The sequence below is a fragment of the Phascolarctos cinereus genome, unplaced genomic scaffold (genome assembly GCF_003287225.1).
Source record: "Phascolarctos cinereus isolate Bilbo 61053 unplaced genomic scaffold, phaCin_HiC Scaffold_2;HRSCAF=192, whole genome shotgun sequence".
Classification (NCBI taxonomy): Eukaryota; Metazoa; Chordata; class Mammalia; order Diprotodontia; family Phascolarctidae; genus Phascolarctos; species Phascolarctos cinereus.
This window is the reverse complement of record NW_027555625.1, coordinates 268331226-268466618: the sequence shown is the minus strand read 5'-3', so window position 1 is coordinate 268466618 and position 135393 is coordinate 268331226. Positions and strand designations below refer to the sequence as shown.

Below are 135393 nucleotides of genomic sequence, written 5' to 3'. Positions count from 1 at the left end.
AGAAAAGGCTGAGGCATCCCCACCCCAGGCCAGTTCTGTCCTCCAAAAAATTGCTTGAGGCAGAGACAAAGGCTGGTAAAAAGAGAATTTCCTCATGTTAGAGAAGGCTGAGACATCTTTGAGGTCCAGCTCCTGGAGAAGCTTTCATCAAAGGGGAAAGAGTCAGAAAGTGGGCAACGGGGGGAGTATAAGGAAAAAAGATTGAAATGACCAAAAATCTCAGGAAGAAGACAACCCAGTCAAAGACTTTGAGCATAAGCAGATAAAGCAACAGGGAAGATATTGATAACAGAAGGGAACATGGTCTCCAGATCTTCCAGATAAGTCCATACATCTCTGAATAAATATTTAAGACAATGGAAAATAAATCAATATCTAATGAGACAGAAGACTCTGTGCCCTAGAAATCATGGATTCACATCCAAATGTTCCCAAATGGCTCGAGAGAGAAACAAGAATTGTGAACGCAGAATGTATGACCTCTTGTTCAGAAGAATAGAAAAACAGACAAACAGAAAAACAACAACAACATGAATCCGTAGTGGTATATCTCATCAAAGAAACAAGAGATTAACTAATTGGGAAGGCAAATACAAAAGTAAGGAGTGATCTCAAAGAAGAAAAAGAAAAAAAAAACCAATAACATTGAAAGAAAATATGATCTCTATACAAGCAAAACATAATGATCTCAAAGACAGGCTGTGTAGAGGCAACTTAAGTATTCTAAGTCTCCCAGAAAAACATGACAAGTCAAAAAATCATGAATACCGTAATGTAAGATGTAATATAAGAAAACTGACCAGAACTTATGAACCCAGAAAACAAAATGCCAGGTGAAAAAATCCACAAATTGCCTCCAGAAACATACACACACACACACACACACACACACACACACACGCACATAAAACCTTATGTTAAATGGTGAGTAAATTTAACAATTCCTATGTCAAACAACTCATTCTGCAAGCAAACAGGAGGAAGAACTTAACACAACCCTAGAAATAACAGAATAACAGTATGGCATAACAGAAAGAGTCTGAGTCAGAAGCCCTAGGTTCAAATCCTACCTCTGATCCTCACTGCCTTTGTGGTTGATTGCAAGTCAATTAATTTTCCTGTGCCTCAGTTTCTTCATCTGTAAAATAAGGGAGCTGACCTTGATAGTTGCTTTCCAGCACTAAATTTATGAGTCTAAGATCCTAGGACAGGTTATTTAGAAAATTCCAGAGAACTCTCTAAAATCAAGAGGATTACTAGTTTCGGTAAAAGGACAAACCACAAAATAAATCCACAAAAACCATGAGCATTTCCATACACAACAAAAACTAGGAGGAAGTAGAAAGAGAAATAACTACAAAATGAATAAAATATCTGATATTTAATCTACCAAGATATACTCCAGTTATATACAGCTATGAACTACAACTATAAAACACCCTTACAGAAGTAAAAGAAGATTTAAATAATTGGAGAGATGTTCATTGTTCATGGTTGGGCTCCATCAATGTAATGAATATGGAGAAGTCAGAGAAATGTTAATAAATCTTTACTCTCTGTTGCAGGAAGTAGAGTCATGGGAACAATAAATATGCCTAGTAACAGCAATAACATAAATGAACACAACACTGACAGGCAACCAAACACAGGTTAATTGTAAAGCCTATGAGTTTATGCAGGGCAGATCCTTTTTTTCATATTCTTCTGTTTTACCTTTGCATCTAGCCTCTCCAGGGGATAGCCGGCTATTGAGAGGAAGTAGCCCAAATGCTAAACTAAAGTAATGGGTGTGTTGCTGAATGTCATGCAGAGTCAGGCTTTTAAAAAACACTAATTGGGGGCAGCTAGGTGGCACAGTGGATAGAGCACCGGCCCTGGATTCAGGAGGACCTGAGTTCAAATCTGGCCTCAGACACATAACACTTACTAGCTGTGTGACCCTGGGCAAGTCACTTAACCCCATTGCCTAGCAAAACAAACAAACAAAAAAACCCACTAATTGGACTGTTTGGTGGCATCCTCTCCAAGGTTCCCTCACTTTCTTTCTCTTGACATCAAAGGCTGTGACCTGTAGGACCCTAACCCAAGAGAAGGGAGAGACTGCATGTCAAGCTACTGAGTTGAAAGGAGAAGAGGAAAATATGGGGATTGGGGGGATGCATCGTATAAATGAGCATTTATATGATATGTGTTATCTGTCAAGCACAGTGCTAAGCACTTTACGAATATTATCTTGCTTCATCCATACTACAAGCCTTGTGAGGTAGCTGCTGTTTTTATCTCCATTTTATAGCTAGGGAAATTGAGGTGAGCAGAGGTTAAGTGATTTGCCTAGGGTCATACAACTAAGAAGTGTCTGAGCCTGGATCTGAATGCAGGACTTCCTAACTCCCAGCCCGGCACTCTATGCACAGTACATGCTAGCTGGAGAGAAGCAGGATCCTTGGGGAAAACTGCTTGCTGAGCTAATGGGGATATAGTAAGACTTCCCATTCCACCACTCCATAACTGCAATATTAGGGGAAATGAGCAATGGCTGTTCTCTGCCAAAAACTTCTGGGAACTTTTGTTCCCTTGGGTGTGAGCCCAGCTATAAAAGCTGGGGTGGCTGCGGCCTGCAATGGAGATGGCTGACCTGAGCAGCCCGCCAGAGCCGAGTCTTTTATTGCTCTGCCTTTCTGATTCTGATTTCTTGTATGATTTCCTGTACTCTAGACTGTAATGAAAGTATGTTTCCCTTGGGTCACATGAAATGGGAAAGCAGATAGGAATCTTAATGGGAAATAAGGCACAAGCCGAGAGGCCTAGATGGGAACAAAATAATGCCCCAAATTTGTGATAAGCTTGTGGAATGCTCAGTGAAAGTGAGATTTTACCTTTTAAACTCTAGACCCGGCCTAGAGGAGCCTAGGAGTTCCTAAGGGTCAAAGAGACAATGGGGAGATCCTTGCTTGCTGCTGGGATGACTTCCTAAGCTCTTTGCAACCACAGCATTATGGGGTCATAGATTTAGAGCTGGAAGAAACCTCAGAAGTAAGTTAGCTCAACCCCTTCCTTTTACAGAAAAGGAACTGAGCCTGCGGAGGCCAAGTAACTTGTCCAAGGCTCATCAGGCAGGAAGCTGCAGAAGAGGAGCGCAGCAGGAAGAACTCACGGTCTCAGACGAAGGAACAGCTCGTCTTTCCACTGCCCCCCAAGGCTTCACAACAATCCTTTACCTGTGACAGGTACCTAATCACTCCCCCTACCTTGTAAGTGTTGTATACTCTACCCCAGAGGCGTCAGACCCACACAGGAAATGAACCAGATTAAAATGCAGTTGGGAAATATTTAACAAAATAAATAAAAACTCAATAAAACATAGATAATGTCAATATGTGGTTTTTCTAAGTCAATAGGAGTCCTTATGTACAATTCAGTAGCCCTCTTTTCTGTTTGGGTTTGAGGCTACTGTTCTACCCTATCTTATACAAACCTCATTCGAATTGTAAGGATGAATCTCAGTCTCAGGGCATAGATGATGAAACATGTCCCTTGTCCACCTGAATTAATGCAAAGGCAGCTTTGTTATAAAGCACAGTTCAGTGGATATGGGGAGAGCATATCAGGAAATGAAAACAAAAGATATCAATAATTTTTTTTCCAATTAATATAGGGTAAGATGGCCCATTACCGTGATTATACCTATCATGGCTGATAACAGTCACTGTATTTAATTCTCATCTTTGTTCTTAGAATCTTTTGTTTTCCTTCAGGTTTCAGCTCAGTGACACTCCTCTACTCATTCCTTCCTAGTTATATTCTATTTCTTTCCATTTAACTCTTATTATACTTACTTGTCTAGATGACACTTGCCTTCCCCACCTTTCCCTCCCTGCCCCCAATCAAATATCAGCTCTTCAAGGGCAGGGACTTTTGTTTTTGTCTTGGTAGCCCAGGTGCCTAGCCTAAGGCTTGGCATGTAGTAGGTATTTCATAAATATGTATTGAGGGACAGTTAGGTGGCACAATGGATAGACCACTGGTTCTGGAGTCAGGAGGACCTGGCTTCAAATGCAACCTCTGACACTTACTAGCTATGTGACCCTGGACAAGTCACTTAACCCCATTGCCTAAAATAAATAAGAAATAGATGTGTGTTGAATACCCTCCCCTAGCCTGGAGATTTTCCCAGTATTGATGGTGGACATGTGGTCAGTGGCCTCTGAGGTATTCCCCTCTAGACACAAAGCAATCCCAATCTTATATGACCTATGGGGAGGATGGAAGAGGAGAAGACAGGAGAGGGATGGAGTAGCCTAACCTTGTCCTGAATCCCTCAACCCCTGGCTCTGGACTTCTATCTACAACAAGTGAACCACTTAAGTTGCTTTACAGTGGAGGACACCATGTTCCATTACAAAAAACTAGGAAATTAAAATCTGGATAGACCTTACCTCTTAGTAGATGACCTACTTTAATGAGAAAACTGTAGCTTCAGTAGGTAATGAAGCCTTGGTCCTTCTCCCCTCCAAAGCCACACTTTTAATCCCATGTCCTCCTTTCTCCTCCACGAATTTTTTCCATCATTCCCTCCCTTTTTCTAGTTGTCAATGATTGCCCAGGTCTCTCCATCCTTAAAAAACTTTCACTGGACCCTGCTACCTCCTCTAGCTATCATCCTTTATTTCTTCTGCCTTCTCCTAGAAAAGGCCAACAACTCTTGTTCCCATTTCTTGTCACCCACTCCCTCTCCAGCCACTTGTCATCTGGATCCCAAGCCTAGTACTTTACTGAAACTGTGCTCTCAGAGGTTACCAATGACTTCTTTACGGCTAGGTGCGCCTCCTTCCTTACCCTTTGGTGGTTTTTGATATCTTAGATCACCTACCTCTCCCAGACACTCTTTCCTCCCCTTGGCTTCCATACTACTGCTGTCTTTAGTTCTCCTTCAGCCCATCTGGAAGATCCTAATTAGGCTCCTTTCCAAGGTAATCATCCTTCTCTTTCCCACCAACTGGACGTCCTCCAAGGCTTTGTCCTAGGCCCTATTCTCCTTTGTTTCTACATTCTCTTCCCTAGTGAGCTCATCAGCTCCCATAGGCTCAATTGTCATCTCTACTTGGGTGATGCCCAGGTCTATCTACATCCAACTCTGTGAGCTCCGGTCCTACATCACCAACTTCCTATTGCAGGTACCATTGACATCTCAAACTCAGCTAGAGTCCAAAATAGAACTTATGTTTCTTCTCCCCCTCCCCATCCAGTCCAAATCCTTCCTTCACTGAGGGAAATGAGGGGATTAGGACAACAAGTGGTTAATTTTGGGAATTGAGTGAAAGACACTGCCTCCATCTTATGGCTCAGTTATGGAGCTAGCTCAGTCCCCTTCTATTCTATTATGGGTCTAGTCCACATTCTTTCTTGTGAGAAAACTTTATTCAGTTATGGGAATTGGGAGAAAACCTTATCCCACTGTTTGAAGCTACACCTGCATGGCTGGAATGCCGGACCACCTCTACCTGCTGTTTAGACACCTTTAACCAAGGACCTAGGTTATGCTGACCAGAAGCCCAATCAGATCCAAAGATCGGTGCAAAGAGTTTTCTCACAATCACAGCATCTCAAGCAACCCATATGTCTTATCTGAAAACTGTCCCCATATGATCGATCAGTTATTGTTTCTATGTTCCTTTGTTTACACAGATACTTTGGGGAGTGGGACACCTCCTTTTCTGATTTCAGGGAATTGCACCTGTTCTTTCTCTCCCTCTCATTTTGGCCTTTTAATTAATCGGCCTTATTTGATTCATTGTTTTTAATGTATAAAAGTCTGTCTCTCTTTGTATTTGGGGTCTGGGCCTAAGCTAAGGGGTCTGGTCCTGGTTTGTTGGGTAATTGCCAGGTATTGCTTAATATTAATAAATCGATATGCAGGGGAAGCTAGGTGGCAAAGTGGATAGAGCACTGGCCCTGGAGTCAGGAGGACCTGAGATCAAATCTGGCCTCTGACACTTACTAGCTGTGTGACCCCGGGCAAGTCACTTAACCCCAACTGCCTCCACCAGAAGAAAAAAAAATCAATACGTTCAGATGGAACCTTTGTTTCCTCAGTCATTTCATCTTTCACATGTCACATCACCCAAAATTCCCTGTTTCTGTCTTAAGACACACCACCATCCTTCCAGTTGCCTCAGGTTTGCAATCTTGGAATCACCTTTGTGTCTTCTCCTTCAATTCTTCCCCCCACACCCTATCAGTTACCAAATCTTGTCAGTTTGGTCTCCACAGCTCTCCCAGTCACCTATTTCTCTCTACAAAATAATAGTCCTTACTCTCAAAATGGCTACAGTTCAGGATGAAGTAAACTCTTGATTCTGGAAGACCAGACAGCGTGACCCACTTTCCTCTTCTCTGTAGATAAATTGTCAGGCAAGTCAACAAGGAAGAAACAGAACAAAATATGCTTCTGTCTGCACTCTCTGAGTCCATCAGCTCTCTATCCATAAGAGGATAATGTGCTTAATCATGCATGAGTCCTTTAGAACAGGTAGGCATTGTATTGATCAGAGTTATTCTGCCTTTCAAAGGAGACTATCCTGCTGTTATATTGCTGTGACCATATTGCTATTATTATATAAATTGTTCTCCTGGTTCTGCTCACTTTACTTTGTATCAGTACATACAAGTCTTCCTGGGCTTTTCCCTAAGAGAAAGTTTCAAGGGGAAAGGCTGTGGTGTAAAAAATAATAATAATGAATAATTTAAATTTAATTTAATTTTTTAAATTTTTAATTAAAAATTTAATTAAGGATCATCTCCAGAGCAACTCTTTTTCCCTGCCGCTGCAATTCCTGGTATGGGCATCTGGTGGGAGCAGTTCTGTGTCGGTGTGTGTGGCCATGCTCAGAATCTGTCCAGCTCAGGGAATACTGAGAGGCTTTTATCCCAGGGGGTACATTTTTGCCCCTCTCAGAATATGGCCACAGAGGGGCAGCCCCCAGTATGGCTGTCAAGCTGTGGTTAAACTCCAGAAGCAGAGTGGGTGTGATACGGAACTTAGCCCCTGGAGCAGCTCCAGACTCCTCCACAGGCTTCCTGCTGTGATAGCTGGAGCCTCCAGGACAAGATTAAGGAAGAGGGTGGGGAGTTGGGAAGTGGGGGGAGAGAGAGAGAGATGGAGACTGAGACTGTGAAACAGAGACCCACAGAGAGAAAGATAGAGACAGAAGGAGAGAGAGACAAAGAGATACACAGAGGCAGAAAAAGAGAGAGAGGACCTCATAGCTAATAACAGGCAGAATGGAAACTCTAGGTCTAAATTCCCAATCCAGGGCTCTTGCCATTTTCCCAGGATGCCCTCTGTGTCCAAGACTTATGATTACAAAATAAGTTACGTTCAGGTTTTATAGTGGTTTATGCCACTGGATAGGTGGTATCCCCTCCATGGGTGCAGATGACCACACGTCCGTGCCTGCTTGTCATGTTCTTCTAGACATCCCGCACAGATGATCTCCCAGACAAGGTACACAGTACAGGCCTTCCTCTGGGTCTTTTTCAATGGTGCGGCCATGAGTGGAGCACAGAACAGGGCGCTCTGGAGCCTGCTCCAACTGCACTAGGAGAGTCAGTTGTGAAATTTTTAGCATTCAGACCTCTGAAATGGGCAGTTCGAATCAGGACTTCATTTATTGTTTTGTTGCTCATCTAGACTTCAGCAAGCGTCAATAGTGCAGGTGACGCTTTAAAGAGCGGGCGTACATGTTTTTGTCTGAGAGGCTGGCGGTTAAACAGCAGTTAAGAGACTCAAGGAAAGAAGTCATCACCAGGATGACAAGTGTCACTTACAGAGGTTTTAAGGTTGCAAAGCGCTCTACATCCATTATCTGATTTGAGCCTCATAACACCCTTGAGCACACATCCGTCTTTCTGTCTCTCGCTCTTGCTAAGGGACCAATAATACACTGGTGGGATATTACTGGATGTAAGCCAAAGACTGTTTGTACCCATTCACTGGACCCTCCTTGATCTCTGGATTATGGATACCTTGAGTTCTTTGGACAGCCCTGGATTTGCAACCACATAGCGTCCCTGGGAAAAGATTTGTTTGAAGAGAAGGGGTTTTGTTCTGGCGAGTGGCCCCATCTTTAAAAGTTCTTTGTCATTTTCCACATTCATTCTAGCCCATTCTCTTCCTCCAGTTCAATTCTGGGCCCAGCTTCTCCAGGGTCTGTCCCAGGCTGCCTCAAGTCTCTCTCTGCTCCACTTCCATTCAGCTGCCAAACTAATTTTCCTTAAGGGTAGGTCTACCCATGTCACTGCTGTGCTCAATAAACTTTAGCGGTTCTCTGTAACCTCCAAGACCAAGTGTAAAGTCATCTGGTATTTAAAGTCCTTCACAGCCTGGCACCTTCCTACCTTTCCAGTCTTCTTACTCTTCCTTCCTCTCCTCTGCAAACGTCCTCCAATACAACACTCCATTCCCTGTCCCCACGGCCTTGCAACACTGGTTGTCTTGCACACATGGAATGACAGACTTCCTTACTGCCACTTTAGTTTCCCTGGCTTCCTTCAAGTCTCACCTTCAATTCTACCTTCTGCAAAAGGCCTCTTGGTAACCCTGTGCCATCTCTCACCCCCACACTGCTAGCGCCTTCTCTTCTGAGATTTCATTCCATACACTCTGTATATATTTACATGTTGTCTCCCCATTAGAATGGGATCTCCTTGAGGGGGAGAGCCTTCTTACCTTTCTTTGTCTCTCCAGTACTTAGAACAGTGTTTAATAAATGCTTTCTGATTAATTGATGTGCTAGCTCGATAGAGTGGCATGACATACACTAGACAACAGGCATTTTTCTTTCATCAAATTTATTTCTGTGTGGGTTGTGAGGCCTATCTCTTTTGAGGAGCCCTATGATGTCCTGAGCTTGCTGCATGTACAAGCTGGAGTGTGTAGAGGGGCCCACCCTGGAGAGGCACTCTCTTTTCCCTCCGGACTCCGCAAAGGGCATTCTCCACGACGGTGGTGAGCACCTTTGGTGAGCGCACATCTATCTCCCTACTTCATGCCTCCCTTGAAGAGGGTCATTTGTGGTTGTATCTGTGAAGGAAACTCAAGTGAGCTTAACATACCCAGGAGAGGCTCCTTGTGAGAGGAGGACTTTTAAGACTACATTTTCCTCTACAGAGTCAACAGCTTTGGAATCAATAAACAAACCATCTTGTATCCTCTATACCACTGGTTCTCAAAGCATAATCTAGGGAACCTTAGGGGTCTCCAAGACCCTTTCAGGGGATCTAAGAGATGAAAACTCTTTTCGTAATATTAAGATGCTTCAATTCCCAACATGATAAATATTGACAGGTATAATCCACGTAAACAAAAAGCTCTTTGGAGGGAGGGGTCCTCAGTAATTTTTAAGAGTATAAAGGGGTCCTAAGACCAACTGTTTGCAAAGGCTTTCCCTTGCCTTCTCATGGCTTCATTAAGGACTACCCTAGGTGGATGTATAGCTCATCCCCATGATTTTATAAAGTTGAGAAAGCAGGAATATGGGTAGTTCTCCTAATTTTCCCCGAGATTACTGAGGTTTTCAATATTGTGTCACCTCCAGAACAAATGTCCTTGTCACAACTTCAACATCTTAATGCCATTTCAAGTTACTTTGTGTAAGGGGTATGGCCGTGGTGATGATGGCTGAAGATCCCACCCTACACATAGTGACAAGGATGGACCCTCATGAGGAAGAATGTAATCCCATGGCCGAAGGCCGGCAGGGAGAGGAAGCAGTGTTTGCCTCCCTGGTAAGAGAGTCAGAAAGTGACACAACGGTAGTAAATGCCTGCTCCCCTTAACTTGGCCTATGTTCCTCGAAGCCAGAGGCTCTTAAAACTTTTTTTTTTAATAATTGTATTTCCATTTAAATGGTTTCTTCTGCAATACTATGCATTTATTTACGAATTTAAAAACATCACTTTGAGAACAGGTCCACAGGTTTCCCCAGCCTGTCAAAGGGGTCCACGACACACAGAGTTAACAACTCCTGCTCTAGGCTCAGCTTAGGATTTTAAAATGTAAGGGACTCATTTGCATGTTTTATTTCATAATTCCATCACAAATTTGGGTCACAGCCTCAGAACAGCAAACCATTTCTTTATTGCAGACATGACCCATAGCTGAGGGGGCCTTCCTCCAGGACCCTCTGAGTGACAGCAAGGAGACCTGGGCCATAAGAAACCACCTGGCCCCCCATCCAGGGACCTCGGAACTTTCCACAAAATGTCCTCAGAATTCTATAGCTCCTCCCTCAGGGCTCCAGGGCCCTCGCCTGCTCTTTCTCTCCCAGACACTCAAGAGTCCAGAGAAAGCAACCAGGGCAGGCTGGGAGAGAGGTCCCTGAAGTGCTCAAGGAAGACTAGAAATAAATAGTGAAAGTCCAGAAGCTCTGAGTAGGGATCTCAACTTCCCTGAGATCAGTGGCAACCCTAAAAAAGATCCTCTGCTCCTTCCCCAGCTCCCAGACCAGGGCTCTAATAGCCTACCCCGGCTCAGGGTTCGATCCCAGGGAGCTGGACAAGGGAGGGAGGCCTTCACACACCTCCCTGCTTGCTGGCACTCCCATGGCTCCAGAATCCACTTATACTCTGCCCCCAATGGGAGGGAAGCACCAGGGAGAGTCAGTAGTTTCCTTGGGCTTCAGCAATGGCTTTCTCCACCCGAAGGTACCAGGGCCCAATTCGGGTGTGGCACATCATGTCCTCAAAGGCCTCCAGGCCTTCCATCACACGCAGCACGCCGTACACTGCCTGGCAATGGGAGAGGAGGAGTTGTTACAGGGACCTTGAGTCCCACAAACAGCCCAGAGGGACACAGAGTTTTTAAAAATCCCAACCTTGGCGGGGGGGGGGCCCTCATCTTTTGGCCCTGACACTAGGCCTGGAAGGAAAGGGAAGCTGGCAGTGAGACGGGGCCTTGGGAAAAACAGGGTCACAACTCGGGATGTCTAGGTAGAAGTCCTCTAGAAGGCACTGGGACATAGCCCTGGAGGGTCTGACGAGCATGGCTTGGTAGCTGGGACTTTTTCTACCCCCTCCCAGGGGTTAGGAAATAACAATGCAGATTTTGCAAGTGCCTTTTTTTTTTTTTGGCTAGGCAATGGGGTTAGGTGAGTTGCCCAGGGTCACACAGCTAGTAAGTGTTAGTGTCTGAGGCTGGATTTGAACACATGTCCTCCTGACTCCTGGGCTGGTCAGTGCTTTATCCACTATGCCACCTAGCTGCCCCCTAGTGCTATCACTTTCCACAACAATCCCATGAACCAACTATCTCCATTTTACATATGAGGAAACTGAGGCTCCAGAAAATTGAATGACTTACCCCAGGTCATCCTACTATTTAATCAAAAGATCACAGACTTAGAGGCAGAAGAGACCTAACAGGTCAACACCCTTGTTTAGGAAACCGAGGCTGTAAGATATTACAAGACTTGTCCAAGGTTACCTATGTGACCTTGGACAGAAGTGGCCCGAGCCAAGATTTGAACCCTAGGTCCTCAGATTCCAAATCTAGCACTGCAAAAGACTGAGTCAGGGAATCCTCCCTACCCCTCCCTGGGACACTTCAAACTTCTCACCAAGTCAGCAAGGTTGGGCTCCTTTCCCCCCATGAAGGGCCTGTCTTTGCCAACTGCTGCCACCCACTTGTTCACTGCCTGGTACAGGTCCTCTCGGACATCGTCTTGGAGGTGGTGCCTGTGGGGGAGGAATGCCCTCTCCTTCAGCGGCCCCTCAGAGGCCAGGTCACACCACACCCTCCCAGCCCCATCCAGTTCTCTGATGAGAGGACAGCAGCCCTAAGCAGCTCATGATAACACACACAGCTGGGGGTGGATGTGTGTGATGGGGAAGAGCATTTCTCACAAATGCAACCACCTCCTGGCTCTCTGGGACTGTGAGTGGAATGAGGGGCACTGGGGACAGGCTCATGGGAAGGGTGCGAGATAATATCAGACCTGGAAGGGATCTGACACTGGCAAGTCCAACCTCCATAGTTTATAAAAGAAGAAACTGTCCCAGGCAGAAGTGAGCTGCCTCAGGTCACATGGTGAATTTGGAAAGAACCCAGGTGTCCTGACTTCCAGGCCATGGCTTATATTAGAGCAAAGCCAGAACAAGGGCAGGGCCAGCCAGAGTGGAGTAGGGAGGCCCACTTCTCCCTGCTATGGTCCTCTGCTCCAGTCCAGGATGAACAGGATGAACTGCTTTCCCCAGCACAGTCCCATGGCACCCCTCTCCTCAAACCACTCTCCCCCACCACTGTGACCCTCCAGCTCCTTTCAGGGAAATTACGGATTGGGCTGTGCTGTGAGGGCAGGGGTCGGACTCTTCGTGGGACAGGCTGCCTACTCTTCCAGTAAGAATTCCTAGTTACAGAAGGTTCCATGGCCACATGATGCCCTTGTTACTTTTTCAGGGCCACGTGAGAGGCCAAGGTAATGCTGGCTCTGAGGATCTGCCCATTCTGATCCTCAGAAGACCGAAGGGCACGTTTCCCTCAAAGATTGCCATCTGCCCTCCCGTCCAACCTGCTTAGGACCCAGGCAACACACACGACCTAAGCTGGCGACAAGTGGAGACCTGATGCTGACCCTCTGAGAGACCTCTGGTGCCCCTGCTCACCTGCTCTTGAGTCTCTTGCTGATGATGAACATGGCGGCTGCACCCACATACTTGGCCACTGCTCCTTCCACAACTCCAAACTTGCCTTCATGGACAATGTAATCAAAGGAAGCCAGGGCTTCGGCGGGAGTACGGTAGACGTTGGGTGAGATGAGGTGCACCAGCCAGTCATCTGCCCACTGTCGCCACTTCATTTCTTCCCTATGGGGAAATATGTATGTATGTATGTATGTATGTATGTATGTATGTATGTATGTATGTATGTACGTGTGTATGTATGTATATGTGCATGTTCGTGTGTGTGTGTGTGTGTAGCTATAGGCAGCTAAGTTGTATAATGGACAGAATGATGGATAGAATCAGAAAGACCCGAGTTCAAATCCAGCTTCAGATATCAACTGGCTGTGTGACCCTCTGTTTGCTTCAGTTTCAACTGTAAAATGAGGATAATAACAGCATCTACCTTGAAGGGCTGTTGTGAGGCTCCAATGAGGTAAGATTTGTAAAGTGCTCAGTGGGGTGCCGGCACATAGAAGGAAGGCACGCCATAAATGCTTATTCTCTTACCTTCTCCCTGTATGTTGGGGGAATGGTGATGACCGCTCAGCCCCTCCCTGGGCCCAGCTCAGCCCTGCTGCCCTTTGCCCTCCAAGGTTCTGTTACTGGCCACTCCATCTTTTTTGGGGGGGTAGGGGGAAGGGCAGGGATGGTAAACAAGAGGATTCTTAGTAAGACGGGACTTATTTTAAATAAGGGACAGGCTTCCTAGTAATGATAATAACAATAGCTACTATTTACACAGCACTTTAAAGTTTGCAAAATGTTTTATACATATTAACTCATTTGATCCTCCTGGGAGGTTAAGTGCTATTTTATAGATGAGGAAACTGAGGCAGACAGTGCTTAAATGACTTATCCAGGGTCACACCATTAATATCTGAGTCTAGATTTGAAATTCATTCTTCTTTTTTTTCCCCTTTTCTTTTTGGTCTAGTGTCTGAGGTCAGATTTGAATTCAGATCCTCCTGACTCCAAGGCCAGAGTTCTATCCACTGAGCCACCTAGCTGCCTCTGAAATTAATTCTTGACTCCAGGATTAGCATTCTATCCATTCTATCCACCTAGGTCTAGCTACCTGGCCTAGGTAGAGATATCACTTATCATAGAATTAGAGATGGAAGACCTCTTCCTCAGAGGTAATCTAGTCCAACCCCATCTTTTTATAATTGAGGAAGCTGAGGCCCATCAATGTGAGATGGCTTAGAAATTTTGTTGTTATTCAGTTGTTTTCAGTCATGTCTGACTCTTCCTGACCCCATTTGGGCAAAGATACTGGAGTGGTTTGCCATTTCCTTCTCCAGATCATTTTATAGATGAGGAACTGAGGCAGAGTTATGTGACTTGCCCAGGGTCACACAGCTAGTAAATGTCTGAGACCAGATTTGAATGGGAAGACCATCAGTCTTCCTGACGCCAGGTCCAGCACTTTATGCACTATGGCACCACCTAACTGCCTGGCTTAGAAACAGACCTGCTCTAAACTGGCAATTAGCTTAGATGAAAAAAATTAGAACTAGAAGGGATATTAAGGACTATTTAACTCAATCACCTCATTTTACAGAGGAGGAAACTGAGGTCCAAAGAGGGGACACGCCCTGAGGGGATCAATGAGTTAGTGGTGGATCCAGGTCCAGATTCCAGGTCTCCTGTTCTTTCTATATAATATCACACTGCCTCAGGGGCAGCTAGATGGCACTGTGGATAGAGTAGCCTGAGTTCAAATCCAGCCTCAGACACTTCACATTTACTAGCTGTGTGACCCTGGGCAAGTCCCTTAACACTGACTTCAAAGGAAGGAAGGAAGGAGGGAAAGAAGGAAGCAAAAAAGGAAGGAAGGAAGAAAGGAAAGGAAGAAAGGAAGGAAGGAAGGAAAGACCACGTCACACTGGCTCCTTGAAGTCTCTGGAGGCCCCTCCCACTAAATATCCTCTCATCTTAGAGGCCTCAATGTGTGGGGCCACAAAGTAAAAAGATGATCCTTCTTGTTCTCACTACCCCCCATCTCCTCCTAACTTACGTTCGAGCTTCCTTCCCATTGTAGAGACGCCGGCTCTCCTTCTCATTCAGCATGAGCCAATATTTATTGCCAAACTCAGTCACCTCCTTCCCCTGGTCATTCACTGTCTTTATTGGCGGGTAAAAGGAGACGATTTCCTCCAGGTTCTTCCTAGAGAATCAGCATCACAAATTCACCTGCCATCCTTCCCACATGAGCCCCTGGGAGGGTCCACCTCCACCGAGCTGTCTAAGTACCCCCCACCCCCACCCCATACCACAAGCCTGTTGTTCCATCAAATCCCTCTCTCTCTGGAAAACCATGAGTAACTGCAAGGTCACTGGGGGACATATGGGGTCAAGAGGTCAGGATTTATAGCAACTGGCTCAATTTTAAACCTATGAAGGACTTTTCCAGTAGACCTGTTCCCCATTTCTGCAGGTAAAATGAGATGAAATACATACAACAGGAGGGACCCAGTGTAGACACCCAGATGGACCTCCTAACTCAAAAGCCAGGGAACACTGGAATAGGTGCATGAAGAAAGTTGTCCCACCCAGTTCCCCTGGACAAACTTTCACCCCCATCCCACAACACAGGTCCAAGAGGGATAAGATGACCTCCGGAGGTCCCTTCTAGCCTGCAGACTCTATGGCTCTCCAAAGGCCCCTTACCCAGACATCAGGTACGTCTTGAGTGCGCTAATGATCACGGAAGAGTCGTTAAGTTGCTGCTAAAAAGAGAATTACCATCTAGTTCAGGGTAGAGTCAGGCTCTGCAAGATCTCAAAACATTTTAGTCACATAGTCTTGGCCAGACAGGCATGGATCCAGTGGGAAGGGAAGGGAGAATAAGAAGAGCATCAAGGGTCAGAATAAGGGTCAGAATCCTGGGAGGGGGTGGGTGGAGGTCCTAATACCTTCAGCCCTGAGCGATTAGGCCCCGTACCAGTTCTATGTTCCACAGGGATCTGGGGCCAAGAGCCCAATTTTGGCCCAAGGAAATGGGGATGGAATGGACGGGATCACTTACCAGTAATTCTCCTTCCTGGGCAAGCAGGATAGGCACCTTTCTGTAGGAGGAGAATTTGATCTCCTGCTTTCGGACAGGGTTTACCTCCACCACCTCATACGGCAAAGCATGGAAGTCCAAGAAGGCTCGGACCTTGCTGCAGAAGGGGCAAGTCTTGTACTGGTACAGGGTCAGTTGCAGACGGCCCTCAGCAAGCTGTAAAAAGGAGACAGTGGCCTGTTAGGAAGGGGATTCACTCCTAGTTCAGTCCTGGGAGGGCATGGTTTCCCAACAGCATTTCTTTACAGGAGAAATTGGGTTAAAAAGCACATCTAAGGCAGCTTCAATCATGATAACAGATATATGCAGTAAAGGAAACATCATGGTATACTAGAGATCAAGGCTTTTTTTTTAAGCAGTTTTAGTTTTAATTACAGCATAAACCTGTGGATATTCTATCACAAACGCAATGGTAAAAATCTACAATCTATTTTCGGGTGTTATTTCCCTACCTCCCACCTCCTTAAAAGCTGTACACAATTATAAAAAATTAGACCAAGGCTTCTTAACCTTGTTTGTATCATGGACTCCTTTGTCAGTCTGGTGAAACCTGTTGACCTCTTCTCAAAACAATGTTTTAAAATGAATAAGATCACAAGGGAAAGCAATTATACTGAATGTGTTTAAATGTGTAAAATAAAATATATAAAATTACAAAGGAAAGCAATCATACTGAAGTACAATCATCAAAATATTTTTAAAAATCAAAAAACAAGTTCACAGAATTCCTGATGGGCTCAAATGACAGCTATTACTTACAAGCAGTGTTACCCTGGATAAGTTACCTGACCTTTTGGGGTGTAGTTTCCTCTCTAAAATTAGTGGGTTGGCCTAGATGGCTTCTAAGGCCCTTCCCAGCTCTAAATTATAAGTTTTGCTTTCCCTCAACACCTTAACTGTTAGAATGGTTGAAGCAGCAGCCAAAGGGAGGTCAGAGGGAAGATAGAAAAGTGACTAAGGATGGGGAATTTTTGCTAAACAACCAAATTCTGGGGCCCCCCTCCCCCCTCCAATGTCTTCTCCACAGTACAAGAAACAGGATGAGGACTCCTTAGATTTTATCTAAATGAGCTTCATATGAGTGTTTTAGCAGTAGCTGACAGACACCCCTTCTTGCTTCTCCTTATTCACATGCTCCAGCCCTGGGTGCTGGGAAAATCCCATCACCTGTACACCTCACTCCCGAGTAACCAAAGGAAGGAAGGGGAAGGAGATAATAGGTTTTTGGCTGAGATCATCGTTCAGGTTGGCTCTTCCCTGAGGAGGTTCTGGGGGTCCCCTCCATCTCTGGGCATCTTAAGACCTGAAAGAACTGGAGATCATCAAGTCCAACCCCCTAGTTTTACCGATGGGAAACCTTCGTCAAGAGAGTGGATGTGACTCACCCAAGGTCACTCACACATCGAGGTGGTGACAGGACTCAGGTGTCCCGACCCCAGAGCTGGTGCCTCTGCAAAACACAGAGCGAACCTGGGGACACGGCTGGGGCTTTACCCTAGAAGAGCCTCCCCACCTACACCCGATGGTGCTCCCAAGGGGACAGGTGGAGGATGGAGAGAGGCTAGTGGCCAGCTCTGACCCCGAAGTGAGGTGCTCAGGGCTTCGCGCCGAGAATAGGGTACCCCACCTGCTGCCAGCTCACCTGGGGGCCCCGCCTCCCCCCGCTTGCTCTCTCACCTGGGGGCCCCGCCTCCTTTCCCCCGCTCGCTCTCTCACCTGGGGGCCCCGCCTCCTTTCCCCCGCCCCGCTCTCTCACCTCGGGGGGCGCCTGCTTGGCCAGCTGTTCCTGGGATTTCAGACGGCCCCGCACCGTGTGGCCGATCCCCAAGGCACCCCCGAGGGCCAGAGCCGCCACCCCCAGCAATCTCGGGGCCCCCTTGGGCGCCGCCCCAGGCCACCGCCCCGCTGCTCCGGAGAGCCCGGCCCGGCTCTGGCCCGGGCAGCAGCCCAGCTTCCAGCCCACCGGCCTCGCATAGCGCCAGCCCGCCCGGACGGCAGCCACGGCCACAGCCATCTTGACTGCGCATGGGCTGCAAGCTCTAGGCGGACGGGCCCGAGAACCCAAGGAAGCTTTGACCTTAAAGGGCCATCGTCTACAGTCAAGGATTCGGCCTCTGACACTGCAACGAAAACGCCCCGGAAGGAGGAGGGGCCCGCGGGGCTGGTAGGGGCTGAGCTTCCCAGGGTGGGATTTGGTTAAAAACCCCTTCCTGCCGCCCGTCCGTGTGGCCGCCGAGCACCATCTCTTTGCGGGCTTGGCACCGAAGTCCTCCCTGGTGGAAAACGAGCGGAGGATTGTGGGATCGCCAAGCCCTCCTAGCTCGGAGATCGACCACCCTTGGAATTGCGGATGTAGAGATGGGGCATGACCTGGGGGTTGTCTAGGCCACCCCCACCCCCCCTTTAAGCAGACCCAGAAACTCGTTCAGTGACTGGTCCCAGGTCACTCTAGTAGAAGAACTAGAACCCAGGACTTTCTTGACTTGGAGATCAGGGCACTTACTTATGAATGTAGCAAGTACTTAACCGTGGCAGAAACATTTGGCTTAAGGGTCACTGCCAGAGGTCATCCAGAATTTCTTGGGCTAAGATGACATCCAAATCATTACTGGCTGTACCTAGCACAAAACCCGTGTGCAAACCACATTCGCTACATGATTGAACTTGTCCGTGGTTCATTCTAGAAGAGAGCACTGGGTTTGGAGTTGGAGGACCTGAGTTTAAGTCCAGATTTTTGTCTTTGTGAGACATTAAGCACATCTCTTAACCTTTCTGAAATCAGCTTCAGGATCCAAAATGCAGTTAAGTTGGGGTGGAGGGAGGTCTGACTTCTTTCCACTTGTCATCCGAATAATAATAATAATAATAATAATAATAATAATAATAATAATAATAGCTAATACTTAAAGCACTTTACAAATACCACCTCACTTTATCTTCACAGCAATCCTGGGAGGTGGATGCATTTTACATATGGGAAAACTGAGGCAGACAGAGGTAAGTGACTTTCCCAGTGTCACACAGCTAGTATCTGAGGCTAGATTTGAACTCAGGTCTTCCTGACTGCAAGTTCAATGCTCTCTATCTGTTGTGCCACCTTATTGTTGTTAAGTGGTATCTGACTCTCAATGACCCATTCGGGATTTTCTTTTTCTTTTTTTCTTTTTTTATTTTTATGAGTTGATTGGGGTTAAGTGACTTGCCCACAGCCGCACAGCTAGGAAATATTATGAGTCTGAGGCTGGATTTGAACTCAGGTCTTCCTGATTCTAGGGCCAGTGCTTTATCCACTGCACCATTGAGATTTTCTTGGCAGAAATACATCAGTGGTTTGCCATTTCCTTCTCCAGCTCATTTTACAGATGAGGAACTGAGGCAAACAGGGTCAAATGACTTGCCCAGGGTCACACAGCTGGTAAGTCTGAGGCCAAATTTGAACTCAGGTCTTCCTGACTCCAGGCCCAGCACTCTATCCACTATAGTGCCACTTAGCTGCCTAACAGAGTGAGGATTATAATAGATAAGAAAGCTATTCCCACTGCCCTGATCTATTGACGTTCTGTGTCTGATGGGGAAGGATCTCACTTTCAGGGGCCCAGGCCTTAGCCCTGAGGCACCTGTCTAAAATGGAATATGGATACAGTTTTCCCACCCCCTAACTTGTGTCTTATAACCTCTTTAAGTCTGTTTCCTCACCTGTAAAATGTGGGTTGGACCAGACAATCTCTAACATACCTTCTTGCTCTAAATCTATGAAATTATGGATAATAAATGGGAAACTCCTACGCCTACATGACAGTGTTATTACCACCTGGTGCTTCCAACAAAACTGGTGCATGTGTTGTCTCCCCAGACTTCCTTTGACGCTGCAATATTGATCCTAGGGAAACTGATGCTGGTTGCAGTCAGGCTCCAACACCAACTGGAGGGCAATATTGAATCTACTTCCTCTGAGTCCTGGGCCCCAGCCCACTGAACCAGCTTCTGGGAGGGGCTTCAGAAAGGGGAGAATCTGAGCTCTAACGACAGATTTCCATCCTCTGAGATTTCTGGGCAGAGGGTGGGGCGAGAAGTGATGGTTAATATAGTGGTGCAAAATCGGTTTGAGGCTTATAAGGTCACAGAGTCAACAGGAAGGTTTAGGAAGTAGAGTTTGTCCTTCAAGATAATCTCCTGGCCCTGGGGAAAAAAGGCCAAATAAATGTCACACTGAGGCAGCTAGGTGCTCGAAGGATAGAGTGCCAGGCCTGGAGTCAGGAAGACTCCTCTCCCTGAGTTCAAATCTGGCCTCAGACACTTACTAGCTGTGTGACCCTGGGCAAGTCACTTCACCCTGTTTGCCTCAGTTTCCTCATATGTAAAATGAATTGGAGGAGGAAATGGCAAACCACTCCAGTATCTTTGCCAAGAAAACCCCAAATGGGGTCATGAAGGGTCAGACATAACTGAAACAACAACAATGACAACAACAAAGTGTCACACTAGTTAGAACATTCATTCACTTGTTCACTCACTCATTTATTCACAAACATATAAGCACTTACTGTTTGCCAGTGGAGATATAAAAAACAAACAAAAAATTATTTCCTGCCATCAAGAAGCTTCCATTCTCCTGGGTACACAGATAAATATAAATGCAAGCTATATGCATAATAAATATCATGCTGGAAGGGGGACACTAGCAGGTGGAGGATTAGGATAGGCCTCCTGTACAAAGCAGAACCTGACTTAAGTCTTGAGGGAGTCTACATTCTACAACTGGGGTGCAGATGGAGTGTATCCCAATGCAAGATCTCCCAGTCCCATTTTCAGCCCTGTCATTTATTTCCCCAGAAGTATCTAATCCTCTCTCTAAGCTTTAGTAGTTCCTCCCCCGCCATCTCCCGCCTCCCTCCCCAACAGCTCATACTATGCTGTAGCCCAGGTGAGACAGAAACCAGTATCATGATGGTGACTTGCCCTTGGTTTCCCAATCCCTTTGGGCAGGAACACAGCTTCTGTGGACAAATAGCTGACTTCAGGTCATTCCTCTCCCCAGAGATTCTCTTTGAGCTCTGTGCTATGGAGAAAGGTTGAAGAGAAGGAATAGGAAGCCCTCAGAAGCCACAATGCTGGTTTCCAAATTCGTAGCTTGGCAAATATTGAACATGTTCCCAGTTTCCATCATTTCTTCCCTCCCCCCCTTTTTTTGGGAGGGAGGCTATCAGAGTTAAATGACTTGCTCAGGGTCATATACCTGGTACCCGTCTGAATTTGAACTCAGGTCCTCCTGACTCCAGGTCCAGGTGCTCTCCATCATCTCTTTTATTGATTTTTGATCGGGGAAGGATAGGGGGCAAAATGGCAGAACTTTTGGTGGAGAGGAAGTTCTGGTCTACAGAAGGTTTCTGGGGGAATCACCAAAAAGCAGGAAGGATGTCCATGTATGCCTATATCAGAAGCCAACATCACCCATCTCCCAGCCCACAGTTACAGCAGGACTGGGCTATGCTGTCCAAAATAAGTCCTGACTTTTGAATATCGTTAGTGTTTTTTTCACCAGCACGGATACTCACAGTTTACAAAGTGACTTCCAATTAGATCCTTAAAACATCCCTGTGAGAGAGGAAGGGGAAAAGAAAACTGGGGCTTAGATAAGGGAAATCCCTACTTATCACACTGGTAGTGAGTGAATGCATGTGTGCTGGGGATCCGGACAGCAATTTAAGTCTCCCCTCCAAGTCCATTTACCATCAAATCTGTTTAGGAAAGAACATCACTCCATGAATGCCAGCCCTGCTGAGAGCTGGAATAGGGGGCCGCCCAGGCTCATGCCAGCCCTGCAGAGCTGGAGTAGGGGGCCACCCAGGCTCATGCCAGCCCTGCAGAGCTGGAGTAGGGGGCCACCCAGGCTGAAGCTAAGCCTGCCGAGAACTGGAGTAAGTGGCACTAGACTATAACACTAGCTGAAGTAAGTGGGAAAGGTTTAGGTTTCCTAGGCAACAAGTCTCTGACTAGCTGGGAAGGAGGTAGAGTGGGACTTCATTTTCAACCAAGTCAGTGGAGGCTCCCAAAGCCGCCAAACAGGGCCTTAAACTGACTTTGCCCTCTAAGGACTGGGAGTGCCTCCTTTCCCGCACAGAAGCAGGAAAAAGTCCACACACCGCCTAGCTCAAGGTAGGCAGAGGGCACCTGATTCCCCTGATTTCGCCCGCCCGCCGCTAGGTTTCTTCCTTTCTGCGACCAGAAACGAAAACTTTATTCCTTCGCCGGGCTGGGGACCTTTAGGAACCCAAGCAGTTTGGATGAAGCCCTCCTGGAGCACTAACCAGGGCTCGCTAGGCCCGTAGCTCTTTGGGGGCGTGCCCGAGAGTCTCCCGCCCGGATTACCCGGTCCAGAAGGCCTGAGGCCCAATTCCCTCCCTAGTGTGACGGGACCTCGGGTTTCTAAAGCTTCCCAGCGGACAGCCCGGAGGCAGGCCCCGCCCCTTGTCGGAGGGGGCGGGGCCCAGGGTTTGCGTCACGTTCCATTGGTAGCCCGCACGGTTCTACTGATTGTACGAGCTTTCCGGGCTCCACAATCAATCACAGCCGCGGACCTCAGGATGTCCGGCCCCAACGGGGACCTGCCCAGGCCAGTGGAGACCAGCGTCGAAGAGGACGACTGCTTTGGGGAAGCAGGTAACTAACTGGGTGAGGAAGATGAGCTCTACCTTGGTGGGGCGCGATTCTGCGGTCCTCCGTCGGAAGGATACTTAACTAGGAGAGGGAGTACGGCAATGCCCTTCTAAGCTCCTCCTTTCCTGTCCTGTCATCCCTCTTCCTCCACGGGGGATCAGGAACGTGGGCTCCTCTGCTCCCTCTGCCTGTTTAACAGTCCAGCCCACCTCCACTCTCAAGTGCCCGGGGTTCCCCGTCTAAGTAGGAGGTGCTGCTAACTCTGAGGTGGAAAGATTGGGGAATCCCGGAGTGGGGCTCTGACACTTCCCGTTTGATTGGTCCCCAGCCAGGGCATAAAGAATGGACATCAAGGGGTCTGAAGGGGACGAGGTGAGCTTGGATCTGCTGGGGGTTTGAGGAAGGCTGGGAGTTATTCTGCTGAGTCAGCTTTACCAGAAACCAAGGCTTGCAGACCTTCCACCGCCGCCTGGGTCCTGCGGTATTATGTGTGATTATCAGTCATAGACATTTAGTAATCGCTTAGCGTTCAGGTTCTGTAGTGGAGAAGGTTCTGAGTTTCTATTGGAGGGAGACAGCACACACGAAACAAAAAGTAGCCAAGATCTTAAGCGGCCACGGGATTGGAAAGGTTGGGATCAGCTTTTCTCATTTTTCTGGGGTTGGCCAGAAATGTTTCCTGGAAAAAGTCGGTGTTGCTTAGCCTCAGGGAAAGGGGAAAGGCCGCGATGCCCCTTCATTGTTCATATAAGGACAATTTTAGCTCCTACCACGTGCTAAGCACTGGAGATTTGAAGATAGTTATTACATAGACCCAGCCTTCAGGGAGACTTACCATCTAACTGGAATTGGGAGGATAAGATGTGTACACAAATAATTATGATTCAAAGGATAGATAACTGTTTTAAGGTATTTGAAGGAGGGAAGAGCAGGGAAGGACTTATTGAAGAGTAGGCACCTGAATTTCGACTTGAAGAAAGTGGGAGGAAGATTCTACAAATAGAGGCAGCCAGAGCTTTGACCTGGAGTCAAGAAGTCCTGTGCTTAGATTCAGCCTCAAATGTTAAACGAGCTGTTGTAATCCTGCTCATCACTTGACCGCTTTCTGCCTCAGTTTCCCCATCTGTGAAATGGAGATAACAATAGCATCTACTTCCCAGGGTTGCTATGGGGATAAAATGAGAGAATATTTGTAAAGGGCTTTGCAAACCTTATATCGCTGTATAAATGCTAGATCTATTATTTTGGGCGTAGGTGACAATGTGAGAGAGACAGACAGCTAGACAAAAACCAGGGCTGCATAGTAATAGTCTAGTCAGGCTGGAACATAAAATGGAAAGTCAGGCTGGAAGCCAGATTGTGGCAGGCTTTAAACACCAGGATCAGAAGTTAGATAATCTCTTATTTGATAGGCATCAGGGAGTTAATGAGTTTTGAGTAGAAAAGAATAACATGATCCTGGAGGTGCATTAGGAAATTTACTCTGGTAACAGAGTGGAAGATGGAGATTGAGAGGGACCATTAAAAAATAGGCCAGGTGTGAAGAGATCAGGGTCTGAAGTGGGCGGCTACAGTGGGAGACAAAAAGGGAAGACTTGTTTTGAAGGTAGGATTAATTAGATTTGACAGCTCTATTGAGGTGTGGAATGATTTAAAAGCAGTAGTGGGATGCCATCCCTTACTGTCTCCATTGGAGCAGAGAGTTGCTGCAAGATAGCAATATGTTTAAATGCCCAAACCCATGGAGAAAATCATAGCCTAAGCGACTCTTCTTTCCAAAAGTTTGTATTCTGATTTCAGAATTTCACCTAAGCTGCCAAGATCATCATAAACCAACACTTCCTTAGAGAATTAGAAGAGTAGGACAAGTCATTGAAAGACTGATGAACTCTGATCAATGCAATGACCAGCTGTGAGTTCAGAGGACTGATGCTGAAGTAAGCCTCCTGCCCCTCCATAGAGCTCTGAACTATAGCCGCAGAGTAAGGCATCTATTTTCCATCGTGGCTGCTGTGTTGATTGGACTGTACTTACCTGTTACAAAAAAAGGTTGGAGGGATGAGGAGTCATTGGGAAGTGAGTGATTTGGGGGGGGAAGGTGGGGGGGGAAGAGCATCAATAAAACACACAAAAAAGAATAGGGAGACCCACTGGTTGTCAGGAATAGTCTTGGCTGGAGCCAGGGAGAGGGCCTTATTTAAACAGCTCTAAGTGAGGGAAGTAGTAATGGTTGAGTTTTTCTTGACTCTCTGAGACCTGTAGGTTTGTATTTGTGGCTTTGGAGGGAGTACAAGTGATCTTTTCCAGTAGGGTGGAGCATCAAAGCTCATGAACTTGAGGTCATTGGTATCATTGTTTGACCATGGAATAGGCTCTCCTTCCCATGATGCTAGTGCTTCCTAAAAGGGGCAGGAGTTTAGATGCTAGTCCTTCACTCAGCAACTCTAAATGAAGCTGACTTTCTCCATAAAGAGGCAGTGTGGTGTCCTGCAAAGTCAGGTCTGTTAGGTCATAATTAGGTCAAAGTCCTAGCTCAGACTTGGGCAGTGTTACTTAATCTCCACTGGGCCTGTGTTCCTCATCTGTAAGCCCTCTCCCCCAGCTCTGAAATTCTTTGAGTTTATTCGTGGCAAAAATACTGTTGGAAGAGAAGTAAATCATTAGGACTTTTGTATTTTGAGATGGGATAGAAAGAACAGTATGAGGTTTTGGAGTCAGAAAACTGGCCAGTTACTGTTCACGTGAGCTAGTAGGTCTTGCCATGGGACCATGGAATTTGGAGCTGGAAGGGACCTTAGAAATGATCTGCTCCAACCCCCTTGTTTTACAGAGAAGGAAACTGAGGCAGGAAAGGGTTACCAAGGAGAATGACTTTCCAAAGGTCTAACTAGGTAAGTAGCAAAGCTAGGAGTCAAATGCAGTTCCTCTGACTCCAAATCCAGTCTTCTTTCCAGCTACAGCACATTGCCTTCAGTTCATCGCTTTGAGCCTACGTACTTTCATCTGTAAAATGGGGATAATTCCTTTTTTTAAATTTTATTTATTTTGATTTTTTGATTTATCAATAATCACTTTCATATGCTTTTGAGTTTAAAATTTTTCTCCCCCTTCCTCCCCACCACCCTCCCTAAGACGGAACACAATCTGATATAGTCTATACACTTATATTCCTATTAAACATATTTTCACATTAGTGGTGTTGTAAGTAAGAATTAAAACCAATAGAAGAAACCATCAGAAAGAGGAAACAAAACTCAACAGAAGAGAAAAAAAATAGCAATTCAACTTCCATAGTTCTTTTCTTTGGATGTGGATAGCGTTTTCCATCACTCGGCCTCTGGAGATGTCTTAGATCCTTGCATTGCTGGGAAGGGTTAAGTTTATCAATATTAGTCATCACACAATGTGGCTGTTATTATGTACAATGTTCTCTTGGTTCTGCTCACTTCACTCAGCATCAGACCATACAAGTCTTTCCAGGTTTTTCTGAAGTCAGCCTGTTCATCATTTCTTATAGCACAATAGTATTCCATTACATTCATATACCACAACTTGCTCAGCCATTCCCCAATTGATAGGCATCCTCTCAATTTCCAATTCTTTGCCACCACAAAAAGAGCTGTTATGAATATTTTTGTACATGTGGGTCCTTTTCCCATTTGTATGATCTCTAGAAGTGCTATTGCTGGGTCAAAGGGTATGCACATTTTTGTAGCCCTTTGGGCATAGTTCCAAGTTGTTCTCCAAAATGGTTGAATCATTTCACAACTCCACCAACAATGTATTAGTGTTCCAATTTTTCCACATCTTCTCCAACATTTATCATTTTCCTGTTTTGTCATGTTGGCTAATCTGATAGGTGTGATGTGGTACCTCAGAGTTGTTTTGATTTGCATAAAATGGGGATAATTCTACCACCTCACAGGGATGCTTGAGGTTCAAATGAGAAGATGCATGTGATAGTGCTTGGGTACTGGGGAAGTACTGTCCAGATTTTTTGTCATTTTTATTGACCTATTTTGTTGTTATTGCATTATCTTCATTTCCAAAAACATCCCTTCTCCCAATCTCCCCAGAGCCATCCTGTGTAACAAAGTATAAAAGAGGGGGGGAAAGTAGTTCAATAAAACTAACCAGCACATCAGCTGAATCTCATAGTATAAACAGTATTTCAGCTCCACAAAGGTGCATTTGCTTCCTTCTTCCTGTCCAGGCTTGATCAGCATAATTACATAGTATTCATTTTGTAAATTTGTAGCCATTGTGCTTTCCATTTACACTGTGTTAGTCATTTTGCATGTTGTTTTCCTGGTTCTGCTTCCTTCACTGTGCATCAGTCCCACGTCTTCTGGGCTTCCTCTGTACTCTCTACAGTCATTATTTCTTCCAGCACAGAAACACCATCACATCTTTATGCACAACTTGTTTGGCCCATTACCCAGTCAATAGGATAAGAGCAGACGTTGGCGCCTGAGCAGTGGGGACTTGTTTGAGAGACACTAAAGACCTGGGAGCCAGGTTGGGGCTGACTTAGAATTACAACCTTGTGTAAAGAAAAAGGTCTAGGTATAGGCTTGGGTGCCCAGATTTGGGAGGTGGTGGAGAGGGAGATACATGATAAAACAATAGAACTCAATCACTTGCTGGAAAGTCATCCAACAAGGAAAGCATCATGGGCTTTGGGGACAGTCCTGGGCCTTTAGGGAATAGCAGCTAGGTGGCACAGTGGGTAGAACACTGAGCCTGTAGTCTAGAAGACCTATGTTTAAATCTGACCTCAAACACCTAGTGCCGTGTGACCCTGGGCAAGTCACTTAACTTGTTTGCCCTACTTTCCTCATTTGTAAAATGGGGATAATAATAGCACCAACCAATAGACCAAATGAGATAATAATTGTAAAGTGCTTTAGCACAGTGCCTGGCATATACTAAGCACAATATAAATGTTAGCTATTTATTACTATATAGGAAGAAATGAGAGTACTATCAAAGCTAACAGTAGAATGCGCTTCCTCAGGAGACAGTGAGGTCTCTCCTAGTCATCACTGGGGTTCACAAGGATCATAGAGTTAGCACTACAAAGACTTGAGAAACAAGCTAATCCAGTGTCCTTATTTTAAAAGAGAAGAGGCACTGGCTGAGGTTCAATGATTTTTCCAAGGTCACATAGGTAGGATACAGTAGCAGAGGCAGGATTCAAACCCAGCTCCTTTGACTCCAATTCCATTGTTCTTTCTACTATACCACATTAATAGTGTTTTATATCTTTTCAAAGAATCATCATATTAATTTTATTTGATGTTCACCAGTAAATTAATATGTTTGAATTAATAATTCTTTAAAGCAGGGTGGATAGGCCTCATTTTTTTTTTATTTTAGAAGTGTTTATTAAGCCACTAGGCACTGGGTATTGGGGCTAAAGACAAATATCCCAATCTCTACGCTCAGAGTTTACAATCTAAGAGAAATAAAACCTATTCCAATAACAGTAGGTAAAATGGGCCAAGAATTTAAAGCTGGAAGAGGGCTTAGGGATTATCTAATGTAATCCCTAATTTTGACAGATGAGGAAACAATCCCAGAGGTTATATGACTGGCCTAAGGTGAGCTGTCACTTCAACCCAGTAAATACTATGTTCTCATCAAGGACAAAGGAGTGGTCAAGTGCTAAAAACTGTGAGGCAGGAACGGCCAACTTCAGCTGAGAGAAGGAAGTAGAGACCCCCATCCCAGCACCTTTTTCAGATGCGATTCTACCAAGTTGGACTAGTTTACTAAGCTGACCCAGCCACTCCAATCTGCAGAGATCTCCATTCCCTGACCCCTTAAGCACTTGTCTGCACCTTCCAGTGAGGCTGGGCATTCTTTACAGGACATCTTTGCTTTAGTTCAGGACCTTGGAATAGGGAGCCGTCTAAGTGGAACAGTTTGAGCGATGCTGAGAAGAGACCTCGTTTCTTAGATTCCCCCACAAGCACCAAGTACCTATTGCTCTGAAGTCAGCTATTCTCCATCTTCAACACTCTTAGTAGTGTCATACTTTGAACGACAAATTAACACAATGCAGCAGTAGGCCTCATTTTACAGAGAAGGAAACAGGCTTAGAGAAGGCAAGAGCCTTGCCCAGGGTCACAGAGCCATTAGTGGCATACCTAGCACTCAAACCCAAGTCTCCTGAGCACCTACACTGAAGATGGAGGGTCCCTGGTATTACAGGGCAGGCAAGGGATGATGGGAAACTAGGGGAAAGTCTTAGGTTAACTTCAGAGGATGTTTTAGGGCAGGGTGTTGGCAAGTGGACTGTAGTGTTTCCTCACCCTCTACCCACAGAAATGTTTGGTCCCTTCTCTTAGAATATGCAGCCATCAACTCTATGCTGGACCAGATCAATACTTGCTTGGATCACCTGGAGGAGAAGAATGACCATCTTCACGCCCGGCTCAAGGAGTTGCTGGAATCCAACCGGCAAACAAGAGTGGAGTTCCAGCAGCAGCAGCAGCTCAGTGAGGGTCCACCTGCAGCTAAGCCCCACCAGTAGGCCCTGGGGGAGGCTATCCCCTTATACTCCCCTTTCCACAGCAGCCTCAGAAGCTCCTGCCCTGGAGAAGGCGTTTGCTGGGTGAGTCAGTGGCTCTCAAGTCTCTTCATAAAGGGGCGAGGATGCTTCCCTAGCCCACAGACTGTGAACGCCATCAGGATAGGCAGAGACCCTTTTAAGCTGGGGTCCTCTGTCTCCCTCATTTGTATTTCCTGGTCCCCGGGGCCCAACTACTGCATTTAATCCCAGAGGACCACCTAAGACTGGAAGAGGGTAGGAGATTGGTTGATTGAATCTAGTTACTCTAACCCCATTAAAGTTAGGCTCTTCAGACCCAGGGTCAGAGTTTGGGAGAGGGACAGGGATGAGTTGTCATTAAAAAGATGTCTTTCACTGTGTCTCTTGTATACTTTGCCTGTTGTACCCCAGACCTTATAGCCATATTTATTCCTTAAAAGGCTCTAGTTCTGATTCTGACCCCTGGATCCCTGGGTCACATGAGGCCCTTTGAGCTGGAATTCACCTTAAAGATCATGATGTTCATCTCCATCATCTTATCTTATCTTTGTTTTGTTTTGTTTTTGTTTTTAGGTAATTGGGGTTAAGTGACTTGCCCAGGGTCACACAGCTAGTAAGTGTCAAGTGTTTGGTTTGAGGCCTGATTTGAACTCAGGTCCGGTGCTCTATCCACTGCGCCACCTAGCTGCCCCTGAATGCCATCATTTTACAGATGGGTAAACTGAGCTCCATATGACTTGGATCAGCTGAAAGAATTACTGTGGGATGTTTAGTTTGAGTAAGAGAAGACTTATGGGAATCACGAGGTCTGTCTTCAACCATTCAGATTTTAGAGAATTATATTTTCCTTAGCTCCCAGAGGTAAGAACCAGAAGTAACAGATAATTATGGAGGGGCAAATACTGACTCCATTGGAGAAAAGACTTCTTGAGGAGGAGAGCTATCCAAATGTGTAGTTATGCCCAATCCCCATTGTCAGTCACAGGCTAGATGGCCACTGGTCAGGGGGAGTGTTGGAGTAGGGATTCCTGCTCATGTCTGGCCGGCCTCTGTGGTTCCTTATAACTCAGATACTGTGATAGAAGTTAGTCCCTGGCTCCCCATCCAGTGAACTGTCCCCCCAGCTTATTAATACTACTGGGTACACTTCCTTCTGGGGGGTGGGCAAGTTTGGACAAGGAAATTGCCACTTAATCTTTGTCCTAAAGAACAATTCACACCACAGTGAAACACTAAACCACAATTCTTTATTGGTATCTGAATAAAAACAGCAGCAGCTTTTCTTCCACTGATCTAGTAAAATGCCCCCCCCAATTACCCGTCTGCTGCCCAGCTGGCTCCCCTAGGACCCTCCTATCTTGGCTTATGACGAGTAGAACGGCGGCAGGGCTCGGGGGCTGGCACTCTACCTTTGGCTGCGGTGACCACTTCTTCTCCCTCCTTCTGCTTCCCAGAGCCAGGCTTCTCCCCACCTCCGGCTTCAGTGGGGGTCTGGGCCCCGTCTGTGTTGTCAGCATCAGCGTGGGTGTCCGGGCCCCCTGACTTACACTCAGCTCCTGGGGGCTGGGCTGGCTCCTCTTGCTGCTCTGAACCTGAGGCTCCTGTCCCTTCCCCTGTCAGGGTGTCGAGGGGCTCATGTTTTAACTTGGACTCTGAGACTGGTCCAGGGTTCCTGGCTGCTCTGTATCTCTAGGAAGAGGGAAATGGGCATTATCACCAGCCTAAGACATTCTTTCCTTATGTGTGACATCTGGAAGCTTTGAGTTTCTACCTTTGGACCTCAGGGGCAGAGAGAAGGTAGAGACAGCAGTGGAAAGAGCTGGAAACCTGTCTTCTGGGCCTGACTTGACCTCAGACGTAGCATGTGACTTTGCTTACTCACTGAACCTCGGGGAGCCTCAGGTGTCCCATTCCTACCTCCTAGACATCCATAGGCTAAGTTCTTGGGGCACAGTAGTCTAGGGAACGAAAGGATCATAGGTTCATACATCTAGAGCTCAGAGTGTGGAGCTAGTGTTGGGCTTGGAAGTCAGAAAGATCTGAATGTGAATCCTGCCCCCAGCACTTAATGAGCTGTGTCACCCTGGGCAAGTCAGTTAACCTCTCTGAGCTTCGGTTTCCTTATCTGTAAAATGGCAACAGTGGCGCCTACCTCAAAGAGTTGTTGTGAGGATCAAATGAGATAACATGAAAGCACTTTGCAAACCTCACAGCACCATAGAAATACTAGCTATTTTCATCCGAAGCCTTCCCTCATCATCCCAATGAGGAAACAGAGGCACAGACAGTGTCAGGGAGACAAGAGCTGGGGTACCAAAGCTCCCTGTGGCCATATCTAGTTTTAGGCAGCTGCCACCCCGGCTTGGGACTGAAGCCCCTGCAGGTGGAAGCCTTCCCATATATAACAACAAAGACCAGGTGGATCAGAGAAAATGGGAGTAACCTGCTTGTCTGGAACACTCTTTTGCTGGGTCTGACAAGTGGAAAAAAAACTAGATCCAAACTGTCCCAAGGCCACGAAGCTGTTGGCTACAGGCCCTCGGCCCAACTTTCCACTGCCCACCCCTCCACCCCGACCTAGAGAATGAGGAACATTGGCAGCAAAGAAATTGGGACAGGAATCTCTCTCCTTCCAATGTCCCCAGAATCATAGGGTTCCAATCCCTCAGTTTTTTGCCCCCTTGTTCTTGCTTAAATTTAAAGGGGCTGGGCTTAGTCCCTGTCATATCCTCATTTCTTCATCTCTGATGCCTCTGAAGCCACAGCTGTGTAAGGCAGAAGCTTGATCAGCTCTAGGCATGGCCCATCCTTCAGCTCGCTACCCCAAGGCCAGGGGCAATGTCTAGCACTGTTGCTGAATTTGAGGGAATGAGGATAGAATGGGCACCAGGAGTTGATGAAAGGCACTGGCCTGGAATAAGATCCTTCTATGAGATCACATGAGGCCATCCCTAATCACTAGGCCTGATAGATGGGGGTGAGAAGAAAGGGAGAAGAAGAGATTCAAGCCCAGGGAGAGATGCAGGGTGAGGAGGGGGGATAAGGATAGGCTGGGCAGCTAGTAGAGGGTCTAACCTGAACGTTCTCAAAATGCATCAGGGACTTGCAGTGGGCAAGCCGGGCTCCTGAGCTGCTATGGTAGAATTTGTGGCACAGCCGGCAAAGATAGCCCACCACAGGTACCAGAAAATCCAGGCCTGCAAAAGAGGGGGAATGGGAAGCATCACTGACTCTACTCAACAAGATCAGTATTTCCTCCCCCTGCTCCTCCCCCTCCTCCAGAAAGGTCCAAGTCTCTGCCTCTGAGAATCCTGCCGCAGGTGGCAGGGTGGGGTCTCCTTGGGGCTGTATACAGTGTCTGACAGTTTACAGGGAAAGGATCAAAGAAAGCTAGGCATGGCACTGTCAGTCTTCCTGTAACAGAGCAGAGGAAACCTAGAGGATTTAGGGTTTCAGCCACCTGTGGGGAACGTGGAAAATCTTTGGATCTGGGTGAGAAGGGCCAGCATGTTGCTTGAAGGTCAATGCTTTCCCCACAGATCATATGATACACTCTTTACTTTCCAGAACAAAGCCCAGAGGGTAGGCCAGAGGTGTAGAAGTTCACTGCTATAATTGGGGAGAACGACTTACCATACGTCTTGTCAGGACAGTATTCTTCCAGGCCTTTCCAGTCATCTGCAGACACTTCCTTGGGCCCCACCTGGCAAGAACACTTGAGCTGTAAGGGGGATAGACCCTGCCTGGCTGGATCCCATTCACCAGTGCTCAAATTAGACCCCATTAGGCTCTAGGTTTTTCTTAATCAGCACTCCAGGCCTTCGACTGAATCAAGCTCAGCAGCCCTTCCTTTGTTCCCATGATCTGTGTGTGTTGTGGGGAGAGGAGGAGATGGAAAGGGAGAAAGATGAGTCAGTCTGGGTGACAGGACACGTGTCTTTCTTTGGGCTGTCTGTACACACAAGTTACAACGTATGCCTTGGAATTATGTGGGTAGGAGAAAGGTTCAGAGGGTTGCCCAGAGGAGAAAAGCCAACCTGCTCTTCTCCATCCCACTTGCTCCTTGAAACTGCACAGCAAGCCCCTTACTGGGTGCTTCCACTTCCTGCATCTGTCCCTTTTTCTTATACGCCCTCATCTCCCTGCCTTCAAATCACAGGACCCTAGATCTAGAACTGAGAAAGACACCAAGGTCATCTGGCTGAGGTCCACTATCCCTTTCTTCTCATCCCCCACCCCCATTTCACAGATAAGGAAAGGGAGGGCCAGGGCCTTTAAGTGACCTGCTTGCCCAAGATCACACAAGTAGTGCCCTTTGGGGGCACAATTTCTGTGGTACCTGCTTGGCCTCCTCGCCCTCTCCCACTGCCTCGCTGCCCTCATCCTCTTCTGCATCTTCCTCCTCATCCTCTTCGTCCTCATCCTCCTCAAAACAACCTACTGCATCCACTGTGATGAGTTCCTCCGCCTCTTCAGGGCTGCCTGGCTCCTTCTCCCCAAGCCGTGCCTGCCAGAAAGGACAGGAAACCTTTGAGCTCTTGAGGACCCAGCGCTGCTACTCCCAGCTCAGCAAAAGGACATCAGTGAGTGTCTTTTCCCAGGAAAGGGACCTCAATTAAATTCTCCTTGCCCCAGCATCTAGGAAGAAAAGAGGCTCTCTCTCCTTTTCTTACCTCCTTGGCTTTTTGCTTGTGTTCAGGGGATTTCATATGTTCCACAAACTTTCGCGGGGTCTTAAAATGGCGGCTGCAGGCAGTGCAAAAAGGACGGAGGGAGTGTTTGGCCAGCTAGGAGGAGAAAGGAGAGGCTTTTTATCATCTCAGGTTGTTGGAGGACTGATCCCTGGACCTAGTCCCTCAAATTCCACCAACACCAGTGCCCACAATCCTCTCACATTCACCTGTTTTCTCTTTCTTTCTTCCAAATATATGGTCCAAGGTGGACCGCCCAAACTTACTAGCAAAAACATTCACACATTGTGCACCAAACAATGCTTCTCACTCATTAGACATCAAAAACTGTGCTTTCCACCTAGGAGATACAGCCAATAAACACTGCTCAAATCTGGAATTGGATTTGGTCAGAAGGAGATCAGACAAGGCAAGAAAAATGAAGGGGAAAAATCCATGAAGACAGAATCAAGAGCTACAGAGAACAAGAGATACTGAGGTTAAAGGAAGAAAGCAACTTAAGGACTGTATAGGGCAAAACTAACACTACCAGCAGTGGCCCAGATCACAGTCATAGTTATCCCACAATGTCAGATGTTAAAATAGGCAAGCTAAAAAGATTAGATCATCTAATCTAACCCCGCTCTTTTTCTTTTTAAACAAATGAAGAAACTAACGTTCAGAGGAGTGATGTGGACACACAAGGGACCCTTGTGAACACCCCCCACACAGCGGCAGGCCACGTGCCTCTTCTGTGACAAATGGGAGGGTTCTCTCCCCTGCCACCTAGTGCCAAGGAAAAGACTGCTGAGGACAATAACAGCACAGTCTCTTTGGACTAGGCCTATGTCCTCTTGGCAGCAGCCCCTGGAGGCCTTCCAGCACACAGAAGCTCTGAGCCCTGTACCTTATGCTCCTGCGTCCTTCGATGCTTGATCAGATCCCCCAGGAAATGGGTCTGACAGGTATTGCACCACCGTTGGGACTGGGGTTCCCTGAAGAGGCAAAGGCAAGTTCAGGCCCAAGAGGGGACAGACCAGTGCACTCCCCCCTTCTTGGACTCCCCTGGCTACCTCAGGCTCATACCAGCTCTTTTCCCTCTCCCCTGGAAAGCAGCTCAACACCGTGCCTGCTCCGTGTGGAAATGTAAAGCTGAGAAGGGGTGACCATTGAGGTCTGTGAAGTCAAGAGTAGCACCAGCATGGGAGTGGTCAACAGATCCCCAAACAGATCTAGTTTCATTTGAAACTAGAGCAAGGTAAAGTTAGCTGCTCCTTGGAGTTTCAGTTTCCTCATCTGTGAAATGAGGGAGTTGGACCCAATGATCTCTAAGGATCCTTCCAGATCCCAAGAGTCTAACCCAAGGGAAAGACTCAAGGATCTAGGGTGGGGAGAGACCTTGGAGATTATCTAATCTAACCTCATTTTACAGATGAGGAAACTGAGGCCTCCAGAGGTGAAATGACCTGCCCAAGGTCAGACAGACTTGCTGATGGTGGAATTCCGTCCTGACATGATCCTTGAGGGCTGGCCCTACCTTTCTGCCTCACGTCCGATGCTTGGCCTCTGGCTGCCTGTGACCATACCCCATCTCTTTCAGGAGCCTACCAAAGCTGCCCTGCTCTTACCCATCTCTTTCCGCAAGGACACCCTGTTCCCGATTCGTGGGCAGCAAGGACAGGAGGCAGGCGTTACTCATGTGCTGAATCTCCCCAAGCCGCTGCTGATGCTGGAGCCCGGCCATATGGGCCTGGAAGTTCTGCCATGGGAGGGAATGCCAGCTGTGGAGTTAGGACCTGACTCTGGGCCTGAAGAGAAAGGGCAGCTGGGAGAGGGACAGGGCCTCAGGGACACTGGAGTCATGTATAGCTGTCAGCCTAGGCTGGGACAAAGTAGGGGTCCCCTAGAAGGCACTGGGATGGTTTACCTGGGAAGGCCTAATGAGCATGGCCTGGCAGCCAAGATTTTTTCTATCCTCTTCCAAGGGTCAGGAAATAAGGCACATTTTTCAAGTACTTTAAGATTTACAAAATCACTTTTTTAATTCTGTGCACAATCATCTCCATTTTACAGATGAAGAAACAGAGGCTCATGAAATTAAATGACTTGCTCCAGGTCATGCTACTAGTAAATGACAGATCATTAGATTCAGAGCAGGAAGGGATGGGACCTCAAAGGTTCTCTGGTCCAATCCCCTCATTTTACAGATGAGGAAATGGACCCAGGGAAGTTAAGTGACTTGCCCAGAGTCACACAAGCAATAAGTGACAGAGCCAAGATTTGAACCCAGGTCTACACAATGTTTAAAGGTCTGAGCTTCTGAAATCATCTAGGAACTTGGCGTCCTGGGACTCTTGTTCAGGCTACTTTGAGGGGGATGTTGGTCCAGAGAAACTTGATGGTGAGACTGCAGGACTTGGACACGGGTGGATGTATGAGGCCAATAGGTGACAAGGAGAAGAGGCAGGCCCTCAATGGAGGACCAGAGGACCTGGCTTTAAGACTCAATGGTAACTAGTCTCATGACCTTGGGCAAGTCATTTGGCCTCTGAACCTCAGTTTCCTCTTCTGTAAAACTAGGCTAATACCCTCTACCTCCCAGAGCCATCACAAGAAATACTAGGTATGAAATTCTGTTAACTGTAAAGTCCTGCTGCCCCTATGTAAGGAGCCATGGTTATTATCCTACCAGGCAGAGGCAGACCCCATAAGCCCCCTGCAGGACAGCCCCATGGGCACCCCCATGCCCATTTCTCTGGGTACTTCCTACTAGGAGGCTCTTACCTGCTGGTTGAAGCAGTTAATCTTGCAGATGTAACAGAAGAACTTTAGGCTAGGCTCTGGGCCAGAGATCGGAGTGCTGCCATCAGCCAGTCGGGGTCCAGGCTTTGGGGCAGTTGTGCTGATGGCTCGGCTTTCGCTGCTCTGCTGGATTGTCACCTTCAAGGAGCTCCCTGAGCTCACCATCTGGATATGAGAATCACCAAATGCAAAAACACAAGGGGAGACCTGAGTCCCAGAGACTACAGCTTGCCTGAGGTCACATACAGACTTACTGGCAAAGCCAGTACTTGAAACTCAGTTTGGGGAAACCGGAGAAATAGTAAGAGCAAGGGTACTCGGCTGGAGTAAAAAACAAATAGGGTCGCCCAAGTCTGATCTCCTGTGGCCCCCCAAATCTCAGGCTGTCACCCCCAGCATCATCGCCCTGGGCTCCGTTCCTATTCCTGTTCACACTTCAGCCACATCCCCTTCTCTCTGTTATCCCCTATCACTACACTCATTTGGACAGTAGTGGTAATAGTGAGAGATCCAGGCCGGGATCCAGGAAATCTGTGTACTAGTCTCGGATCTGCTAGGACCTCTGTGTGTCCTATTTTTAAAAACTTTTACTGATGTTCTTTTTTAAAACATTAGTTACTTCCCCCTGACTCCCCCACCTTCAATACAGGTCCCCTTTGCAACACCTAAGTATATACAAAACAAATCAACACAGTGGTCATGTCTGAAAATGTTTGTCTCCAGGCCAACAGCTCTCTCCTGAGTGACAGGAGACATGTTCCCCCTTCAGGCTTCTGAAGTCCTGACTGGCCTCTGGGGCCTATTTTGGTGAAGGGCAGGTGGCCCTCTCTTTCCTGCCAAACAGGTTCCCAATCTCAGAGTTATCCTTGACTCTTGCCTTTCCCTCACTGCTCACATCCAAGCAGTGGACCAGTCTTGTTCATTCTACCTTCACAAAACCTCTCACCCATTAGGAACCTCCTCATCTATCTCCCAGCTCCAATCCATTCTCCACACAGCTGCCAAAATAGGTCTGACAGACCCATAGGTGTGACCTCCTATGCTCAGGAACCTCCAGTTGCTCCCTAGAGCCTCTAGGATAAAGTATAACCACCTGGCCCCAGCCTGTCTTTCCAGGCTTACAGCACATTACTCTTTCACATACCCTGCTTTTCAAGCCAGACAGCCTAGTTGCTGACTGGCTGTTCCCCAAAACATAAAATTCCACTCCCAATCTAAGGACTTTATACAGGATTTATCCCCCCCAATTCCTTCCTCTGGGCCAGCTAGGTGGCACAGTGGATTAAGCTCTGGGCTTGGAGATAGAAGACCTGAGTTCAGTTCCAGAGCCTTGGATATTTAACTAGCTGTGTGACCCTAGGCAAGCCACTTAACCCCTGTCCCAGTTTCCTGAACTGTAAAATGGGGATAATAGCACCCACCTCTCAGGGTTGTTATGAGGATCAAATGAGATAAGATTTGTAAAGCTTTTAGCACAGTGACTGGCACATAACAGGCGCTTAATAAATGCATATTTCTTTCTTTCCTTCCCCTCATGTTGGAAATGTATTCCTATTCCCTCCTCATCTCTAGCAGGCAAAATATCTACTTTCCTTCAAAGCTCACTTTCCCTCCTCCCTTCCAGTTGCTAGAACGTCCCCTCCCCTTCATTGTTTGTTTCCTTCTTTAGCTGTGTTCAAACTGTGTTGTTTCTCCCCAGTAGAATGTAAACTTCTTGAGGGCAGGAACAGGCTTTTATTTTTGTCTTTGTAGCTACCCTAGCAGGTGCCTAACATTTACTGAATAAATCTTGAATGAACTCAGACAAGTCATTTCTCCATCTCCAGAACAGAGAGTATAACCTGCCCTGCTGACCTCCACCTCACAATTCTAATGTAAGATTCCAATAAGAAAATGAAAGGGCTCTGAATAGTTAAAAGCCCCATAGGGATGCTCAGGACTGTTTATTTTTAGACAGGAGAACAGCTGCAAGGGATTATCATCATAAAAGCATTTCTGGCTCTTCAGGGCAAAGGTATGGTAAAAATACCTACCTCCTCCGGCCCTCACATCTGCACAGCAGCACTTCCATTTGCATGATTTTATTTGAGCCTCACTAACACCTCACAAGGGAAGCAGGTCAGGATTTTTCCCATTTTATAGAAGAGGAAATGAAGGCTGAGCATCAGCACCAGTAGACTAAGACAGAGAATTGGCTCAGTTCGCCCCCACCCTGGCATTAGCATCCTTTCCCCCAGCCTCACCAGGGCCCTGGTGATACACCAGCCTGGAAAGCAACAGCTTGGCACCCACCCACCCTCACTTTTTCTCAGCCTGGTTCTACCCACTCACCACTTCCAGGCTTTTGGGCTCCTCAGGGACTTTCCAATCCTTGCTGGTATCTGGGGGGTCTATTTCTGCTGCTTCTGAGAAGTAGAACAGTCAGCATGGCAGGAAGACTGTCCCTCGCATGTGACCAGCATCCCCCCCCCCAGGGGCACTGTTTCCCAACTCTCCCCATCCCACACCCTGAGCAAGGTCTCCTGAGAGAATGCAGGCTGCAGAGAGAGGCAATGCAGCCCCCAAAGACTCTGGAATGAGGAGGGGAGGGTGTCCTTTCTGGCAGCCAACAACCTAGACGTAGGCAGAGCCTGCCACCCTTCACCAACAGCAAGACTGTCTGTACAAAACCAGGGAGTGTTAATAGAGTTGAGTTCAGCAGGAGGCGACAATGAGATGTGGCAGCCAAAAAAAGTTAACCTGATTTAAGGCTGTATCAAGAAAGGAATCCATGGTTCAGGCCTAGAGGTGTCCATCCTACTCAGACCGCCTCCAGAGACATGTGTTCAGTTTAGGGCACCAGATTTTAGAAAGAATAAGGTGGAGAGCATCCAGAGAAGGGTGACTAGAATGGTGAAGGGTCAATGAAGGGACCAAAATATTGATCAAGTGGAAGAAATGACTTGGAGAAGGCACAGTGGCTATCACGTGACAGGGGCCAGCTGGACCTGAGCTACTTGGCTTCTGGAGGCAGAAGCAGCACAGGGCAGGGGAGTTGCAATGAGGTAAATTTAGGCTTAAGGTCAGGAAAAAGCTCCTGATGATTCATGACCCCAAAATGGACCAGGTAGCCTCAGCAGGGAGCAGGAGGTGTGGTCTTCAGGCAAAGATAGGGTGACCACTAGTCAGGGGATTCTTGTGCAGGTCAGGGTTAGACTAGATGGATTCAGGTCATTTCCAATTCTGAGAGTCTGCCACCCAACAGCACTCACGCTCATCTTTTTCTGTGGTCAGGCCAGTCTCCTCCTTGGGGTCTGTGGTATCTTCCACACTGGGAGGAAAAAGAGGACAATGTTAGGACTACTAGAATAAGCACAGTCACAGCCTTGGTGGGGAGGGGATGACACTAGAGACCATGCCCAAGTCTTCCAGGGGCCTTGAGAGATTACCCAGTCAATTTCTTATCCTCTGTCAAAGACCAAACCAAAACTATACAGTAAGAGAATCAGTCTTTCAGAAAAGAAAAGTTTACACCTCCCTTTGGCCACCCACCTTGGAACTTAAACAATCTTGTCAAAAAGTCCTCCCTCATAGCCAATCTAAATCCTTCCACTGCTATTTAGAAACTGATTTTTTCAAAAATTCACTTTTATCTTAAGCCCACCACGGAATCCTAGCCTATGCCATTTCTGAGCTCAACCCCTTTTATTTATTCAATGTCAGAGGTTTGAGAAATAAAGGATCTGCTCAGTCCAGGGATGAAGGGTTCCTTCTCCTATAAATTCTGAACTTCCTTCGCTCCCACCGCCAGTCCTGAAGTCAGACCCTTTCTTCAATATTATAGCTGAGGAAGGGTGCACTGACTCCTCTTGGCCACTAGGTGAGAGTCAGACACCAGCTCAAGAAAGCCAAGGCCAAAGTGGGGCTGAAATCAGGTTGCCTGCTCCCTTGCTCTAGTCCAAAGAGGTGAGACCAGGCCTAATGCCCTTCCCTTACTATTCCAATCCCATCTGCCGTCAGGAGAAGACAGCAGTCAGTCTGGTGATCTCAGCACACGTTACCTCTTGAGTCTCTTGGCCAGAGGCTCTGAGCTACCATCATCACTGCAATCAGGGGGAGTCTGTGGATCTGTGGAAGAAAGGGCCAGAGCAATGGGGTGGGCTGGGGAGGCAGAACTCAACAAGGCGATCAAGTCTCTTCGTCAACAAATACTTCCTGAGCAAGTATCTACTATGCACTAGCCATCTGCTAGATCCTGTGAGGAATAGATAGGCATAAGGCAGTCTTTGCCCAAAAGAAAGGAGACAGTGTCAATGAAACATTTTTTAAAAATACACAGAAGAAAGCAGAAGGAAGTTCAGAAGGACACAGAGACAATCAGAGAAGTGCTGGTACTCCCATAATGAATTCAATATATACATTAAAAAATTTTCCTTTTTAAAAATATACATATTTTTAACAAAGAAACAACCCTTACATAATTAGGGTTATAGCATCATATGCAGCCCTCTCTGTTGTTCTTTGTATGTAGAAAGGTTTGTTTATAGAAATTTATCAAGTTACAGTTTTTTTTAAAGGAAAAAAGGGCAATCTTTGCTCTTAATGAGCTTACAAACACAAAGCTAAGCAACCATACATAATAGAGGTTTGTTAAATTATCTGTTGATTGGCAGACAACTGGTTTAGCAGCTGCTCCTGCCCTAGGATTCTGAATCTTGGGATCACAGATTTAGAACTGGAAAGGACCTAAGAGATATCTAGTCTAAATCTTTCATTTTGGGGGTGAGGAAATTGAAACTCAAAGACGTGAAGCAATTGGTCCCAGGACACAAGGGAAATTAGTGGCAAAGCTAGTGTTCTAATCTACATCTTCTATTTCCAAATCTACTGCATATAGTGCCTCCTCTCAAGCTCAGAGGTAGGGAGTGGCCTAGGTAATAAGCTCCTCAAAGGTAGAGGTGCTACCTTATTCATCATGGAGCTCCTGTACTCACCACAGTGCATTATATGCAGCAAGCACTTAATAAATGTTTGGAATCTACTTGTGTAGGAGGCTCCTCCTGCTAGAGAGGGAACCACCTCACTCCTTACCTTCTGGCAAGGTTGTCTGAGAGTCAGCCTCCTCCTGGGGGGACTCTGGAACATCTATCTTCTCATCCTCACTGGGTGTCTGTGATGAGGAGCCCAGCTCCACATCTTTCTTCTGGTCAGGACTCTTCAGGGATTCCTAGAAGCAATTACTCAGCCTTAAAACCAGCTGCTTGCCCAATACCAACAATATGACCTGGGCAAATGTAAGAAACAGCCTTGGGCACCTAATCCTTGGCAGCTAGGTAGCAAAGTGGACAGATTATTGGGCTTAGAGTTGGAAAACCTGAGTTCAAATCCAGCCTCAGATGCTAATTGGCTATGTGATCCTGGGCAAGACACTTAAACTCTCTTAACCTCAGACTCCTCATCTGTAAAACGGGCATAACAAATAGCATTCAGCTTACAGGGTTACTGTAAAGATCAAATGAAAAAATACATATAAAGTGTTACATAAATGCTAACTATTATTATTATATACTTATTATTATTAATCTTGCAGGACCCTGGCTTGCCTTGTCCTCAGAAGGTCCCAGGAAAGACTGACTCTTGCATTTCTAAAAGCTGGGCTGCCTATGACTTACGTGGAAATGTGTTTTGCACCACCATACATGTATAGCCTTTGTCAAATTGCTTGCCTTCTCAATGAGGGGGGAGAGAATTTGGAACTCAGAATTTGAAAAGGCAATGTTAAAATTGTTTTTACATGTAATTAGGGAAAAAAAAAATTAAATAAATAAATAAATGAGACCTGGGCTGCCCAAGATCCAGGCTGAGTGGAAAAGGCCTATCCCACATGAGGAGCTCCACAGCCTCCTGCTCCTCGTCTATCCAACTTTCCTCCTTCCTAACCACTCCTTTATCACCCCCTTCCAATAGCTCCTTTCTGATGTGGCAAAAACTGAAGGCTCTAGCCCTTCTCCAGCCATGTATCGGATCAGGGGTTTCCCTTTTAAGAGCCCTGATGTACAAGACAGCACCTTGTCCCTCCAGACTTGGCTAGCCTAAAGGTCAATCTCTAGGAGGAGGCTATTATAACCCTCCTCCATCACATATCTCTGGGCCCTAGGAGTCAGGGCTGGAAGGGACCTCTGGGACAACCTAGTCCAACCTTCTCATCTTACAGAGGTGAAAACTGAGGCCTAGAGAGAAGTGACTTAGTTACTAGCAGATCCAGGATGAAACCCAAGAGGCTTTACTCTCAGCCCAGTGTTCTCTTCCACTAGTAGGAGTATACACTTGTGCCCCCAGCCCTCCAAGGAAAGGACTGCCCATCACCATACCCCTGGCCTCTGCTTACCTTTCGATAGCCCCGGTTCTGCCTCTGGAAAGGGAGCCCTGGGAAGCCTAAGCGGGCGGGTTTGAGTGAGACACTGACGGGTGGAGGACCTAGGAGGGAGTGTCGAGTAGCCTGGGGGAAGAAATGCTGAAGGCCAGGAGCAGTCATGTTGAATCTGCCTGCTGACAGAAAGGAATCACAACCACAGTTTAGGGAGACCAGGGTCTAAGGGTCAGGCTCCCTGAAGGACAAAGATCCAGGATAGGCTTTTACTGGAGGCCAGGAATAAATCACTTCAGATTCAATTCCTGTCCCCAGCCTGTCCGTCCTTCCTGTGATCAGGGCAAAAAGGAACACTAGAGGCTACTTGAAGAGTAAAAATATGATGAAAGGGTCAGGAATAAGCTTGAGGAGGCACTCTAAGGGAGAAAGGGAAAGCCTGCTTGGCAGTGGGTGAGAGATTGGTGGACTGGCTCTACATGCCACTAGATCATGGCTAGGAGAGGAGCCACCTCTGTCTCTCCCACTCACCATCTGGTCACCTTTCTCCTAGCTACCCAAGGAGAGGAAAAAACTATCTCCCTAAAGCAATTACTAAGTGACTCACCCCCTGTGCCTAGCACAAAAAAAAATTACAAAAAATTCTTGCCCACTAGGAGCTTTTCATACTTAGTGATACTAAGAGGGAATTAGGAAACCCAACCCACCTGCTACAGAGCCTTGTACATAGCAGTCTCATAATAGAGACTTGCTGAATGAATACGACATTCTTGTCTCCTTCTCTACCACAAAAGCACTCTGTGACCTTGGGAAAGTCACTCCCCATCTTGGAACCCCAGTAACTACCTCTGTAAAATGAGGAGGCTGAGGCAGATGATTCCTTCCAGCTCTAACATTCTATGGTTGTTTCCATGAGTAAGTTAGAAATTCCAGTTGGTCAGGTATGGGCTTACCTTCCCCTCCCTTAGGTGACGGGTCATGGCTACACCCTGAATTTTTCATGCAGGTGTTGAAGTACACCAGGAACAGGTCACCCAGAGATCAGCTTCTCAGATGGCAAGCTTCCTCCTCCACTCTCATCCCACAGGCCAGAAGTGATGGATATTGAGAGGGAACCAAGTACAAGGTATGGGCTCAGCTAAGCTAGGCAGCTACAAGGTGCAGTGGATACAGTGCTAGGCGTGGAGTCAGGAAGACTGGAGTTCAAATTCAGCCTCAAATACTTAACTAGTTGTGTGACACTAGGCAAGTCATTTAACCTCTGTATGCCTCAGTTTCCTCAACTGTAAAATGTGGATCATAATAGCACCTTCCTCCCAGAGTTGATGTGAGGATCAAATGAGATAATAATTGTGAAAGCACTTAGCACAGTGCCTGACTTGTAGTAGGTACTTAATAGATGCTTATTCCCTTCCCACTCTCCTGACTCTAACATACATCCCCTTGCCTCCTCCAGTTTCTGGAAGGTGAGTATTAGGAGCTATCCTATCTCAGTGGCACTGTTAGGCTGGAAAAGACAGGGAGGGGAAGGTGGAAATCAGTTCTTCAGGTAGGATAACCAAGGCCCAGGACAAGGCAGTGGGAGAAACAACTAACCCAGAGTCTCATGGTTGAGTCTGGGCCAAAGGCACATTCAGGATCTCCAAGGTATTTTGCCCTGAACATGTTAATATGGTATTAGCGTCTCACATAATAATATAAAGAGCTTTGCAAACTTTAAAGCACCATGGAAATGTCAGTTATTATTGTTATGGTTATTTCAGTGACCAAATCAGGCCCCATGCTTCTTTGGGCTCCTCTAGGCCCCTCTCCCTCGACATGATACTGCTGATCCCCTCCCTCCCCTGCTTCCACTTCTGCTAGATACTCTTTCCTCTCTAGGTTTTTTTACCTCTGCATTCTAGATTTTTTTTCCCTACCTGTCTGGCCACTCTTCAAGTTGCTTTGTTGGACTGCCCTATCTCATTAAATCGCCACCCCTGTCCCCCAGCTTTGGGTCCCACCAAGGCTCTCCGTCTTCCTCTTTGCTTCTTTCTCTTGATCTCATCAACTCCCATGGGTTCAATGATCATCTCTATGCTGATGAATCCCAACCCTAGTCTCTATATGCAAGCCCTGATCTCTCTCCTGAGCTCTAGTCCCTAATTACAAATGTTTTAGGGTTGCAGTGTTTTAGAGCTAATGGAAGGAATCTTAGAGGTCATAGTTTTAGAGCTGTAGGAAAAAACCTTAGGAAGAAACCTTAGAGATCAATAAGCCTGACCCCAGATAAGAAAACAAGGCTAGAGAGGTTAAGTGACCTGTCTAGGGTCACACAGTAAGTGGCAGAGCCAGGATTTGAACCCAAATCCTCTTCCTCCAAATACAACGCTTTTCCCATGATACTATGCTGTTCTAACTGGATGTCTCATGTTCCTTAGGCATCTTAGACCTGACAGGTTTAAAATGGAACTCTTATGTTTTCACCCAAACCAACCCCTCTTCCTAACTTTCCTATTTCTGATGACAGCAATGCCAGTCCTTCCAGCCATCCAGGTTTACTCTGCAGTCATCTATGAGTCCTCCTCTCTCACTGTCTAGATATAATTAGTTGCCAAGTCTTATCTAGGATAACCTCCACAAATGTTTCCCATATGTTCCATCCCTCCACAAAAATACCACTTAGGGCAGGTGCTCTTAGCCTCTGCTCTATACTTCAGTAGCCTCAGATTGCTCTTTCTACATTGTCTGTATCCTTTTTCCTCCTCTCTCACTTTCCTCTCTCCATGCTTCACACAGCTACCAAATTTGTATTCCTAAAGCATAGGTCCAAACATATCACTCCCCCTGCTCAAAAAGGCCCAGTGGTGTCCTAGTGTATTTAGGTTAAAATTCAAATTCCTGTGTTTGGCACTTAATGCCCTTTACAATCTGGCTCCAGCCAACTTTTCCAGGCTTGCTGCATGTTCCTTCCTTTCATGCATTCTACATTTCAGCAAATCTCATTGCCCACTAAATTGGCATTCCATGTCCTCACTCCCTCCCTCTGCATGGCTGTCCCCCATGCAGAGACTGATGTCACTCCTCACTTGCTCCTTTTAGAATACTTTGCTTCCCTCAAGGCTCACATGTTTGTCCCCCCACCTCTTCCAGGAGCTCTTTCCTGACTGCCCTACTTCTTCCCATCCCCTTGAAATTCTTTTTATCAATTTTGTATTTACTTTTCAATAGCAACAGTTTCCTTTTTATTTTTGTATCCCCTGTGCTTAGCAAAGCAGCTGGCACACAGTAAACTCTCACTAAAAGCTTATTGGCAGGTAGGCAACAAACATTTATTAATAACTTCCAGCTCCAGGTCCTGTGCTAAGAATGAGGGACACAAATACTGGCAAAAAGAAAGACAGTCCCTGTCTTCAAGGAGCTTACATTCTAGTGGGGTAGACACTAAAGCTAGGGGATGTAGAGGGGTATATGGGGTACCTCCTCTATAGAAGAGGGTACAAAGCCCAGAGCCATGAGAGTCACAACCACACCTGAGAGGGCAACAAAGCATGGTCACTTCCCCGAAAGGAGCTCCCCAATAGCAGCATAGTAGGGGATACCACTTGCCAAAGGCCTTTTGATTATAAGTCCCTTGAAGGCAGGGGTTGTGCCTTCAGCAACTGAACAACACCTTATGAAGCACCTCTGCAATCCAGCCAAACTGATCTTGTTCTTTACACAAGACACTTCAATTTCCCACCTCCATGCCTTTTCCCTGCTCACCTCCCTTGCTGGAATGCATTATCTTCTCACCCCTGTCCCTTAGAATCTAGTTTCAAATTTCAAAACTCAGCTAAAGCAACCCCTGTTACATCCAGGGTGCTTCACTCGGGATCCCTGAATTTCTTTATTAAATATGTTGAGACATGTGCTTTCGATATAATTAGTTTCTTTTGTAATCTGATGCATTTTATTGTACGCATTTAAAAATACTTCTGAGAAGGGGACCACAGGTTTTATCAGACTGCCAAAGAGAATCCTTGACACACACACACACACAAAAAGATTAAAAACCCCTATTTTACATGAAAACTTCAATCCATCCTGGTAGCTACTGCCCTCCCCTAAACAAAATTACCTTACATTTATTTGTTTGTGTGTGTGTGTGTGTGTGTGTGTGTGTGTGTGTGTGTGTATGTATATGTATATATATGTATCCCCTTATAGAATGTAAGCTCCTTGGGGGCAGGGCTTATTTCTTTTTTGTCTTTTTATCCCCAATGCTTGGCACATAGTAGGCTCTTAGTGATGTTGATACAGAGCATTGTGCTAATGATGGGGGCATACAAAGTTTAGATAAGACAAAGGCTTACCTAGTAGGGAAATATGAGGCATACACAGATAAATAAAATATAAAATAATATATAATAAATACATTAGAGAAGTGCAAAGCTAAATGTTTTGTGAGATCCAAAGGGGAAAGGCCATTACTAATTCTAGAGGTGGGGAGAGCAATGCAGGAGAAGCTTTAAGGAGAAGATAGCATATGAGCTAAGAATTCAAAAAGCATAAGCCCAAAACATCTAGCACAAAGGAAGACACAGCAGATTTTCACTAAGAGCTTAGTAAGTGTCAAACCTACTGGTTTTGACAATAAAGGCGTAAGACAACAACTCTAAAAGTACAGTCTGTTTTTACTAGTCTCTAACTCATTAAATCCCTGAACTTTCACTTATCCCTCACAGCTGGAGACTTGATATGTAGGCTTATCAAAGCACCAGCCACCAACCACTAGGTTAGGGCCCCAAAGTTCACACTCGCAAAACATTACATCCCCTAAAAATCCTTCAGAGAATAACAACAATGCTAAGTAAATTGTGGTATATGAACAAAAGGAATATTTCTGTGCCTTAAGAAACAACAAATATGAAGAATATGGAGAAACATAGAAATACTTATATGAACTTATGCAAAAAAACTAAGCAGAACAAAAACAAAACAACAAAAAAAACCCCCACCAAAACAATATACGCAATGATTACAACAATGTAAATGGAAAGAACAAAAAAAGAAACCATGTAATTATAGTGATCAAAGTTGGCCTGAAAGAGATGGAAACATAAACCTTCCTCCTGTCATCAGAAAGGTGAGGAGCTATGGGTTCCCAGCACACATCCTATAAAACTCAGCTGATATGCTGGTAACTTTTGTGCAATTGCCTTGTTTTCTTTTATCAGCTTCCTTTTAATTCTTGGTTGCCAGGGATGGCTCTCTGGGGCAAGACAGAAGGAGGGATATATTTGGAAATGAAGGTCACATGAGAACAAAAGATAGCAATAAGAAAAATGTTAAGGATAAAGGATACTCAAATTTATACAGTACTTTAAGATTTGTAAAGAACTTTCCTTACAATAACCCTCTGAAGTAGGTATTATCTTCATTTTACAAATGAAGAAAACCATAGAAATAAATGGACCTTTCCTTAATATAGGAAGTAGTATTCTTTAAATCCAAGAGTAAACATAAACCTAATGGAAAAAGGTTAGAGGCTTTTCCAGTAAGAGCAGAGGTAAAGTAAGAATGCCCATTATCACTACTATTATTTAACATAATGCTAAAAATGCTGACTATAGCAATAAGACAAGTAAAGGAAGTTAAGGAAATAAGGCAATAAGGGAATAGGCAAAGAAAAAACAAAATTATCACTTTTGCAGTTGATATAATGGTGTATTTATAGAACACATAAGAACCAACTGAAAATTAAATTAATAACTTCAGCAAATTCATAGGATATAAGATTAATCCACATAAATCATAAGCATTGGTCTATATAACCAACAAAACCCAGTAGAAAGGAAAATTCCACTCAAAAAACCTACAAAAACTATAAAATATTTGGAAGTATATCTACCAAGATTCACTCAAGGTTTATATGACTCTATCCATAAAACAACCTTGCAGGAATACAGATGTAAAGAAACTAATTGCTTGGATAGGTTACACCAATATAATTAAAACAATTATAATAAATTTAGAATACTATACAAATTATTTATTCAATCCTATACTGAACTCCCAAAAGAATATTTTATAGAGCTAGGAAAAATAATAACGAATTCATATGGAGGAATAAAAGGTCAAGAATCTCAAGGGTAGTTTTAAAAAGTGGAAAGAAATAGGATCTAGAGGGCAGCTAGGTAACACAGTGGATAAAGCTCTGGCCTTGGAGTCAGGAGGACCTGAGTTCAAATGCAGCCTCAGACACTTGACACGTACTAGCTGTGTGACCCTGGGCAAGTCATTTAACCCAGATTGCTTCACTAAAAAGAAAAAAAAAGAAATGGAATATACCAGTACCAGATCTTAAACTAGACTACAAAGTAGCCATCATTAAAATGATTTGATAGAAGTTAAAAAAAAATGTTGATCAGCGGGTCAAATGAAGTACACAATATACAGAAGCAAAGGAACCCGGTAGCTTAGTGTTTGATAAAACTCAAAGATCCTAGCAAGTAGGACAAAGACTCACTATTTGTTAAAAGCTGTTGAGAAAACTGGACAGCAGTCAGGTAGAAATTAGGCTTAGATCAGCACTTCACACCATATACCAAGATAAGCTCCACATGGATACATAACCTAGATATAAAAGGTCACTTCATAAACAAATTAGAAGAACAAGGAAGAAATTACTTTTCAGATCTATGGATAGGGGAGGAGTTCGTGACCAAACAAGGGTAGAGAGGATTATAGAAGATAAAAATGAACAATTTTAATCACATAAAATTTAATTTTTTTTGCACAATCCAACATAGCCAAGATTAGAAGGAAAATCTTTACAAGTGTCTCTGTTAATGATTCTCTCATTCCCAAGTTACAGAAGGAACTCATTCAAATTTATAAGACTAAGAACCATTTCCCAGTGGATAAGTGCAAAAGATACAGACAAGCAGTTTTCAAAGAAAGAAATCCAAGCTATTGATAGCCATATGAAAAAATGCTCCACATTACTAATAATAAGAGTAAGGCAACTCTCAGGTTCCACCTTGCACCCATGAGACCAGCAGAGTCAAAAAGGATAATGGCAGATGCTGGAGGGAAAACAGGCACATCTATACACTGTTTCAGGAGCTAGGAATTGGTCCAGCCATTCTGGAAAGCAATTTGGAACTATTCCCCCCAAATTACTAAACTGTGCCCACCTTTTGACTTAGCAGTGCCACTACCAGGTCTATACCACAAAAAGATCAAAGAAGAGAACAGGGTCCTATGGGTACAAAATTATGTTAGCTCCTTTTGTGGTAGCCAGACACTGGAAACTAAGAGGATTTTCTTCTATTGGGGAACAGTTAAACAAATTATGGTATAAGAATGTAATGGCATATTATTGTGCTACAAGAAATGAAGAAATGGACAACTTCACAGGAAACCAGAAAGGCTTCCATGAACTGATGAAGTAAGCAGAACTAGAACAATCTATACAATGATAACAACATCATAAAGAAAAGTCTTTGAAAGACTTCAGAACTCTTAACACTATGATAAACCATGAGTACAAAAGAATAAAGATAAATCGTGACACTGACCTCCTAACAAAGATAGGAAGAAAGGAAACATTTATTAAACATCTACCATGTGTCCTAAGCACTTTAGGAATATTATCTCATCGATCCCCTCAACAACTTTGGGAGGTAGGTACTATTATTATTTGCATTTTACAGGTGAGGAAACTGAGACAGAGGTTAAGTGATTTGCCCAAGGTCACACAGCTAATAAGCATCTGAGGCCAGATTTGGAATTCAGGTCTTCCTGACTCCAGGTCCAGAGAGCTATCCACTATGCCACCTAGGTACCTCTAATCATACACATTCATGATAACCCCCTATCCCGGACTAGAATACTCTTTCCTCTTCTCTCCTGATCTCTTCCTGGCCTTTAAGACCAAGTTCAAGTTCCATTCCTTTCCTGAAGATTTTCCAGACAGACCCCTCTATCCCTACCCGCTTCCATTCCTACCAGTGTTCAAGAATTTCTCCATCTCCTAAAGGATAAAAACAACTCTAAGGTTAAAGAAATGCTTTACATAGATTGTCTCATTTAATCCTGACAATAACCTGGTAAGGGGGGCACTACAGGTATTATGTCTCCATTTTACAGATAAATTAATTAAGTCTCAGAAAGATTACGTGACTTGCCCTTGGTCACAATGTTAGCGACAGGACTAGATCCTAAACCATGCTAAAACCTACCACTTACAGTCAGTACCACTCCAGAGGATCTCTAAACTCAAGGATATGGGTACCTTTCCTCTCCCAAGCTCATCCTTCCTACCTTTTACACCTCCACCCTTATTGGTGGTGGCCTCAGTCAACCATGATCTCTAGTCTTGGCTAAAGCCAAGCTTTACTGCACAACTCAGCCACCTCTTCCCTTAGGTCCTAAGGCTTAGGACTTCCCCCTTATGCCTGTTACCAGTTCTGAAGCCATAATCAAATCAACCATCATCAATCCCAAAAAAGGATATGCCAATCTATGGCTTCACTCCCCTTCCCAGTAATTTTCCAAACCTAAATGTCCCTCCCTTGCCAAAATTGCCCCATTAGTGAGGGCTTCTATTAGAACTTAGCTCAGAGAGGGCTGGGATGGCCTTCCCTTCTGTATTTATTTGTATCCCCAGTGCCAGGCACATAGTAAATGCTTAATAAAATGCTCTTTGTTCCTGCCAACAGCAGTCATTAAAGATTTAACAAGAATACAAGGCAGGATATATCTTTTTGCATACATGGGGTGCCACCCCAACTAAACTATTTGTTCCTCAAGGGCAGGGAGTATTTCCTATCCTTCTTAGTCCCTCCAGAGAAAAAGAAACAATCTTCCCATAAGGCCCAGCAGGAACTGGAAGCTTTGACAATAATTACAGGAAATGATTTGTAATCTCACTAACCAATCCCTTAAATCAAACTACATCAAAAAGAAACCCTCCCGAATCATCCACAGAACCAAAGCTGTAGGAATCTGGTAGCAAAATATTCAGTTCTACAATGACTTTGTAAAACAAAATGCTTTCTGCAAGTCACTCCCATTAAATAACACTTGACTCAGAGAGTTGAGCCTTTTTTTTTTTACAATTTTTAATCCTGTCATCAAGGAGCAAAATAGCCCTAGCTCCTTTCCTCCACTTACAACTCCACAATCTCCACATACACAGGAAAGGGTTGGACCACTCCCTCTCTCTTCTTAGGTTCTGAGATTTTATTCAGCATGGAAAGGATGGACAAGACGACTGTTTCTTCTCTAGCTCCTGGAAGCCTGGAAATGTAATATCCAGCTACATTTTAAGAAAATTCCACGACAGTCATACAATGTGAAGATCCTGAACTTTGCCTGGAATTAAGGCTCTACCGAGAACAGCCAGAGCAGCAGACATTTACATGGGCCTAGAAGAGTGACTGGGATTGGGCAGTAGGGTCTGTACCTTGCATGTGTTGCATCAGCAGGGCTCTCTGAAGCATGGGGTTCGAGTTGAGAAGGGAGGCCTGACCTGTGACTCGGAGATTCAAGATCTGCTGCTGCTGCTGCTGTGGGGACAGCCCCCTGTGTACAAGGAGGGGAGAGGGTAGGAGAAGATTCCTTTGGTGATCCTCAACAAACAGACTGCCCCTTCTCTTCCCAGGGGCTTTTAAGGCTCTTCCCTGCAACCTAGCAGAGAGAAAAGCAGGGCAAAAGAGCCACACCTTCGGGATAGGAATAGAAAGGTTAGGACGGAAGTCCAAGAAGCAACTTGGGGCTAGGAAGGTAGAGTGGACTCAGATCTTCCCATTCCCTGCAAAAATAGGCCCATGCAAGGCCACCCCCAAACACCAAAAGGTCTGACAAGCAAAGGGCAGTGGCTCTGAGCACTGTCCAATGAAACTAAGATCTTTGAGGAAGGGCTGAATGGAAAGTTGGAGTACAGATATAAAAACTTCGGCCTGGGGAGCTTAGTACCAGGCTAGGTGGGAGGACCAGGGTAACTTGGGGTGCCGGATCAGCAGAAGGTGCTTGTGGGGGGAGGAGAGGGGTAAGGCATAAGGGATTGGGTCCAGGTTCCTAACACGAGAAATAAAACGGACCTGGGGCTTCCAGGTACAGGCTGAGAACTTTGGACTATCGTGCAACACCCCAGCCCCAGCCCCTGGAAGGTGAGCATACAGAACCAACATGGGTCTGGGGTTTTCTAGGCTAGCCCCGCCTCCTCGGGCCCGGCAAACCGGCCATCCCCAGTCTCGAGTGGTGGCGCTCACCGGCCTGCGGAGGGCGGCGGCGGATGCTGCTGCTGCTGTTGTTGCTGCTGCTGCTGGATGAGTTGTTGGATCTGCAGCAGCTGCTGCTGGAACTGGTGCTGCTGGCTGAACATCGCTGTGGGCCGGAAGGGGAGGGGGAGCATCAGAACCAGGGGAGCAAGAGGGGGGACTACAGCGGCCAGCCTAACCTTCCCCCGCTTCAACCTCCTACTCCCTAATCCCTTCATCCCTATCCCCCCCCGCCTCAGAAACCCTCCCCTAAGTTATTCCAAACCCCTCAAGCTCCCCATTCCTATTCCAAATTCCCCCGATTCTAGGACCCCAGCACCCCAGCCTCAGCTTTCCCCAATCCCAACTCCATCTTCTCCACCCCACGACCCCCCTAAGCAATCCCGCTAAATTCATCCCCGCACTCCCACCCGCACCCTTCGGCATAGATCCCTGCCCCACCCCCAAGCTCCGATATGTTTCCTGAAGCATCCTTCTCTCCCGCAAAGGGACAAAAAAGAGTGGAAAAGGGCAAACCCCAAGGGGAGAGCAGCCCCTCAATCCTGGACTCGAACTGAGCCCCTCCCTCATTCCGCGCCCCCCACCCGCCGTCCTTCCTAAGGGACGCACCGGCCGGGACAACTCCCCCGCTCCGGGCCCGGACTGCTGGGTCTCCGTCTGGCCGGCCCCGGTCCTTCTCTGATCCCAGCTCCCCTAGCCCCCTTCCTTTCTCTCCCCTCCCCAAGGTACAATCGGCAGCTGCGGGGGGAGAGGCGGGGTGGGCGGGGAGGGGGAGGGGGCAGCTCTTCGGTAGGCCCGGAGGTCCCATGGCCGCCGCGGACCCTCCCCTTCCCCTCCTGCTCTCCCCGTCCCTCCCGGGAGCTCCAGGGCAGAGCGTGCGGGGAGGCGGCCGCCTCACCTACCTCCCCGGCTCCGAGAGGCTTTTCCTGCATGCTCTGGGGAGCGGGGGGAAGGGGGCGCGAAATGAAATGAAGTAACTCAGGGACCCTAAATTCTCTGATCCCCGATCCGCGGGCTCTCCAGATCTCTCCGGAAGCCGCCTCCCCCACCCCCCTCACCCCACCTCCTTAGTTTGCCTCAGGGAAGGGGGAGGCAGGAGCCATCTGCTCCCGGGAGGTGGGAGAGAAGGGGGAGGAGGAGTAAATGGCGGAGGGAGAGCGGCAGATGGCCACAGGCGGCTCGTTCCGCTTTCCCAGAGAGCTCTCGGTACCTGGGGCAGATGGCCACGGTCTGACGGGGGAGGAGGCAGGGCCCCGTCATGGGCCGAGTGGCCCCGCCCCACCCCTCCCGGTGACCTGCCGCGGTCTGGTGGCGGAGGCTGGAGCGCATTCGGAGGACTAACCCACCTCCCGCCCCCGCCCCGCCACGCGCGCACGCGCAAGCACACGCACCCGTGTCTGTCTGTCCGTCCAGTCTCTGTCTCTTTGTCTCTGTCTCTCTTTCTCTGGCTATCACACGCACGCGCGCGCACACTGTGTCTCCGTTTCTCTGTTTCTGCCTCTGACTGTGTCTTTGTCTCTCTCTCTCTCTCTCTGGCGGTCACACGCACACTCGCGTACATACAGAGTCTGTATCTCTCGGTTCGCCTGTCCGTCGCTGTCTCTCTCCATCTCTCTCTTTGTCTGTCTCTCTGTCACACGCACTCACACAAGAGTGTGTCTGTCACTGTTTCTTAGTTTCTGTGTCTGTCTCTGGCTGTCACACTCACTCAAACACTCACTGTCTCTGTGTCTGATTCTCTGTCACACTCACATGCAGATACACAGTCTATCTCTGTCTCTGCTTCACTATCTCTCTGAGTCTCTTTCTTTGACTGTTTCTATTTCTCTGGCTGCCCCAGTCGCACACAGTCTGTCTCTATCTCTCCCTTTCTATCTCTGTATGTTGAAAGCAAGCACTCACGTACACACACATGAAGTCTCTGTGTGTGTATCTCTCCTGTCTCTCTCTCACACACACACCACACACACACACACACACACAGAGTCTCTGTCTCTCTCACTTTGTCTGTTTCTGCCTGTCTGTCTCTCACTGAGACACACACTGTCACGTGCACTAAAGTGAACACACACCTCACTCGGAATCCCCCAGAGGGCCCTCTCTAGTGGAAAATCACATTGGCTTAATCCTTAATATTGGCACATCATTCTTGCTCCATCACTGTATTTTCCACGCAAACGGGTCTATTTGCTAACTTGCTGACCCCGAAAATGTCGGTCTCTGTGCCTTTCTCTGCACAGGCTGTTTGTTCCCTAGGCCTAGAATGCCCCCCCTCACTTCTGCCTCTAAGAATCCCTAGCTTTTTCCAAAGCTTAACTCTAGGGCAACTTTGTACTGCAGGTCTCTTAGATTCCCTCTTCCCACCAGTTGTTAGTGTCCCCTGAAATTACTTTGTATCTCTTTATCATGTATTTTGTATTTAGTTTTCTGTGGAAGCTTTTTTTTTTCCTTTGAAGGCAAGAATTGCTTCCTCTTTGTGTTTGTTATCCTCGGAGGCCTCGCACAGTACTTTGGCAAACAGTAGTTGATTAATAAATATAGGTTGAGTGAATGAATAAATATTATGTGGTAGGAAGACACCTGGAGAGGTAAAGCAGTTCAAACTATTCACTTCTGAAATGAAGTTCTGTAGGAGATGACAAGTTCATCAGTAAAACAAAAGCTTTTTAGACTAGATGATCTCCAAGATTCCTTCCAGGTCTAAATCCTATGATCCTACCCATTTTTGCAGGTGAAGAAACTGAGCTAAGTTGCCTAGCTTCAATACTTGTTATGAAGATTAAATAGCATAATAGATGAAAGAACACTTGGAGAAATGTAAAGGGCTAACCGTGTAGTAATACATTATAGGTATTATCACAATCACTAGCTTTGTTGACATTCATTAGCCAAGTAAAGGTGAGCCTCAGTGTCATGACCTATAAAATAGATCCATGTCTGTGTTTCTCCGTTTCTGTCTACTTACATCATTAAATAGAGAGGAAAGTGCTTTGTAAACCTTAAAGTGCTATAGAAATGGGAATTGTTAAATTAATGTAGCATATCAACTGGCCAATAAGCCCAGTCCTTAGGAGCCTTTCTGAGTGCACCTGTGATCCAGGTCAATGTGTCTGGGGACCCTGTTTCAGGGAAAGTCACATTGGTGTATAATAGTTCACTGAAGAGACTTTTAGATGTTTGGAATATACCTAGTCCCTGCAATTTGGATAGATCACCCTGAGCGTTATAGGAGCAGAAAAAAAGGGAAAAAAATCTTTTAAGTCAAATGAGTGTGAAGACTGAGTCTGCCACCCTCCCACTCCATCTCATCCCCAAAAGAGAAATTCAAAGAGATAGATTTTATTTTTAAGTGAGTTTTTATTGGTTTCTCTTTTTTACATCATTATAGTTATCCCCAGTATCTCTCTCCTCCCTTCCTAGAGAGTCATCCCATATAACAAATAGTATTTTTAAAGGCAAAAAAAAAGAGGAAAAAAATCAGCTTTCCTGTTTGTTTCAAAGCTGGACATTTCACCAATGTATCCTCTGGTTGGCCTGATAAAAGTTAGCCTATATGTGGGTGCTTGTTAATGAGTTAACTTATGTGAAGTGCTTTACAAACCTTAAAGTGATACATAGATGAGGTGGCTAAGAACACCAGGCCTACCTGGCATGGAATCAGGAAGACTTGAGTTCAAATCCACCCTCAAATGCACTTACTAGCTCAGTGAACTTGGGCAAGTCTCTTAACCTCTATGCCTGTTTCCTTGTCTGTAAAATGGGGATAATAATAGCACCTATCTCCCAGGGTTGTTGTGAGGATTAAACGAGGTGCTAATTGTAAAGCACTGGTACATAGTAAGGGCTATATGAAATGTTATTATTGTGATTTATGGTTTTGAGTAGACACTGACCCACATATGGGGACCCATATACTTGTGTATGGAGGGTAAACAGTGCTAATGCTATTCTCTTTACTAGATTATGAGTTCCCTGAAGGTAGAAACCATGTGTTATCTTACCTTTATATTTCCCTTAGTGCCTAGCAAGGTCTCTTACACATAGTAGACACTTAAAGATTTCTTGAATTGAGTTATAATCATCATCAGTAACAGACAGTTATTAAACCCAAATTACGTGTAGGGCAGTGTGCTAGGCCCAGTCTCTCATACAGTGGCTTTTATTGATTCAAGGAGATGCACAGAACTTGTTCACACTTAGTTCTGTTTGATTTAAAACCAAAAAGCGCTTGTACCTGCTCAAGTCATCAGAGACAGACAAAGCCTGCCCTTACATAGAGTTAATCAGCCAATTAATCAATGAGCATTCATTAATCACCTGCTATGTACCAGGCACTGTGCTAGACAGACACACTGGCAATTGGACAAATAGGCAGATAAAACATTTATTAAGTATTCCCTGTCAGCTAGATACTATGTTAAACACTGAGAATAAATATGAAAAAAACAACAACCAGTACCTGCCCTTAAGGAGTTTATATTCTAATGGGGATAGAATTGTCATTTTTACTATATCAGCTCAAGCTACCCATGAGCAACTGATGTTTTTCCAATTATTTAGATCTGACTCTATCTGTGTGAAGAGTGTTTTGTAATTGTGTTCATATAGTTCCTGGGTTTCTTTTTTATTTGTTTGGTTTTTTTGCTAAGCAATGGGGTTAAGTGACTTGCCCAAGGTCACACAGCTAGTGTCAAGTGTCTGAGGCTGGACTTGAACTCAGGTCCTCCTGACTCCAGGGCCAGTGGTCTTTCCACTGCACCACCTCACTGCCCTGGTTCCTGGGTTTCTAATGGGGATAGACAACTCATAAAAGGGATCCAGAAAGGAGGAAGGAGAGGGAAGGATAAAAATCCAGAGAGTCAGGAGAGGAGCTGAGAAAGAAGTGAGCATGAATGGCTTGGGCAATTCCTGAAATTGTGGCCCTAGACAAGAACTCACAGATCAGAGGAGGGTGCTTCACTTTTATGAAAAATATGTATTGAATGTAACAAGGTAAAAACAAAATCACCATGTTTATACTAGTTTCTTTGGTTTTCTTCTGTGTATGTAAATGCCTTATTGATTCCTTCTCCTCTTCCTCCTTCTTCCTTCTACTCTTCCTTAGTCTCCTTTTTTAAAAAATCTCTATCACTACCCAATAAGTAAAGTCAAGCAGGCTTCCTCCTAACCCTCTGACTACTTCTCAGTGTCCTTTGCTGAATTCTTTTCCAGATCACACCTTCTACTCAGTTCTCTGTCCTGGGCCCTCTTCTCTTCTCTTTCTATACTGCTTTGTTTGACAATCTCATCAGCTTCCGTGGATTTAAAAACCATTTCTATGATTGATAATGATGATTATTTGTTAATTTTGAGTAATGATTACTCAAGCTAATGATTCTGAAATTTTCTTATCCTGCCAATATCCCATCTCCAACTGCTTTCCAGACATCTTGAACTGGATGTCCAGTGGACATCTTAAGTGCAATAGGTCCAAAACAGAATTTATCTTTCTCCCTGAACCCCCACTAGGCTCCTCCTACCTTCTCTATTAGAGTAGAGGGAAAAACCATCCCCCCAGTCCCCAGGCTCATAACCTAGGAATCATCCTGGATTCCTCACTATCTCACACCTCCTCCCCATCTCCCACCCCCACCACATCCAAGCTGTCCCCAAGGACACCTTGGCAATATCTCTCAAACAAGCTCCCTTCTCTCCTCTGACACTGCCATCACTCTAGTGCAGGCGCTCATCACCTCATACCTGGATTATTGAACTAGTCCATTGGTGGGGCCACTTGCCTCAAATCTCTCTCCACTCCATTCTGTCCTCCATTCAGCCATGAAAGTGATTCCTAAAGCACAGGTCTGATCATGTCATTCACACACACACACACACACACACACACACACACACACACCCCAATCAATAAACTCTAGTGGCTTCCTATTACCTCTAGGATAAAATACAAAATGCTGTGTTTGGCATTCAAAGCCCCTCCTGAACCCATCCTAACTTTCCAGGTTTCTTACACTTTACCCCCCAACACACACTCTTTGATCCAGTGATGTTGACATCCTGGCTGTTCCATTTAAAAGACACTCTATCTCTTGGCTCTGGGTATTTTCTCTGGATGTCCCCCATGCTTAGAACACTCTCCCTTCCACTCTACTCTGACTACTGACCTCCCTGGATGTCTTTAAGTCCAAACTAAAATCTTACCTTCTATAGGAAGTTTTCCCCAACCTTTCTTAATTCTAGTGCCTGCCTTCTGTTCATTATTTTCTGTCTATCCTGTATAGTTTGCTTTGTATGTATTTGTTTGTCTGTTGTCTCCACCATTAGGTTGTAAGCTCCTTGAGAGCAGAGGTTGTCTTTTGTTCCTTTTTGTATCCATAGCACTTAGCACAGTGCCTGGCACATAGGAGGCACTTAATAAATGTTGGTTGATTGATTAATTGAGTATAGAGAATAGAGCATTATTCTTGGAGTCAAGTTCAAATTTGGTCTCAGATACTTTCTGTAAAATGAGGAGGTTGGACTCATTGGCCTTTAAAGTTTCTCTCAGTTCTAAATCTCTCATCCTATAACCACAGATGAACACAGTAGCCATTTCTGAAAAATTGTCATTCTGCATCTCTGATCCATCACCTCTCTGCAAAAGATTAGAGGCCTATTTCATCCTCAGGCTTTGGAAGTCATCCTTCATCACTGTGTTGATAATGGTTGTAAAGTCTTTCAAAGAAGTTTTCCTTTACATTATAATGGTCATTGTATAAATTATTCTCTTGGTTCAGCTCATTTCTCTCTACATCAATTCATACAAATCTTCCCAAATCTATCTATTGCTTCTCATGGTGCAGTAATATTCCATACCATTCATATACTATAACTTGTTCAGTCATTGATTGAGTATAGTGAATAAAGCATTATCCTTGGAGTCAAGTTCAAATCTGTTCTGCTTTAAGTATTTTTGTAGACAAGGGTCCTTTCCTTCTGCCTTTGACTTCTTTGGAGTTTTTACATCCAGAAATGCTACCTCTGGGTCAAAGAGTATCTTTAGTAGATTAATGACTCTACGGGTATAGTTCCAAATTGTTTTCTAGACTAGTTTGAGCAATTCATAGCTCCACCAACAGTATATTAATATGCTTTTCCTCCTACAGTCTTTTGAGTAATTGTCATTTTTTTTTCATTTTGTCATCTTTGCCAATATGTTGGTTGTGAGGTGAAACTTAATTGTTTTCATTTGAATTTTTCTCACTAATCGTGATTTGGAGCACATTTTTTTGAGGGGGTTAGGCAATGGGGTTAAATGACTTGCCCAGGGTCACACAGTTCGTAAGTGTGTCTGAGGCTGGATTTGAACTCAAGTCCTCCTGAATCCAGGGCTGGTGGAGCACATTGCTTATTAAGCTTGTTGGTAGTTGGCATTTCTTCATTTTGAAATGGCCTATTCATGTCTTTTTCTAAGGGTGTATGCCTTTTGGTAGCTCCCTGGTGATGTGACTAGAGGTTTGGGCCTGGAGTCAGGAAGACCTGAGTTCAAATCCAGCTTAAGATATTTCCTAACTGTGATCATGGGCAAGTCTCTTAACTTCTATATGCTCTTGTTTCCTCAACTATAAAATAGGGATAATAATAGCAACTGCCTCCAAGGATTGCTGTAGGGATCAGATGAGATAATATTTATACAGTGTCTGATACATAGTAGGCACTTAATAAATGCTTGTTTTCTTCTTTTCTTTTAGACTTCAGCAAAGTTGAAGGTCTTAAGTGCAAAGGACAGGGACAGTGAAATGCAAGATTGTTGTTCATCCTTCATTCTTGAAGAGGACCAATGACATCAGGAGGATGATGTCTTGACTTGCAAGTGAATTGGATTTAAGTAAAGCAGAGCTGTGCAAAGTCATCACCCTCACTCTCTCCTCCAGTGTCATCCAAGTTCAGTGGCAAGACATAGATCAGGATGACTCCAGATACAGTAGGAGATCTTGGCCTTTTTAAGCTAAGGTCTTTCCCAGGTCTCAGTTTGTCTGAGACAACACCCATTCAGTAATTAGAGACTAGGTAAGAATTAAGGCAATGATGGCCTGGTTTGCAAAAGAATGAATCTGGGAGGGGAAGACCCTCAAGAGTTTCTGGCCTGAACCAAAACAATTGCTATTTACACTCACTCTGAGCCTCCAAACCCAAACAATGAGCCAATGAAGCTTGGGCTGGGACCTATTATTGGCCAATTAGTGAGAACCAGAGTGGTTTGGGTTTAAAGGCATAGTCTAGTAGCTCCATTTGAATCCTAATGGGCTTTATGGAAGCCTGATTCTCCAGAGCTATATTTCAAGAGATCATAAATGGAAACTACGTGACACAAAAGAGTTAATCATCCCAGTGAGATATAAGGCTGAAGTCCTTTAAATTGTGATGGAACCATTCTTAGCCTCAGTTGTATATGAATAGGCCAGGCACTCCTGAGAGACTCCCCCTGAGAGAGACTGTAGGTACATAGAGCATAGACTACTTTAGTAATTTTCCTCTAGTTATTTTCATATACCCACAGGTTATTGTCTGCTATGTCCTGTCCTGCAGAGATGAAGATTTGGCAAATGTACAGGATAGTTACCATAAATTAGGGTGAGGTCTATTACTGAAGGGACCCAGCCCTGTACAAGGAAAAATTGTTAAAAACTGCTTCTACTTTTTGCTTAGAAGATAACAAAACTGAACAATTTTTCTAACTGTGCAATTTGAGCGAATGCCAAGAACTGAGTCAGAAGCACACTAGTCAGAGCTCAGAAGCTAAAGGAGTAGGTGTAGCCACCTACAGGGTTAGCCCTAGAACCAAAGATAGTAGTCACCCTCTGGGATTCCACCCCTTCAGTGTGAGCGTCAAGTTGGGATGGAGGGAGTTGTAGGGGTGGCACTGTTACAACTTGGCCACTTATCTGCTGGAAAATGCCTCTTGTCAGAGAGAGTTTTTAAGAGGCAGAGAGGAGGAGGGAAGGTATTCCAGGCTCAGTGCAAAGGCATGGAGATTGGATATGAAACGTTGCATGAAGCAACAGCAAATTTGTCTGGAATGTGAGTTAAGTGAAATAACGAGCAATAAAACTGGCAAGGCAGCCTGGAGCCTTATTGTTAAGGACTTTGTTAAGTGCCAGACGTCTGAATTTGTATTTTGTATGTTGCCCATTGTGAGAGAACAAGTTTGGTGTCTTACAGCCTCCTTGTACCTCACAAATTCTACTCTCCTCACTTCCTGGTGTCCATAGATATGAAACACAGGCAAAGTAGGATACACCTGTGGTATTTGCTTTAGGAATATTACCTTGGCAGCTGTGTGGAGAGTGGATTGGGGGAGGAGAAAGCCAGGAAGCAGAGACACCAATTAGGAAGCTTATTGCAAGAGAGAAGAGGTGAAAATTTTAACTAAAGGGGTGGATGTGTGAATGGAGGGAAAGGCACCAATGGGAGGAAGCTGTGGAGGTAGAATCAAAAACACTTGGCAACTTATTGGATATGGGGGTTGGTGGGGAAAGGTAGTGAAGGATTCTTCTGAGATTTTTTTATAATTAATTAATTTATTTTTAGTTTTCAACATTCACTTCCACAAAGATTTTGAATTTTAAAATGTTCTCCCTTCCCTCTCCTCCCCCCTCCCCAAGACAGCATGCAATCTGATATAGGCTGTACTTATACATTCATATTAAGCATATTTTCACATTAGTCATGATGTAAAGAAGAATTAGAACTAAAGGGAGGAACCACAAGAGTGAAGCAATTAAAAAAAACAGCAAAAGAAAAGGAATTGCAAATAGTAGGCTTCCATCTGCATTCAGATTCCATGGTTCTTTCTCTGGACGTGGATAGCATTTTCCATCATGAGCCTTTTGGGGTTGTCTTAGACCTTGTATTGCTGAGAAGAGCTAAGTCTATCAAAGTCAGTCTTCTCACAATGTGATTGTTACTGTGTACAATGTTCTCCTGATTCTACTCATTTCACTCAACATCAGTAGATGTAAGTCTTTCCAGGTTTTTCTGAAGTCTGCCTGCCCATCATTTCTTATGGCACAATAGTATTCCATTACATTCATATACCACAACTTATTCAGCCATTCCCCAATTGATGGGCATCCCCTCAATTTCCAATTCTTGGTCACCAAAGAAAAGGGCTGCTATAAATATTTTTGTACACGTGGGTCCTTTTCCCGTTTTTATGATCTCTTTGGGATACAGACCTAAAAGTAGTATTACTGGGTCAAAGAGTATGCAGAGTTTTATAGCCCTTTGGACATAGTTCCAAATTGTTCTCTAGAATGTTTGGCTCAGTTTACAACTCCTCTTCTGCGATTTTTAAACATGAGTGAGTGACCTACATATAGATAAGGAAGTGAGTGTAGGAAGACTGGTGGGTTTAGAAGAAAATGCCAAAGGTCACACAAATGGCAAAGGTCACCCAGCTGGTGAGTTGATGGTAGAGCCATAACTAGGACCCAGCATGCTTGACTTCTATTTGGGTGCTTTGGTCACTATTTCCCATAGTGATCCCTAGTTTTTACCCAGGGCTTAGACCCTGACCCTGATCTTTGAAGAAAATATCTTTTTAGCCTTCCCAGTCTAAGGATGGGCATTTCAACCAGCCTCAAAAATCTAAATAGGTTCTTTCAGATCTGCTTTCCATTTTCCATTGATGAATATTATGTAATTCTTACTATAAGAATAATAATATAGTACCTTGCTGAGCCAGTTAGTACCTGCTGGTGAGAGCCATTGTTAACTTTTCAGTGTGAACATTTACACTTTGAAAATTGGCAAATTCTACAAATCAGGGCTTGATTATTTTGTTGATAGTTTAGACCTAAGAAAATGATGAAGATGTTAAGAATCTTGATTCATCTTAAAAATGTATCAGTGATACTTTTTTTTTTTTTTGCCCAGTGAGCTGTTTATTAAAGATTTACCGGACCAATCTTGACCTTTCCTTTCGTGGAAACTTTTCCTTTTGAACAGTCTTAGAAAGTCCACATCTCAGTTAGCCCTTAGTGCCACAGTTTTCTGCTAGAGACAGGTATTATTAGTGGTCTTTTGGAACAGGCATATTTCTGGCTTGCAGAATTTGATCCAGATACTAGGCAGAAAGGAACTCCCTTCCTCCTACATCCCAGATTCTTCTCCTTCTGTTGCCCAGCTCTTGGTTCCACTTAGCAGTCATTTTCCAGTTTAGACATCTCAGTGCAGTTTAGATGGATGGAGCCTTAACCAGGGGTAAATGTTTAACAGTCAGCTCTCTGTACACAAGACACACTTTTAAGTTTCATCTCCATCATTTAGTTTTTCTCCATCAGTTTCTCAAGTGTAGACAATCAAAAAAACAATAAATCAAGCCCGGGTATGAAGCGTTTGCCTGATGCAACATCAGTAGCCTGCCAGCCAAAGCCCTCCATAGTCCAGCCCCAGCCCAACTTCCAACCTCTCTACTCCCTTTCACGAGCCTTGTACTCCAGCTAGGGGTCACTTCCCCTTCCCTTTAATATGTCTTATTCTTTCCTGCCTGCTTGCCTTTGTCCAAGTCGAGCCCTCTGCTTATGCTATCCTACCTCTTTCTCCATCTATACATCCTTCCCCTAAATGTTACCTCTTCCTGGAAGCTTTCCAGGATAACCTTAGCCAAAAATGATCTTTTGTTCATGTGAATGCCTGTATCACCTGAACTATTGGTACCACTTGCATAGTGTTCATATCCTGTGAGTGATCTTTCATTTCTCTTCCAGTAAACTCCTTCATGGAGGTGTGGAAGGAGGGGCAGGATAATTGTTTAGAATCATAGAGCATTAGAACATAGAATCCAGTAGAATATAAATAAGCTCCTTGATGACAGAGACTATTTAGTCTTTAGCACAGTGCCTTGCATGTAATAGACATTTAATAAATGCTTATTCTTTATTTCATTATATATGTATATATCTATGTATGTATATATCTGTATGTGTGTATACGTGTGTGTGTGTGTGTGTGTATGTGTGTGTGTGTAGCTAGATGGCATAGTGGATATAATGCTGGACCAGGAATTACAAAGATCTGAGTGCAAATCCAGCCTCAGACAGTTATTAGATATGTGACCCTGTGCAAGTCACTTAACACTGTCTGCTTTGGTGTCATCATAGCACTTACCTCCTCCTGGGATTTTGAGGGTAAAGTGAGATCTTATTTGTAAAATGCTTTGTAAATCTTAAAGTGCTATATAAATACCAGCTATTATGAGACAGACGGATAGTAGAGACAGAAAGAAAGAAAGAGAAAGAAAGAAAGAAAGTTATTCAAGGCTTGAAAGGCTTGTTGTTATATTATAAAGGCAGGAATAGACCATCAGGAAGAAAATGACCTTGCCCTTTAAACTTAGCTTCATACTTGTGTAGGAGAGCTGCCCTGGAACCCTGGGGACAATTTGAATTAAAGCTTAAGTTCAGGCTTGTATACTGAGTTTCCTCCAAAAAGGGGAAATAGAAGGTACTCAGTGTACAATATGAATTCAACATGGGACAGGTAATTTATTCCCATAAACAAAAGAGGAATGCTAAGCATAAAAGACTCATAGTGTACATTGCCTGGATGACTGAAAAAATAGAATTCAGTAGTGGATAGAGCACCTGCCCTGGAGTAAGGAGGACCTGAGTTCAAATCCGGCCTCAGACCAGACATTTGACACTTATTAGTGTGACCCTGGGCAAATCACTTAACCACAATTGCCTTGCAAAAAAAAAAAAGGCAAAAAAAATAGAATTCAGTAACTTTTAATTACTGATATAAATTTTCTGGGAGGCTGGTACTGAAACCTCATCAGAACATAAAGCAGTTTATAGGACTGCTAACAAGCCATTTTATATTTCACTTTAATTCTGCACTGTCTAGGTAACTTCCAGTATAGTCTGCTGGTAAAAACAGACAGGCTTGGACCAAAACTCTTGTTAGTGGTGGTCCTCTCCAAGAGTGCTGGAGTAGTTGCTCAGGACACCTCCTCTTCTGACATTCAGCTCCAGCCCCAGTGGTATCATTAGAAGTCCTGAACTCTGCAAGGTCATCTCCAAGCCTGAACATATCTGTCTCAGGATAGGTACTCATTCACCTAAGAACAAAAAATAACAAACACAACAGTGGAAAAGCAGCCAGGGTCCCAGGAAAGAGCTTGGCTAGTTGCGTTGTCACATTCCCCTCAGACCCTCTTTCCTTCCCCCTTTCCCCCCACCATAAAAGTTACATGTGCATGGCTGCCACATTGCTGGGATGGAGAAAGCCCAGCCCTTCTGCACCCTCCTTGGATGACTCAAAGTTATAATATGCTACCTGGAGAATAGAAGGAAACAGCCAAGCCAGAAACTCTCTCTTCTTTTAACTGATACAGTTCTTTACTCTCCTGCAACTGGCATAGGACCAAGGGACTACTGAGGGCTTGCTACTTCATGCCAAAATGTCAAGCGTTTCCAATATTGGGCTAGCACATAGATGGAAATAGCCCCCAGAGCTCCAACATGATCAATCAAATCCAGGAAGGGCAACCAAGCATATTCCATGGTATGGCCCCAGAGAAGAGAAACTAGATTCACATAGACTTTAATTAGCTTACTGACTCTTCTAGGTTCCAAAGACCTTGGCCTCTAGAAATTAAGACTTCGGGAGCTGAAAGATACCCACTCTGTATGCGGAGAAAGCAGCTGAGGACTTCTTTCCTAGTCTGATGACTGTGTGTGAAGGCACTGCCTTTCTAAAGGAGGTGTTACTTAGGCTCCGAGGGAACAGCTAACGGAGTTGGCGGAATCCAGTTTTCTTAGGGAAGAGAGATGAGAATTCTAAGAGAAGCTTGGGAGAAAGGAAAGGGGAAAGGGAGGGAGAGAGAAATGGGGAGCACGAAAGATGTGATGCCCAGGATCGGGTCAGGTCAGAGAGAGCATTGTGGTTGTATCAGCAGAAGACATTGGCAGCTCTGCGGCATCCATCTGCAGCTTGATGAGCCCTCCATTTTCTTGGCCTGGTCACACATATTCCCTATGTGTGATCCTTGTATCCATTCTTCCCACTAAAGGTGTGAGTATTTATAGGTTGATGCATCCCAGGTATATAGGGAAGTGTCCTGCTACTATTTTTCTTACTATGTCATTTCATGAAATATCTTTGCATTGAACTACTTGCATTCTCTGGCTAGTAAATAAATTGGTGGATGCTTCTGAGCTATAATGTTGAGTGGATGTGGATCCATACCAGCTAGAGGCCGTTTTTCTGGTGGCACCATGTTCAAAAGGGCAGTGCCCCAGAGACTAATAATAACAATAATAACGATAATAATAATATTGTTATAATAATTTATGTAGCACCTACTATGTACCAGGCATTGTGCTAAGGGCTTTATAAATACTATCTCATTTGATCCCCACAACAAACCTGGGAGGTAGGTGCTATTGTTATATCCATTTTACAGTTGAGGAAACAGAAGTGAGCAGAGATTAGGTGATTTGCCTAATGTCATAAGGCTAGAAGTGCCTTTGAATTCAGGTCAGCATTCTATCCACTGTACCACCTAGCTCTCTCTACTAGCTAGTACTTTGAATGGATTGGCAATTAGGTGGCACAGTAGATACAGTAATGGGCCTGGAGTCAGGAAGATTCACCCCTTTGACTTCAAATCTGGCCTCAGACACTAGTTGAGGGACCCTGGGCAAGTCACTTAACCCTGTTTGCCTCAGTTTGCTCATCTGTAAAATGAGCTGGAGAAGGAAATGGTAAACCACTCCAGGATCTTTGCCAAGAAAACCCCAAAAGGGGTCACAAAGAGTCAGACACAACTGAGGGACAATTTTGAATGGAATAGAATGTAAAGATCTAGAAGGGAAGATTTTGCAGATCAAATGGCTTTGCCCTTTTATTTTACACTTGATGGAAATCTGCTGCAGTGTTTCTATATCTCCTGTCCCCTCCTCTAAACTACCTAGTACAATGTCTTGCACCCATTAAGCATTTTATAAACACTAACTGAATGGATGCTTAATCTGATGGGCTACATACTGGACTCACAGCCACCTAATAACGCCCCAGCTCAGCTATCTAGGAGCTTCATAAACAGGCCACCATTGAAGCTGTCAAAGAAAAGGAGTGGCCTTTTGCTGTATGGGTGTGCACCAGAATTTATTTTGCTCTACAAAGGCACAGTACAATACTTGTGAATTTAGTCTCTGACATCTCCCAGAGAATTTTCTCCATTCTTATGTCAGAACAAAGACAAAAGTTAGAGCCATTTTTAAAGGTAATTGGCACCTTAACCGATATTAAAATTATACCCAGGACTATCTCAAGTGCCTTGCTTTCCCAGTCTGACTGGGATTTCACACACCTCCCAGGGAAATGGAGTTGCGGGGTAGACAAATGGCTTCTCTAGATGAGAGCATAAAACTCAGATCTCTCCAGCACACAGAATCTCCACTCCTCTGTCTTTCATCAGCCCTAGCCTTTCCTCAGGACATTGTGATTGTGTTGGTGGTGGAGGGAGGAATCTCAGAGGGCCTCCAGCCAGCTCAGACCCCCATCTTTCTGACAGGAAGCCCTGGGAAGAAGCACAGTGGGTCCAGAGGGCTTGCATCTGAATATCAGAGTTGGAAGGAAGAGCAGATAGCTAGCTGGTCCAACACCCTTATTTTATAGACCAAGGTGGAGCAACTAACAAACTAAAGAAAACAGCCAAGCCTGAGCCAGATTTTCATGAAAAAACCCAGTCTTCAAACCCTGGTTCCATCTCTGATTCATAGTGTGTGTTTCTGAGCAAATTGTTCAGACACACAATTCTCTGGACATTAGAATCCCCAAATGTTATTATAAGGTAATCATACCAATCTACCTTTCAAAAGGAAAAGGGAAAAAACAGTGATTGTGGAGTCTAAGGACCACTACTGACACTTTACTTCTCTGTTTGAACTTGCAAAAGTCATTTGTCTTCCCAGGACCTCAATATTCTTATCTTTAAAATATAAGGGGAGTTGGTATGCCCAAAAGGCTATAAAACCATGCATACATACCCTTTGACCAAGTAAACCACTGCTAGGTCTGTAGCCCAAAGAGATAAAACAAAAAAGAAAAAGGTCTATATGTACAAAAATATTTATAGCAGCTCTTTTAGTGGTGGCAAAGAACTGAAAATTGAGGGGATTTCCATCTATTGGGGAATGGCTGAACAAATTGTGGTATATGATTGTGATGGAATACTATTGTGCTATAAGAAATGATGAGCAGGGGGTAGCTAGGTGGCATAGTGGATAAAGCACCAGCCCTGAAGTCAGGAGGACCTGAGTTCAAATTTGGCCTCGGACACATAACACTTACTAGCTGTGTGACCCTGGACAAGTCACTTAACCCCATTGCCTAGCAAAAAATTTAAAAAAATTTTTAAAAAAAGAAATGATGAGCAGGATGCTTTCAGAAGTATCTGAGAAGACTTATATAAATGAACTGATGCAAACTGAAATGAGTAGAGCCAGGAGAGCAACGTACACAGTAATAGCAATATTGTAATGATGATCAATTGTGAATGATTTAGCTATTCTCAACCATACAATTATACAAGGTAATTTCTGAAGGACTTATGATGAAAACTGCTATCCATCTCCAAAGAAAGACCTGATGAGTCTGAATACAGATTGAAGCATACTTTTTCTTTACTTAATATTTCCTGGGATTTTTTTGGTCTGTTTTCTTTCACCACATGACTAACACGGAAATATGTTTTCCATGACTACACGTTTATAACCCATATCAAATTGCTTGTCTTCTCAAGGTGGGGAGGGGGAAAGGGGAGGAGAGGGAGACAATTTGGAACTCAAAATTTTTTTAAATGAATGTTAAAGATTGTTTTTACATGTAATTGGGGGAAAATTAAAATATTAAATTTTTTAAAAATAAGGGAGTTGGAATAGATGGCCTCTGAGGACCCTTCCAGCTGTAGGTCTATGATCCTTTGATGATAAGCTGGAGTGAATATGAATCATAAAGCAGCATGTATAGCAATTATTTTCTAAATTTTTAATTAGAAGAGGGGCTAGAGAATGTGGAAAAACTAGCATTTTATCCTCTGTGAGGCTTACCATTCTTCTCCTGCCATTTTGTATCAACAACACCCACTGCATTCATTCATTCATTCATCCCCTATGCTTGGTTGCTGTGAGGGAGGCAAAGATGAATAAAATTTGGTCCTTGCCATCAAGTAATTCACTGTCTAGTAAGAGAGATAAGATGTGTATAAAAAGATAACTGACAGCGCAGGAAAGAATATACATGTCAAATGAGTGTTATAGATGCTTCAGAGGAATGATAGCTCCCTGGGGGCTGGAGTAGACAGGGAAATCTTCACTGAAGGGGTGGGACTTGAGCTTATTTAAATAGAGGAGAGGGAGAAGGTATTCAAGATCGGTGGGGGTGGAAAGGATGTAGAGTAGGACAGAGATGATGTGACTTGACCCAGATCACATAGACTAGAACCCAGGTCTTAGAGGTAAAGTGTATTCCTTTCCGGTTGACTTGGCCCTTGATGCTGGGTGTCGGCCCAGAGCCCAGGTAACCAATAGTTCTAAATAGAAGGCCCTTTCGTCCCCACACTCCAGAGAAAACTACAATTCCCGTGATGCCTCGGCACCTGCGCCTGCGCAGGGCGAAGGAGCCTCCCTCGGGCTCTCTGGCTCCCTCTGGCGACGACCGAGGGTCAGTGCGGGGCTCCAATCCCCGTGGGGTGGCTGGGTTGCTTGCGAGCCCGGCTGCTGTCGAAGCAGGCAGTAGGGTTAACCGTCTCTGCTGCAGCGGGAGGGAGAAGACGCAGGAGCCCGGACCTTGGTGGGGGCGGGAGAGGAGGGCCAGGGGCTGTCCCTGCCGCGGATCCGGCGGCCAGCAGTCTGCAGTGAGAGCAGCGGGCTCGAAGGAAGCCGGTACCGGAGCGAAGAGCCCCCGGAGGGGGGGGCTCAGACAGCGACTGCCGCAGCGATGGGAAACCGTGGCATGGAAGATCTGATCCCTCTGGTCAACAGGCTTCAGGATGCCTTTTCCGCCATCGGCCAGAATGCCAACCTGGACCTGCCGCAGATCGCTGTGGTGGGCGGCCAGAGCGCGGGCAAGAGCTCGGTGTTGGAGAATTTCGTGGGCAGGTAATAAGCCCGTCGCGGCACCCATCCCGCGTAGCCCAGGAGCCCTCCCCTCCCCGCCCCAGCCATGCCCTTCCCTCAGCCCGCCCCGTCTGGACCCGCCGGGCACTGCGCTTAGCCACGGGCCACTGCAGCTTAGTCCCCCACCCCCGTCCCCTGCATCCCCGAGACGGGCACCCGCGCCTTTGCACAAGGCAGTGTCCCTAGCGTGGGCTCAAGGTGCCCTAGGAGTGGGTAGTGCCTCCCAAGGTGGGCACCAGACGTCCTCTCCCGCCCCCACCCCCTGCGGTGGGCAATGCCCCTTCCCCCCTCCCTGCGCCGTCTGTGCGCAGCGCAGCGGAGGGGGCGGGGGAAGGCTTGGACTGCAGGCTGCGGGGGCCAGGGATGGAAGGGGATCCCTGGTGGCGGGGGTGGGGGGGGTAGAGCGGCTTCTCATCTTTTACTGAGCAGTAGGGAAGGGAGCCCTTGGGCTGCGGGCGGGTCACTCTCAGGTTGTGAAGGGAAGAATGATATCTATCCATCTCTGGCAGCCGGGGCAGCTTTGCCCTCCCGGGCTCCCCTCTGGCGCTGGAGAGGGGTAAAAGGGGTGGGAGGTAATGGAGGGGGAGGGGTGGACACGACCGCTGAGCCGCGGTTGAGAGATGACTAAGACTGGGAGGCAGGCAGCCCTTTGGGGAGGGGTAGGAGGAAGGAGAGACCTGGGAATCTGCAGGAGACATTTGAAGCATCTAATCACTCATCCGAGTAGCTTTATCCCAGGGAGGCCTGGACAGACCCTAAGACTGGAAGGCGAGACCGATGATGCTCTCTCCGCCCCTTATGAAATAGAGGAGGGAAGCAATGACCTCCCCCACCCCCCACCTATACACCAGGCGGCCTTGAAAACAAAGGGCCTGGGCTTATGTAACTATTGGGGAGGCAGAAGGTCAGACCCCGGCTGGAGCCCTCTCCATATCCAATATATTAACCTGTATGTCTGATGGCCTGGAGGAAGCTAAGGGGATGACAACAGTGGTAAAAAATTGATTGGTGATTGGACTGGGGTCAATGGTCTCAGGATCTTCCTTTCAAAGAAAGAGATGGGAGGACGGGGATTCTTTCTCCGTGCTTTCTCTTGCCTGGGATGCAGATTGTGTGGGCTGTAGAGATGAATTCCAAAGGAGATGGCTGCCGTCTGGTCCTCAGTACAGGTGGACTTGGCTGCTACCTGTTCCTCCCCCTGTCTAATGGCTTCCTCCTGCCTCTTCTCGTCAGCACCTTCAACATCGCTTCCCTCCCCTTCTTTTCATTAGCAGCCCATTCTGTGACTCTGGGCTTCCAACCACAATTCCCTTCAGATGACCTTCATGACTAGCAATGGTGTGGCCTGGACTATTAAAGGGGATTGTAGGTAGGGGAAGGGATACACACTCCTACTTTTAGTCTACATCTTTGTCCTTCAGGGACTGTCTAGGAAGCATCTGTATTCTCTCCCCAATGTTGATTAAACCCAGAAGGGTTAAAGCTCCCTGCTAGCCCCTGTCTGAACACAGATAAATCTCATATCCTTTACAGTGACCCTCGGGAAAGAGAGAGAGGGGAGAGTCTATGAAGGAGGGGGTCCTTCTGCAGAGAAGCCTCTGTACCCCAGAGAAGAAAGTCCTGATTTTGGGAAAGCTCCTCCTTCTCCCCCAAAAGGGCCTAGACTAGGCTGGGTCAGTAGAGATTGACAGCTCCTTCCTTGGCCCCCAAGGAAATTGGCTCCTGCAGATTTCCCCTGGGCTCATGTGACTCAAGAGCTGCAGAGATAAAGACTGGAGAGAGGCATACACAGATGATCTGGGTTGGTCCCAGAGCCTGGGGTGGGGGGTGAAGGGATTGAAGGAAGTATCTCAGATCTTCCTTTGCCCTTCCCATCCCCATGACTGCTCTGCCCCCCACCCCAAAAGTATATCATCTTCACCTGGTGGCCTCAGTGGTGTGCAAGGTACAGTGAGGTAATACTGTGAGGTCAGCACAGAGAGGTATGAAGTACATACAGTAAGTGTCGAGGCTGCCCACTGGGAGTGGGTGCCAGAGGGAGTAATAACAACTCACATTTAAATAGTGTTCGAAGACAGTAGTTCTCAAGTGTCTTCTGGGGACCCCAAGGGGGCTCCTGAGAACCCCTTTCAGGGACTCTTCAAGGTCAAAACTGTTATACTAATAATAAGGTATTTTAATTTCTAATATGGTAAATGTAGATCACTAAAACCCACATAAACAGAAGCTCTTTGGGAGGGGTCTTCAATCATTTTTAAGAGTATAAAGGGTCCTGAGACCAAAAAGTTTGAGAACTGCTCTGTTGTATAGGTATATTGTACTACCTACCTCCATGAGGTAAGTACAATTATTGTTATCCCCATTTTACAGATGAGGAAACTGAGACCTGGGTTAAGTGAAGAGAAGATGAGGAGATGGGGAAGAAGAGGAAAGAAACCTGAGAAATCCAAGTTTCTTGTTCATCTCAAATCCCTTAACAGATCTTGAGTCTTTTCTCTAACTCTAGGAATAATAACAACAACAACAATAATAATAGCAAATATTTATATAGCCCCTACTATTTGTTAGGTACTGTGCTCAGGGGTTTACAATTATCTCATTTAATCCTCATGACACCTCTGCGGGGAGTAGTTGCTTTTATTATCCCCATTTTACAGGTGAGGAAACTGAGGTTACGTAACTTGCCCAGGGTCACCCAGCTCTGAGGCAGGATTTGAACTCAGGTCTTCCTGATTCCAGGCCCAATGCTGTGTCCACTAGACCACCTAACTGCCCCCAAGTAAATTCTTCTCAACTCCTAAGGGATGGTGACAGAGTTGGGGATAGGACCAGACCCTAGCCCATAGCTCTTATTCCTCTGTAGGACTGGCAGCTGATTAAGACACTGGGTTCTGGCTTATCCTCTCCTCTCTCTAGTTCCCAGGGAGTGCCTGCATTTCCGCTTGATGTCAGCAGACACAGACCTGTCTCTGGAGTTGTGTGCATGGTGATGAAGCAGGCTGTGAGACTCCCTCAGGACCAGGCCTCTCTTCCTCCCTCCTCCAGGGAGGAAACAAGTGATGTAGCAAAGGAAACAAGGAATTTTAGGTGTGATTGAGATTCAGGCTTCTGGGACCCCAGTCTAGAATCCAAGATAAAGGATCATCCTTTTTAGAGCTAGAAGGGTCATCTCCTCTAACTCTCTCATTTTAATAGATAAGGAAACCAAAGCCCAGAGAGGTTTAGTGATTTGTCCACAGCCACACAGGAAGGAGCAGAGCCAGGATTTGCACTTGGGTTCTTTGTCCCCAAAGTCAGCATTCTCTCCACTCTATCACGTCATGTAGAGCTGGGATTATGGGTCAACAGCTGCCTATCTCCATATACTAACAAGATCATCATTAGAGGCCTCACTCTATAGATGGGCAAACTGAGACACAGAATAGGGAAAACTCTGTTTTATCCAGCCAATCAGTGGTTGAGTTGGGAATTGTGACCTTCTAGCCTGACTTTTATATTACTTTTGTTTGCCTTACGGCATCTTCCTGCTGGATGAAGGTTAGGGCCCACCTTCTTGTGGGCTGCTTAAGACATGAGGCAAATTGTAACTATAACCCAGAGATCTGCCATCTGTCTTCCCTTTCCCCCAAAGATAAGGGCCTCACCTTACCCTTCTCTGTTTTGCCTTTCTTTGTGTGTGTGTGTGTGGTTTTTTTTGGCTAGGCAAAACTTGTGACTTGCCCAAGGTCACACAGCTAGTAAGTCTGAGGTGTCTGAGGCTGGATTTGAACTCAGGTCCCTCTGAATCCAGGGTCGATGCTCTGTCCATTGTGCCACCTAGCTGCCCAAAAGTTTGGTTTTTTTTTAAGGCAATTGGGGTTAAGTGACTTGCCTGGGGTCACACAGCTAGTAAGTGTCAAGTGTTTGGACTGAGGCTGGATTTGAACTCAGGTCCTCCTGACTTCAGGTCCAGTGCTCTTTCCACTGCCCCACCTAGCTGCCCCTGTTTTGCCTTTCTTTGACCTGGGTCTGGGATATCTAAGAATGCATCTAGCAGTTTATTCATTGGTCCTAGTACTGACCAGACACTCGGTGATCTTCCTCCAATTTCCCAGATATAAGAGAGTCAGCCCAAGCCTACCTAGGGTATGCCCCTTTGGCCACATGTTGTGTCTTCCCTATGATTCTGTGAAGCAGATTTTCCCCTAGTCCTGGGACAGCTCAGGATAGGGTGGCATGTGCTTTAGGATAGCCTACCTGGGATGCGTCTTCCCAGCTCAGTGTTGAGACAGAGGATGAAATGGTGCAAAGGCCTCCTGGAAGCTACAGCACAGATGGGCAGCAAAAAAAAAAAAGGGAGAGAGATATTCCATACATTTAGAGTCAGAATCCAGAGAACCACCTGGAAACTGGAATATCTGGGTTCCTAAGTGAATCTGTTTCTTCTCTTGACTCCCTCCATCCTTTCTAGAACTGGGATAAGAAACCAACTGGCTTTTTTCTGGCCATCATGGTGAAGGAAGAAAAGACGAATGCATGGAAAGAGAACTGATCATGTTCTGATGTGATCAGTTCTCTTTCCATTCATTTGTCTTCTGAGCTGTCCAGGTGAAAAGCACAGTCAAGGTTCAGAGGAGAGAGGGCATGGATAGCTAGGCTGGTGAGGGAGGGCTTCATGGATTTGGGTTCTCTTTGGGCTTTGTCTCTGGGCCCACCAATACTGCCTGATTGGGGGGAATCCCTTATCTGGGAAATAGGTCCCCTCAGACTTAGCTGTATCTTGCAGGACCAGGTCCTGCTTTCCTTCCCTGTCAACCCCAGCAACTAGAGGGTCCAATCAGAGAACACATCTTGACTCCCCCCACCTTCCAGACCATGTTGCAGCCATGAGAAACATACTCTGCATATGCTTACTACTGTGCATGAAACATGCTTGGCGTACGCACTTGGAACAGGCTAGGGGTTCCATATGCCTACTGGGCATTCATATGCTTAACACACTCTTAAACATTAAGTGCACACCACCAAATCCCTTCCCTACCCCTCAGGAGAGAGAAAAACATGCAGGAGGCCTATACCTCAGATGGCTGGGTCAAGGAAAGCAGAGATGAAAAATGACCCATGGGGGACAAGGACCCCGAGGGAAATGGAGCTGATCAGGGGGCTGATAGGAGAGTCACCGAGAGAGTCAAGTTTCTTTAGGCTTGGCTAGGGTCACTGGGGCCAGGAATGCAAGGAGCTGGGGGAAGGGAGGGCCTAGGGCCGTACCAGCCAGTGCGCAGGCAGGGCAGCTACCCAGAGGCCTAAGGAGGCCCCCTCGAGCCCTCTGCCATCCTGGAGACAGGAGCTGTACACAAAGCCCTCTGTGATGCCCTCCACGGCCCCTTCCCCATCCCCTTCAGCATCCTCAGCTCTCACAAGTAGCACCAGGATGTGTCTGTTTGGACTAGGGCTGGCGGGCAGTATTTCTCCACTTTTGGTCAGGCCTGGGACACAGGGCAGAAGAGAGACTTTCCTTTCCAGATTCAGGCATCTCTTGATCTCCACCTGGTACTCTTGAACTTAAGGCACTTAAGCACATAATAATGCATAAGAGGTAGGGTGCTAGACTTGGAGTCAAGAAGATCTGAGTTCAGATCCCACTTCAAGACTTAATTAGCCATGGGGCAGCTAGGTGGCACAGTGGATAGAACTCTGGCCTTGGAGTCAGGAGGACCTGAGTTCAAATCTGGCCTCACACCAAGCACTTGACACTAGCTGTCTGACCCTGGGCAAGTCACTTAACCCTGATTGCCTCACCAAAAAAAAAAAAGACTTAATTAGCTGTGTGACTGTGGGCACCACTTAACCTTTCTTAGCCTCAGTTTCCTCATCTATAAAATGGGAATAATAATAGCATCCTACTCACAGCATTGTTATAAAGACCAAATGAGATAATATATGTAAAGTGATTTATAAACCTCAAAGTGCTATGTAGATATTAGCTATTTTTATTGCATGGTCACATGTAATACATGCCAGTCCACTGGTACATATGTTAACACACAACCACATAGAGTCATGATCAGAGTTAATAAACATTTATTAAACACCTACTGTGTGCCAGGTGCTAGGGATGCAAAGAAAGGCATGACAGTCTCTGTCCTCAAGGAGTTTACAATCTAGGGGAGGAAGACAACACAGAGACAGAATCATGCTACAGTCACGTAACATACATCTTTATCCACGTCTGTGCTCGTATACATGTGCATACACACTCTTCAAAGGTTCCTCTTCTCTCCCCACATTGGTCACACCTTTCCCTTCTACTCCCTTGGTCCTGTTGGCAAAGGGGAGCCCAGGGAGCCCAGGCCATGGTGATACCCAGGATCGTAGGAGCTGAAGATAAGGTCAGTAGAGGCCTGTGCCTGGAGTCAGGGAGGTTTTGAGTTCAAATATTACCTCAGCTACTTATGTGTGACCCTGGTAAGTCATTTAAGCTGTGTCTCAGCTTCCTCATCTGCAGAATGGGGATGATAATATCATGCGTCTTCTTGGGTTTTTGTGAGGATCAAATGAGATCACACTTGTAAAGCATTTTACAAGTCTTAAAACACTGTACAAATTCTAGCTATTGTTGTCAAGTCTAACCTGTTCATTTTTTTTGGATGATAACTTTGTATTTATTATTCCATCCAAGAGAAATTTAGAACAATTCTAGTTAGGCCTTTGTTCAGTAGAGGGGCACGTAGCCATAGTCAGGTGCACGGATGTTTTCAGCTATCACTGTGGAGAAATAATTGCTTCCCTCTTAATGACTGGATGTTTATTTTGCAATTAGCCACAGAGCATCCTGTATCCAGCCTACTCATTTTACAGATGGGGACGCTGAGGTCCAGAAGAGTAGGAAACTTGCTTCACATGAAACTAGCACCCCCCAAGTGGGAAACAGCCATGAAGAAGATCCACAGACAGTTACTGTGTGACCTTGGGCCAGTCACTTCCCTTTCCCTGGGCCTCAGATTCCCCATCTAGCAAAAGAAGGGTTTGGGCGTCTGGCCCTATGATTCTTTATCCTGAGTACCTCATAGGTGCCCAGGCCTATGGCCTGTGTAACTGAAGAAGGGTAAGTGTGCTCTTTTTACAAAAAAAAAAAATTTGTTTGCTATCTTTGGCTTCACACTGCTCAGATTCCCCCCACCCCTGCCCTCCTGCTGTATGCTCTCATTGCAAATGCCTCGTCCCAAGGAGGCCTCCATCTTCCCCTACTCATGCCCAGGCTCCCTCCTTCCCTCCTCATCCCCCCATCAGTGAGGCATGAAGCAAACGGAAGCTTGTTTGAATATTAATCAGAAGAAAGCAAAAAGAAACGGAACGTTGTGAAAAGAGCGCTGGATTTATAGTTAGAAGACCTGGGTTCGAATGGCGCTTTTGTTAACCATTGTGTGACCTTGGACTGGTCATAGGGTAACCTCTTTGATCCTCAGCTATAAAATGAGGGGTTAGATTAGGTGTCCTCTAAGGTCTCTTGCAACTCTAAGGCATCTGAGCCTGTGAAACATGATTAGGAAGGAAAATTGTATGCAACCACCCTGAGAAACTATCCCCCAAATGAATAGGTTCTTTGAGTTTTTTTGGGGGGGGAGGGAAGTCTGTTTTATGGGCTATTTTTATGTCATCTGCATGATCATTACCTTTCTACTACTGGGGCTTGTTGGGAGTTGGATGTAAAAGGGGCATTTGTGGAGGAGATGAGGGAGAGGAAATGCCTAGCACATAGTAGGTGCTTAATAAATGATAGTTGACTGGCTGTAGTTTAAAACTGAGTAAGGAAAGGGTCAGGGAAAATTGTCCCTTTTTCGGTCAGTCTAGGGAACCTCTTTGAGGAGGAGGTATCATTTTGAGAGGTATCGTGGAAAACACGCAGCATTTGGAGTCAGAGAACCAGGATTTGAATCTCAGATCTACCATTTAATGTCTATGCGAATTGGGTTAAGTCACTTAACTTTTTGGGTCTCAGCCTCTCATCTGTAAAACAAGGAGGTTGGACTGATTGGCCCGAGTTCCCTTAGAGCTCTAATCTATGATCCTATGACTCAGTTTCCTTCTATGTTAAAGTGTGTGGAGGTATGGGAGGGTGGGGAAAGGGTGGGAGTTAGGCCCTTTCCTGTGTCAATATTTGACTCATGTATGGGAGGCAACAAAATATTATGGAAAGAACTCCTCTTGTTGTTCAGTTGTTTTTCAGTTGTGTCTGACTTGTTGTAACCCATTTTGGATTATCTTGGCAGAAATACTGTAGTGGTTCACCGTTTCCTTCTCTAGCTCATCTTATAGATAAGAAACTGAGGCAAACAGGGTTAAGTGACTTGCCCAGGGTCACACAGCTAGTAAGCGTGTGAGGTCAGATTTGAACTCAGGTCTTCTTGACTGCAGGCCCTCTATCCACCTAGCTTGCCGGAGCAAGACCTCCTCACTTAGAGTCAAATTCTAGCTCTGACTCTCATTAGCAGTGTATGACCTTGGGCAAGTTACTTCTTCTTGCTGAGCCTCAGTTTCTTAATCTGCAAAATTGGGAGTGTATACTACATACACTCTCACAGGGTTGTTGGGAGGAGGAAATATAATGGTCAATATTAAAGGACTATAGAAACGTAAGTTATTATCATCATTGGTGGCTAAGGCTGGAAGGGCAAAGTAGATCAGGCCTCAGGGAAGGGGCACTGTTTCCATCTATCTCCTGGGACTGAGGGCATGGCACCAAGGATCTCTCCAGTGGTATAAAGCAGGAGAGTATGTAGTCTTGGTGCCAGGGTGAAGGACTGGGTGCCAGGCTAGGAACTGGGATCCCTAGGTTCCCTTCAGGCTCAGCTCTCTTGTGCCCTGTCCCTTGGTAAGTTTCCCTGAAGAACCTTCAGGAGGGAGAATGGAAGCAGAGGTGGGGAGAGCCCGAGTCTAGCAGTCCCTGGGAAGAGAGAAAGAGGAACAATTAGCAGCTTCATCCGCCTTTGACATCCCTATTTATTACCATGGAATGGTTTTATTTTTATTGCTCAGATGCATCTGATCTTAATGCATTGAGAGAGGACAGGCATTATTAGGCCATTGCTGTGTGAGGAGGAAAAGCCCCTGGTTTTCCAGGATCTGGAAGGTCCACTCCCTGAATCTTTGCCAGAATACGATGAATGACTAGTGTCCTTAAGGCCCAGGACCAAATAATAATAGCTGCCATTTGTATAGCCCTTTAAGGATATAAAAGGATTTATATAACCTCATTTGATCCTCAGCAACCCTGTGAGGTGCTTTGAATAGGTATTATTACCCCCCACTTTACAGATGAGGAAACTGAGGCTAGAAGAACATGAGGAGAGAAGTTAGATGTTTTACCCAAAGGTCCACAGCTGGTAAATGTCAGAGGCAGGGTTGATTTGGGAGTACCCATTATCTCCTGAGTCAACCCCTGTGATTGTTCTGTTCTACCCTGATGTATGCCAGCTCAACTGTCAAGATGCCACCTAGAAATAATAATTACGTCATATATTTATTTATATGAGATTACAGTGCTTTCTTTACAGAAGGTTGGTAATGTGAGGATTATACTCTCCAGTTTACAGATTAGGAAACTGTGGCTATGAGAGATGAAATGACTTCTCTAATATCACATACCTTTTAAGTGTCTGAGGCAGGATTTGAACCCACTTCTCTCTAGCCTTTAAATTTAGGACACGATCTCCCAAGTCATGCTAACTCCCCACACATAGGCTCTTTTACTGAATAGACATAATGTGCTTCTACTGACTGTATTTATGACATTGATATAATAAATGTAATTATAACAGTGGCCTTAATAGCAGCTCAATAGATTCTCATCTAAAGATGGTGGTTTCATCTTCCTTCTAAAGGACCTCTCAGGGCATGATGTGTAGAGAAATCCTTTCCCTAGAACAAAATGCTGAAACCTAGTACTATGTAATTTTAATGACCTGGTTTGGCCCTGGAGAAGAGACGGGAAAATGACCTTCTTTCCCCTATTTGCAGAAGAGGGCAGAGACGTGGAACATTGCACCTACAGGGTATCTCCCAAGTCCTAGGGCACCTTTATGCTTAATGGGCTACCGCCAGACGAAGCTGATACGTGCTTAGTTTTTCTCAGCTGCTTTTTCTCTTTCCTTTAAAATTTTTGTTGTAAGGGATGGCTCACTGAGTATTGAGTCAGGGGGGACATGTATGTGGAAATGAAGGTGATATAAAAACAAAACCTGTCTATTTTATTTTTTAAATATCTTTTTATTTCACTAAATATTTCCCAATTATATATAAGTAAAAAGTTTTTTACATTCATTTTTTTAAATTTTGAGTTCTAGATTCTCTCCTTCCCTCCCTTCCCCTGTACCTTGAGAAGGCAAGCAATGTGATACCTATTGATCTTACGTGTGAAGTCATGTAAAACACATTTCTATATCAGCCATGTTGAAAAAAGAGCAAGAAAAATAAAGAAAGTGAAAAACAAGTTGTCATTCTGCACTCAGAGTTCATCAATTCTCTCTCTGAAGATGACTAACATTTTTTAACATGAGTCTTTTGGAATTGTCTTGTAACATTGTATTGATCACAGTAACTAAATCTTTCACTGTTGATCATTATTAAAATATTGTGTAACAATGTTCTCCTGGTTCTACTCACTTCACTTTGCATCAGTTCATATAAGTCATCCCAGGTTTTTCTGAAACCATCCTGCTCATCATCTTAACCTATCTATTAAAAAAAAAAGAAATCTTTTGCCCCTCTCTGGTCACTTCTCCCATAAGCCAGTCTTACAGACATGTTTCAGAATCTTCAGGCCCAAGTCAGTTGCCTAGGTCTTGCACATACTCAGAAACCTTCTACGAGCCTTCTCCTGCCCTCCAACATTTTTCCCTGTTGCCCCAGGCTGAGAGAACAGAAGCCTGGGGTAGAGTTTGGGGGGGGGGATTCATGGACCTTAAGCTCAGTGGAATCAACAGTATGGCATGATAGCCAAAAAAGCTAATATTACCTTTGTTTGTGCTGAGAGAGGGCCATAGTGTACAGAATGGGGAAAGTCATGATTTTGCCTGCCTTCTGCTTTGGACAGACCACTTCTAAAGTACTCTGTTTAGTCCCAGATACTCCAATTGACAAATTGGGCTTCATCCAGAGGATGGTGACCAGAACGGTGAAGGGCCTGCAGAGGTCACCCCATTGGCCACAGGGTCTGCAGGGATGTTGGGCCTGGAGAAGAGGAGACGTGACAGTTGTCCTCAGTATTTGAGGGGTTGTCAGACAGAGACACAGGCCTTGCTCTGCTTAGCCTCTGAGGGCAGAATGAGAAGCAATGAGTAAAAATTGCAAAAAGACAGAATTCAGCACATGAAGACTATTTCCTAACCACCATAGGTGCCCCAAAGTGGAATGAGCTGCCTCAAAAAGGGGTGAGCTCCCTGTCCCTGGAGGATTAAGGCAGGGACTGGATGTCAGGGCAGATCTCTGAAGTCCCTCCCATCTCCAAAGTTTGGTGACCCTTTGACCTGCCTATACGGCTCCATTCATTCCATTTCCTCTCCCTCGCTCACCCCAGCTCAGGACTGCCATCGACCATCCTCTATCCCCCCAAAAAAACCCTTCACCGCAGCATAACTCATATCTCTACTTATATCCAATGCTGAAAGAGTCAAAGGAAGAGGCAGCTTTCTTTTGAACAGTAGCTACTGCCTCATTTTCCTTGAATTCCAGTCCAAGAAAAAGTCAGGTGGTGGTTCTAAGAAGGAAGTTGAATACCGATATGTGTTAGTGCCGAATTTGGCACGGGAGCTATACCGTTTCTACCAGACTTCTGTGAGCTCGAGCTAGAGGTTGGAAAGAAATCAGCTATCAGGCAAGTGTGACTTAGAATGGAAATGGGAATTGGGGCTTCTCAGCCAGGTTCTTCTGCCTGATGCTCTAAAGTCGTTTCTTCCTTCCTTTTCCCTCTCCCCCAAAGGAGGTGGATTTCCAGCACAGCAGCCCCACCTTGGAGGGAAGAGACATGGACATTCCCATCCCCGACTGGCTCTCCTGCTCCTTTGTTAGGGTATGGCTAGAAAAGTGAGGCAGCTCCACTCTTAAGGTTAGAAACTGTTCTTGAAATCCATGAGGCCAGTGAGTCAGACATCCCCACAACCATCCCTCCTGGGGAAGACAGGGGAAAAAGAACACAGAGGGATTTGTTGAGTCTAGCCAACCCCATACTCCTCCCATCCTGTCTTTCCCCTGAGGAGATGATACCACACCCCATTCCTGTGGAGCTGGAGGGCATCTTTTCCGGTTGTGGAAACTGAGGCCCAGATAGGGAAAGTAACTTGTCCAAAGGCACCCAGAAAGTCTGTGGAAGAGCCAAGGCCAGAACTTGGGTCTCTTAGCTCCCAGGCTAGTATTATTTCTATACACGAGGCTTCCCACCCTCGGAGGCCAAAGCTGCCTCCCCTTCACAAAGGTCCACCTTGTCCATATCAAATCCCCCTGTTCTGGCCTTCCCAATGCATCTAACCTCGGTGTAGTGGGGCAATAACCAAACTGCCTTTAGTGATCTCAAAGCACCCAGAGAAGTCAATACCTTCCTCTCTTTTTCTCTTAACCCCAAGCTCTCGGTCATGGTTAACATTTTTCCACGAACACTGGAGACCCTGGACGGAGTCATTAAATGTCACCTGTTCACATGAAGCACCCCTTTTTGTGGCCTGTCTGTTTTGAGTAGAGGCTACAGGACAGAACAGAGTACTGGTTACTGGGGTCACTGGGCTTTAGATCCAGCACCTAAGCCATGCTAAGGTTGTTTCTATTACCTTTTTTTTTCCCTGGATAGTTTGGAAATGATGGAGATATTCCCTATAAAGTGCTTTGAGTTCCTTGGAGGCATCATTTTTCTCTCTTTATGCCTGGTGTGTGTTTGAGGATGAGTCAGCAGATGGCAAAGAAATCACTGTCTCAATCTCTTAGCTTTACTTTTTACCATCCCCCTCACCAGGACTTAATAGTGAGAGCTAGCATTGCCCCATCCACACTCTCCCACACTGCTGGCAGGGGCAGTGAGGAGATGTCTAGTGGGGCTGGCCACCACTCTCTCTGGGTGCTCTATCACTGGCTGTCCCCCACATCCATGCTCTCCTGCCATCAGGGAGGGAAAGGCACCCCTCCGGTATGCTGAGAGAGACAGCTAAGCATGGCAAGTTCCCTGGACGCATGATAGGAAGTCAGCCGGGAGAGCTGAGGAAAGGAGGAATAGGGAACTAGCTTTATTGAAGAGTGTGGTCAGATTGTGTCTCTGGGAAGGGGAAGGAACCACAGAGATGGAATGGAAATAGGAAACAGGAGTTTCCCTTCTCTCACCACCCAGAGCAGAGATTGAAGGAACTGGGCTGAGAAGCAAGACCCCTGGGTTCTGGGGTACCCTGGGAAGTTTAGTGGCTCTGCCCTCTGACTTTCTCTGGGAAGAGCTGGTCCTCAGAGAGGTACACACAGAAATCTAAGAATTAGCCTCTGTGAGGCATCTCGGTGGCACAGCGGGCACAGAGTCAAAAAGACCTGAATTCAAATTGGACCTTAGACACTTACTAGCTGTGTAACCCTAGGCAAGTCATTTAACCTCTGTCTGCCTCAGTTTTCTCAACTATAAAATGAGAGTAATAATAGTACCTACTTCCCAGGGTTGTTGTGAGGATCAAATGAGAAACTATTTGTAAAGTGCTTACCCAGTGCCTAGCACATCATAAGTGCTTAATAAAGCCTTATTCCCTTCCCTTTCCTTCCCCTTCTTTGTCTAGAGTGTAGTTAAAGAGACATCAGAGCTTCTTGCTGAAGGAGAGTTACTCTGAGATAAAGAATCTGCCAGGCAGAACAGCATCTAGGATCCTGACTTAGAGAAACTCTGTACTCTTGTCCTGATTTTGTCTTCCCTCTGTAGATCTCAGTTTTTCCCATCTATAAAATGGGGAGGTTTAGCTAGGATCCAAAAATGTTAGAATTATACAATATTAGAGGCAGAAAGGACTTGGGAAATCATTTGGTCTATCCCTCTTATTTCTCAGTTTCTCTCTCTCTCTCTCTCTTCTCTCTCTTCTCTCTCTCTCTCTCTCTCTCTCTCTCTCTCTCTCTCTCTCTCTCTCTCTCTCTCTCTCTCTTTTCATATCCTATTCATTTCCAAATATATACCTTCCCCTTCTGCTGCCCAGAGGGTCTTCCCTTATAACAAAGATTAAAAGAGAAAAAGCCAACAGTTCAGCACAGCCAACTGACTGGGTTTGACAGTATATGCAATATTGTACATCCATAGTCCCCCACCTCTCCAATGAAGAGAGGGAAGTGCATTTTCCTAACTGCGAGTCTCATTCTATGATTTTCATTCTAAAATTAAGTGACTTTGACTCACATTCTTGAATTGCATGATTCCGTGACTCTCCCCAAGAACTTGGAAGAAAGATAGAGAGCTCTGTTTGGACCAGTCCCTTGAAGGTTTCTCTGGATGTTACCCAAAGGGATGGAGAGGCCCGGACATTATTGAATATGCATATATCACCTTCTCTGATCCTTTTTAAAGAGCAGTGATTTTCACTGGGGAATTCCTGGCCCAGGCTGTCTCCCTGTCTATAATCTCTGCTTCCCTTTAAGCTGATTGTCCTTTTAATAGCTCAGGTGGTAGGCATTACCCGAGAGAACCAGGGCCTGGGGAAGCCTTAGCTTCCTGGGGCCAAAGGCTCTGAATGTCCAGCTAGACTGAGTACCCTCTCTCTGAACCCCACTATATATGCTCTCTCCCTTTTTTGGTAGGTTTGAGGAGGCAGTCAGACCCAAGGCATCTCAAAGCCCTGTTGTCAGGTTGAAGACCTAGATGTCTGAGTATTGGGGGCTGAGATATTAAAAAAATAGCAGAATTGAAATCTTGGGATAGAAGATGGGACTATTCCCCCCCCCCAATCTATCTGTTTATCCATCCCTGCTGAACCATGTTGGCTCCAATCTAGGCTTTTCGTCCCCCAGCTCCTAGGACCAGGGAAGTCTGCTGCCATCAGGCTGATCTATTGGTTCAGAGTAGAGGTGGGGGAGGTGGTGGAGATTGGTTCCATTTCTGTGAGGGGGGGAGTGCTTTGTGGTTTTCTTCCTCTCTGGGCTTGTTTCCATGGGAACTGGCTGTTGCCATGGTGTTGCTGGGTGAGGAGCTGGCCAGGTGGGGGTTCCGCCTTTTTGTGAGTAGAGAGTTTGGGGGAGGGAACTGATAAGTGCACCTCCATCTGGGGACTCCATATCTCCCTCAGCTCATCTTCCTGCTCCTGCTTAGGCCATGACATTTGGTCCCTCTGCCTTTACTGGACTGGGCTCTCTCCTCTCCAATCTCCATTGCCTGCCTGATAGGAAGAAGCATTATTCTTCACTGTCCCCTACACCTTTCAGATGTATGACTCTAGGATATTCCAAGGCAGGATGCCTTTCGTCTTTTGTTTTTCCCTCATCCTCTCACTGAGAGAGGTGGACAAGTCCATCTGCCTCACTTTCCTCCTGATCTTTCCTCCCAGGGTTTGATGGAGTCTTGGATTGCCCTCCCCCTTCCCCACTTTTGTAGGTAGAGAAACGGTGCCCAGAGCAGGGCTGAGCTGGAGCTGAGGAGGAATCCTTCTTAGCTTCTTACCCCAATCCTCAGGGTAGATAGAGCATCTCTGATTAGATGCAGGAAGCAGGCATATCAGTGCACACCTAGGCCAGGGGCATCCATCCACAAGGGTTTATTAATCACCAATTATGTGCCAGGCACTGTGCTAAGTTCTGGGGATACAAAGACAAGTTAAGCAGTCGCTGATCTCAAGGAGCCTACATTCTAAGGGGCTGGGAATATCCAGGGACTCAATAATAATAACATACATCTTTCTAATTCTTTGAAGTTTACAAAGTGTTTTTTTTACAACTCTGTGAATAGGTGAGCTAAGTTTTATTAGCTCCGTTTTACAGTCACTTTCTCTCTTGCTAGAAAGAGTGATGCCTCAGACACTTATTAGCTGTGTGACCCTGGGTAAGTCACTGAAGCTGTTTGCCTCAGTTTCCTCATCTGCAAAATGAGCTGGAGAAGGAAATGGCAACCACTCCAGTATCTCTGCCAAGAAGACCCCAAATGGATTATGAAGAGTCAGATATGACTGAACAACAATAACAACAACAGAAGGAGTGATGGCTAGCCTAGGTGCTCCATTGGTACCCACGCTACATCAGGAAACTAAAGCTACACAATTTGGGCAAATATTTTATTCTCTCTAGGTCCCCAGGCAACTCTCTTAAGACTAGAAATTGTCTGAGCACTTAAAGGCTAGTGGAAGGAGTTTCCTTAACCTGAGGAATGAAATCCCAGGTCTGGACCCATTCAGAAACAATAGCTCAGAGAACCCAGTTACTAGTCTAGGGTCACGAAAGCTAGTATATGTGGAAACTGAGAACAAAAATCAGTGTTTTCCAACCCCAGGTCCTCTGTTCTTCCTACTATTCCATGCTGCTGCCTCTCTTTAGGTGAGGGATAGGCCTTGTCCCCAACTCCAACGCCTTCCCTTCCATTCATCGCCCAAGGAAGGACAGTCCATTTTTTTAGTCTTATCCCTTGTGGCATAAACTTGAAGAAGAGAGCCTCTGCACCTGGGATATGCCCACCCTCTCCTAGCACCCTTGGGATGCATGGAAGTTTAACCTTGGATGAAAGTTGCCACTTTCTGACCTGACACCAGGCTTTACCCTGTCCTTACCAGCTCCCACCCCATCTTCACAGCTCTTGTGCACAACTATTGTTGTGTACCAGCCAAGGAGCTTGGGGTTCTACCCTCTAGACTCTGAATAGAGCAGGGCCTGCTTTTTAGGACACAGCTCCTGTCTATCAGCTTCCCCTGAGACGATGCTCCTTTTCAGCCCTTGCTGATTCATCTGGAGAAATCATGGTGCCTTCTCTGGGCCCTGCCTTGACATACATGTCCAAGTGGGTGGGTAGGAAGGGGGGGTGGAGTGGGGACCATGCTACTGAGGCAGGCAGAGAAATAGGCCTGTGGCCTATAGCAACATGGTTTATAGGAGAGAGTCAAGACATTCGGGAGGCCTGGTTTTTGTTCTCTCTCTGCTACTTAAGTCTCTGTAGCTCAGACAATTTACTTCACCTCCATCTCTTGTTCTGTCTGAAACACACAGGGCTTGGACTAGGTGATCTGTAAGGTCACATTTGGCTCTAAGATTCCATGTCTCTATCATGTTGTGACTTCTTCATCCCATCAGCCTTGATAGCTACTCTATTCCCACCCAACCTCAGCTGCATCACTGCTGCCTCTGGATGGTCTGATGGGCCAGGCTCAGGGACAGGAGGATGGGAGGCTGAAGGCAGGAAGCCCAAATCAGAGGGGTGTGGTGAAGGACTGAAAGTCAGCAGAAAAGACAGGGAGTGATAAAGGACTGAAAGTCAGCAAAAAGACAGGAAAGACCAAAGAAAAATGGGAGGAAGAGGAAGTGGTATAAGTCTGGGGCACCTTTCCCTTGTCCTAGGCCTCTGATTGTGACTCTGGAGCTGCAGAAGATACAGCCATCCCTCACCCCCTCCCATATCCAGGACTGAGACCTGGCAGGGGAGGGGAAGTGAAGAGACCCTTTCGCTTTCCGCGGGGGGTTTGTACTTGGTGCTTCATCAGATTTTGGGGTTACAAATTGTGACTAATGGAAGCCCATATGCCTGGCAGAGTGGACTACTTCCTGGGTAGGATCTGACTCAGTTTCCCCTCTTTTCATATTATTTTTCTTAAGTTTTTATTGATATTTTCTGTTTCTTACATCACCATAATTTTCACATGTATGCCCTTCCCCTCCCAGAGAGCCATCTCAGACTTAGTTTTTTCTTGTTGACTGAAAGGTGTCAGGGTTCAGGTCAAGATTCTGTGGGTCTAGTGATAAGCAGAAAATGGACAAAAGAGATGCCTGGGAAGCATTGTCATTGACTGTGACCCATATCTTCTTGAAACAATCAATCATTCAAAAAGCATTTATTAAGCCCCTACTATGTGCCAGGCACTTTTCTAGACACTGAGGATCTGAGGACATGGAAAGAAATGTTCCTTGCTCTTATAGAGCATCCATTCTACCAGGAGAAACAACACATACACATAAAAGAAATTAAAAGCATATGAGGTAAATTAAAAATAATTTCAGCTGGGAAATAAGATTTCTCTTTGCTGGTGGTTCTTGAAGAAATCCCTGAAGAAAGCTAAGGATTCTAGCCGATGGAAGTGAGGAAGGAAATGGAGGACAGCCTGTGTAAAGGGATGAAGCTAGAGATGAAATATTGGGTTTGGGGAGGAGCAAACAGGCCCATTTAGCTGAACCACTGAGTTCATGAAAGAGTAGTGTATAAGAGTGATCTGTACCTGTCTGTACTTTTTATGGTTGGCACTTCCTCATTATTTCTTCTCTTTTTCCTATCCCTTCTGCCATATGCCCAGCTCTATCCTTATGGTTATACTCTGGGCTAGGGTGAAGGAGGGAAGGGTCATTTCTGGAAGCTGGTTGGATTCCCGAGTGTTCTTGGAGCAGCAATTCTCAGAAGGGAGGATACCCTTTGGAATAGATGAGGAGAGACCTTCTCCCTTCTCAGGCATTCTTTTCTGTTGTAGGGACTTCCTGCCCCGTGGATCTGGCATTGTGACCCGCCGGCCACTGGTCCTGCAGCTGGTGAATGCCACCACAGGTATAGGCTATAAGGGGTGCCCTTTTATAGACCTAGTGCCCTGGCAGTCTGCTAGTCCATACACTGAAATAGCACAAAGTATTCCTCTTGGAATTCAGCTGCCTGGGTTTTCCTTGGAAGGTTTGGGGTAGAGGCAGGTAAGGGAGTATACTTTAGGGTGGAATATGTCTTGTTGGGGATGGAAGAAGGTGGGAAACTAGTGGGACCCTCTTGAGGGAGGCCAAGGGTGGTAGTCCCCTGGGAAGAGAACAAAAATACATGTGTATGGGGGGAAGGGACTGAAGACAGGGATGAAGGGGTGATTCCAGAAGCCAAAGGTGACATCCCCATCTACTCTGTGCCCCGGGACAGAATATGCTGAGTTTCTCCACTGCAAAGGAAAGAAGTTTACAGACTTTGAGGAGGTCCGACTGGAGATTGAGGCAGAGACTGACCGTGTCACTGGCTCCAACAAGGGCATTTCAGCAGTGCCCATCAACTTGCGGGTCTATTCTCCACATGGTAAGAAAGTGATGTAGGAGGGCTGCTGCCCTTGGGCCCTGCATCCACCCCTGAATCTTCCCCTTGGGCTCCTTCCATTTTCTTGACTTTTACCTTTGGCCACACCTAATTTAGAATCTTCCCTGAGATAAACGTCTTTCCTCTCTTCCCACATCTTTTGAATTTCCCCTGGACTCTGCCCTTCTAATGACTTCTCCCCTTGGCCACTGCCCTCTCCCCCTGTTCTCCCACTGATTCCATCCTCTTGACTGACCCTGTCCAGTGCTGAACCTGACCTTGGTAGACCTGCCAGGAATGACCAAGGTTCCAGTGGGGGACCAGCCTCCAGACATCGAGTTCCAGATCCGTGACATGCTTATGCAGTTTGTCACCAAGGAAAACTGTCTCATCCTGGCTGTATCCCCTGCCAACTCTGACCTTGCCAACTCTGATGCCCTCAAGATTGCCAAGGAGGTTGATCCTCAAGGTAAGACCTGGCCCAATCACTAGAGGGGAGGATTGGTGGGAGGATCTGGTGGTACCATGGTGGGAGCTGAGAAAAACTGACGTTTTCATCCTGTCTCCTCAGGACAGCGTACCATAGGGGTCATCACTAAGCTAGATTTGATGGATGAAGGGACCGATGCCCGAGATGTTCTGGAGAATAAGCTACTGCCCCTGCGGAGAGGTAGGGGTCCTCCCCTTGTGCTCTGTGGAATGATTCCTAACTTGGGGGAAAACCGCATGACCTTTGATCTCTGAACCTGGTCCCACAGGCTACATTGGAGTGGTGAATCGGAGCCAGAAAGATATTGATGGCAAAAAGGATATCACAGCAGCCCTAGCAGCTGAACGGAAGTTTTTCCTGTCCCACCCATCTTACCGCCATCTGGCTGAACGCATGGGCACACCTTACCTACAAAAAGTCCTGAACCAGGTATTCAGGCAGATTCTTATGGGTGGGTGGGGTAAACAGAGGAATCTGGTAGTACTGGAAAGTGACCCAGGGCATTTGGGAGGTGAAAGTCAGGGGCTCTAAGGACAATATAGTTTATTTATGTGAAAAGATAAAATATATTTGAACTAGCTGGCTGGGTGACCTTGAGTAAGTCTCTTCCCTTCCCTGGGGCCCAGCTTTCCTATCTATCAAATGAAGAATTGGTTGGTCTTTGAAAGTCTCTTCTAGCACTAACATCCTGAGACTCTATGACTGCTGTAGACCCTGCAGCATTTCCCAAGTCACCTTTCTCCTCCTTTTAGCTAGAAACCCTGGGGCTTGGCCTGCCAGTTTCCCTTCCCAGCTACCACCCGCCATTCTTCTATCCAAGGTTCTCTTCTTCCTGTTTCAATTGCTCCAGAATAGTATTTACATCTGTAAGCTTCTCCTGTCCCTAAGGCAATAGATAGTTGCACGAGGTTTTAAAAAGTGTTTTTACTATTAGTGACTGCAGGAAAACAGAATATGAACATAACAGGGGGAAAGATTCAGAGCAACTAGAAATAGGAAAATAATCTCTTGAAAATTCTACAAAGTTCTCACTGGAAAATCAAATGAAGCTTGAATCTTATTTTCTCTTTAACCTTCCCAGATCCTTGATTTTTCTCCTTTTAAAACAATGTATTTTTTATTTAAATGTTATTTTTAAATGTATTTTTAAAAAATTCTGAACTTAACAAACACCAAAATCCCATGAGCTTTCCATATACAAAGAACATAAAAAGAGGAGTGCATATGAAATCGTGAATCTCTATTTCATTCAACTCATTTTTAAAGTATGCAGTAAATTCAATTTTATTTTCAGAGTTATTCTGCTTATCCTTCCTTCCTTCTGAACTTCTCATCTGTACACTTAAAAAATGTTTCTACTTGCCTGTTTTTTTCTTTTTGTTCTATATTTTGGCATCACTATACCCTTCCCTTCTAAATTCCCCCAATTAAAAAAGAAGAAGAAAAGTCTCTTTTTAACATATGATCAGAGTCATTCAAAACAAATTCCCACCATGGCCATGTCTAAAAATATATGCCTCGTTCTTCACCTTGTGTTTATCCCTCTCTGTCAGGAGGTGGGTAACATGTTTCATTAAGAGACAGCTAGATTGCTCAGTGGATGAAATGGTGGGCCTGGAGTCAGAAAGACCTGGATTCAAATCCAGCTTCAGACACTAGTTATGTGACCCTGGGTGAGTCACTTAACCTCAGTTTCCTCAACTGTAAAACGGGGATAATAATGGCATCTACCTCCCAGAACTGTTGTGGATCAAATGAAATAATATTTATAAAATACTTAGCACAGTGCCTGCCACCTGGATAAATGCTTCTTTCCTTCCTTCTTTCCTTCCATTAAAGGTCCTCTGAATTGTCATTGCAGAGTTAAGATTTTTGTAGTTGTTTTTCTTTATAAGGTCGTTGTTAATTTTATAATTTGTTCTGTTTCTGCTCACTTCACGCTGCATCAGTTTATACAGTGTATATATATATATATATGTGTATATATATATACACATATATACACACACATAAACACACACATCTATACTTAGATGCACATCTATGTATATATATTTATATAATACACACATCTATACTTAGATGCTTACATATGTATGTATATGTATGTACACATACAAATATATATATGCGCACATATATACATCCATATGTATGTATATGTGTGTGTGTGTGTGTGTGTGTGTGTGTGTGTGTGTATGCATCAGTTTCCTGGAATCTCTGAAAACATTTCTTTCATTATTTCTTATGGTGCAATAATATTGTGTTACATTCATATACCATAATTTGTTCAGCCATTCCCTTATTGATGAGCACCCCCTTAGTTTGCAATACTTTTTCTTTTAATCTCTTCCTTCACAACCTTCTAAATTTAGTTTGTTTTGCTTTGGATTATTTCCTCCTCAGTACTATCAGGCCTCCTAACATCTCCCTAGTATTGTCTGCCTTCTCAACACTCCCTCCTTATTCCTGCCTAGTTCTCTGTTGAATAGGATATATTTCTATACCAAACTCTGTGTGTGTATTCAACCCTAATTTTTCCATGTCAGACAAGGGTGAGGTTCATTTTATGTTTCCCTGCTTTCCCTGCCCCATCATCCATGTTTGTATACTCTTTAAAAAAATAATTTTTATTTAATTTTTAGATTTATATTCTTTTTTTAAGTTATATTGTAAGTTCTGAATTGTCCTCGTTTCTCCTTCCCTACCCCACACTAGAGAAGGCCACCATTTGACACAGATTTATAAATATATACAAAACCATACCATGTGCACTTCTATTTATCATTTCTTTCTCTGGAGGTGGAGAGTGTCTTCCTTCATAGGCCCTTTATAGTTGATCTGAGTATTTATAGTACTCAGAATAACTTGGTTGTTCACAATGATTCTTTGAACAATATTGCTGTTACTGTATAAAGTGTTCTCTTGGTTCTGCTCACTTCACTTTTCATTATTCATACAAATCTTTCCATGTTTTTCTAAAATCAACTTACTTATCATTTCTTTTTTTAAAAAATTATTTATTTTTAGTTTTAAACAATCACTTTAAAAAATTTTTTTAATTTTTAAATTTATTATTTTTTTGTTCTTCCTTTTGGGAAGTTTATTTATTTTTATTAATTTATTCTGATTTATCAACAATCACTTTCATAAGCTTTTGAGTTTTAAATTTTCTCCCCCTCTCTCCCCACCTCCGTCCCCAAGATGGTATGCAATCTGATATAGGTTCTACGTAGATATACATTCCTATTAAACGTATTTTCACATTAGTCATGTTGTAAAGAAGAATTAGAACCACTAGGAGGAACCACAAGAAAGAAGAAACAAAACAAAATAGAAGAAAAAAAAGAGCAAATTAATATGCTTCGATCTGCATGCAAACTCCATAGTTCTTTCTCTGGATTTGGATAGCATTTTCCATCATGAGACTTTTAGAGATGTCTTAGATCCTTGCATTGCTGAGAAGAGTTAAGTCTATCAAAATTAGTCATTGCACAATGTGGCTGCTACTGTGTATAATGTTCTCCTGGTTCTGCTCACTTCACTCAGCATCAGTCCATACAAGTCTTTACAGGTTTTTCTGAAGTCCACCTGCTCATCATTTCTTATAACACAATAGTATTCCCTTACATTCATATACCACAACTTGTTCAGCCATTCTCTAATTGATGGGCATCCCCTCAATTTCCAATTCTTTGCCCCTATAGAAAGAACTGCTATAAGTATTTTTGTACACGTGGGTCCCTTTCCCATTTTTATGATCTCTTGGGTATACATCCCTAGAAGTATTATTGCTGGGTCTGCTCATCATTTCTTACAGTGCAGTAGTTTTCCATCACAATCATATACCGCAACTTTTTTAGTCATTCCCCAGATGGGCATCCCCTCAATTTCCAGTTCTCTGCCACTACAAAGAGAGCTACTACAAATATTTTAGAATATATAGGTTCTTCTTTTCACTCAGTCACCTTGGGAAACAGACCTAATAGTGTTATTGCTGTGTCAAAGGGTATTTAGTTTTATAACTCTTTGGGCATAATTCCAGATTATTTTCCATAGATTTATACCCTTTCCTTCCTATCTCCTCCTCTCCCCCTCCACCTCCTATTGAGAAATCAGGAAAAACAAAACCCATTACACCCATGTATAGGTAAGCAGCTAGGTAAGCACAGTGTATAGAGTGCTTGGCCTGGAGTCAGGAAGACTCATCTTCTTGAGTTCAAATCTGGCCTCAGACGTTTACTAGCTATGTGACCTTGGGCCAGTCACTTACCCCTGTTTGCCTCAGTTTTTCACGTGTAAAATGAACTGGAGAAGTAAATGATACACCAATCTAGTATCTTTGCCAAGAAAACCCCAAATGGGGTCATGTCAGATGTGAGTGAAATGACTGAACAACAACAGTAATAGACAACTGAGACAAATCCTCACATTAGCCATGTCCCAAAAAACACATATCCCAGTCTGTACTCTGAGCCCATCACCTGTCTAGCTGGAGGTGGGTGGCATGCTTCCTCATGAGTTCTCTGGAGTTGTGGTTGGTCATTGTATTGATTAATGTTCCTGAGTCTTTCAAAGTTTGTCTTTACAATATTGTTGTTATTGTATACATCATTCATATGCTTCTGCTCATTTCACTTTGCATCAGTTTTTGTTTCCTCTTCTAAAATCTCTCAATTATGATAAATAGTAACTTCCATCTATACCTTTCCCCTTTCTATCCTGCTGTATTCCTTTTACCTTTCCTTTTCTTTTCCCTCCTAAAACTATCAGAAGAGAGCCAATACACACCCATGTCCTCTATTGGTCTTACTTAATTCACTCCGTGTCCTTTGAAGACATTAAGTTTCTGAAAGAGCACTTGTTTCTTCTCCTTCTGTTAAAATATTAGCTCTTCAGGGGCAGCTAGGTGGTGCAGTGGATAGAGCACCAGCCCTGGAGTCAGGAGGACCTGAGTTCAAATGCGGCCTCAGACACATAACACTTACTAGCTGTATGACCCTGGGCAAGTCACTTAACCCCATTGCCTAGCCCCCCCCAAAAATGTATTAGCTCCTCATCTTCATAGAGCCCCTTCCAACTGCTTACATAAAAGTACCTTTCTGGTTTGTCTTCACTCTTGTGTTTGCCTTTCAGTGTTTCTGTTCAGCTCTGGTCTTTATTCTGTTAATGTCTATTTTCCCACCTCTAAGATTATAGTCTATTTTTCTGAGTAAATTAGTCTTAATTGCAAGTCTTTATCTTTTGTTTTTTGGAATATTGTACTCCTAGATCTCTCCCTAAAAGTGGAAGCTGCTATGTCTTGTGTGATCCTGATTGTGTTTCCTTAGTACTTGAATTCTTTCTTTCCAACTACTTGTAGTATTTTTTTTTTCATGTTGAGAGCTTTGGATTTTAGTCATGACATTCCTGGGTCTTTTCCTTCTAGGATTTCTTTCACAAGGTGATTGGTACATTCTTTCTATTTTCATTTTACCTTCTGGTTCTAATAGATCTGGGCATATATATCACATATAGTTATGTGTATATGGGTATATATATATACGTATAGATATACACATATATAGTGCAGCAAATATCTTACATTTTCTGATTTTTTAAATCTTTTGATTTTGTTCTAATATTTCTTGTGGTCTATAGAGACATTAATTTTTGTTTAGACTACATCAGGGAGTCCCTTAGGTAAAGCTTATCACTTTGCTTTCTAAGATATTTATTCTCCTTTCTACTTCTTTATTCCAAAGTTTTAATTTCATTTTTTAAAATCTCTTGTTAAATTTCTTCCAGAATATTTATGTAGTCCTTGTAGAAAATCCTTTTTCTTCACCCCTCCTTTGAGTCTACATTTCAGTTGTTATGAAGTTATTCTGTTCTAGGTTGGGTCTCTGAATATCTCTGGATCAATAATAATTATTTATAGTTCGTTTCTATCTTCTTTAGCTTACCTATCTCTCCTGACTTGGTTCTGAATGGGAGCTTTGTATCCACAGCAGGATCTGCCTTCTGCTGTGCTTTTGGGTGGGATGGTTGACCATACTTAGTTTTGCCCTGGGTCCTCTGGGTTCCCATGCTGACTGACTTATCACTCAAAGTATCTCCCAGGGTAGGTTTTAGTCTCTTCTGTACCTTCTGGGTTCAGAGCACTGGACCTTCAGGGCCCTCTGTGGTAGAGATTTTCAACCTTTTTTTGTGTCACACCCTGTTTGGCACCCTAATGAAGCCTATGTATCCCTTTTCGAAATAATGGTTTTAAATGCATAAAGCAAAATATGTAGGATCAAAAAGCAAGCTAATTACATTGAAATACATTTATCAAAATATATATTTTTTTAAGTCCACAGACCTCAGGTTAAGAATTCCTGCTCTCTAGCATCTCAGGACAGAAGCTCTGGGCCTAGGATGACCTGATTTGAGCCCTGCTGCACCTGGAGCTGGTTGATGCTACTTCCAGTCATTTCCATGGTTCAAACTTGCTTTTGAGCCACACTGAGGCCTTCTTTCAGGAGGCCTCTGCTCTTGCTGCATTGGCTGCAGAGCCTTGTGGGCTCTCGGTGTCTCTAGTTTGGTATTGTATTTGGGAAGGCTGGGAGGCTTCTACCTTGTTTGTCTGTACTGACCTTGGCTTTGCTGGTCGGCCTGTAGCCTATTGCCTGGGCCACTGGATGACTTTTTGTGCAGTTCTTGGTAGATGTAATTACTTACTATATATAATTTATTGGAAGATTTCTTGAACATCATTCAGACTGGTGCTATGTTTATGTTTCTACTGGAGTGGGTGTGTGGAAGCTGGCCTCTTTGCCTCTATTCAGGAAGCCATTTTAGCCAGAACTTAGATTTCTCTCGTTTTTCCTTGGAGTCAGTACTCTTGAATCCCAGTTACCCTCCTCTCTTTCCTAATGAAGATTCTGTTTCACTCCTCCTCACACCTTCCCTCTCATTCCTCTGAGGAGCATGAGACCAAGGTAGATGCAAGCACTCACGGATGGATCCCTGGGTCTACAAAACACTCAACTGAGATTCATTATGTCAGGGAAAACTAGACAGGTCTCGTCCATTTCGATATTTTTTTTCACATGGAAAATTATGATTGTTTCCTGATAGGGTATGAGAGCAGATACTGTGAGTAGTGCATCATTGAGTCAAGTTAAGAACACTGCTTGCCCAAAAGTCCATCTTTAATTTTGTAGTTGAGGATGGACAAGACAACTTCCCAGACCTCCCTAATTTCTCAAGACAAGGGATTCCTTTCCTATTGGGTCTCTTGGAGGTGGGCTGTAACACAGCCATGCTGGGGAGCCCTAAGAGCAAGGGCCCTGGGAAAGGGTGACCACTGGGCCCCCCACTCTCTTGGATCCTAAGGACTCCATACCAAGGACTAGGAGGCTCTAACCTACTGTCATCGTCCCTCTTTCTCTCATATTCAATCTCCCCTTATCTGTTGGCTCCTTTCTTCTGTCTACAAAGATACTCATGTCTCCCAATCCTTAAAAAAAATATTTCATTAAATCCCATTCCCTCTGTTATCTTATCTCTCTTCCTTTTCTCAGCCAAACTCCTTGAAAAAGCTATCTACACTCAGTGCCTCTAGTTCTTCTCCTCTCATTATCTTATTTTTAAAAACTTTTATTTTTTAATTAATTTTTAAAATTTAGAACTCAAATTTTAAAAAAATGTTAAAATAAATAAATAATAGTTTTTTAGAGTCAATTTTTCCCCAGTTAGCAAGCATTTGTCATCTCTCTTTCCCACCTCTTCCCTCCCACTCAGGGGTGGGGGTGGTGGGGGGAGAAACACCTTACTTAGTACCAAATGACATAATATTTGTAAAGCACTTAGCACAGGGCCTGCCATATAGCAGGTACTATATAAATGTTAGCTATTATTATTATTATGTAATCTATTATATTACATAAATCTTATTGTTATATATAATATTATATTTGGCAATATGCCAATATTATATATAATATTTTATAATAATTATATGATAAAATATTATTGTGTTTATATAATATAAATATAATAATTAATTTAATTTAAAAATGAATAATTATATAATGATTATTATATAATCAGGCAGAACAATTTCCCGTATTGGCTATGTCCAAAAATATGCCTCATTCTGCATGTTTAGTCCATCATTTCTCTGTCTGGAGGTGGGTAGCATCCTTCATCACAAGTCCTTTGGAATCAGGGTTGATCATTAAGTTGATTAGAGTTCTTAAGTCTTTTAAAGTTCATTTTTATAATGCTGTGGTTATATATAAATGGTTTTCCTGGTTCTGATCATTTCATTCTGTGTCAGTTTGTACAAGTTTTTCCAGGTATCTCTGAAACTGGCCCCTTAAGTGTTTTTTACAGTACAGTAGTATTTCATTACAGGTACTATAATTTGCTCAGCTGTTCCCAAATTGATGGGCTTTTCCTTAATATCCAATTCTTTGCCACCACAAAAAGAGCTGTTATAAATACTTTTGTACGTATAAGTCCTTTTCCTCTTTTCTTGTTCTCTTTGGGATTTACACCTAGTAGCAGTATTGCCAGGTCAAAAAGTATGCATGATTTAGTGACTTTTGAGGTGTACTTCCAAATTGTTCTCCAGAATAGTTGGACCCATTCACAGGTCCCTGCAACAGTGCATACAAGTGCTAGTTTTGTCTTTCACATTTGTTGTTTTCCTTCTTTTCAACTTTTCTAATCTGATGGATATGAGGTAGAACCTCAGTATTGCTTTAATTCACATTTAATTATTAGTGATTTGGCGTGTTTTGTTAATATTAGAGATACCTTGGATATATTCCTTTGAGAACTACCTGTTCATATCCTTTAACTATTTATCAATTGAGGAATGACTCTTACTCCTATAAATTTGAATCAGTTCCTTGTATATCTTAGAAAGAGACCTTTATTAGAAAAACTCACTATAGAGATTTTTTCCCCCAGTTAACTTTAGCAGCATTCAATTTTTTTTGGTGAAAAAGCTTTTTAAATTTTATATTATTAAAATTATCCATTTTTATCTTCTGTGATCGTCTTTATCCCTTATTTGGATCAAAAATGTGGATTTTTATATCTAGGTCGTATGGAGCTTATCTTGGTATATGGTGTGAAATATTGGTCTAAACCTAATTTCTGCCAGACTGCTGACCAGTTTTCTTCACAGGTTTTTTTTTTTAAAATAGTGAGTCCTTGCCTCCATCACTGGGTCTCTGAGTTTATCAAACAATAGACTACTGGATTCTTTTGCTCCTGTATGGGGTGTACCTAATCTGTTCCACGGAATGACTTCTCTATTTTTCAACCAGAACCAAATACTTTTAATGATTACTACATTGTCATATAAGTTTAAGATCTGAAGGAGGCTGCTAGGCCTCCCTCCTTCCTGCTATTTCTCATTGTTTCCCTTGAGATTCTTGACCTTTTTTATTACTCCAGATGAATTTTGTTACCCTTTTTCTAGTTCTATATGGTAATCCTTTGATAGTTTGATTAATATGGCATTGAATAAGTGAATTGATTTAGGTCATATTGTCATATTTATTGTATTAGCTCAACTTACTCATATGCTCTTAATATTTCTCCAATTATTTAATTCTTCCTCCATTTCTTTTCTAAACCTTCTGCAGTCTGTGTTCCAAACTCATCCTTCAACCAAAACCACTCTTGTCAGCTACCAAAGTGCTTTTAATTGTCCAGTCCTATTAATTGCCTAGCCTAATGGCTGTTCTCTCAATCCCCAGCCTTCTTGAACTCTCTGCAGCCTTTGATATGGTTGATTGAGCCTCTTCTCCTGGATACTTTGTCCACCCTAGATCTTTGTGACACTGCTTTCTCCTGTCTTTCCTTCTACCTGTCTGATTACTATTTCTGTCTGCTTGGCTGGATCTTCATCTAGGTCACATGCACTAACTGTAGTTGTCTTCCAAAGCTTCGTCCTGGGTCCTCTTCTCTTTTCTCTCTATACTGTCTTATGGGGTAATGTCCTCAGCTCCTGTGGATTCAAATATCATCTCTATGCAGATATTTCCAGATCTCTTCTCTCTGCTGAACTCTAGTCCTCCATCACCAGCTGCCTTTTGGACATCTTGAATTACGTGTACTATAGTATTTCAAACTCAACACATCTAAAACAGAACTCATCTTTCTGCCCAAGCCCTCTACTAGTCCCAAAATTCCCCATTACTTTCAAGGGTAACACCATCCTCCCAGTCACCCTGGCTTGAAATCTTGGTTTTACTCTCAACTCCTCCTCACTTGCACTTACCCCTTGTATCCAATGTCAAATTTCAGCATTTTTACCTTCACAACATATCTTGAATGTATCCCCCTCCTCTCCTTATCACCTCTCATTATATCCTTTTTTTGAGTGATCTCATTACCCCATACTTCTCCACACTCCAATCCATCCTCCACTCAGTTACCAAAATAATTTTTTAAAGCACAGGTTTGACAATCCTGACCCCCTACTCAGTAAACTCCAGTGGCTGTTTTGTGTTTGATACACAAACTTTTCACAACTTGGCTGCTTCCTATTTTTCTTTCTTCCTTCCTTTCTCAATCAGGGTTAATGACTTGCCCAAGGTCACAAAGCTGATAAGTATCTGAAGCCAGATTTGAATTCAGGTCCTCCTTACTCCAGGGCTAGTGCTCAATCCACTGTGCCACCTAGTTGCCCCTCCTTCCTACTTTTCTAGTCTTCTTACTTTCTTCTCCCATCCATACACTCTATAATCTAATTACACTGGTCTACTTAGTTGTTTCTCACACATGACACCCCATCTTCCATGGCACTCCCATGACATGTCTTTGCAAAGACATGTCCTCCATGTCTAGAATGCTTTCCCTCCTCCCTGCCTCCTCTTGGCTTCCTGGCTTCCTTCAAGATTCAGATCCAAGTTTCACCTTCTGTAGGCCTTTCTCAGTTTCTTACCACCTGCCATTACCCCAAGATTCTCTCCCTCTCCTCTCTCTGTCTCTGTCTCTCTCTGTTTCTCTTTCTCTTCCTCTCCCTCTCCTCTCTCTCTCTCTCTCTCTCTTTCTCTGTCTCTGTCTCTCTCTCCCCTTCTCTCTCTCCTTCTCTCCCCTCCTCTCTCTCCTTCTCTCCTTCCCTCTCCCTCTTTCTCTCTCCCTCTCTATCTCCTTCTTTCTCCCTCTCTCTCTCCCTCTCTCTCTCTCTCTGTCTCTCTCTCTCTCCCTATGTATCTAGTTATTTACTCTTCTATTAAAATGTGAGCTCCTTTAGAGCAGGAACCCTGTTTTTGCCTTTCCTGTATCCCCATTCATAGCACAGGGCCCGGCACATAAAAAGTGCTTAATAAATGCTTTTGACTTGCTGACTTTAACCCTTTCCCCCCTCTTCTCTCTGATTAGCAACTGACCAACCATATCCGGGATACGCTGCCTGGACTTCGGAACAAGTTACAGAGTCAGCTGTTGTCTATTGAGAAGGAGGTGGAAGAATATAAGAATTTCCGTCCTGATGACCCCTCCCGCAAAACCAAGGCTCTATTACAGTAAGTAGCCCCGCTCTGCCTCCCCTGTATCCCTAGCTTCTCCTCTCCCATCCCAGGCTCAGTCTCCCCTTCCTTTCTTACTGACCCACCTAGCCTTGTCTGATGTCCCCATCCTTACATTCTCCTTCTCTGTAGTTGTCTGGTCTGATGCTCACCCAACTTCAGTTTTTTTTCTATGGCCCCAGATACTTCCACTTTTATCCTTTTCCCATTTGTTCCTTCCAGGATGGTCCAGCAGTTTGCTGTGGACTTTGAGAAACGGATTGAAGGTTCGGGAGATCAGATCGACACCTATGAGCTGTCCGGAGGGGCCCGAATCAACCGTATCTTCCATGAGCGTTTCCCCTTTGAGCTGGTCAAAGTAAGTTCATCCCCAGTGAGGATGCCTTCCCTCTTTGACCTTGACCCAGCTCCACCTGGAGTGGCATTTTCAGAGCTGGGAAGGAACCTTAGGAAATAGTCCATCAAATTTTAGAGCTGGAAGAGACTTCCCCATTCAGTTTCCCCCTGAAAAGACCAAGGCCTGGAGACAGAAAGGGAAATGACAAAGGTCTCACAGATGGCAGAACCGGAACTTGGAACCTAAGACCCCTACATTTTAATCCAAATGCTTCTTCCATTAAAGGACACCAGCTATCCAGTGCTCGGTCCCCACTCTCTTCTGCAAAGGACTGTGTTAGGTGCTCTGCTTGGACACAGGAGTGATTTTAATAGGGTAGTTAAGGGAAGGAACCTCACACACATATAACATGGTAACTAAGCCCATAAGGCAGTATGTAATAAGTGTCAAAGGATGGTATTAAAAGTTCAAATGAGAGAATGTGGTAGACCATAGTTCACAGAGGAAGAGGGATTTGAGCTAGGTCTTAATGGACCAATGCTGCTGTTCAGGTGTTTTTCAGTCATGACTCTTCATGACCCCTTTGGAGTTTTCTTGGCAAAGATATTAGAGTAGTTTGCCATTTCCTTCTCCAGCTCATTTTACAGATGAGGAAAGTGAGGCAAATAGGGTTAAGTGACTTTCCCAGGGTCACACAGCTAGTAAGTAAGTGTCTGAGGCCAGATTTGAACTCGGGAAGATGAGTCTCCCTGACTCCAGGCCTGGGCACTCCAGCTGTCCTTAAGGAACCAATAGTACTTTGTCAAGTGGAGAGGAAGAAGAGGGCTTTCCTGATCCAGGGGCAGTATCTTGTGTAGCTGGAGTCAGAGGGCCTGGGAGCCTCATCCTGCCTCTGCTGATTACTCTGTGTGTGACCTTGGGTAAGTTGTGTAAACTCTCTTCGCTTTAGTTTTTCTGTCTCTAACAGCAGTGGGTTAGGATATGACCGCTAAGGTCCTTCTAGCTCTAAGTCTCAGTCTTTGATTCTCTGGGATGTGTCTCTCCAGGACAAGTAGTTGTGGCTAGAATTTAAATCCTAAGGTCTTGAGTGCCCAGGATGCCAATGGGATGGTCATCCTGGTGGCCTTGACTATGTCCCATGGCCAGGTAAAGGGGCCCTTTATTTTAGAAGCCCTCTGACGGACTGCCCATTCCTCCCCTTTGTACAGATGGAGTTTGACGAGAAGGAGCTGAGACGGGAGATCAGCTACGCTATCAAGAACATTCATGGCATCAGGCACGTAGAGGGACGGGGGGTAGGGGACACCTGAGGGTCCTGGGAGTCGAGAGGATATTGCTTCCTTTGACTGACTGCTGGGGTTGCTGGGGGGGAGGGAGGACCAGGCACCTTGGATCATATTGGGCTGGGGAGTTCACTTTGGGTACGTAGGGAATTGGGAAGGAAGATATACCCCAAACTAATATCCCTTTGTCTTCCTGCTACGTTGGGAGTTAGGATCCCTTGTAGTAAGGGGATTTGTTCTTGTAGTGATTTAGTTCTTGCCTTGGGGTCCTAAGTCATACCAAGAACCCTGACTTCATAGAATCAGAATTCTAGAACCTTCTGGATTTTTCAGTACCCCTTAGAACATAGAACTTCTGAATCAGAAGGAACTTATAGACCATCTAGGATAAGTGCCTCATTTCATAGATGGGGAAACTGAGGCCCAGAATAGGGAGTGAATCACTCAAGTTCACATAGTCAGATAGTAGCAAAATCAGGATCAGATCCTCTAGCCCAGTGTTATCTACTATATTACGCTCCTTTCCCAGTTCTCCCCAGACCTAACCCTGAGGAAATGAGATGAGAGATATCAAGGGTGGAAGAAGAATATGAATTCATCTTTCACCCCTCCACCTTGACTTTTCTTCTTCCTTCCCTGTTCCATCCTGTCCCCTTCCCAGCACCTTCCTCTCAAGTGGTAAGAGAAAGGAAAGGGCCTATGGAGGAGTGAGAGTGTGTTGTGAAACCTCTGAAGTGGGGGTCACTCATGAGTAGTCAGATGGGCTGGGCACAGAACAAATCCCCTTCATTAAAGGATTTGTTCTGTAAAACTTGGACTCAGTCAAAAGGCTGCACTTGAGGACCTAGAAGGCCACATCTGGCCTCGAGGCCACAGGTTCTCCACCCCTGTATCTAGGAGCTCAAGTTGCTTTTAGCTCTTTGCAAGTTGTGCTGGCTTCCCTAGACTACTGGGACAGCTCTTTGAAGAAATTTCACTCAAACTATAGTTGGCACAAATCAGGCATCTGCCCCCAGAACATTGATTCTAGGGACTGGTTGAAGGTTCACTGTGAACCACTCAGAGGAAGAAGGTCTGATTATTCCTCCCCCTAGAGTCCACCCACCTGATGGTGTTGGAGAAGCCCCGCTTAGGACTCAAAGTGGAGATCCAGGATACCCCAGCCACTTGGAGGGGGCAGTGATCTTAGGGATTGGCTGTGTCCTTCTCGAGGTCATTGGGGAGCAGGGTAAGGCAGAGAAGTCATCACTGCTGCTGCTCCCCCTTATTTCCTCTCCTGGGGAAAGTGCTGATTCTCCCCATAGGACCCAAGCTGTGTACTTCAGCCCAATCTGCTCGTTTTTGCTTCTGGAGCCAGGACCCACAGTTGCCCTCTTTAGGCTTTGGCCCTGAGGTCTGCTGAGTACCTGCTCCTAAGAGCTAATTGTGAAATTATTAGTGTTATTATTTATACTTCAAATCATCAAAGGCTACAAATCAGGACTTTATTATTTTGTTGATTGTTTAGTCTTAAGAAACTGATGGAGATGTTAATAATGCACGTTAAACTTAAAAGTGTGTCTTATTTAGATCTTGCAAGCTGATTGTTAAACATTTAACTACACTCTACATCTCTTCCACCGACTAGGAGTCAGAGAAAAGAGCACATTCTTGTTTTTCTTAAGGTTAGATTCCTTTAGGAGCCAATATTTATCTATAATCTTCATAATGCTGAGTCTTCCTTTTAAGATGAGGAAATGCCCTCATAGAATGATACTAAAATGAGTTCTGGTCCAAACTCGAACCCCTCATTTGATGGGTGAGGAAATGAGTCCCCAAGAGGGGCCTTAAGAAACTGACATTCATCTACAACTTAAGGTTTGCCAAGCACTCTCTTTGTAATGGCCCTATAAGGGAGACTCCCATACTTTCTAGATATGGAAACAGGCTTTAAAAAGTAAAGCAACTTTTGTCTATGGTAAGACAGAATTCAAAACTCACTCTTTTGACTCCCAAGTCCTGCATTGTTTTCCACTATAATTTCTTCTCAGTGTCAACCAGCAAATTATCAGCAGAGCAGGAACTCAACTTTTTTTTGGGGGGGGTAGTTAAGTGACTTGCCCAGGGTCACAGCTAATAAGTCTCTGAGGTCGGATTTGAACTCAGGTCCTCCTGACTCCAGGGCTGGTGCTCTCTATTCACTGTACTACCTAGCTGCCACAAGAACTTAACTCTTTGTTTTTAATCTTTTCAAAATTCCCAGTTTTTCTCCTCAGTCTCCCCTTCTCCTAAAGTACCTAACTCCTCTTAAGTCAAGTTGGGCTAGTCAGCATCTGTTTATGTGACCTTAATAGCAATGCATAAGGAAATATCAGTCACAGAATCAGAATGTCAGAGCTGAGACTTTGAGGCAGAGAATATCCGCTGGAAGGGACTTAGGAACACAGAATGTCAGAGCTGTAAGGGACCTTCGGACAAAGACTGACGGAGATGAAAGGGACCTTGGGACAGAGAATGATGGAGGTGGAAGGGAGCTTGGGACAGAGAATGATGGAGCTGGGAAGGAGCTTGGGACAGAGAATGTCGGAGCTGGAAGGGAGCTTGGGACAGAGAATGATGGAGCTGGAAGGGAGCTTGGGAGAGAGAATGATGGAGGTGGAAGGGAGCTTGGGAGAGAGAATGTTGGAGCTGGGAGGGAGCTTGGGACAGAGAATGATGGAGCTGGAAGGGAGCTTGGGAGAGAATGTCAAAGCTGGAAGGGACCTTGGGAGAGAGAATGTCAGAGCTGAAAGAGACCTTTAAAAGTTACCTCCTTGGCCAAGAGGGTGAAAGGGTTCTGTTAAGGAAACATATGCAGTGGGGGGAAATCAGCCCTTTCTCCTTTAGTGGGACCCTGTTTGTAATGCTGTCCCCTTTTCCCTGCCCTATCTGCCCCGGGCTTTTAGAACGGGGCTGTTCACCCCTGATATGGCTTTTGAAACCATCGTGAAAAAGCAGGTGAAGAAGATCCGAGAGCCCTGTCTGAAATGTGTGGACATGGTCATTTCGGAGTTAATCAATACTGTTAGACAGTGCACCAAGAAGGTAACCAGGCCGCAGCATGGTGCCAGCCTCCCTCTTACCCGTCTGTATCTCCCTTCATCCTGCACTGCAGCCAGATGCCCACCTTCACTCCCACACCACCCTCAACCTTTTCGGTAGCATGTTCAGACTCCTCTGGGGTATGTGGGGGGGGGCAGCAGGGTTGGCTGGGGAGCAGAGACAGACAACCATGGACTGCCCAGCTAGAACTCTATTGGGCACCAAACAGGGACAGAGACAGATGCCACTGACAGAAGAAAAGGGCCAGCACTTTCTGTGCACTTCCTGTGCCCAGAAACTCTTTGGGGCCCACGGAACTGAAGGACATGGAGGACTTGAGATCATTAATCCGTTTGGCAGGGAATGAGCAGCTTTTCAGGTAGCTACCTTTAGTGGGGTGAGGCTAGAGTCTAGGATTCAGAGATAGCTGCACACCAGAGACTTTGCCTTGGAAAAAAGATCCTTGGGGTGTCAATGAGCACTAGTAGCTGGGTAGCTGAACCTCCTCTACATGCCCAGCGGGTGGGAGCATCTGTGAGAGAGGGAAGGGGACAGCAGGGACACTAGGCTGGAGGTGAGAGTCTGGAGGGGGCCTGAGCTCTAGCTAGAGGTGGGCCAGACTTCAGCTCCAGGAGCTTTTCTATAGAGAAACAGTGCTAGTGGGTCTGCACAGATAGGGGAGGCTGGAGGTTTTAGAATAAGCTCTCAAAAGAGGGAGCAGAGCTCTGGGGACTACCAAGTGCCCCAAATCCCCCATTGCCCTTCCTTCTTACCTCTGACCACCGTTCAGACCCCCTGCCTTGTGGTCCTTTGCTTCTCTCCTTCCTTTCCATTCCTATCCTCTTTCCTTCCCCTCTCTCTCTGTTTCTCCTCCTCCATCTCTTTCTCTTTTTTCTGAGCCGAGGACCCCAAGGCCCAGGGGGAGGTTGGGAATATCCCATGAGGAGAATGGGGAGGAGAAGCACCCTCACAGGTTCAGCCAGGAGAGGAGGACGTGGGAGGCAGGAACGTGGGGCTCGGCAGGTTGGTGGTATGTGTGAAACCTGGGCAGGGCCAGCTAGAGCCCAGGCAGACCCACTGGGGCAACACTGAGGAGGCTGGTACCCAAGTAGGAATGTGGGATGAAAGGCACGGTCCTAGCTCCACGGAAGCCCCTATTTGGTCTTGTGGTGCAAAGCGTGAGTGGTTTGGGTGGTATGGCGCCAGTGGCTGCCCAGGACAGGTGGGTGCACTCCTGAAGGGGCCTTGCTTCTTCAGCCCAGTGGCTTCCCCGGCTGCCTACCACAAAGCCCACCAAGCCCCCTGGTACTTGGTAGCACCTGGGGGGTGGGGCGGGAAGGATGAGTCTCATTTCTTACCTTTGCCTTGTGTCTCTCTCTCCCCCCTCTCTGTGTCTGTGTCTCTCTCTCATCCCCTGTGGCTCTCCCTCTTCCCTAACCTCCCGGCCTCCCTGCTTGGTTCTGTCTCTCTTTTTCTTCCTCCTGGGCCTGCTGGCTGGGCTCCTCCCCGGGTGCAGGACGGGGCTCTTCACACCTGATCTTGCTTTTGAAGCCATAGTGAAAAAACAGGTGCAGAAGTTGAAGGAACCCACTCTCAAGTGTGTGGACATGGTAGTCAGTGAGCTCACGGCCACCATCAGAAAGTGTAGCGCAAAGGTAAAGATGGCGGCCCAATGCCAGGCCTCATGTGCTTATGCCCCCACCCCGGGCAGTCTCGTGCTGCCACCGCTCCCACATAAGGGACTCCTGTGCCCTCTTGTGCTGACTACCCTCATGCCCAAACGTCCCTGAGTGTCCATTTGTTACCTTGGGCACCCACACAGCCCCTCTCTGCACACTCTTCCCACTTGGCCTGGCTAAAGAACACCCTTACCCACACTGGGGCCTGTGCCTACTGGCATCTGCCTTCTCACCTGCCTGCCCCCACCTCCATGCACTTCCCACGGCTCCTAGTGACTCCTGCCCAGCAGGTCCTGGCACGGAAACAGAGAGAACAGGGGCTGGGGGGGGCTGCCTTCAGGTGAATAATTTCTTTCTGTCTTCCTCATCTTCTTTTTGCCCCTCATCTCTCTGGCCTTTCAGTGCAAGGGGGTGGGGTTGGGGGTGGAAATCACAGTAAGGGGAACTTTGAACTGGGTAGGATACTTGGTGGTAAGAGGGACAGAGACTCTCTAGTCTCTGGTTTTTGAGCCCTAAACTCTTTATCCCTGGAGACACTCCTCTCTTCCCATGTCACCCCACCCCCACCCTGCCAACCCCCAAATGGGACCTGGGCCACAAGGGACCAGGAGAGGGAGCCACACACCACTCCAAAGGCGCTGGCCAGGACAGCTGGCCCAGGTCTCAAAAGGAAATCCAGGACTGCCTACGGATTCCTGAGCCAATGGCAGAGCTGTATTCAGTATCCTTGCTCCTGATAAATAGGCTTCCATACCTCCATCCCAGGGCCTGAGGATCTTGTTGGGGGAAATGTCCTTTGAGTCATCAAGGCCTAGGTGAATGTACTCACATTTTAAAAGTCCCAGACTTAGCCTAATTTTGTAGCTTCCCCACCCTCCACGCCCTTGGCACAGCCCCAGTTATATGTCCCACCAAGGAAACCCCAGCCTTCCCTTGTCCTGGGGAAGCCGGTGGAAGAGGATTCGTTTTGCGTAGCCTGCCACTGGTACGCTCTCTTTCTGTCTCTTTCTGTCCTTTCTGTCTTCTTTTCATTCTCTGCCTGTTCCCTCTTGAACCCCTGCCTGCTTCTCCTCAACCTCTGCCCTCAGCTTGGCCCTTCTCTTTCTCTGGCCTCTGCCTGGGCAGGGCAGCCTTGATCCTCCTAATTCCTCACATGGAAAGAAGGTTTGGGTGGCAAAGATGAAGGAATCTTGGAGGGGGAGGGGAGGTGTGAGGGGCTAGGGCTATGTCACAGCAGAAGAAGCAGGTGTGCTTAGCACTGGGGCATAGATAGGAAGCAGGGATAGATAGATGGAGGATTCATTTGGCAACAAGAGTGAACCAGCCCTGTTTTCCGCAGCTTTTTACCCATTAACTAACCCTCACAGTATTGCATTGGCTCAATGATGACCCCAATGCCAATAAGTAGGATTAGCTTTGAGAGCCCCCACACTCTGCAGGGCCTTCTCCCTCTTTTGGGAGAACATGCTAGTGGCCTTTGGAAAGTGGACTGCTCACCTAAATGGACAAAGTAATGGTTTGATTCTCATTTGGGAAGTTGCCTGGGCTTTGGGTGAGTGTGCCCAGAAGAGGAGAGAATGCTAGGAATGACAGAGGCTTTCCTCCTCTGCTCCTGCCCTGCTGCCCTCCCATATGGTCCTGTTAGCATTTGACCTGGGCACCCTTGCCCTGGCTGGGCCCCAGCTATCTCTAAAAACTGGGTTTCCCTCAACAGTAGCTGCATGCCCTATTTTCTTAGTGGAGAGGAAAGAGGACAAAATGGGAGGGTTCATGAGTCTAGAAAAGAGTAGGTGGGCCTCTGGGAGGAGAGCCTATAAGACATACCTGGGCCCTGCCTATAGGTGCCATCTGGCTACCCTGCAGAAAGTGTTCAGGGACTCAGGGCATTTAGAATAGGGGCATGGGAAGGAAGGAGAGGCAGTGGCAGGCAGGGTGTGGTAGAGTTCATGGAGAGGGCTGACGCTTGAGCCATGTCCCCATGGGGTACTGCCCATGCTGCTGGCACCCCACTTGCGCATGTCCTGTTCCTCCCACCCCCCAGGCTTTGGGTCTTCCTCTACACCTTTGCATGTTCTAGGCCCCCAGCTCTTGCATGTCATCTTGCACCTGTGATTGACAGCTACCCCTGTCTCATGCCCATGGCCCTGGCTTCTCATACCTCCTGGCCTAGGCTGTCATTGATTGGAATCAGGGAGTAGTTCCTGGTCTGATTCTTTTTCCCAATGCTTCCTCAACCTCTGACCCACCCTTGGCTTCAGTTTCTGGTCTGTGTGTTCTCCCTTAAGGACCCCAGAGGATGTAGGTGGTACTAAAGCCATTGAGGGCTTTGCAAGCCATCAATTTCCACTCTCCCTCACAGACTTCCTCAGTCTAAGATGGAAATCCCTAAGATTACCACTTCCAACATGGCCACCAAGGAGGATGTTGGTTTCTGAGGTGTTTTTCCCATGGGTTCTGTAAACCACCCCTCCATTCCCCTCTCCTAAAACATCTTGGGGAGATTCTATGATGAGGGGACAGGAGCTGAACCTGGCACTTCACTTCATCTAGGGATGTGGCTTTTGAAGGAAACATCTGCCTTATTCCAGCTTATTCCTCTGGCTCAGAGCCATCTAGCTATACCCTCTCCCCCAAAGTATACTTGGGGCCTAGCCCCACAGGCAAGGTGTTACCTAAAGATGGACATTCTGCCTCAGGCCTGTCTCCCATGCCCACCAGGCCTCCCAGGGGGCACAGGGATGTCCATGTCCATGTTCCCCTTGTGTACGTGGCTTTCTCCCCTGTCCCCAGCTCCAGCAGTACCCCCATTTACGAGAAGAAATGGAACGCATCGTCACCACCCATATCCGTGAGCGAGAGGGGAAGACCAAGGACCAGGTGAGGCTCTTGCGGGTACTTGCTTCTCCCTTGGCTTCTACTCTTCTCCCTTCCTTCCACTCTGTTTTATTCCCTTGTGCATGAAATCTTCCCTTTCTATTCCTGCTCCCTTTTCTATTTCTTCTGTCTTTGTCTCACCCATTTCACTACCTTCCTACCTCTCTCTTGTCTTTCTTTGTCCTACCTTTCCTTTTTCTGTCTCTTTCCATTTCACTCCTTCTCATCAATCTATTCCTTCACATTTCCACCCATCTCTTTCTCTTTTTTCCTCATCTATCCAACTCTACCTCCATCATTCACACTCTTGACTTCCATGCTTTCTCTCAGGTCATGCTTCTCATTGACATTGAATTGGCCTATATGAACACCAACCATGAAGATTTCATTGGCTTTGCTAAGTGAGTACTCCCCACCCTCTGTAAGAGGCACTTGCCCTTCAACTTTTCCCTGGGCTTCTGACTACCTTTGGTCAAGCAGCAAGCATTTATAAGTGCCTACTATGTGCCAGGTACTGGCTAGGTGCTGTGGATACAAGCACAAAAGGGAACAATCCTTGCCCCCAAGGAGATTACTTTCTACTGACATACCGGAGAATGATGCTGGGTTGCAGGAGGGGTGGGCGGGGTTGGGGAGCCTCATCAGAAATCCAAGATGCACTCACCTTCAATCCTTTGAGTCTCATTTGCATGACATGACATAAGAGAAGAGGTCAATGAGGGCTTCTGAGGGCAGATGATGACAAGATGGCAAGAGTTCTGCTCCTCAGACCTTAAGGGAGCTCCTCTTTCTTCCCTGACAGTGCCCAGCAGAGGAGCAGCCAGATGAATAAGAAAAAGACATCGGGGAACCAGGTAAGTGGCACCTATTTCTTGTCCTGCCAGGGAATAGGGTCTAGCTTGGGTGGCTCCATCCCTAGAGCCTAGCATCCTCAGATACTCAGAGGGCATCAGAAATTTGGGACTAGAAATTTGCAGACTGGTGAGTGCCTTGCCCCAGAGTTGGGCCCTGTCCTCTCAGGCTTTGCTATGGGGGCTCCCCACTTTTTAATGGACCAATTGTCAAGTGCAATCAAACTGGACAATCGTAGCCCTAGGAAGCTAGACTGTGGGCCAGAGGGCCCAGGGCCTCCTTTGACCCAGGATAGCACCAATAGGGCCCCTTGCCAAGGCCAGTCAACCCTGGGGAGAACTCTAGCATCTGGGAGTGTGCTCATGGCAGCCAGTAATATGCCCTCTGACTAGGCAGCTCTCAAGTAATGGTCTTTCCTCTCTCCCCGATGCTCCATGGCGGTTGCTGTGGTTACTTCTTTTCAGGACGAGATTTTGGTGAGTGTCAGCACTGTCACTGTTTGGGGTTGGGAGGGATGTGGGGGACTTGCTTGGGGGAACTCCATTTGTAGGGAGGAGGAGCTAGGAGATGGTGTAGTTACTGTGTGGCACAGGCCTGTGCCCCACAAGGGGTGTCACATGCTTATGTTTCCATCCTGTGCTAGTTGTGCTAGAGAAGGATAGAAAGCAGGCAAACAACACCTTTACTGAATGCCTCGTATGTTCCTAGGCCTATGCTAGACACCAAGAGGGTTGATAAAAGGTATATACAAAAGGGTCCCTGCCTTTAATAGTCACAATGGGTCATGGCTACGTAGTGCATTTTGCATACATTAATGCATTTGGAACTTATATTCTGTTGGGGGGTGGGGGGACAAGACATAAACATGTGAAAAGATAGATACCAGGTTAATGCAAGAGGTCCGCCAGGTGCTGCGCTGGGCAGGCACCTGACTGAGAGGGAGAAGGGAGAGGTCATCAGGCTGCCAGGCTTTGTCAAGGTGGTGAAGCTGGAGCTAGGCCTCTAAGGACAGCTTGACTTCAGCTAGGGGAGAACTGATGAGCCAAAGAAGACAGATAGGACCACATGAGTCTGGGCTGGCTTCAGGTAGAGGAAGCTGGAGAAGTTGTGGCTAGAAAGGAAGCTTGGGACCATCGTGTTGTGGAGGGCCCAAGTGGAGAGCCTGTGCCTTCTCCCTCATGCCAGCAAAGCACAGCACCTTTTCCAGAGCACTTTCACACACAAACTCACATGGCCCTCAGATGAGAGCGTTCAAGCCCTGAATGGTGCACAGGGCAAGGACTAGTGTCAGATACATGTGAGGAAACTGAGGCTCAGGCTTGTCCCAGGCCACATGGCCGGTGAATGGCAGAGCTAGAGACACCGACCCTAGTGTCCTGCCACTCAGTCTAGTACTCCTTCCATGGGTGAACCCTTATAACTAACACACATGACAAGAAGTCTCATTCCTCTGAGGTGTGATGGTCTGGGACTTGGTTTCTTTTGGGGATCATTCTTTCCCCTTCCCCTAGGGGTGCCAGTGAGGAAAAATAGGACACAAGAGAAGCACTTTAAGTCTTAAGAAGAGGCTGCAGGAACCTGAGGCCAACTTTTCATCTATTGAATGTCCTCTTTTCATCATTAGAGCCCCCGAGAATCCCTGGGGGCTTTCCTATCAGCCCAGGGACTCCAGGGGACTTTCCTGTCTATGGGAAAGTACAGATTGTCTTGAATATATTAGTGAGAAGATGAGGTGGGAAGCAGGGGCTTCTCCGGGCAAGTGGCAGACAGGAGGAGCCTTGTACACTAGAGGGTCTCACTTTCTAAGGGCCACCATTAATTGCCTTCAACTGACTCAAGAGAGACTGAGGGCTGCCTGGGCTTACCCTTAGATACCCTCCCCCACCCCAAAGTGATAAATCTATCCCTCAAACCCCTTCCAAAAAAAAAAACCAGATTATAGGTTCTAACTCCCTGAGCCTATACACACACACACACACACACACACACACACACACACACACCCCACTTCTAAGTGTAAGGCAGTTTAACTCAATGCAATGAGCATCAAGCATTTTCTGTGTAAAGACAAGCACTCAGAGTCTAGTAAGGGGAGGTGACGCATATGCGGATTGGACAAAATAATTCTTGTTGCATGTACATGTATAAGAAGAGTTCAAAATAGACTGCTGTCGGCTTTGAGGAAGAAAAATTTATTACCACTGAGGAGGGGGAGCAGCAAATCAGGAAAGGCTTCATGGATATAGTGCTAGTTGAGCAGGACTTGAAAGGATGGCTAGGTTTTCATATTGGATGGAAGCAGGGGACAGAGGTAGGGTGGCATGGGGAGGGAGGAGTAGTACATTCTGGGAGGGGTGTGTGTGTGTGTGTGTGTGTGTGAGCTCAGTGAGGCACCAATGGGCAGTGGTGACCTTTCTTGAGGTAAAAAGGCTGCCATGCCTAAGTGAATATTTATCATAATTTATCTTCAGCATTCAGCCCTCAGTGCTCAACAGTTGACTGTGGATTGGGATTGGGATCGGGGGAAGGAGAACATATGGGGAAGGAGTCAGGTCCCTTAGGGTCCCAGGGCTTGGGCTTCCTTCCATCCACTACCTGACTGCCTCCCTCTACCCCCACCCCAATGAGGTCCCCTGCTAAAAGAAATTCTGAGGTGAGGTGACTTGAGGACTATCTCTGGCCAAGCCCTTGGCGTTTATCTCCCCCTACTCCTTTACCTAATCTACACAGAGTCTTAGAGTCTGAAGGTACCTTTGATATCATCTTCTCCAACTCCCATCCAGTGCAAGAATGCCTTCTACGGTATTCCTGACAGGTTGTCATTCAACCTCTACTTGAGCACTTCCAGTGACAGGGAGCTCATTACCTCATGAGGCCAGCCGTCTTTACTTCTGGTCAGTTCTGATGGTTAAAAAGCTCTTTATTACAAATTTAAATATGCTGCCTGTGATTTGTACTTTAATAGTCAGCGATCTCTATGAAAATCTTGGATAGTCATGGCTTAAACAGCACCTCCTCCCACTGGACTATCCAGTCCTCCAGGAGTGGGGATGGGACAATTCAGGGGCAGCCTTGACTGAATGAACACCACCTACTATAAGTAAAGCATTGTGAGCTTTCCAAAAGTAAAAATGATGAACGTCTCAGGGAACTTATAGCTTAGAAAGGGGCAGAAGACATCAATCACCTGAATCACTAATAGTACAATGTTTGGCAAATGTACTCTGGAGGTTGTGGGTTCTCTCTCCCTGGAGATTGTTAATGATGGTTCTCTGAGGGATGACATATGGATTTGACTAGACGGTGGTGGAGGCCCCTTCTACCGCTGAGATCTAGTACCAGAGAGGGACAAAGGCTCCCTCTCTTGAGAGCTGGTAGAAGGGAGAGAGAAAATCCAACTGTGGGGATCAAGGAAGGTTTCATGACAGATGTGGCCTTGGAGTTGGATTTTGGAGAGCTAGGTTCAGCTGGAAGACACCTCAAAGGCCGTATAGTCCATATGTCATTCTGCAGATGAGCAAACAGTGTCCTAAAGAGATTAATGACTTGTAGTCATTTATTCACACAGGTAGTAAGCTGCAGGGCATGCATTTTAGCTCTGTTAGTTTCTCCTGACTTGTGTTTATGGCTCTAGCTCCCTTTGCTCTCCCTCTCTGAGAATCTCAACAGGGAGAGAATGAGTTCCCCCTCTCTCCTTCCTTCCCCCATTGATCCGATTCTACTCCCTGGGGTGCCACAGGTGATCCGGAAGGGCTGGCTGACCATCAACAACATTGGCATCATGAAGGGTGGCTCCAAGGAGTATTGGTTTGTGTTGACGGCTGAAAACCTGTCCTGGTATAAGGATGATGAGGTGAGTACCCACCAGAGGGGGCCTGGAGACTGTCTACCCAAAGGGGCAGGACACAGGATGTATTCCCTACATACCCACAGCCTCACTCCACCCTTTAGGAAGGGCCATAGTAAGACATCTTAGAATCATGGAATCTTAGAGTCAGACTAGATGTAATCTACTCTAAACCAGGGCTTCTTCAACTTTTTCCACTTGTGACCCCTTCAGCACTTCTTGAACTGTGGGGTTGCAGTATATGGGGTGGAGACCCACAGTTTAAGAAGTGCAGGTCTAAATCACCTGTGATGCCACTCGGCCCCTTGGCAGTGTCCAGTGGGCTTCCCATCTAATGAATCTTGAGTGGATATAAATCTTGGGGGTGCCAATAGAAGGACCCACCCTTGCAGGTCTAGGTGGTTAGCCTGGGCCCAGAGTCCAGACCATATAATATTAACTCAGGCTATTGGGGAGAGCAGGGTGCAAGAAGGAATTGGTTGCTCTCCAGGGCAAACCTCCCTTCTATATATCCCCAAAACCCCTAGGGGAAGGATTGAGGGGCAGGGCCTAGAAAGAGAACATAGAGAACTCCAGCAAACCTTGGAAACATGAAAACACTGACAAAACACTTGGAAACATGTAGTGAGGCCTGAGGCTGTGTGTGCCAAGTGGGGGGAGAATGAAGACCATTAGAGATGGGCTAATCAGGGAAGGCTTCTTGGAGGAGGACAGGGTTGGTTTGAGCTGGGCTTTAAAGCATTCAAGTTAGCAGAGAAGGAAGGAGCAGGAGAGGGCGTTTTCTGTTGTAGGAGGCCGTAGGGGCCACCGGAGATAGTTGATGGAGAGGGATTGCTATGCCACTCTTCGCCCCGAGCCCAGCTGCCTTCCTGTTTTCCCAGCTTCAGGGCGTTCCTCTTTTGTGGCCCCACAGGCCCATGACACATATGAGCCCAGCACCCTTGTTAACCCCTTCCCCCCAGCCCCCTCCCACACCCCGTGGTCAAGCATCTCCACAAGGCTCCACCTCCTCTACTTTGGAAGGTTGGAGTTGTCAGACTTTCCCAATGTCCCCTATACAAGCCCCCCTCCCCCTCAAGGCACCAGACCTCTCCCCCATATCTCCTACATCCCTGCTTTTGCCTTTGGGCTCCTTTAAGAGCTTGGCTGCTTGGCTCTAACATCTGGATTCCAGAGGTGACCGGGAGGAGTCCCGAGAATGGGGGAAGGGGGGAAAACTCGTGGTAATGAACTTCAGCTGGCAAAGAAGTGGGGAGGAGTTTGGATGAGAGGAAGGAATGGGTCTTTTCCATCATGTGGGGAACTAGGGGGAAGATGGGGTGTTTGGGGGGGAAATCTCTCAACAAGAGATGTCAGAAAAAGAGGGATTTTAGATTTCTGATTCCCTTAAATTCTTGTCATTGGTTTCTGTCTTCTTTGACCCCCTCCCCTGAGTCTACTCGTTCTAGGATATGTTGTTTTCCTATTTCTTCCTCTGGGGTGGGGCAGTAGTAACTGCAGTCACCCCAGGGAGTCCTCCCAACCCCCTCCTTGTGGGGGCAGAATGGAGGGGGTGTCTGGGCCATTTTCCCTAGCCAGAACCCCCTTTAAAAAACGGATGGAAACAGAGGCTGAGCTGGTGGGGAAAAGCAGGATATGTGCTTATGTCTTTCCTCAGGTCTTGCTGTCAGAGAAAACACCCCTGGATCCCTTTAGACCTTTGCTGTTTCAGACTATGGGTGGGGAAGAGGTGCTGTGGGCTGGAAGGAGTCAGCCCTCATTGTAACAACAGCACCTCATGGCTCTAGGCCACCAAGCATGAAGGCCCACAAGCATGTGTATGTGAGTGTGTAGATGAACCTGTGGGATAGTCAAACATCCCAAACCCAACCCCCCCCCGCCAGGATTATGTTGGAATGGGAAGGGTATGATGAAAGCTTGGGTGTGACTATATGGCACACTGTTAGATAACTGTGTGTGTATGTGTGTGCGTGCACATGTGTACACACTTGAGAGGAATAGAAAATGGGATTGTGTATTTGGGGAATGCTTCACTGGGTTCATTTAGGGTGTGAGTGCATTTTGGAGAATTCTATGTGTAATGTGTGTGTGTCTGATCAATGAGTGTTGAAGGCGTGTGTGTGTGTGTGTGTGTGCACATGCACATGAGCATATGTATGTATGTGTGTATTTGGAGTCATAAGTGTTTTAAGTCTGATAGGTGTGTATGTTTTGGGGAGATGAGTATGCTAATATGCTCGTGAGAGTATGAATGTATGTTTGGGGGAATATAAGTGTGTTTTGGGGGGCATGAGTGTGTGGGATGTGAATATGTTTGGGGACCAGAATGTGTTGAGACTGCTGATGGTGTGTGTACTGTGTTGTGCTGGAGTATTTGTGTGTGTTTGAGATGAATGATTGGGAATATTTGGTGGTATAAGTGTATGCTTGGGGAAGGGTGTGAGTATGTATTTGTGAGTGACTGAGAGACCATTGGGGTCCAGTCAGGGGTTCATTCTTACCCCCACCCCCCACCCTGGGTTCCATGGACAGCACCTTCTACTCTGTCCTAAGAAAGTTATTTGCGGAGTGGAGGGGGAAGGGGAGGAGGGGAAGTAAGGGAGTAAAAGGGAGAGAAACTGTTTCAGAATGAGGTAGTCTTGTAACCGGCAGCAATCTACCACAAACCTAGCCCTTTCTCAGAGACCTTAAGGACTCTTTTCGGATCTAGGAGCAGGCTCTCCAACTCCCCACCTCCATGACCACCCCAAGCTCCAGGGCATGACCACTGGGCTCCATCATGTGCCTTCTGGCTCTTTACCATGCATGCCCCCTTCCTTCCTCCAGTGGCTTCTCCCATGGGCAGCTCAGCTCCATGCAAAGCAGAACCCTTACCCTCCCTGACCCCCCCCCTTGCCTCCCCCTTCTTCCCCCCCACCTCCTCCCTGAACCAGGAGTTGAAGGGAGAAGAGAAGAGGTAGGAAGTCTCAGGCATCTGGAGAAGAGGTGGGAGGGTGATTCTGGCTCCGATCCTCTCCCGTGCCGCACAATGCCACCTCCATGCCCGCGGGCACGACACCGTGTGTAGCCCAGCCCAGCCTAACCAATGTGCAGACTACTGTACAATATTGGAGTCCTGAACAGATAGTCTAAACACTGGGTAGACGGAGTGGAGTCTGTGTCCTTCTGTCCTGCTGTAGCATCTGGCCAGGGTGGCGGCGGGCAGGCGACCAGAGTCTCCCTGTGTCCCTTCTCCCCTCTCCCCACCTCGCTAGCTCCCACTACTACAGTGGCGGGCACAGTCTGCTGCTGCCGCTGCTGCTGCCACTGCTGCTGCTGAGTCTGTCCAGTTCTCCTCTGGAGTGCAGACGCCCCCTGAAACCAGGTCTCTGTGATTTGAGCCCCCTCTCTCCCCGCCCCCAGCCGCAGAGGCCTCCCGCCCCGTCGTCCCCCCTCCACTCCCAGCTCCCCTTCTGTCTCATTTGACGTGGCAGGGGCGAGCTTCGAGCCTGGGAAGGAGGGGCCTTCGGGAGGGGAGCCCAGGGGCTGGGGAGAACAGGAAGTAAGAAGGGATAAGGTTGCTGGGGGGGAGAAGAGGCAGTTTCTGTACCTTGGTGTCCAAGCCCAGAAATACAGGGGATCCCGACTGGCGGCAGCCCTGGCCTCCCCCCTCTAATGATTCCAGATGTTCTCTGGGCCATGTGTCCCACTTCCTCTCCCTCCCTTTCTCCCTCCCCTCCACCACCTCCTCCTCCTCTTCCTCCTCCTCCTCTTCCTCCTCCTCCTCCTCCTCCTCCTCCTCTTTCTTCTCTCCCCCCTTGAAGCCCCACAACTCTCTCCTCTTTGGGGCTGCCCTGCCCAGGATAAAGAGAGCTTTATGTGAAATTGAGGAGGAACTGGTCACTGGGGCCCAGGAGTGAAGGGGGGAATTGGAACCGGCCAGACAGGGAGAGCTTCCAGTTACCAGTTACCATATCACTGCAGAAGGATGAAGGCAAGGGAGACAGTGATCTCCCCCTCCTACACTTCCCTCCCTGCTGAGGCAAATGAGACTTTTAACATGTTTTCAGCACCTTCTGGGGAATTGGCCTAGGTCTTCTAAAAGGACCTCCCTCACCTCCTAAAACTTGTTACATACCCCAACCCACCCAGCAGAGACATGCCAACACAGAGGAACCCATATATGCTTCCTCCACCAAATGCCAATACATGTGAATCCATAAACATACCAGCCTGCCCCATTGATCTAAGCCAGACTCGGTACATTTGCCAAGTGGCAGGATGGGGAGGTGGTCTCTGGCCCTATCACCCAGCCAACCAAATCTCTGTCCCTAGGACTCCATTCCAGATTTCACCGTACATGCGCACATATATAGGATTCACAGACGCAAGACATACAAATATAATTATACCCTAATCCTCATACCCACCACTACAGATTTGCACACCCACTTGTTTACATCCCTCCCTCCCCTCTACATACACACATTCTTGCACCATCATGCACAGCACACACACACACACACACACACACACACACACACACACACTCTGACATAGAGCCTCTTGATTGCTAACACATGGGCTGGGGGTTGAGCCAGTCCTTTGAAGCTGGGGGCCCCCGGGCAGGCTGCTCTCCCCCCCTTCCTGTCTCAGCACTCAGGAAATGAAGTCAGAGGGCTGATCTAAACCAGGTCCTATAGCCCAGAGCCAGGGCTGGAAAGGGGTGAGCTGGAGGGATGGCCAGGAGACTGGAGGAAGGGAGGCGGTAAGGGAGTAGAGCCTCAGGAGGACCTGGACCTCTCAGGTAGCCCTTCCTCATTTGGAGTTGGGATAGATCTTGGAAGGCCAGCAGCTGGCTTCAGGCCACCCCTAGGGAGAGCTGCCTGAGAGTGGCCTCTCTCTGGGCTGCTTATGTGCCTAGCTGGGCTATGGATGCCAAAACTGGCAGCTTGTCTCCTTGCCCTAAGGAGGATGGGCTAGAGCAGGGGAGTCGCAGACACAGCTTGGCTTCTGGGACTTTGGGGCTGTGGCCTCTGCCTTCTCCCTGGGAACAAAGAAGCACTGGACACCACTGGAGCTGCTGTGCTGGTAGAATAGAGGAAACCATGTAGCCCCGAGTCTCCTTTTTCTCCCCTGGGCTCCTCAGCTCAGACAATGGCACTGCTAAGGGGCAGAGGGGCATATACAAAATAGGGTGTGAGGACACAGTCTAGCAAGTGGCCTGGGACCACCTCCCACCTCCTATACACCCTTCCTCCTCCCTCTCCCAACTTCACTCTTGTGCCCCAGTGGCTCTCCCAATTGCATCTCAGGTTGGCATTATCTTGGAGAAACTGAGCAGATGGTGCCCTCTGGTGCCCACTTTGGGATATGCAAAAGCTACCAAAGCTCAATCTTCCATTGAGAGCCAGGAACTGTCTGGGTCAGGAAAAGGCTCCCTCCCTGGGGAGCATTCAGCATGACCCTGGGCTTGACCCTCCACTATCTTAACCCTCTGCTATCTTCTCCATTTTTAGGAGAAGGAGAAAAAGTATATGCTCCCTGTGGATAACTTGAAACTCCGAGATGTGGAAAAGGGCTTTATGTCCAGCAAGCATATCTTTGCCCTCTTCAACACTGAACAGAGGTATCAAAATGTCACGTGTCCCCAGGCACCTAGAGAGTATCCCTCCAAGTCTTGCCTTCAGGGAGTTTAGCACCCCCATAAAACACGTGCACAGATGAATAGAATACAAATCAGAATATGATAAATGCATGGAAGATGCAAAGTGCTATGAAGCACTTTGGAGGAAGCATCATTCCCAGTTTGGTAGGGTGGGAAGGATTGCAGATGGCTTCACAGAGCAGCCTGTGCCTTGGGCCTTGGAGGATGCCCAGACACTGGCTTTTTTCTTTTGGATAGGACAGAGGATAAGAGGGGATCTGAAGAGAAAACTGAGGCTGAGAGCCAGGATACCTGGGTGTATTCTACTCACTATCTACCTGGGGTGGGGGTGGGGGTGGGGTGTCGTTCCATAGGAATGTCTACAAGGATTACCGACAGCTGGAGCTGGCCTGTGAAACTCAGGAGGAGGTGGACAGTTGGAAGGCATCTTTCCTGAGGGCTGGGGTATACCCAGAGCGAGTTGGGGTGAGTCCAGGCTTCGTGGGCAGAAAACAAGAGAGTTAGGGCCCTGCCTCCCTGATTTGGCATGTGAGGGACCCCAGTTGTGCTATCCTGTCATAGTAGATGCGAAAGCCTATCTGGGAAGTGTCTCTTAGCCCTTTCTCCTTTGGGCCAGAACTCTCTTCAATGTCCTGAGAGTCCCTGCTTGCCCAAAGAATCTGATATCAAGAGACACCTCCCTGCCTTTTACCCTTCTGTCCCCTTTTTGCTTACTGCCCAAGGCCTAGGGTCTCCAAGGTGACAGGGCTACCCCTGGTAGCCCCAGAAATCCCAGGGTAGTAGTGGCGGGAGCCAGGGGAAAGGGCAGGAATTAAATAGTCTATTCTGAGAAAAAGAGAATTCCTATTTCTCCATAACCCTTCCCTTTCCCTGACTTTTGTTTTTTGTTACACCTCCTTTTTTGTCACAGACAGGGCAGTTTCCTATGTTTCCTCTAATCTGGAAGCAATTTCAGGTGATTCCCCAGCAACATATGTCCCTTTCTGATGGTTTTTGATATTTTCTCCCATCAACTATTATTTCTAGCATTTTCTTCAGGTCCCTCTCCCAGGCCTACTCCCCTTTCCCCTCAAGGAGCCTCCCATCCTTTCCTTTAGACCAAGAGTTCTTCGACTTTTTTGTTTGTTTGTTTCATGGATCCCACCGGCCGTCTGGTATAACCCAGACTTCTTCTCAGAATAATGTTTTTAAATCATTGAGGAAAATGCAAAATTTTAATTTGAGGTTCAGTAAAAATAAAGATGTGTGGGTTTGGTTTTCTTTTTCCCAATCCAAGCTCTTAGACCTCCAGGAGCTCTCTCCACAGACCCCAGAAAGGGCCATGGAGCCCAAGTTAAGACCTTTAGCCTCAGGTTATTGCCATTTTCCTTGCCTGGGCCACTGAATCTCTCCCACTTTGCTGCTTCTTTGTTCCTGCTCACTCTGTGTGATGATACTGTGGTCACCTGGACTTCGGCATTGCTTCCTGATGGTCCCACAGGACAAGGAGAAAGTAAGTACCTCCATTCAACAAATAGTGATTTTTTATTATTATATGTCAATAGGTACAAAACCCTGCTAGGCTGCGAGGGGCTAGGTGTGGGTGAGATACAGAGGTCTTACAAGATAGGGTCCTTACCCCCAAGGAGTTAATGATTTGGTAGGAGTGATGAGAAGTGTATTGCGATAAGTATGATAAAAATTAGAATATAAATTCATAAAAGGATTATAAAGGGCTATGAGATCAGATGAAGGGGAAAGTAAGGAAGCACTTCCTGGGAGTGATGGAATTTAACCTGAGCTTTGAAGTTTGCCCAGATTCTATCCTCCCACTTGCTAAGGGAATGAGAGGGGGCTGAATGATAAGTGTAACCTCGACTTCTCCAAAGTGAGCCTGGGGGCAGTACCAGAGTGAGGGACAGAGGTCATTCTAGTATGATGGATTTCCCCCATCCTTCCCCAGGCCAGCGAGACAGAAGAGAATGGCTCAGACAACTTCATGCACTCCATGGACCCTCAGTTGGAAAGGCAGGTGGAGACCATTCGCAACCTGGTGGATTCCTACATGGCCATCGTGAACAAGACCATCCGTGACCTCATGCCCAAAACTATCATGCATCTCATGATAAACAACGTAAGTCAGTTATAAGTACTGGGGCTCTAGGGTTTTTCTTTCCTTTTTAAAAGTTTTATTTTATTTTCGTTAACAAAAATCTATCTTCTCTCCCTCCCATCTCCTCCCCCATTGAAAAAAGAAGAAAAAGATACATAGTCAAGCAACATAGTTAAGTAACAATTGTATATGTATAGTCAAGCAAAACAAATTCCCGCATTGACCATGTCCAAAAAGCATGACTCATTCTACAAAATGTTCCACTCTACATCCTAAATCCATCATCTTCTGATGAAGATGTCAGGAGATGGTTAACATGTTTCTTCCTCAGACTTTCAGAGTCATGGTTAGTCATTGCCTTGACCATAGTTCATAACCTTTTCAGAGTTCTTTACCTTTATAATGTTCTTTTATTTTATAAATTGTAATTCTGGTTCTGTTCGCTTCACTATGCAGTAATTCAAGTCTTCCAGGCTTTAGTATTCCATTACATTCACATACCATAATCTGTTTAGCCATTCCATGATCAATAATCCCTTTCATTTCCAATTCTTTGCCACCACATAAAAAGTTGTTATAAATAATTTTCTACCTAATGAGTAGAATTTTCCTTTGTCAGCTCATGTCTTACTAGGTATTATGTAGGTGCAAAATTTTGCAAGCTGCAGTTATATGTTGCCTAATTTCTACCATTTCCTTGTAAAGCATAATCTGCATTGATCAATAAATTTGGGCTCCTTAAGAACAACCTATCTATAATTTCTGTGGTAATGACTTGGTTCTGAATTCTCATAATGAACCCTTCTATTTTTATAAATAAGTTCGCATGGCTTGGTCATTTCTTTAGTCCTCCTGTGTTAACGTTTGGTTGTTTGAATTCATGTAGATGTCGCCCATGGAGGGTCCTTTGACTCTACTCTTGGATTTTAGCTATTTCATATGCTATATTCAGATGAAAACTATTTTCAGTTATGACAAATCCATGGTATATGCCTATTTTCAGCCATTCCTAGTGCTTAGTGAAATAATATCTTGTTCCAAAAGTATTTCTATAAATTTTTAACTTGTTTATCATGTGCCCTGAGAATGTCTATTCCATCTTCTTTCTTTTTGATGAGGCAGTGTTCATCTTTATATAGCTGCCTTAGGGTGACATGACTTGTATGTCATTGTTATATAGGGTTTTGTTGAGATACTTTCCAAATCTTATGGCCTATTTTAAAGCTCTGAAAGAGTATGTGAAGGTTAATATTGCATAGGTGTTGTTTTAAACGTGTTCTTCCCATTGAATTTTGATTTCAGAGGGGCAGCTAGGTGGTGCAGTAGATAGAGCACTGGCCCTGAATTCAGAAGGACCTGAGTTCAAATCTGACCTCAGACACATAACACTTACTAGCTGTGTGACCCTGGGCAAGTCACTTAACCCCATTGCCAAGCAAAAACAACAAAACCAAAAAAAAAAAGAATTTTGATTTCAGGATGCCAGTAAGACTCTTGACGCATAGCTACAACTTCTCCTTGATAGCTTTATGCTAGCTGTGGCTCACCTTGTAGCTATGGCAGGTGCCCCTTGGAGGGTAGAATCTATGCTGCGTGCTGGGTCATCGCCACTTGTCCTGATTTTTGTCTTGCCAATGGACTTCAATGACTCTTGACTATCTGCTAGTCTTTGAGGGTGCAGGGTCACCTCCACACCATGATGAAGCTTTCTAGGAGTACAGAATAACCAGATCAAATCCCACCCTACCCCACCCCAACCCCTAGCCTCGCATTCCTCTCTGGGGCTCTAGTTGAAGGAGGGCTTTGTTGTTGAGTCATTTCAGTGATATCTGACTCTTTTTTTTGGGGGGGAGGCAATTGGGGTTAAGTGACTTGCCCAGAGTTACACAGCTAGTGAGTGTTACGTTGTCTGAGGCCAGATTTGAACTCAGGTCCTCCTGACTCCAGGGCCGGTGCTCTATCCACTGCACCACCTAGCCACCCCTCATATCTGACTTTTCGTGCCCTTATTTGGGGTTTTCTTGGCAAGGATACTGGAGTGATTTGCTATCTCCTTCTCCAGCACATTTTACAGATGGGGAAACTGAGACAAACAGGGTTAAGTGACTTGTCCAGGGTCACGCAGCTAATAAGGGTCTGAGGTTTGAACTCAGGAAGATAAGTCTTCCTGATTCCAAGTCCAGTGTTCTATCACTGCACCACCTAGCTGCCTGTGGAGGGTTAGGGAGAGGAAATCCTGACCTTAGAAAAACTCTAGAAAAACTTTTATTGGGAAAATAATTCCTGTGCCCTTGGAAAGCTCCTAATCTGATGGGAGAAGGAGGAGAAAGAGAGAAAGATAGATCATAGGGCTTAGAGCTGGTGAGAAATTATAGAGACTATCTTGTCCACCCCCTACCCCATTTTACAGATGAATAAACTGAGACCCAGAAAGGTGAGTGTGACTGGCCCATAGTTACACTATTAGTAGAGTCAGGATTCAAACCAAATGTTCAGACTCCAGATCCAGGGCCCTTCCACTACACCATAGCTCAGAATCCATTTCCAAAATAGGACCCATTTGTTGCCAACAGATGAAGGGAAGCAACACCTAACAAAGATGGGTGTTTGTTCATTTATGCACAGTGCTCATCATGTATATGGGCAACTAGGTGGTGCAGCTAGAGCACCAGGCCTGGCATCAGGAAGACCTTAGTTCAAATCCAGCCTCAGATACTTCCTAGCTTTGTGACCCTGGACAAGTCACCTAACTCTGTTTGCCTCAGTTTCCTCATCTGTAAAATAAGCTGGAGAAAGAAACGGCAAACCACTCCAGTGTCTTTGCCAAGGTCACGAAGAGTTGGACATGACTGAAATGACTGAAGAATGAGAGCACACGTATGTACGCTGAGCTTGTGGCCGGGCTCCAGATTTTCCCTTTGGTCAAGGAAGTATTCTTGTCCTGGCACCCATAAGAGAAGGCACCAAATTATTTGCACACACCCAGTCATTTGTGTGACATCCTCTGAGACTCATTGTCTCTTAATGGTGTTCCCGTAGGTGTGTAGAGCTATGGTTCTGTGGAATGATTTCTCAGACCTCTCTAGCTTCATAAAATCCCTATTTCAAAACACTTTCTGTACATCTTTTAGCTGGGCTTATCTTTCAGTGTTTCTCAGCTTTGCTTTAGGACAAGGGTCAGCAAACTATGCTCTGTGGTCAAATCCTGCCCATCCCGTTTTTGTATGGCCTGTGAACCAAGAATGGTTCTTACACTCTTTCTGGCTTTTAGGACATTATCTGGGGATGTGGGTACACCCAGGAACTCCAGCTCTATTTTTTCATAACAGCCCTCAACATGCTTCAGCTAGCTCTGTCTTCCCACAGTTGCCTTTAACCCATGAGCAAGCACACACATACACACACATTCTTGACCTCTTACTCCCAACCTTCTTCTCCCTTTCTCCTTCCCCCCACACCCCGCTTTGGAAAGATTCAGTCTGTTTGATGAGAGAGATGTGGTCTCTAACCCATTCTGGATGCTAGTTTTCCCATTCATAAATGGAGAGGATTGTACCAGGGATTACCATCCCTACCACCTGTAACTTTCATGTTCTAACATTTCTCAGCTCTGACATTCTTTTATATATACTGTATTCTTAGATTCCTTCCTAACATTCTGTGTTTTTGAACCTCTGAAAATGTTTTGCCAAGCTCATAGAGTTATTAAAGCTAGAATAATAATAACTATTGTACTTTGAAGCTTGCAAGGTACTTTACATAGGTTATTCGATCCTCACAACAACCCTATGAGGCGAGTGCTATTAAAATCACCATTTTTGAGATGAAACTGAGATGAGTTAAGTGGCTTTCCCAGGGTCACACTGCTAGTAAGTAGCTGAAGCAGGATTTGAATTCAGGTCTCCTTGATTCTATCCACCTAGTTGCCTAATGGGGGCCTTACTGACCATCTTCCTTTTGCTGAGGAGAAAACAGAATCAGAGGGAGAAGTGACTTGCCCAAGGACTGCTCAGGCCTAGCAGCATGTCAGGTATCTGAGGGACAGGCTGGACTGGCTTTTGGCAAGCCCCAAAGCCCTGCACCTTCCTAGGTCTTTGTATGCACCCTTCTGCTTTCAGACCAAGGACTTCATCCACTCGGAGCTGCTGGCCAACCTGTACTCGTGTGGGGACCAGAACACGCTGATGGAGGAGTCTGCTGAGCAGGCCCAGCGGAGAGATGAGATGCTGCGCATGTACCACGCCCTGAAAGAGGCCCTGGGCATCATCGGAGACATCAACACCACCACCATCAGCACGCCCATGCCCCCGCCTGTGGACGACTCCTGGCTGCAGGTGCAGAGTGTACCGGCCGGACGCAGGTACCAGGGGCGGGTCCGGCCGCCCCCTAACCCCGACCGACCCCGGGGCAGGAGGGAGGCGGGCTTCGGGGGCTCCCTGCTGGAGCTAGGGGGAAGGGCTCACCGGGGACCTGGGATGCGGGGTGGAGCTTGCTCAAAGAAGGCATGATGGGGAGGAGCAAGCAGGCGGGTGGGAGGGGATCGTAGGCGGGGCTCGCGGACCACTGGCCAGGAAGGGCACTACCGGCCGGTCCGGGCTGTGTTTGCTCTGGGGGTGCGGTCGTTCACCTTCCCGTTCCTTCTCTCTGTGCGTCCCCCCCCGCAGGTCGCCCACGTCCAGCCCCACCCCACAAAGGCGAGCCCCCGCCGTGCCCCCAGCCCGGCCCGGCTCCCGGGGCCCTGCTCCTGGGCCTCCGCCTGCTGGGTCCGCCCTGGGGGGGGCGCCCCCCGTGCCCTCCCGGCCGGGGGCTTCCCCTGACCCCTTCGGACCACCCCCTCAGGTGCCGTCAAGGCCCAACCGCGCCCCCCCGGGGGTTCCCAGGTGAGCGGAGGGAGGCTGGTCTAGGGGAGGGAACTGCCTTGGGGTCCCCACCTTTCTGGATTCAGGACAATGAGGGCAGAGTACCATTTCTGGGACTTTGCCTAGGTCTGCTGGGCAGTGTTCTTGATGCACCGGGAGCCCTTTGCACTCCAGGCAGCAGCGCCACCCCCAGAGGACAGGGAAGGGTTGGGCTTCCAGGGCTGGAAGCAGCTGGGCCTGTGGCCCTCCTACACCTGCAGGGCCTGAGGAAGGCTGTAGAGTTCTCTGGTGGGCAGGAAGGAACTGCCCAGGAATCCTGGGTCTGGGGTGGGAGGGCAGGAATGTAGCTAGAGGAGGAAAGCTGCTAGCCTCCGGAGGACTAGGAGGTGGCTTTCAATCTACTATAATCTAATTTTAATCCCTAATAGAAGGGCCTGGAATGGGGGGAGGGGTGTTGCCTGCCTGACAAGGGTTCAGTCCGGGCTGTTCTATGCCTTCATCCAGTAGAAGCCGCCTAAGGGCCACGAGGCCTTGTAATGACTCAGTGGGCTGTAGATCTGGGGTCCTGGGTGCATGGCACTTCCTCACCTACCTTCACTCATCTCTGCCCTCCTCCCCTTGCCCAGTTCCTCTGTCATTTCTCTGCAAGCTGATCTCATTCCTTTCTCTCCTCCCCTCCACCACTCTTCTTTATACCCTGGTCACAGGGCACCTGTGCCCATCCACATCCCTCAGTGGATGAGGGGGGACACTGGGAGCTGGGCACCCCTTAGGGCTGCCTTGAGCTTTCTGCCTTGGATCAGAGGTGCTAGGGCTGTGTTCATTACAGCCCTCTGAGGCACCCTGAAAAGCTTCTGCCTCCTCCCCTTGTATAAATGAGTGACTTCAGTCTGAAGTCAGGCCTGGTGAGGGAATGCTTCAGCATCCCCTACCAGGAAGGAAGGAGCATCACTATTGATGTTTCCCCTCTTGCAACATCCCTTCCTCCATTTCCCTAGTGTCCTTGAGTCTTATCAGCTGCTCCCATGGCCACCTCTGTTCAAATATCCGGCCTGCCTTTCGGGTCCCCTAGAGCAAAGGCCATGGCTGTGTGCAGTGGGGAAGGTATATGGGGCCTGTGTGGGTGTGCACGTATGTGAATGTACAAGAGGATGTCAAGAGTGTGTTTTCATATGGAAGACTGGGAAGCAGGATGCCTGGGTTGTCCTTCTGCTAACAGGCCTTTGAGCATCCTGACAACACTTTTTCCTGACCCCTACCCCAGCATGTCCTATGCATAGGGAAAAAGGTTCCAAATCCTCTATTTCCTATCTCAGCCCTCTTTTTCCTAAGGTAGGTCCTCCTGAAATCTAACCTGAGTCTGATTTCTTTTGGTTCTGTTCACTGTAAGGAACCAAAATTAAATCAGCATCATCAAGTCATAATTTTGAAGGCTGGATGGAGAACAGTAGCCTGTCTGTGCCCCACCAGCAGCTCAGGAGCTAATAATTATTATCCAATAATAATTATTATTAGCACAGAGCTAATAATAACTGTTAGGCAACTTTAATGATTATCTAGCCCAACCCCCTTATTTTATAGATGAGGAAATTGAGGACAAGAGAAGTGAAAGGACTGGCCCACAGTCACACAGCTAGTAAGTGATGGGGATGGCATTCAAATCCAGGTCTCCTGACCCCTTTTCCTCCCTTTCCATCCTGCCCAGTAGAAATCAGATTTTTGCCTTGGGTTTAAAAAAAAAAAAGATACAGAGAGATTAACTTCTTTCTTTGGCCCAAAAAGAACAAAGGACAGTAGCCTGGGACTGCTGGGAGTCAGAAAGGGCTGCAGACCAGGCCTCAGGGCCGTGTGGTGAGCTAGGATTGGTTGCTGTTCCCCTAGGTGCTATAGTGAATACACAATGCATACTCTGACCTACGCTTACAGCCCTATACTTATAGAGTCTCTGCTCTCAATAGTTTACAGTGTGGCTAAGACGTGTTTAACAATTAGAGGTCAATTAAGAGCTAACCAGTGTGGTCCAGACCAGATGTATTATGGGAATTCAGAGAAAGGAGAGGTTTGAGGAGGCTGGAGGGGTCTTCAAAGAGGTAGGATTTGAACTGGACCTTGAAGGATTATGAGGGAGGAGGAGGGGGGATGGAATAAAGAGGAGCAGAACAGTAACTAGGGTTAAGCTGCTGGAGCTTTGTCCTTGTTAATTAAAAAGTAAAATTTAATTTTAAAAAAATGCAAAAAAATTTTTAAAGTCACTTAGAGGGCACTGACAGCCCTGTCCTGGAGATGTATTTCTTCTCCTGTTCACCTGCAGTGGCCAGTCCTTCAGTAGTATAGAAAATCTTTAGTGTCCTGGAGCCCTTCTTCCCCTTAGAAGCTGCGCCATGCCCCCCCGCAACTTCCACCCTATCAAAAGCCAGATCTTCAGTATTATAGAAACTTCATGTTGTTCTAGGGACAAGCTTCCTCCCTAGGGCTGCATGCCATGTGCAAAAAATTGATAGGGCTGTAAGAATAAGGCTGGGGAAGGCCTGCTTGGACAGAGATACCGAGGCAGAAATGAGAAGGGTATGTGTCGGTGGCAGTGAGAAAACTAGCCTCTCCAGAGCAGAGGGCACATGGAGGGGAGGAGCTGGGGACCAGTCTGATGAGTGTGAATTTACAAAAGGCCACTATTTTAGGGTCTGGAGCAGGAATATTTCCCATTGCCCTCTGGGAGGGTACATCTTCATACAGAGGGCATGGGGCCATGCAGTTGTTTAGCCAGATGTGGCACCCCAGGAAAGGCCCCTTTCAGAGGTCTGAACCTATAGCTTGGCAGCCTCTTGCTGGGGAGCCTGGAGCTGGACATCGTTTCTGATGGGAGAGCAACACCCCTGTCCCGTGCCCTGAACTGCCCCAACAGGGCTTCCTAGATCGAGTAGGCACCAGGGAGCAAAGAGAGTGGTTATTGGGAGTCCTGTGACAGATCAGGTCCTGGGGGATGTGGGTTAGGGTGCGTGTCCCTCTGTGAGCATTTGCACATGCCTCTGTGTGCCTGCTGCTCCTAAAAGGGCAAGCTTCTCTGTCGTGAGTAGGCCCACACGTGTGCTCCTATTTATCTGCTGAGTGGATGCATGTCTGGGTCCCCTGCTGCACGCAAAGGCTAGTGAGAGCAAAGTAAAGGGTTGGGTGGGGGGAAAAGGAAGAGTACCTGGTGTTCCTGTGGGCATTTGTGTCAGTGTGCATGTGAAGCCGTGGGCCTCAGTGCATGTGTATGCATGTGTGTTGCGTGCGCACGTGTGCGTGTGCGTGTGTCTCCCCCCTGCCGACAGCCCAGCCTGGCCCCTTGCATTGATCAATGTGAATTGCCCTGTTGATTTCGTGTTGTCTTTCAGAATCACTATCAGTGACCCCTGAGGACTGCCGCCACGGTAGGTGCTGGTCTCCCCCAGCCTGTGCTGCATGAATCAGTGTGTCCCATCCCCTGCCCCCTGACTCTTGCCAGCTCCCTGCCTTGGGAGGGGGCAGCCACAGAGGGCCAGGCAGAGGACATGGAAGCCAGGCTCCCAGCTCCAAACAGATGTCCTACCCAGTCCCTCCTCCAGCTCCAGATCTCTTCTTTCTACCCTCTTGGCCCTCTATGGGCACTACCTCATCACCTCTGACTCATTCTCACCTTTCTCAGCTGTTTGCCCACTTTCTGGGTTTCAAAGCTTGGGTGCCATGCCCAGGAAAGGTAGGGCAGGCAGGTACCCCCTTAGCTGAGGTAAACGGGAGCTTCTGGGAAGCTGTCAAGGCCAGCATAAGGTCTGTACTTAGGGATTCCTCCTGTTAGGGTCTTTCTGGCATCAGAGGACAAAGTGTTGGAAGTGTGGTGGGGGGTGTAACCAGTGGCTGAGAGGTCGTTTGAGTTTGGGTTTCTGGGGAAAGCTTGATTCTTTTGGGCTTGGCTCTGAGTTGGAGACTTACCTCTCCACCCCCGTTTTAGTACTCTCAGATATAGAATAGCAAAGTACCTGAGAGCCTGTGATCTGGGCTCTTGTTTCCCACTGGCATTAAGCATCCAAGCAGTGACTCAGGGAGGCAGCAGCAACCCCCAGGTGGTGATTAAAAGGCCATAACGTTGATACAGAAGCACTACTAGCAGCCCATTTATCCCTGGTCCCTTGGAGACTGCCTTCGGGATTGACTTTAAGCTAAGATCACTCGGACAAACATGCTAGGGTGATGCCCGTGGTGAGTCACTGTAGGCTCTGCACTCCCTTGCTTGTTTACCCTCTCTTGTGGACACCATGCTGGTCTGTTAGTTGTACCAGCTGTATTCCCCAACGTTGACCCTGAACAAGACGATTATATCGGAGACCTCTATATTCTCTCTGTTACTAGATACTTGTAGAACTTCTCATGCCCTGGGTCCAGTTCATTTGGGCTTATTGTTGTGTCTGCTGCTCCAATGGGGCCTCCACTTGCCTACTAGTATCTCTTCTGCCAGTGCCTGGGTGGGCATAGGGCATCAAATCAAGGGCAGTTTCTTAGCCTTGGTATGGTACTGTGTATAACCCAGGGACAGACACATCCTCTCGAGTTGCCAGAGGGCAATCAAATCTTTGCCTGGGTATCCTGTGGGATAACCAGCAGTTGGAGAAAGAGGGAGCAGCAGTAGCCCTAGGCTCATGGGCTCTGCTTAATGACCTAGCGTGGGAATTTTCCTGCTTGCCTCCAATAGATGTCCTAACTTGGGCTTCTTGCCCAGCCTAAAATGGAGCAGCTCAGAGCATCAGTAACCTCTCCTATATATTTGTGCCCCACTGACTCTTAACTCTGCTTCTCCCCAGCAGGAAGGGCCCGGCCTCACCTACGCGACCTGCTGTCCCCCGACCAGCTGAGCCTCCCCTCTTAGACTTATAACTTTTGAGGCCTGTCGGCCACTGGCACCCATTGCATGATCACACTAAGGGAGGAACCTTTAGGTTCTCTGACCCTACCAAGGAATTCTATCACTGCCTGAGGGGACAGATGCATCCTCAGCCACCTGCCCCATGGAGCCTCACCTTTAGATTTAACTCTCTTCACCCAGTGTTTTCCAAGCTTTAAATCCACATTTCCAGCTGGATTCTTGCTGGGTGGGGTAGAAACCATGGAGGGATGGATGGTAGGGGCCCTCTGGGTTCCTTCAGGGCAAGCAGGGTTAAGTCTGGGCTTGTGGGGATGTAGGAGGCACAGCCTGTGAATTAGCAGCTCCTGATATGGCACTTTGGGTGCAGTGAGTGTGAGTGGAGAGTGTAAGTATGTGCGGGGAAATGTTAGCTCTTTGGTGAGGAGGGTGGAACCCAACTAGCCTCTTCTGCCATGTCCCTACCAAAGCTCAGTTTCTTTCTGCTCATTCTGGGTGCTCCAACCTTCCCTTTCCATTCCAGTGCTTCCTCTCCTTTCTCCATGCAATCCAGTTCCCTTTCTGTCCCATTCAACTGCTACAAATGGTGGGGTGGGAAGTAGTTTGGTCATATATATGGTTTTCCTGCCTTATCAGTTTTCTTCCCCTCCTTTTTTTCCTTCCTGTTTTCTCTTCAACTGCCAGCCGAGCGGGTCAGGCAAGTCCATCCCGTCCTGAGAGTCCTAGACCCCCCTTCGACCTATAACCAGCTCCCTACTCCTCGGTGACACCCTGTCCCCAATCCTCTTACTGCTGTTCTGTGACTGATGGTGGCTACCCTCCCAAACTTCATGATTTGGTCTGTCATAGTTGTGAGCTGACATATATCCAGGTGTGACATTAATGAAAACCTGTGCTCAGAAAATGCTCCCTCTGTGCTATCTCTCCCACCCAGAACTTCTATAAATATCTAGAAATACACACATACATATATAATATATATATATACACACACACACACACGAACACAGCCTTGCTCAGGTTGGAAGTCAAACCATCTGCTGTCCTTGTGGTTTTGTTGCCCAAGTAGAAGGGGATGTTGTTGCTCTGGATTCCCCACCCCCAAAAGTGTTCCATCTGCCTGGGTGTTCTTTGAGCCTCACTGTCCCACCCGTGCCTGGGACAGCAGGACACTCCCCCTTCCTGTGGATGTGTGGGTGCTGTACCAGTGACTGCTACAGTTCTGTCACTTCTATCTGTTGCGCTGTCTCTTGGCTGAGAATAAAACTCATTTCTTGTATGACACCAAACGTGCCTTGGTCGGGCTGCTATATCTGTCGACTAGAGGGCTTAGGGGAGTGAGGTCTATGCACCAGCTCCCAGGGTGAAAAGGAAGAAGAGGTAGCACCAGGTGCTGACTTGGGAAAGGGACTGGGCTCTTGTCTTCTCATCCAGCACCTGTGAACCCTTGTAATTGTGCTCCAAAACAGCAGGTTCATCTGCCAAGGAATGAATGAGAAATTCTTCCAACCTAGACTTGAAAGAGGAGTCCTTGGCTCTGGGCTTTTTTGG

The 135393-nt window shown here is 46.1% G+C and overlaps 4 protein-coding genes across 26 annotated transcripts; 2 read left to right on the top strand and 2 right to left on the bottom strand.

The window, feature by feature from the left end:
• Positions 1-8833: 8833 nt before the first annotated feature.
• PTGES2 (prostaglandin E synthase 2) lies at positions 8834-17941 on the bottom strand. 3 transcript variants are annotated; one of them, XM_020965794.2, is made up of 7 exons: positions 17544-17941; positions 15749-15943; positions 15391-15449; positions 14738-14887; positions 12661-12861; positions 11616-11733; positions 8834-9082 (listed from the first exon to the last, which is right to left on the bottom strand). In XM_020965794.2, exons 1-7 carry the CDS (start codon positions 17799-17801, stop codon positions 9041-9043), a joined length of 1023 nt encoding a protein of 340 aa, XP_020821453.1. In that variant the 5' UTR covers positions 17802-17941; the 3' UTR covers positions 8834-9040. The 3 variants fall into 3 exon arrangements, with proteins under 3 accessions (XP_020821453.1, XP_020821452.1, XP_020821451.1); XM_020965793.2 differs by lacking the exon at positions 8834-9082 and adding an exon at positions 10065-10788 and having other exon boundaries at positions 15391-15446; positions 17544-17939; XM_020965792.2 differs by lacking the exon at positions 8834-9082 and adding an exon at positions 10065-10788 and having other exon boundaries at positions 17544-17937.
• A 4035-nt stretch (positions 17942-21976) lies between these two features.
• Positions 21977-42493, top strand: BBLN (bublin coiled coil protein). Of its 2 annotated transcripts, XR_013484733.1 has the most exons (3): positions 21977-22447; positions 28798-29063; positions 42042-42493. XR_013484733.1 is itself a non-coding variant. In XM_020965795.2 (2 exons), the coding sequence occupies exons 1-2, from the start codon at positions 22372-22374 to the stop codon at positions 28980-28982; spliced, it is 261 nt and encodes an 86-aa protein (XP_020821454.1). In that variant the 5' UTR covers positions 21979-22371; the 3' UTR covers positions 28983-29380. The 2 variants fall into 2 exon arrangements, 1 of the variants encoding a protein (XP_020821454.1); XM_020965795.2 differs by lacking the exon at positions 42042-42493 and having other exon boundaries at positions 21979-22447; positions 28798-29380.
• CIZ1 (CDKN1A interacting zinc finger protein 1) lies at positions 30226-54388 on the bottom strand. 7 transcript variants are annotated; one of them, XM_020965785.2, is made up of 16 exons: positions 54279-54388; positions 53060-53174; positions 52252-52370; positions 42840-43000; positions 41543-41678; positions 40513-40579; positions 39724-39782; positions 38804-38877; positions 36455-36637; positions 35299-35429; positions 34578-34665; positions 33674-33787; positions 33340-33507; positions 32634-32703; positions 32076-32197; positions 30226-30689 (listed from the first exon to the last, which is right to left on the bottom strand). In XM_020965785.2, exons 2-16 carry the CDS (start codon positions 53170-53172, stop codon positions 30354-30356), a joined length of 1941 nt encoding a protein of 646 aa, XP_020821444.1. In that variant the 5' UTR covers positions 53173-53174; positions 54279-54388; the 3' UTR covers positions 30226-30353. The 7 variants fall into 7 exon arrangements, with proteins under 7 accessions (XP_020821444.1, XP_020821443.1, XP_020821445.2 ...); XM_020965784.2 differs by lacking the exon at positions 54279-54388 and adding an exon at positions 53971-54270; XM_020965786.2 differs by lacking the exon at positions 54279-54388 and adding an exon at positions 53678-53891.
• Positions 54389-70790: 16402 nt separating this feature from the next.
• DNM1 (dynamin 1) lies at positions 70791-135117 on the top strand. Of its 14 annotated transcripts, none has more exons than XM_020965651.2 (23): positions 70791-71214; positions 89862-89935; positions 90287-90436; positions 90699-90902; positions 91005-91103; positions 91192-91352; positions 102294-102436; positions 102662-102797; positions 103985-104052; positions 108636-108774; positions 111589-111675; positions 112003-112073; positions 112475-112526; positions 112989-113000; positions 116264-116377; positions 121870-121979; positions 122372-122483; positions 123499-123510; positions 123961-124131; positions 128229-128470; positions 128775-128990; positions 132344-132379; positions 133787-135117. In XM_020965651.2, the coding sequence occupies exons 1-22, from the start codon at positions 71054-71056 to the stop codon at positions 132363-132365; spliced, it is 2556 nt and encodes an 851-aa protein (XP_020821310.1). In that variant the 5' UTR covers positions 70791-71053; the 3' UTR covers positions 132366-132379; positions 133787-135117. The 14 variants fall into 14 exon arrangements, 10 of the variants coding, with proteins under 10 accessions (XP_020821310.1, XP_020821311.1, XP_020821309.1 ...); XM_020965652.2 differs by lacking the exon at positions 108636-108774 and adding an exon at positions 106984-107122 and having other exon boundaries at positions 134527-135117; XM_020965650.2 differs by lacking the exon at positions 108636-108774 and adding an exon at positions 106984-107122.
• Positions 135118-135393: the final 276 nt, after the last annotated feature.

Bases quoted from the DNA above. Each gene is read 5' to 3' on its own strand.
- PTGES2 (XM_020965792.2), bottom strand. From the start codon at position 17,801: ATGGCTGTGGCCGTGGCTGCCGTCCGGGCGGGCTGGCGCTATGCGAGG. The intron at 15,450-15,748 runs GTAAGTGATCCC...TTCTCTTTTTAG, and splicing joins CCCAGGAAGGAGAATTACTG to CAGCAACTTAACGACTCTTC. The intron at 10,789-11,615 runs GTGAGAAGTTTG...TCCCATTGCCAG, and splicing joins AGCCCAACCTTGCTGACTTG to GCAGTGTACGGCGTGCTGCG.
- BBLN (XM_020965795.2), top strand. From the start codon at position 22,372: ATGTCCGGCCCCAACGGGGACCTGCCCAGGCCAGTGGAGACCAGCGTC. The intron at 22,448-28,797 runs GTAACTAACTGG...CCCTTCTCTTAG, and splicing joins CGACTGCTTTGGGGAAGCAG to AATATGCAGCCATCAACTCT.
- CIZ1 (XM_020965786.2), bottom strand. From the start codon at position 53,876: ATGGGACCTCCGGGCCTACCGAAGAGCTGCCCCCTCCCCCTCCCCGCC. The intron at 41,679-42,839 runs GTAAGCAGAGGC...AATTGCTTCTAG, and splicing joins AGAACCGGGGCTATCGAAAG to GAATCCCTGAAGAGTCCTGA. The intron at 35,430-36,454 runs GTAAGAGCCTCC...CTCCCATGGCAG, and splicing joins TTAACTGCTTCAACCAGCAG to AACTTCCAGGCCCATATGGC.
- DNM1 (XM_020965646.2), top strand. From the start codon at position 71,054: ATGGGAAACCGTGGCATGGAAGATCTGATCCCTCTGGTCAACAGGCTT. The intron at 108,775-111,588 runs GTAAAGATGGCG...CCCTGTCCCCAG, and splicing joins TCAGAAAGTGTAGCGCAAAG to CTCCAGCAGTACCCCCATTT. The intron at 116,378-121,869 runs GTGAGTACCCAC...CTCCATTTTTAG, and splicing joins CCTGGTATAAGGATGATGAG to GAGAAGGAGAAAAAGTATAT.